Below are 144179 nucleotides of genomic sequence, written 5' to 3'. Positions count from 1 at the left end.
CTCCACCATAAGCCTTATTTGTGTAGGTGTGAGAAACCGACAAGAATTGGTACCAATTGTGCTATTTCCTTGTCCACATTGGAGTGATCATTGATCCACTTTCAACTTCGGTCAAGGTACATTTGGTATTCGTTCTTCTCTTTCTCCACTCATATTGGCTCGAATCTTGTGATGGATAGGCAAGACATTTCATCTCCGGTCTTCCCAAAAACGACGGCGTGTACAGCTACATCAACAATAAGCTTTCCGCACAAAAGGAGGAGCAAGATGCAAGGATGGAGGAGATTCGGACTTTGTTGATCAACCGTTCTTCCCTTTCATCATCCTCAAGGCGGCAACGTTCAAGTCACAAGTCTTCGGAGCGAAAAAATGATGCAAGCGCAAGTCGTCCTCGTCCACATCTCCATGGCGACCACCATCACGTTCGTGATCCACATCGTCATGAAGGGCAATTCACCTCCAAGCAACATGTGCACGACGATGATGAACGACATCTATATCGAGCTCAACCACGACAACGACAACATCATCATGAAGATGCTCGAGATGCGCCTACCTACAAGTCACAAGGAGCCCTACTTCACGCCAAGTCCAAACTTCATGACCACAAGAGAAGACCGCGAGACAAGCACCACCAAGACGGAGCTACGGCTACACCAACCACTTTGGCATCTTCGCCAAGCGACTTCAAGGCATCTTCGCCTTTGGATATATGGCATCTTCGCTAACAAGCACCTCAAGACTACGCTCAAGAAAAGCTCCCCAAGCTCAAGTCCGCGACTTCCACAAGATACTACGACCTCGACATCGACCACATGATTCCTTTCTATGGGACTCAAGAACCCGAGGAGTATCTCGAGTGGGAGCATTTGATGGACGACTACCTCAAGCTACATCAAGTCCCTCCCGAAGATCAAGTGAATTGCGCCACAAGGAACTTCCACGACTACGCGTCCACATGGTGGCTTCACACACCTTCGGAGAGCTACGACATGAGTTGGCCCAAGACGAAGAGAGATTTGTGGCGATAGTTTGTGCCTCCAACCTACACGGAACAACTTCAACGCCAATTGGAGAACACCATCCAAGGATCCAAGTCCATCGACGAGTACTTCAAGGAGATGAATATTGCCTTGCGACGAGCCGGCGTGGACGACCCCATTTCGATGAAGTTCCACTTCATGATGGGATTGCACAATGACATCTCCAAGACGATCTTCCTCGAGAACTACAAGTCCCTCGATGACAACTACATTGGTGCTCTCAAGGCGGAACAAGAACTCATGAAGGCCAAAGTTTCTCTACCCCAAGCTCACTTCGCGACGACCAAGCTCCATGAGAACGAGCATGAGGCTAGTACCACCACGATGTCCAAGCCCGACGAGCTCCAAGATGCTACTCCCAAGTTCGACGCCATCCCACTTTGTGGCATTGACGATGCCGATTCCTCCATGACTCTTTTTTCAAGACGGTGCAGCGACGAGTACGACTACGAAGACCCTCAAGGACCAAGCTTTGAAGGCGAGCGATAAGGTGGCGAGCAAGGATGATTCTTCCATCTTAGGAGGCGAGAGTGATGATGTGCCATCTTCGGCCTTCATCCACGGCGAGAGTGATGTTGTGCCATCTTCGGCCTTCATCCACGACGACTACGAGGCGGTTGAGCATGGGATTTTCCCTTCGACCACGGCGACATGTGATGACTTGAGTGACCTTAGCCACCATATTGAGAGTGAGAGTGATTTCACCACTAGCCCCATATATGATGTGTTTCCACTATTCCCATGTGAGGAGAGCCACAACCCCCACCTCTTGAATGAGATGAGTGACTCCACCATATGTGAGTTGGAGTGCACCTATTTTGAGGGAGTGAGTGAACCACCACATAGAGAGAGTGAGATAGTTGATAGGTCATGTGATGCCACTTTTAACACTAACGACTTGACCTCTACCTCTATTGTGTCTTCTCATTTGGTGCTAGGTCCCTTATATGATGATGCGCCGCTTCTCGACGACTTCGTCCTACCTTTGGACAAGACGATGGCCATAGTGGAATATGATGCACCCCCCACATGGTTCCATCACAATGATGATCTTGACCACCATTTGGTCTTTCCCACCTCACCTACACCACTTGAGTGGAATGAACAAGGTAACATAGGTGAAGGTGATGCTCTAGTCCCACTAGTGGACATTCATGACATTGATTGCTTGCATGATGTTGATCCCCCTATTGACATGCTTCATGCTAGTATGATTTCCCCATGCGATGATTTACCCATTTATGATGAGTATGATGATTGCCATGTGGAGTCTATTAGTTGTGATGCCATGTTACATCGGATTTCTTGTGCTAATTCTCTCGGTCACATCATGTTTGCCAATCAGCTTGACTTATCATATGCTATGCATGAGATCAATCATATGTCATATTTGCAATCTCTTCATAGTGACTATGCATATGCCATTCAAATTAACCCAATTTGCACTTATGGCATAGATGACAAGCCCATTATTGGCATTTGTTTCTCTTGTGATGATATTGATATGCTCCCTTTGCATCATTTATCTCATATGCCATGCCATGACCACCTAGCTTCGGATATGCATTGTTTTGGATCTTGTCCATTTTCTCCATATGATGTTTCCAACATTGCTCATGAGGAGACCCCCATAGTTTCCTCATACATTTTAGGAGATTTTGATCACTCCCATCCATTGCATGATCCTCATACTTATGTGCACAATATGCTTCCCATGAATAAACATGCTATTGCTGTGCCATATACTTGTATGCTCAATATGCATCCCCATCATGTTATACACAATAACTATTCTTTCATGATGGATGACATGTTCTTATAGCATGCATTAAATTTCTTTGACGGATGCTTATCTTGTGCTAACTCACACGTGCACATACACATCATGATGGATGATGTGTACATCTACCACGCGCACAATTTCTTTGGTTTGTGTCTCTTTTGTGTAGGTACCCATGAATACTTGTCAACCTCGCAATCCCACGAGTTGACAAAACGAGCTCTAGAGAGCAATGATGACTTGGGATCCCATGGATTGCATTTCCCGCCGCTCTCTTCACGCGAAGTCTTCGCGCATTTATTCTACATGTCCCTCACATGGTTATGGATTATTGTCCATTACATATTCTATGCCCAACTTGCCATGTTCACTTTGCATGATATGCTCATTCCCATGCCTTTGCCATGCATTTGCGACCCATGCTTTGCATTACGCATGATGATTGATTCTACTACTTGTATGTGTATTTGCAAGCTTGGTGGAGATATCACTTGTTATTGCCATATTTTCTTTGTGCCCCATGCCTATGATGATACTATGATCTTGCTTTGTGTTCGTGCTTGTGTTATGTCATGTGCATTGTCTATGCCTATTATTTGCTCACATGACATGATTGCCATGATTTACTCTAGTATGTTGCATCTTCGCACTACTAGCTTGCACGACTTGATTACTATGCTTGACTTGATTGCCTCACACATGATGAACAATTGCTCGTTCTATTGTGTTGAGTGCCACACTACATTCACTACACCCCATGCACATTATGCTTGGATTGTCTTGCACTTGACCCATGTGTTTAGACACTTCATTTTACTTGGTGTTGTGAATGATTCATATGCCTACCATCGACCTTACATTAAGCAATTTGTGAATGCTTGCTATGAACTTGAGGCAGATGCTTCTTCTCTTGTCACACATATTTGCATCACTACCTCACATTCACATGCTTGTTTCCATGATGCCCTTCTTTGTGCTCAATTTATGTGCTTACATGACATGTCACAATCCTTTATCACACCATATGCTATGCTTGATGACAACACTTGTTGGGTGAATCACCTGTTGAATGCTTGGTTTTGCACTAACGCTAACCGCATTTGTTTTTCCAAGTGTTTGTTCTCCTTGCTCCTTTTGAAGGAATCACGAGACGGTGCGACATTGGAGAGTTCCCATTTCAAGCTTCAACATGATGAGAACTCGGTGATCGACCACTACTACACGGCGACACCATCTCTTTCCCATGGTGATTTGGGTTTCAATCCGAGGTCGGATATTTCCCAAGGGGGAGGGGCTGATGCGGAGCATCCTATGGACATCACCATGTCAAGAGTTCATTCGGCAAGTGACATGTGCGACATCTACTTCACATACATAAAGGTGAATCCTCTCCTTTACACGTGCTCACTTGACCCCTTTGAGGATGGTATACTACTTGACCCTCCATCGTGCATGCATAGGTATTGTCGGAGCTTCACGGATGACGAGGAGGAGTGCAAGCGCCAAGGATCACCTACACCATCCGCGAGGGAAGCGTGGAAGAGAAGGAAGAAGAAGCCTGGACAAGCTTTTGGAAAGCCCGGAACTTCCGGCCGCTGCACGGAACTTCCGGCCACCGGAACCTCCGGCCATCCCGGAGCTTCCGGCCTGCTGCACCGAAGCCGTCCGAGAGTGTGGCAACTCTCTGGATAGCCCTGACCCTGCCCGGACCTTCACCCGGAACCTCCGGCGCCCGGACCTTCCAGCCGTCCCCGGAACTTCCGGCCCTGCCTGCGCGCAGACACTCGGGCCGAAGCCCATGTACCCTTTCGCCCCTCACTTACCCCTTCGTGGACCTAGACTATATATACTCCTCCACCTCCTCCTAGTTAGGGTTAGCATTGGTTTAGCTCATACTTACAGATAGAGCTACGCTCATCCACATCAGATCTACTCCTCGTGAGAGACCGCGGCCTCTTCGGAGAAGATCCCTTTGGATTCAAGACCTCCTTTTGGAGAAGATCCCCCAAGCGGATTCAAGACCCCTCTTTAGGGAAGAACATCAAGACCTCCTCACGGAGAAGAACCGGCTAACTTTGTATCGTCCTTAGTTGATTGTGGATCGTGTATCTTACTTTATGTATTCGAGGATCTAGCACATGTGTGATCTATTCATGTTGGTTCGAGTGTTTTCTCTCGTTTTCCCCTGTGTGTTCTTCGTGTTCTTCGCGGGATTCCGCTCGTTTGGTGAAAGATCGGGCGATAGGGTTCCTACCCTACATCACCATGGGCCTCCTTTTATAAAGAAAGGGGTCACCACAATGGTAAATACACATTGCAAATAGTGGTTACAGTGCTAAATACCTAACTCTGGTGGGTTAGGGCAAACTCATTAATTGCGCCGTGAGGTGTCATGTTGATGAAGCTCCCTGACAAGAGTTCTCTCTCCTTCTATGTCGTTCGCCCATCTACCTCACTTCATCTTGACACAATCCTGGGATGAGTATCACTAAAGTTGTATCTTCGACTGTGAACTGACATGTGCACAAATAAGATTCACCTAACTACCTGCCCGCTCGACACCTATACGAAAAGTGTCAAACTGATCGATGAGTGGAGCGGTGGCAAGGTAGTGGGATTCTTGCCAGGCTTAGAGATTGCCGGGTCCGGGGCTTGCCAAGTCTCTAGTAGCTCCCCAGCAAGGATGCTTGTCGGGAACTGCAAGCTTGATCTTCTGGACTTCTGATCACGGCTTGGATTTTTTTTGTATTCTTGTCAACTGGTCTTGAATTCGTCTTTAGTTGTCCTCCGGCAAGCCCTGCTGTCGGGAAGACTGCCACTGCCTGTGCATAAGTCTGGGGTACTAAGGACCCAAATCTTAGTACACCGACAAGTGTCCCCAGGCCTGGGCCACACACGCATGCGAGGCGTCGTTGGGCTAGGCCCAGAACAATGCAGAAGCACGTGTGGCAGAGGATAACAATCATAACCTTCTCTTTGACTACGCACCCATGATGCGCATTATATGTGGAGCGTGGGAGAGGTCGATTAAATGGGAGCAACGGTAGTGCGCCTGCAAAAGCGCATCCACGTTGGACAGTAAAGAGCTGGCCTCATGTATGCCCCATAAAAAGGAACCCACACAGGGTGCTGCTCATTCACCTCCTTTCCAATCTAGCAATTGCCATTGTCTTCCTCCTTGCGCCCAAAACATAGCACTCTGCATTCATCCGCCCCCACATTCCTGCTCCTCCTCAATCCTTGCTTCCAAAGCTGCCATGGCACTGAAGGCGAGCAAGGACAAAGCATAGAAGGCCATCAGCGCGGACGCGGGAGACTTGGCGGAGGCGTGGAAGTAACACATCTTCCAGCCAGTTCTTTAGAAGAACGATCTGGTCGAATGATACATCTAGGATCGAAAGTATGTCTAGAGGGGGGGTGATTAGACTACTTGACCAAATAAAACTCTTTCCTTTTCCCAATTTTAGTTATGGGCAAATTTTAGCAATTATGACAAGTCAAAGAATCAACCTATAGATGCAATTCTAAGAGTATAGCAGGGATGTAAAACATTGTATATGAAGGTAAAGGGAAGGGTTTGGAGAAGGCAAACATAGTGGAGACATGAAGATTTTTGGCATGGTTTCAATAGGTGGTGCTATCGTACATCCACGTTGATGGAGACTTGAAACCACGAAGGGTAACAGTTGCGCGAGTCCATGGAGGGCTCCACCCATGAAGGGTCCACGAAGAAGCAACATTGTCTACCCCACCAAGGCCATCGCCCATGAAGGACTTGCCTTAATCGCGTAGATCTTCACGAGGTAGGCGATCTCCTTTCCCTTACAAATTTCTTGGTTCAACTCGACATCATGTCGGAGGCTCCTGAGCGACAACTAACCAATCTTGGAGACGCCACTCTCCAAAAGGTAATAGACAGTGTGCTAATGATGTACTCCTTACTCGTGTGCTTCAAATGATAGTCTTCTCAACACTCAACTCTCTACCACAAATTTTGTTATGGTGGAAGAAGGATTTGAGTGGAAATCAACTTGGGGAAGGCTAGAAATCAAGGTTCAAATGGTAGGAATAGATTCTCTTGATCTCAACACATGAGTAGGTGGTTCTCTCTCAGAAAATGAATGGTGGAAGTGTCGGCACGTTGTAATGGCTCTATCTTATGAGAAAGAGGGGGTGGAGGGGTATATATAGCCTCCACACAAAATCCAACTGTTACACACTTTCGACCCATCTCGGTGGCACCAAAAAGAAAACTTGGTGGTACCGATCTGTTTTTTCAAAAATGTGAACATTAGGAATCTCAGTGGGACCGATCGATGCAACTCGGTGGGACCGATGTGCTAGGGCTTAGGGAAAACCTTGTCTCAATGGCACCGATACCATCAACTCGGTGGTACCGAAGTGAAGCAATAAGTCAATAGAGAGTTGGCAAGCCATCTCGGGGAGACCGATTGCAATTCTTGGTCGGACCGAAATAATTGCAACAAGCAATAAAGAGTTGGGAAGGCCATCTCGGTGAGACTGAGATCCATGTCAATGTGACCAAACTGTTAGGGTTTTGGCTGTGGCTATGTCAAGATGAACTCGGTGGCTCCGGATAGGAAATATTAGTGGAGCCGAGTTGGGAATTTGGGTTTTGACATATTTGGATGGAGAAAGTGGCTGAGGGTTTTGGAGCAATATCACTAAGGACTTTGAGCAAGTAGACCATTAAGCAACACCTCATCCCCTTTTAATAGTATGGGCTTTCCTATGGACTCAGTGTGATCCAGGATCACTTAAACACAAATGTAGAGTCTTGAGCTTTTGCCAATATTTGTCCTTATCATTTTGAGGGGTCCACATCTCTATTCCATGCCATGCCAAACATTGAACATCCTAAAATATTTTATCTTGAATGTACATTAGTTCAATGAGGTATATCTTGTTATGAATTACCAAAACCACCTGGGGATTAGTTGCACTTTCAATCTCCCCCTTTTTGGTAATTGATGACATCATATAGATTAATGCTTCGACATAAGATTAAGCGAATGAAATACATCATCGCTTTGAGAAGTATGTGATAAGTAAGAGCTCCCCTTAAATTTGGGCATTATTAAAATTTTGCATTTGAATGTGAATGCACGATCGATTAGGATCATTGGTCACTCTTCCATGTGACATACATCTCGGTGGAGCACACAAAATGATATGAGTGAAATAACATGCACGCATCACCAAAGACAAAAGTGAATGATCATACACAAATAATGATAGAGATAAGCATTAAACACACATGAAGCATAGTATGATTAATAACACACCAATAATGTAGTATCTGAAAAGCATAATGATCAAGTAGCACGAATCAAATGGAACAAGTAGCAAGAACTCGAGAAAAACCAATGAGCAAAAGCGAGACACATTCTCTCTCTCTCGAAGCCTAGTGATCTATAAAATTTCTCCTCCTTTGGCACGATCCTTCGAAGCTCCTGAAGGTGACTTCTAGCTGGTGGCTCCGGTGTGGGTAGATGGCATTGAGAGAAGTGCGTCTGCAAATGCTTCTGTTGATGTCTTTTGGGATGGTGGAGTAGAAACTGGAGGCTGTACTTTGGCAGTAGTGGCAGGTGCAGAGTGAGTGGTCCTCGTGTCTGCATCTGACGCGGATGAAGATCTGGGTGCCCTGGGTACCGTCTGAAACCTCTGAGTAGTAGGTAGCTCATCTCCACTATCCTCTGCAGCTGCTCTGGCTGCCTCGACATCATCTCTGAGCTTCTCCATGATAGTCTGAACCTCTGTGATCTTTACATCAAGATCATGAACCTTTGTCTTGACAATTCGCTCTAGGCTATCCTAGTTCTTTGAGATGTTGGCCAGACTCCTCTCAATCCTCAGGGTTGACTCTAATAGATATGTCATCTGGTCATTCTTTGACCTGAGGTTATTGATAACCCACAAGTATAGGGGATCGCAACAGTTTTTGAGGGTAGAGAATTCAACCAAAAAAATTAGATTCGACACAAGGGGAGCCAAAGAATATTTGCATGTACTTGCAGTGAGTTGTCAATTCAACCACACCTGGAGATTAAATATCTGCAGAAAAGTTATCAGTAGCAAAGTAGTATAATAGTTTTGATAACAGTGGTAGCAATAACAGTAAAAGTAACAATGATAGCAGTGATTTTGTAGCAAGTGTAATAGTAACAGCAACAGTAGTAACTTAGCAAGAACAATATATGAGAAATTCGTAGGCATTGGATTGGTGAATTCGTTGGATGATATTCATCATATAACATTCATAACCTAGGGCGATACAAAACTAGCTCGAGTTCATAAATATAATGTAGGCATGTATTCCGTAAATAGTCATACGTGCTTATGGAAAGAACTTGCATGACATATTTTGTTCTACCCTCTCATGGCAGTGGGGTCCATAACGAAAGGGGTATTAAGGCATCCTTTTAATAGAGAACTGGAAAAAAGCATTAACACATAGTGAATAGATGAACTCCTCAAATTACGGTCATCATCAGAAAGTATCCCGACTATTGTCACTCTGGGGTTTACGGATCATAACACGTAATAGGTGAACATGACTTGCAAGATCGGAGCTAGAACATAGATAATGGTGAAAACACAAACGGTTCAGATCTGAAATCATGGCACCTGGGCCCAAAGTGACAAGCATTAAGCATGTCAAAGTCATAACAACATCAATCTTAGAACATAATGGATACTAGGGATCAAGCCTAACAAAACTAACTCGATTACATGATGAATCTCATCCAACTCCTCACCGACCAGTGAGCCTATGAAGGAATTACTCACTCCCGGTGGGGAGCATCATGGAATTGGTGATGAAGGAGGGTTGGTGATAATGAAGAATGAAGATCCCCCTATCAGGAGCCCCAATGGGCTCCAGATCTCGCCTCCCGATGAAGAACAGGAGGTGATGGCGGCCCCGTCTCATGGATCGCGATAATTCTTTCTCCCTGATTGTGGGTTTTGACATATTTGGATGGATAAAGTGGCTAAGGGTTTTGGAGCAACATCATTAAGCACTTTGAGAAAGTAGACCATTAAGAAACACCTCGTCCCCTTTTAATAGTATTGGCTTTTCTATGGACTCAGTGTGATCTTGGATCACTTAAACACAAATGTAGAGTCTTGAGGTTTTGCCAATCTTTGTCCTTATCATTTTGAGGGGTTCACATCTCTATTCCATGTCATGACAAACATTGAACATCCTGAAATATTTTTATTTAATGGATATTAGTTCAATGAGATATATGTGGTTATGAATTACCAAAACCACCCTGGGATTAGTTGCACTTTCAGTATGCATACATGTGGGGGAGAATCATGAAAGCTCACACCGCCCCGCATGTACTTCACGGCTCCATCAAGAGTAGCAATGACAAATATCTTGTCTTTGTTGCATATTTCTGTTGCGGACTCTGCCCCCCTTTCTCTGATTTCTTCAACAACATCATGTACACATATGGCTTCCATCTTCTTGATTTCACGCCAAATGCCATCACTTGCATGTCAATTTTTGCGCAGCTTTCACAAGAAAAAAAGACACATCCATGACATTGTGGCCCGAACGAAAAGTTTTTCTATCATGCTTATGACACTTCTATGATGATAGTTGAGACAAAAATATGTATCATCATAGATGTGGTGGGCTCCTATTTCTATAAAAAATCATGACATAAAATGGGTTTTTCGTCCTGGCCGGGCTGGAGACGCACTTGCATGACATTCTTTGGCCCATCCATGACGAAAAAAATCATAGTAGAAGCGAGGGCGAGGAAAATATCGGGAAGTTCCCTATTACAAAGGGAGGTCGGGGCTGAGCGATGCATTGTGGTTTGCGTGTTTCTCTCGTACGCGTGTGTGTGCGAGGCGTTGGCTAACTAAACCCAAGCTATCACACTAGCTATGTTACTGAACCCTAGTGATCGATCCATTGGCTGTTAACTAAACCCGAGCGATTCATTCACTACTGACTGAACCCGAGAGATTCGTTCGCTGCTGCTGCTAACTGAACCCGAGCGATTGATCACAGCTGCTAGTCACTGAAGCCGATCGAGCCTCCGTGTGAGACATAGCCAACTGGTGTTGGGTTGCCTCTCGATGAATAGTGACCATTGCTACCGTGTGCGTGATACGTAGAATGAGTCCAGACATGGTGAGTCGAGCCGGTTGGTTGGCTGTGGATGAACAGTTCCCGGTGGGGGTTGGATGAACAGGACCCCATGGTAGTAGGCCGTTGCCGCTGGATGAACAGGACCCCAAGGAGGCCGCCACACCCCAGCTAGCTGGGGGTGGATGACAGTACCACATGGAGGCTAGATGAACAGTAGCCGGTGGAGGCTTGATGAACAGTACCTGGTGGAGGCAGGAGGAAGTCACGATGGATGAACAATAGCAGGTGAAGGCTGGAGGAAGTTGACGGTGGATGAACAGTAGTTTGTGGAGGCTGGAGGGAGGAAGTAGACGGTGGATGAACAATATCCCTTGGAGTCCCATTTTGCGGTATGCCACACCCCTCCCGATGAACAGGATCCCGTTTCGACCGTAGGCGCTCCAACAGAAGTCTGTTTCCACCGTTTTGCGGTATGCCAGACCCCTCCCGATCAACAGGACCCCATTTCAACTGTAGGCACTCAAACAGAAGTTCATTTCCTCCATCTTGCAGTATGCCAGACCCTTCCCGATGAATAGGACCCCATTTCGACCGCATGTGGTTGAACAGAAGGCCGTTTCCTCCATTCCACGGTACCCCATACCGTGTTTCGGCTGTTCTATCAAAGCCGGTTGGCTCCAGTTGAACATGACGCATTCCAACACTATCAGTTGTCTCTCGATGAACACAACGCCGGTTTCCTCCATTCCAACCCAATCGGTTGGCTGCCGACGAACAAGACGCCTTTGCTGCCATCCGTTGCCTCTCCATGTACACGAGCCCTGGCCGTACGTATCCACGAGTACGCCTTCGAGTCCTCGCCGGTATGTATGTATGTGGTTGTATTTTTTGCCATGTGGTTGTATGTACGTGTACACGACTTAAACGAGACTGCATGAACTGCTATGTCGGGGGCTCTACTACGACACGTGCCACTTCTTACTCGGCCATGGTTCATCCTTGTAGAGACACCGATCGACCAGTATGTACGTACACATTAGCGACCAGTCAGACAACGTGATGTATGCTTCGACTGGGTGGGTCCCAACCATCAGGGAGGATAAGGACGCACTTCCTTCCGTGCGAAGATATAGCTGTTGGGTCCTAGCTGTGAGGGGAGGAATCATTTTTATTTTAGGAGTAATAAGGAGGCACTTCCTTGTGTTCGAAGATGTAGCTGGTGGGTCCAACTATTAGCCTCACCGCCTAAAGTCCTCTTCCGATGGCTGTCGTTCATTCACCTTGTTGACCACGCCACGCCGAGAGCATCAAGGCGGTAGACGATGGCGAGGCCTATGAAGGGAACAACGCAGAGCCATGGAAGACGAGGCAGGTGGATGCCCACGAGGGTTCACTAGTTCGGATGTGGTGTAAGGCTGCCGTCACCAAAGTATAACATGGGGTGTGGGTGAGTAGAGGGAAGGCCTGGCCAGTGGTAGTATGGTCTGGCAGTGAGGCTTGCGCGGCAGCATAGTGGGACGCGGGAGGCTGGAGCAGGCGGTACAGCGGGCGCTGGTTTGGGCGGCTGGAGCAAGAATACCAGAGGTTGAAGACGCGGCACAGCCGTTGGATTAACATCCAATGATCACTGCATCTAGAATCATTTATTGACTAAGTTGACGAAGCCCTGCGTATGCGTCAACTTAGTAGGCCCACAAGCCAGCCCCCAAATCTGGTGGGTCCCAGCTAGCAGGGGGAATCATTTTTTTGCGCGTAATAAGGTGGCACTTCCTTGCGTGCGAAGATGTTTTATGGTTTTTAATTTTCTTCTTTTTTGAGTTAGAATAAAAAGAAAACAATTTATCATCTTTGGCACAGTCTATATTTTTGCGAAATGGATCATAATAAAGCTGGTGGGTCCTAGCTATCATGAAGATGAAACTTTTTTCTGCGTAATAAAGGAAGCACTTCCTTGCATGCAAAGATGTAGCAGGTAGGTCAAACCTATCAGGGAGAGAAATCATTTGTTTTTGCATAATAAGAAGGCACTTGCTTGCATGCGGCCATGGGCCATGTGGGTCCCTACTGTCAGCCACTCCACGTACATTGCTCTTCCGATGGCTATCGTTTGTTGATAAAGTTGACGATGCCGTGCCGAGAGAACCAACACGGTGGACGATGCCGAGGCCTAGGAAGGGAATGACCCGGAGCCGATGAAGACACAACAGTGGATGCCCATGTGGAGGGCAGTACGAGGGTTCATTGGTTCGGCTATGGTGTGTGGCTTCCATCGTCGGAGAATAACATGAGGTGTTGGTGAGTTGAGGAATGGCCTGGACGGTGATGGGAGTAGGGTGGGTTGGTGAGGCCTGCGCGGCAGCACAACCAGCCACGAAAGGCGGTAGCAAGCTGTACCGCCGACGGTGGTTTGGGCGGCTGAAGCAAGAATACCCGAGATTGAAGAAGCACGAGAGCCGTTGGATGGACATCCAACAACCACTGCTGCTAGAATCGTGTGTTGACTATAAGTTGACAAAGCCTTGCAGACGCATCAACTTAGTAGTCCCACAAGTGAGCATCACATCCGTGGTAGAGAAATATAGCCCATTCATGATTTGTAATAATCTACAACCTATTTTTGAATTCTAATGGAATTTACTGCAGCCCATTTACTGTTTGTTAAAATTACAGTTCATTTTCTAGCCAGGACAATGGTTAATAATTTTAACCAACCGCTCCAAAAAATTCAACAAAATTTCTAGCATTTTGATGGGATCCAAAATATTTTTATCCCCAAATTTCGAGTCAGATTAAATCTAATTTCAGAAAGAAAAAATTGTATTAGGTAAAAATCCAACGAAATTTCATGAGCGCAACAAGTAATGAAATGAAAATTTTCAAAATCCAACAATAATAATTTTGAAACCAATTACCTATTCGGTGTGTTTTTATATTTATAACCCACATTTTATGATTACAGCCCATATATTAATTCTTGAAGCCCATTTTCTTGGCAAGCCTAATGCATCCCTCCTAGGAAAGATTTGCAGCACAGCGGGGCGGAGAATAACAAGTTTACGTGGGTTGGGTATTCCTCAAAAAAAGTATAGCCGAGCTAGCCATTTTCACCTTGAAAAATTAATATTTGGGCTAGATATTTGGTCGACATAAAATAATAGCCTGGGTTAGACGGGCCACAACCTGCCCAGTTGATACCTTGCTCCTCTGAACAACAACAAAAACATCACTCAAGAAAAACTCTGCTCACACCTCAAAAAACAAAAACTGCTCGAGCTGTTGGGTCCCAACTATCGGCCGCTCCTTGTGCGATTCTCTCGTTTATTGACTATATAGGTTGACAATGGTGTGGGATCATGATGTTAGGAAACCTGGAGGGAGCAATTTTTCATAGTTGTATATAATAAGGAGGCACTTGCGTATGTACAGCTATGGCCCTGGTGGGCCCTGGTGGTTGTATTTTTTTGCCCTGTGGATGTACGTACGTGTACACAACTTAGACGGGACTGCATGAACTGCTATGTCGGGGGCTCTACTACGACACGTGCCACTTCTTACTCGGCCATGGTTCATCCTTGTAGAGACACTGATCGACTAGTATGTACGTACAAATTAGCGACCAGTCAGACAACACGATGTATGCTTTGACTGGGTGGGTCCCAACTATCACGGAGGATAAGGGCACACTTCCTTGCATGCGAAGACATAGTTGTTGGGTCCCAGCTGTCAGGGGAGGAATCATTTTTATTTTGCGAGTAATAAGGAGGCACTTCCTTGTGTTCGAAGATGTAGCTGCTGGGTCCAGCTATTAGCCTCACCGCCCAAAGTCCTCATCCGATGGCTGTCGTTCATTGACCTTGTTGACCACGCCGCGCCGAGAGTATCAAGGTGGTGGACGATGGCGAGGCCTAGGAAGGGAACAACGCAGAGCCAGGGAAGATGAGGCAGGTGGATGCCCATGCAATTTTAAGAGTGTAGTAGTGGAAAGTAAAACATTGCCTATGATGGTAAATGGAAGGGTTTGGAGAAGGCACATGCAACGTAGACACAGAGATTTTTGGCGTGGTTCCGACAGGTGGTGCTATCATACGTCCACGTTGATGGAGACTTCAACCCACGACGGTTGCGTGAGTCCACGGAGGGTTCCACCCATGAAGGGTCCATGAAGAAGAAACCTTGTCTATCCCACCAGGGTCATCGCCCACGAAGGACTAGCCTCACTCGGGAAGATCTTCACGAAGTAGGCGATCTCCTTGCCCTGACAAACTTCTTGGTTCAACTCCACATATTGATAGAGGCTCCCAAGCGACACCTGACCAATCTAGGAGACACCACTCTCCAAAAGGTAAGAAATGGTGTGTTGATGATGAACTCCGTGCTCTTGTGCTTCAAATGATAGTCTCACTAACACTGAACTCTCCCTCACATATTTGGATATGGTGGAAAGATGATTTGATTGCAAAGCAACTTGGGGAAGGCTAGAAATCAAGATTGTTGTGGTAGGATTGGAACGTCTTGATCTCAACACATGATTAGGTGGTTCTCTCTCAGAAAATGTATGGTGGAAGTGTAGGCACATTCTGATGGCTCTCTCACAAATGGAGAAAGCGGTGGAGGGGTATATATAGCCTCCACACAAAACCCAACCATTACACATATTTGACTCATCTCGGTGGCACCGATATGTTCAAAATGTGAACCTTAGGAATCTCGGTGGGACCGACTGGAACAACTCGGTGAGACCGATGTGATAGGGCTTAGTGCAAACATCATCTCGGTGGCACCGATTGCATCAACTCGGTGAGATCGAAGTGAATCAATAAGGCACTAGAGAATCTACCAAGCCAACTCGGTGAGGCCGATTCCATAACTTGGTGGGACCGAAATAAATGCAACAAGTCAGAGAGTGTTGGTAGGGCCATCTCGGTGAGACCGAGACTCGTATTGGTGAAACCGGTCTGCTAGGGTTTCTGGCTGTGGCTATGTCATATGAACTCGATGGCGCCGGATAGAAAGAATCGGTGGGGCCAAGTTGGAGTTTAGGGTTTTGACATATTTGGATGGAGAATGTGGCTAAGGATTTTGGAGCAATATCACTAAGCATTTCAAAAAGCAAGCCATTAGGCAACACCTCATCCCCTTTTAATAGTATTGGCTTTCCTATGGACTCAGTGTGATCTTCGATCACTAAAATAAAGATGGAGAGTCTTGAGCTATTGCCGATATATGTCCTTAGCATTTTGAGGGGTCCAAATATCTAGTCCATGCCATGCCATTCATTGAACTTCCTGAAATATTTATCTTGAATGGATATTAGTTTAATGAGCTATATATTGTTATGAATTACCAAAACCACTCAGGGAATAGTTGCACTTTCAATCTCCCCCTTTTTGGTAATTGATGACAACATATAGATCAAAGGTTCGACAAATGATGAAATGAATGAAATACATCGTCGCTTTGATAAGTATGTGATAAGCAAGAGCTCCCCCAAATTTGTGCATTTTTTAATATTTGTGTTTGAATGCAATTGCACAATCAATTAGGATCATGGGTCACTCTTCTATGTCACATACAACTTGGTGGAGTGCACAAAATGATAAGAGTGAAATAACATGCATGCATCACCAAATACATAAGTGAACGATCATACACAAATAATCAAGGATATATGCATATATCACACATTAAGCATAGTATGATCAAACACACAACCAGACAAAGTATCCCGACCATCAAACACTAAGTAGCACAAACCAAACGGACGAAATAGCAACTAGCAATAAAACTAACAAACAAAAGAACGAGACACACACTCTCTCTGTCGAAGCCTATGATCTATACATTTTCTCCCCCTTTGGCAACAAGTTACCAAAAAGCTTGAAAAGTATAGTGTTATACGGCACTCTAGGCACGATCTCCGGGAACTCCTGAAGGGTTCTTATCGCTTGTTGCTCCGTGTGTGTAGAGGGCATTGAGAGAACTACTTCTGCAAATGCCTCAACTGATGTCTGTTGAGATGGTGGAGTCGACACTGGGGGTGGCACTGTGGCAGTGGCGGTAGGTCCAGAGTGAGTAGTCCTGGTGTCTGCAACTGGCACAGCTGATGGCCTTTATGCCCTAGGCACTGTCTAGAATATATCAGTGGTAGGTCTGTCATCTCTATCCTCAACATCATCTCTCAGCTTCTCCACAATAGAGGTCAGTGACCTTGACATCAAGATTATACATTTTGTCCTCAACTATCCGCTCTAGGCTCTCCTGTTCTTGGCTAAGTTGGCCAGACTTTGCTCAATCCTCAGAGTTGCTTCTAGCAGATATGTGAGTTGGTCATGCTTTGACTTGAGATTCACTATCGAAGCATTTGGTGCACTAGCTGCCTTTGCTTTCTCAGCCTTCTCTTGAGCCCCAACTAAAGTTGTATGTGAAGCATCCATCACCACTTCATTATCTTCAAATTCTAGCTGAAGAGGAAGGTGCTCTCTGTCAAGTAGATATGTGCCTGTACCAACCTTGGAATTGATAAGCATCGGGATGTGTGGTGCATATCCACATGACCTCTTCTGGTCAGCAGCAGTCCTTTTGATTGTCTCTACAATCAGGCTCATGACTTTGAATTTTTGTGGGATATCAAATAAGTGAAGCAGGTTAATGGAGTGGCCACGGATCATCCTTTCATCTCCAGACTTGGGTAACAAATTATGCCTCAAGATATAGTTTATGGTGGCCAAACCAGCATGCATAAAGTAGACAGAGCCAAACTTGTGTGTTTCCAAAGCCTCATCGGGAATGGTCTTGTACATGTGTGCCATAGTGTTGTGATCTATCCTAGGCTTCCCATATACATCAATATCATTTTCATCTTCCTTTGGAGCATTGATGAGAGTGGCCCACTTAGAAATAGTTGACTGGTATCTAGTTCCCTGAGTCATCCACACTATTCTTCCATCTGGATATAAGTGTGCAGTGGAGTAAAATTGCATCACCATCTCATCATTCCATTTTGTAGATTTTTTCCAACAAAAGCATCAACACTTGTCAGCCTAAAACTCTCATGAACATGGTGGAAGTAGTCTTCATTGGCATCTATGTACTTCCATTGCACCCATTTCATCTTGCTTATGAATGGCTTCTTGTCAAGTAGCACTGTCTCATAGAAATCCTGTTGTTCTCTGGTATGGAATCGATAGTCACATGCCGTTCTCCTCCTTACAGAATATGGATCAACCTTCCTCCATTCTCTCAGTCCACTTTCCTTCCTGAGCTTCATGTTTTCAGCCACTTGATGTCCATCATTATGGTCTGGAATCTTTGGCTTCAATTTCCTGAGCACGTGTGGCTCTTCATCCTCCTGAACCTCTAGCACTGGGGCCTTGTTCTTTTCAGCAACAGGGATGTTTCTTGTGGATCTCTTGGGAGCAGCAGCTTTAGGTGCAGGCTTGGGCTTGGACTTGGAGGGTGCACCTGCAGATTTCATGGCATCTGCCATTAGCTTTTGAGACTTGGCAGGGGATGCAGCCGGTTCCTCTTCCTCCTCATCTTCAACATCCACCATCATGGATGGTCTGCCAATCACTTTGGCAATGGTCTTCTTCACTCTCTCTTTCCTCTTTTTCTTCCCATCAATAACTTCTTCTTATCTTGGCTCAAGTGTAAATTCCATGGTCTCTTGTAGAATTATTGATTTTCTGGCCTTAGACATAGGAACTCTCTTTGCAGGAGCCTTCTTCTGGAGACCAGGCTTAGTGGCACCAGCAGTGCTATACTCTTTCTTGAGCACTTTCTTCTTTGAAGTCACTTCTTCTTCAACCACAAAATCCTCATCCTCACTTTCTTAGGTTCACTTTTTCCTTTATCTAGTGTCGGCTTTGGGAACATTGCCTGGAGTGCTTCTGCTGCCCTCATCATAGCTTCCACTAGGGTGTGTGCCCTCACTGAGATTAACCTCTTCCTATGATTTGTTCTGGCTGTCACTTGCATAAGACATCTTGCAGACAGACCCTGTGAATAGATAGGTATGGGAAGAGTGCATGAGCATCACAAAAAAGTAGCTGGTTTTGCAAAAATTTGAATCAAAACTTTAGTTTTTGTTTTCTGCAGAAAGAATTATGGAGCTACCGATATGAAAATCTCGGTGACACGGAAGCATTAATAGAGTCTAAACACACAACATTGGTCAGGCCGAGTAGTGGTTCGGTGACTCCGAGATGCTAGGGTTTCACTGAGGTTTTGCTTTCGGTCTCACCAGTCAACACACTTCGGTGACACTGAGTTGTACTAAGTGCAATGGCCAGGGCCAATCGGTGGGACCGAAAGATTCATTTCAATCGGTCTAAGATGAGCTCCACGGAAACCTAATTCCAAAAAAATTCATCAAATCGGTTCTAAAGAAGTTTTTATGTGGATAGAATGATCTCATTTGTGGCAAGAAGCTATGCATTATCTTTGTGCATAGAAGCGGAAAGGGGAACACCACAAAGAGGTCGAACCATAACCTAACTTGGTGACGATTCGCTATGGTGACAACGGTGGTGGAGATTTCTGTTGACGATGACAGAAATCTGTGGCGGAGGCACACAAGCGAAGACGACGTCGATCGGTAGACCAAGGGGCGGCAGCAATGGGGCACGAGATCGTGTGGTTTGAACAAATTTTCAACCGTATGGATCTGCAGAGTATATACACATGTGCTGTTGGTGGCATCGAATGGAATGCTTTGGTGGCGCCAAGATGCAAAACCGCATGTAGTTAGTGCTACTTGGTGGGATCGAGTCATTCTAATCAGTATCACCGAGACAAAAACCTAGATCATTTTGGTGATTTCGGTGGGACCGAATAGGAGTGAGTTGGTCTGACCGAAATTAACAAGAGGGTTTTGGAAAGCAGCCTTTGACGGATCGGTGACTCCAAGTGCTCCTCACCTGGAGGGTCCGAAAAAGACTTGTTCAATTTTTGTGTTGTAGCATGAATCGAGTTTGAGACGAGAAAAGGTTAGATAGCTAGAGAAGGTTCTTAGGCATTCTTGTCCATCCATTTGGCCAATAGAAACCAAGACAATCAAAACAACAAATGGATGTCCTCGAATGAAGAAATTATGCAACCAACATGCTCACACAATAAGATAGCAAATGAAATATGTGACAAAGCATGCACAAACAATTGTAACATCTATGAAGAAATTGGCGATGATTAGGTCATCTATATATGAGTATATTGACTGAGGAGTCAAATGAGAACGTATGATCGTAGGTCATACTCATCGTTTAAGCACAAGTGGGGTTACCACTTTTACATAAAGCATTGATGTGTTCATACCATTAGAGTTGCTTTAGCTCAATTTTTAGAGCAAAGCTCCCCTAGATGTGATAACCCCCCCCTAAGAGGGATGAACTAACCTTGGGTTTTGTCGATGATGACTTCATGTAGATAGTGAAGATGTGGATGCTCAATGTTGATGTAGATCTCTTGGAGCAATCCATTGGAGTGTTGCACTTTCAATACCTACATGGGTTAGTCCCACAAGGAACACACAAGGATATCCATAAACATAGAGTGAACTTCACATATGATGATGTCCATGAAAGCATTAGGTTACCTTTCCCTTGTCTTACCAACAAGAGGGTTTGTGACTCCATGAACTAGTGCAAGATATGAAAGTTGATTCCACAAGTCATCGCCAAAATGAATATGAGTGAAGTATGTTGGCGGAGTCACCCTCAAGAACACTCTAGTTCTTCTTCTTTGGGATCCACATCAACTTGATGGGAATCCTTGGAGTTGTAGTCGAACTTGATAATGTTGAGGTTGACATAGTCTTGTAAACCCACTTGACCACGGCCTTAGGAGCTTTTTAAAATGAGTCAATCTCTTCTTGAAGCTTGTCCTTGACTTTTAGCTTATGGTCTTGTGGTGGAAGATCATCTTGAGCTTGTGTTCCTTTGAAAGAAGTGGGGTCATACTTCTCTTGTTGAGGAACAAACTTCATCTTGGGGTATTGATCTTCTTCTCACTCAAGTCCATTGGCATTGAACTTTCGTTCAAAACCAACGCCTTGATTCTTCCGGTGCCTTCCTTGCTTGCGTACAATTTCCTCAAATTTCTTACTATCAGCAAGGCTATTGTAAACACCTTTCTCTATAATTCCCTTCAATAAGCTATTTTCTTGCTCAAGTGTAACTTGGCTAAGAGAGTCATTACTGGAATCAAGAGAACTACTAGAGGTAACAATATTGGATTTAACATGGCTATTGCTACTACTAGAGGAACCTTTCTTTCTCTCGTTGCTAGATTTTACTTGTGGCATGTAAGTAGACAAGAGGAGACGTTTGGCAAGATAAGAAGAACTCTTCTTTCGAAGATCACCATTGATAGATTTTAGAAACTCACGCTCTTGCTCTAAATTTAGCTTCTCGAAGTGTAGCTTCTCATGAGTCTTTAGGAGCTCTCTATGATCCTCTATAGTCATTTCATGAGCTAAATTAAGAGTGTTTAGTTCTTTAGTTAGTAGCTCAATCTCCTTCTTATCAATGGTGACTTGTCCTTTCCGAATCCTTGCTTCTACGAGAGGGTCTTTGTTCATAACGATCATCTCTACTCCTTCTCTCTTTTGGAGGTGATTCATCTCTTCTACTCCTCCTTTTTGGTGAGTCTTCTCTTTTCTTGTAGGGAGCTGTACACTCATTGGAGTAGTGTATGGGTCTTCCACAATTGTAGCAATTACGATCACGATTAGAAGATCTTTTGTCATTGTAGGACCTTGACCTGGAGCTTCTCTCTTTGCTCCTATTTTCGAGAACTTGTTGAAGTTCTTCACCATTAAGCTCAATTATTCATTAGAGACTTGCTTCTCACTTGATGTTGTAGGAACATCACTTGAATTTTTGTAAGCACCACTTGATTTGTTATGGAGCTCTTCCTTATCCTTGAGTGACATCTCATGAGCAACAATTCTACCAATGACTTCCGTGGGCTTGAGATCTTTGTAATTGGGCATCATTTGGATCAAAGTGCATTGTATTGTATTTTCCATCCAAGGCTCTTAGGATCTTCTTGACGATGAATTTGTCGGTCATCTCTTCACTTTCTAGGCCGGCAATCTCATTTGTGATGAGATCAAGCCTAGAGTACATTTTAGCGACTCCTTCACCATCCTTCATCTTGAACTTCTCAAGTTGACTTTGAAGCACATCCAACTTGGATTTCCTTGATGGACTCGGTACCTTCGTGCATATCAACCAAAGTATCCCAAATTTCCTTTGCATTGGCAAGGTGGCTGATTTTGTTGAATTCTTCGGGGCATAATCCATTGAAGAGAATATTGCAAGCTTGAGCATTGTATTGCAACATCTTCATTTCTTCCGTTGTTTTTTCACAATCCAGTTCTTTTCCATCCTCAAAGAAATCACCTTGCAAGCCAATACCCAGAACAGCCCAAACGGCGGGGTTATGACCAAGAATATGCATTTTCATCTTATGCTTCCAACTAGCAAAATTTGTACCGTCAAAGTAAGGACCTCTATGGTGGTAATTTCCCTCGCTAGACGCCATACTCTCCTAGGTTGTGAAACCAAGGCTATGATCACCAAAGCTATGAATACCAAGGCAAATGGAGACCAAAGCTTTGATACCACCTGTAAGATCGAAAGTATGTCTAGAGGGGGGGTGATTAGACTACTTGACCAAATAGAAAACTATCATTTTCCCAATTTTAGTTGTGGGCAGATTTTAGCAATTAGCACAAGTCAAGCAATCAACCTACACATGTAATTCTAAGAGTGTAGCAGCGGAAAGTACAACATTGCATATGAAGGTAAAGGGAAGGGTTTGGAGAAGGCAAACGCAATGTTGACACGGAGATTTTTGGCGTGTTTCCAATAGGTGGTACTATAGCATACTTTCAAATTCAAATCCGGTACTATTTGAAATATCAGCAATTAAATTACGGTGAAATTAAGCTCTTTACAGTGCACTGGTAAAACACAAATGTTTGTGATATACACCATAAGCCGACATGGTTCACGGAGAGGAAACATGCACAAGCATGCACAGACTTGCCGTTTGCAAAGCGTGTGCGATGTCAGACAATATCAAAAACGGTGTGGGCAAACTAAACATTTGTAATAGTTGCCTTATCATACATGATTCAAAACCATGAACTATTTCTGATGTGGTACGCATCGTAAACATTGCACCACAGAATAGCATGTGTGATAGTTGTCATGTACGACGATGTTATGACAGTCCGACGTTTTGTAATCCTATCGGACACTCATACGACGATTAGCAAATCTTCTTAATTAATTATCGCATACGGTTTCGGAAAAGTGAACGTGTGTGATTGTCCACTTATCATACACGTTCCATAATCATGAACCATTTAAGATGGGCCGCACATCATAAACATAGCACCACAGAATGCCGACAACGATGGCAGTGCGAGCACAAACGAGTTGCAAGGATGCAGCCTCTGGGTGGCTCCCTATCCCCGACTATTTTTGGGTCGTGTGGGAAGGACCTGAAGGAAATATGCCCTAGAGGAAATAATAAAGTTGTTATTTTATATTTCCTTATTCATCATAAACGTTTATTATTCATCCTAGAATTGTAGTGATTGGAAACCTTGATACATGTGTGAATACATAGACAAACACTGTATCCCTAGTGAGCCTCTACTTGAATAGCTCGTTGATCAAAGATGGTTAAGGTTTCCTAACCATGGACATGAGTTGTCATTTGATAACAGGATCACATCATTAGGAGAATGATGTGATGGACAAGACCCATCCGTTAGCTTAGCATAATGATCGTTTAGTTTTATTGCTATTGCTTTCTTCATGTCAAATACATATTTCTTCGACTATGAGATTATGCAACTCCCGTACACCGGAGGAATGCCTTGTGTTCTATCAAATGTCACAACATAACTGGGTGATTATAAATATGCTCTACAGGTATCTCTCAAGGTGTTTTTTGGGTTGGCATAGATCAAGATTAGGATTTTCACTCCGAGTATCGGAGATGTATCTCTAGGCCCTCTCAGTAATACACATCATAAGAAGTCTTGCAAGCAAAGTGACTAATGATTTAGTTGCAGGATGATGTATTACAGAACGATTAAAGAGACTTTCCGGTAACAAGATTGAACTAGGTATGAAGATACCTAGTATCAAATCTCGGGCAAGTAACATACCAATGGCAAAGGGAATAACATATGTTGTCATAACGGTTCGACCGATAAAGATCTTCGTAGAATATGTAGGAGCCAATATGAGCATCCAAGTTCCGCTATTGGTTATTGACCGAAGAGGTGTCTCGGTCATGTCTACATAGTTCTCGAACCCGTAGGGTCCGCATGCTTAACATTCGATGACAATTTAGTATTATATGAGTTATGTGATTTGGCGAGCGCGTGTTGTTCGTAGTCCCATATGAGATCACAGACATGACGAGGAGTCTTGAAATGCTCGAGAGGTAAATATTGATATATAGGATGATAGTATTCGGACACCGGAAGTGTTCCAGATAGTATCGGGTCTTTATCGGAGTACCGGGTGGTTAACGGAACCCCCGGGGGGAAGATATGGGCCATAAGAGGGGAGCACACCAGCCCACAAGGGGTGGTGCACCCCCCTTAGGCAGGAGGCCGAATTGGAGAAGGAACAAAGGGGGTTCGGGCCCCTTTCGTTTCTCCCTTCCCCCTTCCCTTTCTCTCCGGCAAAATAAGGAAGGGGGAGGCCGAATTGGGAAAGGCCCCAAGTAGGATTCCTCCTACTTGGGGCACCCCAAGGGTGCTCCCCTCCCCCGCCCACCTATATATATGTGGGGAGGGGGCGCCTAGAACACACACCAACAATTGTTAGCCGTGTGCGGCGCCCCCTCCACAGTTTACGCCTCCGGTCATATCTTCATAGTGCTTAGGCGAAGCTCTGCGCGGATTACTTCACCATCACTGTCACCAGCCGTCGTGCTGATGGAACTCATCTTCTTCCTTGACACCTTTGCTGGATCAAGAGGACAAGGGATGTCATCAAGCTGAACATGTGCAAAACTTGGAGGTGTCGTACGTTCGGTGCTTGATCGGTCGGATCTATAAGAAGTTCAACTACATCAACCGCGTTGTAAAACGCTTCTGCTTTCGGTCTACGAGGGTACATGGGCACACTCTCCCCCTCTCGTTGCTATGCATCTCCTAGATGAATCTTGCGTGAGCATAGGAATTTTTTTGAATTCTGAGCCAGGTCTATGAGTAGATGATATGCACGAGTATAACACAAAGAGTTGTGGGTGGTGATCGTCATACTGCATACCACTGATGTCTTAATTTGATTCGGCGGTATTGTTGGATGAAGCGACCAGGACCAACCTTAGATGACCATGTTCATGAGACCAGTTCCACCAACATACATGCAACTAGTTTTGCATAAAGGTGGCTGGCGGGTGTCTGTTTCTCCTACTTTGGTTGAATCGGATTTGACTGTGGTCTGTCCTTGTTGAACTTAAAACAACAAACTTGATAAATCACCATTGTGGTTTTGATGCGTAGGCAAGAATGGTTCTTGCTAGAAGCCCGTAGCAGCCACGTAAAACATGCAACAACAAAGTAGAGGACGTCTAACTTGTTTTTGCAGGGCTTGTTGTGATATGATATGGTCAAGACATGATGTGATAAACGTTATTGTATGAGATGATCATGTTTTGTAACATATCTAACAACCGGTAGGAGCCTTATGGTTGTCTCTTTATTGTATGAAATGCAAACGCCACGTAATTGCTTTACTCTATCACTATGCGTTAGCGATAGTTCTAGAAGCAATAGTTGGCGAGATGACCACGACGCCATGATGGAGATCAAGGTGTCGAGCCGGTGACGGTGGAGATCATGACAATGCTTTGGAGATGGAGATCAAAAGCACAAGATGATGATGGCCATATCATGTCAGATATTTTGATTGCATGTGATGTTTATCTTTTATGCATCTTATTTTGCTTAGTACGGCGGTAGCATTATAAGATGATCCCTTAACTAAAATTTCAAGATATAAGTGTTCTCCCTCAGTATGCATCGTTGTGAAAGTTCGTCGTGTTGAGACACCACGTGATGATTGGGTGTGATAGACTCTACATTCACATACAACAGTTGTAAGATAGTTTTGCACATGCAGAATACTCATGTTAAAATTGACGAGCCTGGCATGTACAGACATGGCCTCGGAACACTAGAGACAGAAAGGTTGAACGTGCATCATATAGTATATATGATCAACATAGAGATGTTCACCATTGATGACTACTCCATCTCACGTGATGATCGGACATGGTTTAGTTCATTTGGATCACGTATCATTTAGATGACTTGAGGGATGTCTATCTAAGTGGGTGTTCTTAAGTAATATGATTAACTGAACTTAATTTATCATGAACTTAGTCCTAATAGTTTTTGCATATCTATGTTGTAGATCAATGGCCCGTGCTACCGTTCCCTTGAATTTTAATGCGTTCCTAGAGAAAGCTAAGTCAAAAGATTATGGTAGCAACTACACGGACTAGGTCCATAGCTTGAGGATTATCCTCATTGCTGCACAGTAGAATTATGTCCTTAATGCACCGCTAGGTGAAAGGCCTACTGCAGGAGCAGATGCTGATGTTATGAATGTCTGGCAAGCTCGATCTGATGACTAATCGATAGTATAGTGTGCCATGATTTACGGCTTAGAATCGGGACTTCAAAGACGTTTTGAACGTCATGGACCATATGAGATGTTCTAGGAATTGAAGTTTATATTTCAAGCTATCGGTCAGCTGCTAGGCGACCGACCTAGTGGATCCATGGCGCCAAGTGTTGCCCATAGCACATCTATTACCTTCAAATAAAGAACGATGTGTTTCTTTGATTTTTTTTGGTCGAAAAAATCTTCGTATGTTAGCACTTGGCTGGGGCTCCACCTGGGCCTCCATCTGACATGAGCTCACCGGACACGGTTGCCAAAAAATCATTTATAAATTAATAATCCCAACTGGTTCTTTGCATTAAATTTCACCAATTTGTATACACCTACAAATAACAAGCATCAAAAAGTTGGGCCATCAATAAACAGAGGATATGGTGTGGTTCTAGAAGTGATGTTCCAATCCCGAGCTCACATGAGCTCGGGTGAACAGTAAAATCAAAAGCATTAAAAAAATCAAAAAATTCTGAATTTTCTCGGTGAAACTTTGACAAATGTTTTCATAACTTGCAAAATTTCATCACCAGATGACATTCTGTAAAATGTGGCAAAAAACGATGCTCCAAAATGCGTTTGTGTAAGTGCATCTAGTGCTCCTTAGTGATTTTGGTGCATTGAAGACTTATAAGTTAAGGGACTAATGTGTTTGTGAGTGTACACAAGTTCTATAAGTGTATGAGAAGTTTGATATTTATGAAGAAAGTCGACCCCTAAAAATGAATGTCTTCAGTTGAAGACTTTGGTTTTCTTGAAGACTTTGAAAATGAGGAAATTGGAGTGACCTTGAAGACTTTGATATTGATGCGAGGATTATGAAGCGTGAGGACGTTTATTTTTATAGTTTCATTTTCTCTTTCTTGAGTCATAGAAAACACCGTACAGTTAAAGGGGGTCGAGGTAAAACTAAGGAAAAGTTTGCAAGTGATGCTCATCTCAAAGCCTACACATACCCAGTCCTTTCGAGTGAAGCCATTGGAAATCTCATACAGTTCAGTCTATTTCTTCAGTGACAGAGACGAAGATCTTCTGTTCTCTGAGAAATTTGTTCTAACTGAGGAGTTAGGAATTCGCCAGTGCAGATTGCCAACAAGTGAGGAACATGACAGCCCTGAGGAATTTGAGATCTCCAATTTTCACCATTGTTGTGCTACACGCCAGCAGCCCCAAATATCTTATCCACCTAACGGTCATATCATTAAAGGGCGTTTATGTCCTATCATGTTGGGCTGCTCCCCGGCTATAAATAGCCGCCCCCACAACCACTAGCTGGTTGGCTGCTCCGAGAGAAACTGACACTTGTCATTGAGAGCATCCCATCCTCTAAGGACTTTGAGAGACAATCATCAGTCAGGAAAAACCCAAACCCAAACACCTACAACCCAAAGTGATTGAGTATCACTGAAGAGATTGTTCCTGTGTGGAACCGACACTTGTTACCTTTGAAGACTCTGCATCTTCCAGACGGTTAGGATTCATGATCTAGAGCATCCAAGAGGAATTGTGGATCGCCAAGTCACCAAGTTTGTGAAGGTTTGGAAGTCACCTGTGAAGACTTACCACGAGTGATTGGGCGAGATCTGCGTGACCTTGGCTCAAGGAGAATACATTAAGGATTGTGAGTCCTGGGACCGTGTGTCCTTTGGTTTAATTTTTTTAGAAGAACGGGGCTCTTGCCCTGGTTCCATTTCCATTGAAAAGGAAACCACAGTATTCATACTTATTACAGTCGGCGGGAGAGGATTGAACCATCCCTCCGGCATGATCTAGAGAACATAGTTAACCTCTTACATCTCATCTAGCAAATGGCTACAAATAGAAATATATAGTTATTCCATCAGCAGAAAACCTGGTACATGGCATCTTTATCATCCTTCCATGCCTATCCAGCCTTCTGTCTTCTTCTTCTTCAGATAATATTGCATCCACAACTCCTTCTTCCTCGGCCTGGCTCTGGCCAAAGCAGCAGAGGCGGTTGCCTGGCAACCTCCCACAAAGATGATATGAGCCTCTCCATGTGCTCTCTTGCAGCCCCTTTGCACAAGATCTTCCATTGATTGCATACGCCTGTAATTCTCCTCAGAATCACCTGCACTCCCATCCAAGGGGAATTGTTAAAACACATATCATTTCTACTTCTCCAGATAATCCAGACAGTAGCTGAGATGATCATATTTTCAGCTTGTAGGGATTTGTGTTTCTCCCATTTGTCACCCACATTCTTAAAGTTAGGTCGGGGCATATACCCAACAACATTATGAATGTTTCTCCACACCTGAACAACAATAACACATTCAAAGAAAAGGTGGGTGCCAGTTTCACATTCATAGCAAAATAGGTAAGTGAGATCATCTAAGTATTTCTCTAACTTAGATTACTTCTAACTAACAACTTATCATGAGCAAGTAGCCATAACAAAATATTAATGTTAAGTGGGACATGTAACTGCCATATTTTTGGGGCATGCACATGGGTAATCCCTTTAAAATTGATCATCACATACAAAGATTTAACTAAATATCTCCCATTAGGATCAAGCTTCCTTTGGTTTAAATACCAAGCTGCTCCAACCAGACATACAACTGTCACAACAATTGCAACTGGTCTACCAAATCATTGTCTTCGCCAAGCTACTGGTTCTATTTCATCAACCATTTCATTTCCTCACTCATGTGTTGCTGAAATTGATCGTTACTGTTTGAAGACTTTGACTGAAGACTTTCTCAATTTCCTCAATCCTATTTCTTCAGTCACTTTGTCTTCTGCCTACTTATCCTGTTTACACGCTACCTATGCTCTGTGTATGTTTCATTTCATCATGATGACTATGCTACTATCTTGTTATGCATGCACCCGAGTACCTTTTCCGCTGCTTGTACTTTGTCACTTAACTAATTCCTCAATCGGTATTTCCTCAGTGACGAATTTGTAAAAATCACATATTCACCCTCCTCTAGTCGATATAACGCACTTTCAATTGGTATCGGAGCAAGGTACTCCCTTGTTCTCTGTGATTTTGGTTTAACCACCTGGAGTTTTAGTTATGTCGACCACAGGTATGAAGAAAGTGTCATGCCCCATCTTTGATGGCCATGATTATCCCAAGTGGAAGGCCATGATGAGGAAGCGCCTCTTGGCGATGAACAGTGAGCTGTGGACTGTCACTGAGATGGCGCATGCTGATGACATTCGGAAGTTTACTCGGTTGGATACGATGGCGAAGGATATCATTTGCTCCTGCCTACCCCGAGATCAATTCAGGCTCATTATGCATCTTTGCAATGCTAAGCTTATCTGGGACCGAATCTCTGACGTCTATGAAGGTCATTGAACTTGTCAGGATCCATGGTTTCTGGAGTTCAAGGAATCACTCAAAATGATGACTTTCGAACCAGAATCATCTACTTCGCATCATGCCTCGTGGCAAAAGGTGCCAAGGTACTCGAATATCCTTCATATGAATCTAGTGAAGATGAATCTGATGATGAGCTTGGACCTAGTTATTCCAAACTTGCTAATATTGCCACTAGACAACAATTTTTTTTGGAAAGACTTCAAAAATCGCTAGACAAAAGCGATGACCTGTGGGGTGAGGAACTGAATCGAGCTCAAACCCTGAATGATAATTTTCAACGACTATAGTCTAAGTTTGATAACCTTCAAGGTCATCATGAAACGCTCTTAGCCAATCATGAGAAGCTTTCTTATGTATTTCTTCAAAGAAAGCAAGATCTTGAGAAACTAATGGTGAGTCATGATGATCTTCAAAAGGAACATGATTCATTGCTTGCTCAATCGATCAGTTCCCCTCAGGAAGAATTCATTCCACCATGTTTAAAATGCATTGAACAAAAATCTGCTAATTCCTCACATGAAAGTTCAAATGCTTCTATTGTTGCAAATTCTTCAACTATTTTTGTGGTCACAAATTCCCCATCTGAGGATACCACAAGTATCACTGACAATGCAGGGTTGAAGGAATTGTATGTGACAAGCATGTACAAAAGCCTCAAAGGGCATCAGTCTCTTTATGATGTGCTTAAGAAGAAGATCCTCAACAAGAACCCTAGAAAAGATAGTATTGCATTTGAGAGGAAACTCAATGCGGATGGGTCCTACTGGAAACCTGAGCAGTACCCCAAAACCACATAGGTTGCTGCAAAAGGACCTCCCATATATCCATCCACTTTATCTGGCTTTACATGTGAATCTTCATATTCATCTCATGAGTTATTTGGCTACAACTATAAGTTGTTCAAAAATCAGAATGCTGAAGTATTTGCTAGATATGTTGGAACTAACTACAGGAACGGTCCTCCTATGAAGAAAATCTGGGTTCCCACAAAGTGCCTTGAAAGTCTTCAGGTGAATGTCCTCATGACACCACCTGTGAAGAATAGGAACTCCATATCAAATTCTTCATATGGACCAAAGTCTTCATATGGGTCAAAATCCTCACGTGGGTGAAATTCCTCATATGGATCCAAATCCTCACATGGATCAAATTCCTCATATGAACATCATTGTGCTAATGCATTTGTTTCACGAGGAATATCTAAGAGTTATGAATATGTGCATTATTCTTCAAATCATCATGTTCATAAGTCCTCAAAGAATTTCTCTGCTTATTCATATGCCTACTCTAACCCCTCTTCTCTGAAATGAAGTGAACTGGCTTCAATGCCACCTTTCTCTTATAAAGCTCACAGAATGATGAACTCTTTGCCACCCCTTCAGATGTGGGTGGTAAAGAAAAAGAACTAATCACTTACGCAGGGTCAGGTCTCCAGACGAACTTAATCGTATGAAGAATTTGCTAGAAACCCGAGAATGCTTGAAAGGATGCTAGCTAATCATGAAGAAATGATTCACTCATTTCTCACATCCTCATACTGCTATATATATATATATGTGTGTTGCATCATTTGATGAAATTATGTCTGATGAATATGATGTCATATTCTTCGCTCTGAAGTAGATGAGTTCATAAGATGCACTAATTATCTGCAAGATGAAACACCCAAAGCTACCGAGTGGGTCCTCGAGAGTGGATGTACAAATCACATGACCGGTGACAAGAACTTACTGATTGTAACGCCCTCGATGTGGCTATATCTCCCACGTGTCGAAGCACGACTTAGAGGCATAACCGCATTGAAAGCAATGTCGCAAGTGAGGTAATCTTCACACAAACCATGTAATACATAAGGGAAAGAGATACATAGTTGGCTTACAATCGCCACTTCACACAATTACATGAATAAAGCATTACATCAAATAGATACAATCAAGGTCCAACTACGGAACCAAAATAAAAGAAGACTACCCCAAAAGCCACATAGATCCCCGATCGACCCCAACTGGGCTCCACTACTGATCAACTAGGATGAAACAACATAAAGGACAAGATCTTCAACGAGCTCCTCCTTGAGCTTGGTTGCGTCATCTGCACGGTATCATCGGCACCTGCAAACTGGTTTGGAAGTATCTGTGAGTCACGAGGACTCATCAATCTCACACCCTCGCGATCAAGACTATTTAAGCTTATGGGTAAGGTAAAGGTATGAGGTGGAGCTGCAGCAAGCGAATAGCATATTTGGTGGCTAACATATTCGCAAAAGAGAGCGAGAAGAGAAGGCAAAAGCATGGTCGAGAAACTATGATCAAGAAGTGATCCTAGAACAACCTACGTCAAACATAAATCCAACACCGTGTTCACTTCCCGGACTCCGCCGGAAAGAGACCATCACGGTTACACACACGGTTGATGCATTTTAATTAAGGTCAACTTCAGGTTTTCTACAACCGGACATTAACAAATTCCCATCTGCCCATAACCGCGAGCACGGCTTTAAAAAGTTCAAAACCCTGCAGGGGTGTCCCAACTTAGCCCATCACAAGCTCTCACAGTCAATGAAGGATATTCCTTCTAGTGGGAAGACCCGATCAGACTCGGAATCCCGGTTACAAGACATCCTCGACAATGGTAAAACAAGTCCAGCAAGACAGCCTGATGCGCCGACATCCTGATGGGAGCTGCACATATCTCGTTCTCAAGGCAACACCGGATGAACACTATGTACAGCTAAAACCAGCCCTCAAGTTTCCTCGAGGTGGCACCGCAAGTGGCTCTGTTTCAGACCAACACTTAGACAAGCACAGGCCCGGGGGGGTTAAAATAAAGATGACCCTTGGGCTGGCCTAACCCAAGGGGAAAAAGGCTAGGTGGCGAATGGTAAAACCAAGGTTGGGCTTTGCTGGAGGAGTTTTATTCAAAGCGAACTGTCAAGGGGTTCCCATTATAACCCAACCGCGTAAGGAACGCAAAATCCGGGAACATAACACCGATATGACGGAAACTAGGGCGGCAAGAGTGGAACAAAACACCAGGCATAAGGCCGAGCCTTCCACCCTTTACCAAGTATATAGATGCATTAATTAGATAAGAGATATTGTGATATTCCCATAAATAAACATGTTCCAATAAGGAACAACATATCCATGTTCCAACAGGGAACAAACTTCATCTTCACCTGCAACTAACAACGCTATAAAAGGGGCTGAGCAAAGCGGTAACATAGCCAAACAACGGTTTGCTAGGACAAGGTGGGTTAGAGGCTTGGTTTAACAATATGGGAGGCATGATAAGCAAGTGGTAGGTATCGCAGCATAGGCATAGCAAAAGAGCGAGCAACTAGCAAGCAAAGATAGAAGTGATTTCGAGGGTATGGTCATCTTGCCTGAAATCCCGCAAGGAAGAAGAACGAGTCCATGAAGAAGACAAACGGGCATAGTCGAACGGTTCCTCACAAACACGACGTTATCGGAACCAACCCGAAGAAGCAACACCGGAAAGAAGCAAACGACATAGTAAACGACCATCACATAAGCATGGCACGATGCACAAACAAGTATGATGCATGTCCGGTTTAATGAAACATGGCATGGAAAAATGCACAAACAAACCTACAAATTAAGTGGAGCACAATATGCAACTCCGTTGCATATTGACGAAACACCACGTGACTTATTTAGTTCAATCTTGTTTATGTACCCAACAATATTAAATGTTGTTAAACATGGCAAGAGGGTGAAGCAAAAATAAACTATCTATCTAGACAAGTTTAAATGAGGCCGGAACAATAAAACAACAAGTCCGGAAACTCCTCATGTGCATATTTTAGGTTTGGTACTGTTCTGCCCTAAACATAATTTTAGAGTTGTTAAACATGCAAAGATGATGCCACCATGTTAAACTAGGCTAAATTCTACCCCATTTACATATAAAGTTTATTAAATTCCGAGTTACGGTTATTTAGTTATGAATTAAACCATTTTAGCATGGCATAGGAGCAAATTTAACCAAACAGCATTTTAAACATTTTCAAACATGCATGAAAGTTGAATATTATTAAACTAGACAAAATTCTAAGCAACTTTCATATTTGAAGTTTTTACATGTGATGCTTAGTTTGTGAGTTAAAATATGCATGAAGTGCAAGGGTGTTTCTGCAAAACTGGCAGATCTTAGGATAAATAGGAAATTTGTAGATCTGGAAAAAACATGGACGGGCCGAATCTGGTAGGCCGACCCAATAGTGGCAGGCGCTGGGAGGCAGCTCACCATGGGCTCGGCCCGGTTCGATGGAAGAGAAGCCGGCAAGGGGGCGCGCTGGGCCGGCGGGTGGAGGAGCTGGGTTGGCCTGCTCGCGCAGGACGCAGGCTGCTGGGCTGGATCAAACGAGGTGGAGGGGCGCGGTCAACGCGCTCGTTCTCGAGCGGAAGGCGTAGCAGAGGCGCTGGCGGCTGGGAACAGAGCTCCGGCGAGTGGGACGAAGGGGCGGCAAGGCGAGCGACTTGGGTGGCGGGAAGGACCGAGAACGGCGGAGATGGCCGAGACTCGAAGGATCTGGCCGATGATTAGAGCTCAGCGGTGCCCTGGTTGCTCCTGTCCAACAGAGAAGACAGGGAGAGCAGGGGAGGTTAGCGGGACAGAAAGGAGGGGAAGGACGACAGAGAGGGCGTGACAGTGAACTTCCTGCCGGCTTGCTCCGGCATGGTAGCGGGGCGGTCGTGGGAGGAGCTTGGCGGCACAGGGCTGCAGGGGAGGCATGGACCCAACCGGATCCGGGCGATGCAGAGGGAGGTCAACGCGGCCACGGGAAGGGGGCGATGCGCTGGAGCCGCGGGGCGACGAGGATGCTAGGGCACCTGGTGCTGCAGGATCGGGGCTCCCCCGCTCGAGTTCCTGGGCGCGTGCTCGCGCACGAGAGCAAGAGGAGGCTAGGCCTCGGTTGACAGGATCGGGGCCAGGGGCGCAGCTACGCAGGGAGGCCGCCAGTTGGCTCGGTGATGAAACTGAGGGGTGGAGCTGGTTGGTGGGATTGGATCAGGGGGAAGAGGGGATCCCGAGGAAGAAAGGTAGGTGGGTGGCGGCGGGCAGGAGGGTGGATGGGACAGACCTCCTAATTTTTAGGGTTGGACCTAATATATACATCAAGTGAAATAGGTTAGGGGCTAATCCGTCCCTCCGATCGTAATCGGGCGTTCAGGGAAAATAGGCTAGGGAGCCCAAATAAGAAAACAGAGACGTTTTGTAGATGTTTGGGGATGATCCGGATCCAACGGTGACGACTGCCCGGGTCGGGTCCGGGGAAGTTTTGGACGCGCACGTGAGGGGGTCGATGCACCGTGCAAGGAGGAGTTTCGGGGCCTGGCGGTAGATAGCGGACTGTGCAGAAAGCTTCAGACTGAGAGAAGAGAAGAGGGAGAGACCCGACGACTGTTTTCGGAGACCGAAAACGTCCGACGTGTGCCTGGCTATAATGCCGCTATAGTTTAACGGTTGGGCTATCAGACGATCTCTGAATGCGATGAAACTTAACAGGCGGTCTATGTACACTATAACAACACTGCATGCCAACTTTCAACCCATTCCGAGAACAATTTTTGGCCACTTATAAAATACTATTTCGGACATGCCACGGGCGCGCGCAAGTGTTTATGGGCTCAGAACGGACAACGGACGGAACGAGGAGACTGGGACGGATGCAAGTTTTGAAAAACATGATGATGCAATGCACATGATGACATGACAAGATGCGACACGCAAGCAAATGACAAGGCAACAACAGCAAAACACCGGAAGACACCTGGCGCAACGGTCTCGGGGCGTCACACTGATGGACTCTGCTTTATCTCCATCACATCTAAAGGATATCACCTACGCTAAGAAAGGAAAAAAACAAGGTATTAGTTCTAGGTAGGGTTGCTATCTCAAAGGTTCGACACATGGACAAAGTCATGCTTGTCGAGTCCCTCGGATTCAACCTCATGTCTGTCTCAATGCTTTGTGATCTTGATATGGTTGTCGTCTTTGGCAAATATCGTTGCTTAGTGCTCATGGAATCTGACAATTCCAAAGTCTTCGAAGGCTTTATGAGAGGAGACTTGTATATTGTTGATTTCTCAGCAGGACCACAGCCTGCCACATGTATACTTGCAAAAGCTTCAAAAGGTTGGCTATGGCATTGTCGACTCGGTCATGCTGGCATGAGGAACTTGCACAAGCTTGTGAAGAAGAAGCATGTTATTGGCATTGAGGGTGTCAAATTCCTCAAAGATCATCTTTATGGGGCTTGTGAGGCTGGAAAGATGACCAGATCCAAGCACCCCTCGAAGACTATCATGACTACCACTCGTCCTGTTGAATTGCTTCACATGGACCTCTTTGTCCCTACTCATTATGCCACACTAAGAAATGCAACATCTCTATATGGCTTTTTTATAGTTGATGATTATTCTCGTTGCACATGGGTGCATATCATTATGTACAAAACTGAAGTGCAGGAAGTCTTCAAACGATTTTCCTCAAGGGCCTCCATAAATTTCGGTGTGAAGATCAAGCATATCCGGAGTGACAATGGGACCGAGTTCAAGAACATTGGTCTTGATGACTATCTTGATGAACTTGGTATTACTCACAAGTTATCAGCCCCATACACTCCTCAGCAGAATGGCGTTGTGGAGCACAAGAATAGGACTCTTGTTCAGATGGCTCTCACTATGCTTGATGAATACAAGACGCCTTGTCGCTTCTGGCCTGAGGCTATTGACACTGCTTGCCACATCATCAACAGGGTATATCTTCACAAATTCATCAAGAAGACCTCATATGAACTCCTCATTGACAAGAAACCCAATTTGAGTTATTTCAAAGTCTTCGGTGCTAAATGTTGGATTAGAGATCCTCATAACAATTCTAAATTTGCACTGAAAGCACATGAAGGTTTTATGCTTGGTTACGGAAAGGACTCGCACACCTATAGAGTCTTTAACACCGATCACGACAAGGTTGTTGAGACTATAGATGTGCGGTTCGATGAAACTAACGGCTCGCAAAGAGAGCACCTACCTCCTGTGCTAGATGAAATGTCTCCTGCGGAATCTATCAAGTTCAAGGCTACTGAGGATGTCATACGAACTGAAGAATTTGTTGAAGAAGTTATTCCAGATCATGAAGAAAATCATGCTGGTGCATCTTAGGAAATTGGCTCTAAAGAAAATGTTGAGCCCAATCAAAGTTGTCAACCTGCTCATCCTCGGCGTTGCAAATGAAGTGCAAATTGAGAGAATCATCAACGACATCAATGCACCAGGTCCTCTCACACGCTCAAAGGCTTCACATTTGTCTAACTTTTGTGGGTGTTGAATCACGGGTTCCGGCAAAACCCTCAAGGTTCGAACAACGGGGTGCACGCGAAGATCTCCCCCCACCGATCCACGTCCTAGCTTTGCTAAGACCTAATGGGCTAACTCGAAAAACTCACAACACAAGGGACACAAGATTTATACTGGTTCGGGCCACCGTTGTGGTGTAATACGCTACTCCAGTGTGGTGTGGTAGATTGCCTCTTGAGCTGAGGATGAATAGTACAAGGGGAAGAACATCCTCCTGAGGAGAGGTGTTCTTGTGCTCGGGGAACTTGTGGTCATTCTGGTCTCTCGCGATCCGTTCGCCCCTCTCCTAGCTATGGTGGTGTCTAGTCCTATTTATAGAGGCCATGGTCCTCTTATCGGTGTCAAAACCGGCGGATCTCGGGTAGGGGGTCCCGAACTGTGCGTCTAAGGTTGATGGTGACAGCAGACAAGGGATACGATGTTTACCCAGGTTCAGGCCCTCTCTATGGAGGTAATACCCTATGTCCTGCTTGATTGATATTGATGAATATGAGTATTACAAGAGTTGTCTACCTCGAGATCATAATGGCTAAACCCTAGAGGTCTAGCTTGTATGGCTATGATAATGAATCTGCCCTATCCGAACTAAGTCCTCCGGTTTATATAGATACCAGAAGGATCTAGGGTTACACAAGGTCGGTTACAAAGAAGGGAATCTACATGTCCGGTCGCCAAGCTTTCCTTCCATGCCAAGGAGAGTCCCATCCGGACATGGGTACAGTCTTCGGTCTTTGCATCTTCATAGTCCATCAGTCTGGCCCATGGCTAACAGGTCGGACGCCCGAGGACCCATTAGTCCAGGACTCCCTCAGTAGCCCCTGAACCTGGCTTCAATGACAAGATATCTGGTGCGTAGTTCTGTCTTCGACATTGCAAGGCGGGTTCCTCCTTCCGAACTCCAAAACAGTCTTCGGATGAAACAAACGTGTCTGGATCTGCAACACATAGCCGTAGAGAGTATAGTATTCCATGAATCCAGTCTGCCGACAACTTTAGTAATGTGATGTCACGCTTCCCGGTCATTGTTTTGAACCATTTCCCGTCCCGCCGTTCCATGTTTCGGGGCGTGGTTTTCATTGACACGTCTTGTCGAAGCAGAGATCGTGTCCCCTAATTGCGGGATTTTCATCAATATGAGCGTGGGTAACCCAACCGTCCTACGGGAAAGATTCCTTAGGAATAGGCAGATTCTTAGGCTTAGGAGGAGGCGTTCAATACTCGCTGCCTTTCTAAAGGAACCAAGGGCCATCCTTTTATGCCAAACCTCTCCTCAGCCTTCCCAACCTCGAGTTCTAGCACCCAAGGTTCGACTTCATCGTTTCAAGCCTCCCCATCATGTCCGGACCCAGCTCTCAAGGCCGATGGGTGGCTTCCTCTGTTACAAAGGAGGATATCGCAAAGCTTCGGGCGGCCAGATATTTGACTGCAGAGGTCCACCACAGGCTTCCTGCTCAAGGACAGGTTATTCCAACCCCCAGATCTGGCGAGAGGGTCGTATTCATCTCCCACTTCCTCTGGGGGCTAGGGTTCGCTCTTCACCCCTTCGCCCGGGGGCTAATGTTTTATTACAGACTAGATTTTCATGATCTAGCCCCAGACTCTATCCTCCACATCTCGGCGTTTATCATTACATGCGAGGCCTTCCTCCGAATCCCCCCACACTTCGGCTTATGGCTCAAGACCTTCAGTGTGAAGACGAAGGTAGTTGACGGGGAACCGGCGAAGTGTGGTGGTGCTGTAGTGAGCAAGCTTACCAACACTCTGTGGCCAAAAGGCTCTTTCACTGAAACTCCCACTAGTGGCAGCGAGAATGTTTTTATGTCACGGAACCCCACAGCACCAAGTGGGCAGCTATTCCTTTGTTCTGTTCCGGCCCTCCGCCACAGCTTGGATCATGGATTAACAAAGGGCTGGACTGGGGATCAGTTGATGAAGTGGAGACTCTAGAAAGCCGTATCCAAACCCTCCTTGAGAGAGACATTGATCTTGTCAACGTGATTCAAGTGATGCTAGTTCGCCGAATCCTGCCCTACCAGCGCCGGCCTCGCCGCATGGGGGAGCTCAATCCGGAAGGACCACGAACCCTCCAACACTCTTTCGGCACTACGCACGAAGGGATGTGGAAGTTGTTTTTTGGGAAGCAAAAACATTGGCCGGACACTATCGAGGACGCTGGCCTTAACTGCAACCGTCCGGATACCCCGGTAAGCACTTGTCTTCCGAACACTTTGTAATTACGCATACCGTAATACGGTACTGAGCAGGCTATCTTTCTCAAGGGCTGGATAAAGAAGGCGGAACTAATTATGTGTTCGGCCCCTCTGCCCGAAGGCCCAGCGAATCCTGTTTTAACAAGGATGATAGCCCCGGCACCATACCAGATGTTTGTGAAGGCGGGCGAGGCGAAGAGTGGAAAGGCCAAAGATGACCCCTATTCCAAGGGTACCTCAGACATTGTGTCCGGAGGAATCAAAATTCCCTTATCCGAAGACAAAAGTGAAGGGGGGGCCATTGTCCCTTTCCCTCATGGGAAGAAAAGGGCCACCTCCGAAGATTTGGAGAAACAAGCTCCTAAGCGAGGCAAGATGCCTCTGTTGGATGGCTCGGGTTTGAAGGACGTCGAAGCACAGTCTCATAATGAGGACAAGCCTTAGGTCAAATTGTAAGTGAACAAGGCTGTTTTAAGCATATCCCGTTCTGTTCTTGTGGTGCTTAGAATATATATTTTTTGCAGTCCGGCGCGCAGTCTTCTTCAACAATCCTCTTCCTCGGGGGACCTTCTCCCGGACATGATGAAAAGCGAGACACCTCCACTGGCCTCTCCGCCCGATAGCGCGGATGACTTCGAGGTGTCGTCACGGACGGTCTCCCGGGACCAATAGGTGGTGCGAGGAATGATGAAGCCATTGCCCGAAGGTGACACTTTGGTGTCCCGGGATCCGGGGACCAACCATGAAGGCCCCGAACAGTCCGGTTTACAACTGGATACGAATGAACGGATCCCTTCAATGGGAGGTTGTACTCCTATAGCAGCCTCCGGAGACCCAAAGGCGCCGGATATATTGGCGAACATGCTGCGGCAGGCGTTCGTCTCAGAGGAACATCATACTTTGATGGGCAAAGTGGTCGACAAGATCCTGTTCGCAAAAAGCGGATTGAATGAGGCCTTCGTGGGCCTGCTGAGAGGCTTCGAGGTTTGTGATGTAATGTTTTCAACTATATTTTATTTGCAAAGATGCACCTGTGTATGGGTAGTAGCCCCTGAGACTCGGGTTGGCTTCCCATGGGAGGCGAACGGAGGATCAAGAAGAAATATTCAAGGACTAATATGATTAACTTGAACACAGGCTGCCCCCCTGGCTACTTCCCAAACTACGAATATTACTGAGCTGCAGCGGAAGCTTGACATGGCCGGGAATGACATTGCATTAATCAATATGCGTCTTGACGAGGCACAAGGTATGTATTTGGGGCAGTCCCTTCACGTACGTTTTTTTACATAAGAATGACGCTGGAAGCTATATACTGGAATATGCATGACTATAGATGGTGCTGCCGCCGTTGAAATTCTTTGAGCGGAGCTGGCCCGGGCCAAGGAGCGGGCCCGGTTTAGTGATGCAGCTGCCGAAAAGGCATCGGCTGAGTTAAAAGCCGAACAAGCTGCTCGGCACCAAGACGAGGAGAAGATATCCATGATGGCGCTCAAACTGAAAAATGCTGCTAGCCGTTGTGAACTTCTTGAGAAGGAAAATGAAGCCAAAACGGCTGAACTTGACAAGGCCTTACGAGAGGCAAGAGAAGCGCGGTCTGAATCCAGAGCAGCTCGTGAGGAGATCCGGCAAGCTGGGGAGATTGCAGTTGGTAAGCCCTTTTTATTACAGACTAAGTTCAGAGATCCGAATTATGCTCAGCTTAACTAAGTGTGGAGTTCTCCAGACGTGTTTTTGGACCTGCCGAAGAGTTCATGCGATGCGGCGCAGTTTTACCAAGCGCAAGAGGGGTATGCGACGGAGAGGCTTTTCTGGTCATAGTTTGGCGTATCAAAACGCCTTCTGCTACTAAATGAATAGATGTCCCAATGGGCCGAGCTTCACAGGATGTCCGGGGCTGCCATGAACAACGTCATACTTCAGCTATGGCTGACTAAGCCGAATCCGTATAGCTATTTTGGCTTGGTTCGGCGGCTTGCTAATGCGGTTCCATGTATCGACGCCATAAAGCGGTCGGCATGCATTGAAGGTGCACGGATGGCATTTGCCTGAGTCAAGACATACTAGGGGAAGATGAAGGTCGTCGATGTTGCAGTGCAGGGTCCACCCAAGGGCAAGGACCATCACGCACCGGAGCATTATTTTGAGGACGTCTTAGAGGCTGCCCGCCTTATAGAGGGTCAATGTTTGAAAGGCATAATATTCGAGTGAATTATTCACGAATTGTAAAAGACAATTGTTGTAATCAGTCTATATTTTTGATTTTTCCTAAAGGCTTTTGTTCCTCCTGTGCAGCCATTTGTATATGATCTGAAAGTTTCCAGTCGTCGGCTTCAGCCCCCTCGTAGGAAGTACGGGGGTGTTCGAAAAAAGCATCTGATCACTCTTGACCCAACGTCTTGGTCCTGAAGGAGGTGTCAATGCGGTGAACCAGGCAACCAGACTATAGGTCGTTAACACTTTCACTTAGCCATAGGAGTTTTATGGTGGGGCTATGACATAGCCCCTGGTATGTATGCGGCTTACTCGTACGATGCATTTACATATTTGTCCGGAAAGAGGTCCTTCATGTAACAGGAAGGAATCGCTAAAGATTCCGATAAGTCATCGAGTGGTTGACCAGCTCTCGCCGCATCATGACAGTCAGTTTTCGGCTTTCTCCACTGAGGTGCTTAACCCGGTGAACCGGAAGCACAATCGCAGTAGTTCTCCCTTTACTACCCTAGCCGATAGAGCGGAATGTAGGATAGCAAGCACAGGAGCCGGGCAACCCAACTATTGACCCAAGACATGATTCGGAGCTGATGCATATAAGGCCAAACTCGCGATGCTGAAGTACGTTGTAGAGCTGTTCGGACTTGTCGGCAACTCGCTTGTTCCCGTACCGAGCCCCTGGCAAGTTATGCCGAGGTGTATGTTTGAAACAACCGCAGGGGCAAAACTCGGTCCTCTAGAAAAAGAATGGATTATTTTTACTGGGATCTGAGTGATGTGCCATTCATGTGTATAGATAACAAAGCCGCAACCCCGGCTATTTAATATGCCAGGGGTCGAAGGCGGAGGAAAAAGGCACTGTACAGGCTCGAAATAGAGAGTACGGTCTACAAAAAGAAATTTTGGACCTCCTGTCGCACGTCTGCGCCGCCTGTCCTCGGTGAAGGGACTTCTTGACAGGAATAGCCCCTTAGGTGAGTGTGCGGATCCGAACTCCGATGCAGTCAGTTTATATGTTTGTCCTTTGCGTCACTTGTTTTTAAGAGAAAAGAAAGAAAACGGAAAGTAGATAAAAAAATGTTACTGGAATGCTTGCAGTCTTGTCCGTATTGTGGTTCCGCCAATGCCCATGGTATCTTGAGTGTGTAATGATGTATGCACGGTAAAAAAAATTGGGTATATGAAGTGGGCAGCAGAAGCTGAACTGCTATTTCCGCTCCGTGATTGATCGATCCTCGGGGGGAAATTGCTTCTGACCCTCGGTATTTGGTTGGTGAACCCTTCCGTCGTCCCTATCGCCTGGCGGCCCCCTCCCCTTGTGTTCGGCGTCGAGCTTGCCGGCCTGCTTGAAGACCCAACAGCTTTTTTTGGTATGATTAGCTTGTCTATATGGGTGTCCGTGAATCTGGTAGGGTAAGTCCAATATCTTGTCTAGGTTGGATGGTTCGTCTCGGTTCGCCTTGAATGGCTTTTTTCGTTGACCGGGTTTGGGATTGCTGAATCCGGCATTGACCGCTATGTCGCATGATCCGTCATTATCATTGCGACCGTTGTGTTTGATTCATCGTGGTTTGCCATTGCCGTCTCGGATTTTGGAGGTGCCCGAGTCGCTGGCGCTGTTGCTTCTACGAGCGAGCCAACTGTCTTCTCCCGCGCAAAAGTGAGTCATTAGAGCGGTAAGGGTTGTCATGGATTTAGGTCCTTCTTGACCGAGGTGGCGTGCAAGCCATTCATCCCGGACACTGTGTTTAAAGGCCGCAAGGGCTTCCGCATCCGGACAGTCGACGATTTCGTTCTTTTTAACTAAGAACCTAGTCTACAGCTTCCTGGCTGACTCTCCGGGCTGCTGGACAATGTGGCTTAAGCCATCGGCGTCCGGTGGCCGTACATATGTTCCTTGGAAGTTGTCGTGAAAGGCGTCCTCTAAATCTTCCCAGCTGCCGATAGAATTTTTCGGCAGACTGTTTAACTAGTGCCGAGCTGGTCCATTGAGTTTTAGTGGCAGGTATTTGATGGCATGAAGGTCATCTCCGCGAGCCATGTGAATATGGAGGAGGAAGTCGTCGATCCATACCGCGGGATCCGTTGTTCCGTCGTATGATTCGATATTCATGGGTTTGAACCAGTCTGGGAATTCATGCTCCATTACTTCGTCTGTGATGCAAAGCAGGTGTGCGGCACCTCTATGTTGGGCCACACTGCGACGTACCTCCGATGGAGTCCATTTGCGGTCTTTGGCCTGGGTGTGGCTATGTTTGTCACGTCCGAATAGGTAGCCGTCGCCGCGTGTCGAGGCACGTCATCATGATCCATAGATCGATCTGGTATTCCCCGCTCTGTTATTCCGGACCTACCGGAGGTCATTTTTGTGACCGAGAGTTGTTTTAGCGTTGCCTTTATAATAAGGCGGGGCGGGCTGGTGCTCAGCTTGAGTTGCAGCTTTATCCCGGCCATGTGGTATTCTATCAGCCCCATTGCGTGATGATGGTATGAGCTCTAGCACCTCATCATCTAACTGAGGTAGTAATTTGCGCTTCGGGTAACTTTTGGCTGGGCGCTTAAGGCCATATTCTTCGGCTGCTAGGACATTAGTCCATCTATCATTTAGCAGATCTTGATCAGCTTGAAGTTGCAGCTGCTTCTTTTTCAGGCTTCTTGCAGTGGCTATTAGCTGGCGCTTGAAGCGCTCTGGCTCGGGAGGTTCCTCAGGCACGATGAAATCCTCTTCGCTGAGGCTCTCCTCATCCTCGGAGAGCGGAAGATAGTTACTGTCCTCCGAGTCTTCGTGTATGGCATGTTCATCAGGGCTATCGTGCCCGTCTTCCCATTCATTCTGTTCGGATGTTACCCCAACGGGGTCTACATTGTCTTCGGTGTCGTCTGGAGTATTATTTTCTCCGGTGCCGGTGTTGCTATCTTTTGCACAGCGTGACTTAGGGCGGCGCCGCTGACACCGGTGTCTAGGCTGTATCCCCGGAGGTTTATCCTCAACTGGGTCTTCTTTGTCATCGTCGTGAGGTTCTCTAGGTGTGTGCACCATGTATACATTGTACGAAGAAGTGGCTGTCCGGCATCCAATAAGCGGCGGGTTTTGGCCATGTTCCTCCTCCGCATCATCGTCCATACCGTCGTTGTCTTTGGAGCTGTAATCAAGCATGTCGGTTAAGTCCTAGACAGTGGCTATGAAGTGGGCGGCGGGTGGGGAGCGAAATTCCCCATCATCAGCCCCTAGTTTGAACCGAATATAGTTCGGTTGCGGGTCCTTTGCTAAGGACAAGTTTTTTAATGAGTTTAGCATGTCACCCAAAGGCGAGTGCTGGAAGATGTCTGCGACGCTGAACTCGAAGATCAATAAACGATCAAGTTCGGCGTCCGCGGGTTCACGTGGTTAGGAACTTATGGCCGGAGATGAGTCTAGAGTTCCGGCGACAAAGACGTTGTGAGGGTTAAGTCTAAGTGCGACTCCAACACCGAGGAATTTGTGGCCTCCGTGGTGGGGTTGATCCTCCCGTCCTCGTATGGCGCAGTCTGCTCCGGCTCTAACGCCAGAGCGGTTATAGGAGCAATCTCCTGGATGCGGTTTGATGACAGATATAGGTCATGATCATCGGGGTGACTGGGGGTGGCAGCCACGGTCTCGAATCCGGCGAAGATCAAGTCTCCACGGATGTCCGCAACGTAGTTCAAGCTCCCAAATATGACTTGATGGCCAGGGGCATAGCTTTCGATCTGCTCCAGATGGCCAAGCGAATTGGCCCGCAATGCAAAGCCACCGAACAAAAAGATTTGTCCGGGGAGGAAAGTTTTTCCTCGGACAGCGTCATTATTGATGATTGAAGGGGCCATCAAACCTTTTGGCGACAGCATAGTGGAACTCTCAATGAAAGCACCAATGTCGCTGTCAAAACCGGCGGATCTTGGGTAGGGGGTCCCGAACTTTGCGTCTAAGGTCGATGTTTACCCAGGTTCGGGCCCTCTCTATGGAGATAATACCCTACGTCCTGCTTGATTGATATTGATGAATATGAGTATTACAAGAGTTGATCTACCTCGAGATCGTAATGGCTAAACCCTAGAGGTCTAGCTTGTGTGGCTATGATAATGAATCTGCCCTATCCTAACTAAGTCCTCCGGTTTATATAGACACCGGAAGGATCTAGGGTTACACAAGGATGGTTACAAAGAAGGGAATCTACACGTCCGGTCACCAAGCTTGCCTTCCACGCCAAGGAGAGTCCCATCCGGACACGGGTACAATCTTCGGTCTTCGCATCTTCACAGTCCATCAGTTTGGCCCATGGCTAACAGGCCGGACGCCTGAGGACCCCTTAGTCCAGGACTCCCTCACCTCTCCCCAAAAATTGACCGAGAAGGGAGCCAACAACGGCCAATTCGAAAGGGGACAGCTAGTACAGCTTATCCTGACAAAAGTGGTCTTCGCCTGTCTAAGGCTCTGGTGGTGACGCCGTCTTGGGCTCCATGGTGACCTCCATCTTGCCGTCCTTCTGGTCTTGGTCTCGTTGCACTGATATGGAAACCTTTGCTTGATGCCTCGGTACTCTGCGCCTGCGCCTGCGTCCTTAGCACCAAAGAGGAAACAAGGACACTATGCGTGCTGGCACCCACCTGGCCTTGGTCGTCATGGCTCACGTCACTAGAACCTCACGAGGTTTGCCTGGCCTTGATCTCTCCGCCCCTCGCGAGCCAGCCTGGTGAGGCCGCTCCTGAGGAGGTCTTGTGTTGTTCGCCTCGCGAGGCTTAGCCCCTCGCGAGGGTCTTGAGTCCTTGCTGTTGAAGATGGGCCATACGGGCCCGCTCGCAGAGCCACGTCGTGTGCCGTAGGCAAGCAAGTATGGGGACCCCCGTTCCCAGAATGCCGATAGTAGCCCCCGGGCCCAAGGCGTGCTCGGGCTTGGCTTCGAGGTGAATCCAAAGGTCAAGTGTGGAGCGCCATGGGCCCCAATAGCCTGTGGCCTTGGTCGATGCGTGGCGGTTGATTGGACGTGGGCGTCTCCGCTTCCGCACGCTGCCTTGGAATCCGCCTGGCTATGCGGCCACCGCGACCTACACAGTTATTCTTCCATCGCGCGCGCCATACTCCTCCAATCCCCCTACTTCCCCCAGACTCCGCTCCTCTTTCCAATCTGACCTGAGTGCTGCCCACTCCATTGCCATGGCGCCGACACAAGCGGATAAGGGGAAGACACCACTGACCTCGGCTAGTACGCCTCCGGCCTCCGAGCCTGCAGTTGGCCGATTACTGGTGCTCAACGATGAGGCCATGGGCAAGGTGCATCCCATGCTTGCCTCCATCTTCAATGAGTGGGGAAAGACGGTGGCTTGGCCTGCTTCTCATGCTCGCATTAACCGGGCGGCCACCGAGGTCCCATTCTTCATCGACGCCCTCTGGGTTGGCTTGGTTCCTCCCTTCTCCGCCTTCTTCAACATTGTGCTGGCGCATTATCAGATCCACATGATGCAGCTTGATCCCCAATCCGTGACCCTTCTCGCCGTCTTCGTCTTTGTTTGCGAGGACATGGTAGGCATTGCCCCTTCAGTGGCCCTTCTCCGCCACTTCTTCTCGCTGCATCTGATTGATCCCCAACAGAGCTCAGGATGCCTGAGCTTTTAGGCCATGGCGGCGACGGCCGGCGCGGGGATCGACTTCGATCTCCCACCATCCGTGAGCGGGTTTCGGACACGGTGGGTATTTGTTGATGTTGGAGTGCTCAGTCCCCTGCTCTCTTCTCCGTCAGCGCCCGCTATTCCCAGCTCCGGTTGGTGCCATCAAAGGCTTACTGATTCGCGCCTTGCCCCTGTCTGGCTCAGGCTGAGGTGGCTCAAGGACCTTGATGTGACTGCGCCTATGGTGGTGAAGGAGTTCATTCGACGCCGAATCGCTCCGCTGCAGCGCCACTCTCAACCGATGTGGGCCTTGCTCAACAACAAGGACCACATGAGACTTCAGAATTCCGGGCTCCCCCTCGAGGGGCGGTGAACAGTGCTCGAGGTCCTGACAGGTGTCCCGCTGCCAGATGACATGCTGAGGAAGAGTTGCCTCCTGTACCGATGTTTGAACAAGGCAGCATTCGCTGAGCAGATGCCTTCCTTCGATGAGTGGGGGCTTCGTCCAGTTGGCCTCATGGGGCCCCGTGAGAACCCCATCGTCATGGTTCCTCTCCCTGCAGCTAGCGTCGAGCTCTCCCCAAGTGTGGATGCAGGGGGCCGAGCACCACTGGGGGCCGATGGTGAAGGTGCCGAGATGCTGATGTCGCCCAGGGCTCTCGAGGCGTCGTCCTCGGGGACTCGTGACTCTTGCCCCGGGGCGGCGGTTGAGGGGGCGGCGTAGCCTGCGTCTCCCGAGGCCGGGGTTCCTGAGGCCTCGGCAGGTCGCTGCGAGGCTGAGCCTGATGGCTCCCCTCAGCTTGGCGCTACAGAGGCTGCCCCTTCGAGCGCTTCTCCAGCTACGCCTCGTGTCGGCCTCCACATCCAGCGCTTTGGCCGGCTCTGCATGGACTTCGAAGAGCTCCGCAAGAGGAAGGGGTCCCCAAGTAGCGGCACCTTCGGGCCGTTAAAACGGAGAAATTGCATCACTGTTGACGAGTAAGTACCTTATCTTGGTGATTCTCCGCGTGCTGCTTCCCTTCCTGACGATATCTCTTCAGGATTCCTTCCGCCAAGGCCGCAAAATCTCCTGAGAAGCAGCCTCCTCTCGCCTCGCTTCTCCCGCTAGACTCGAGCGCTTCAAGCCCGCGTCCTTTTCATGATGTGGAGTGAACCGGGGAAGCCGGCCCGTCGACAAGGTGTCTTGAGATTGCGCCTTCACCGTCTTTTCTTCGTGGCCTTGTTCGGAGCACAACAAGCATGCCAAGGGTTCCTCCGCTGGTCGTGGATAGCGACTGGTTGGCTTCGATCCTGGGGTCTTCTTCAAGCAGCGGGCCTTCACTCGTTCAGGCCCCTCGCGAGGCCCACCCAGCAAATGGGCAAGCGCCAGCCCCCAGCCCCCTGCCGAAAGGGGGCGAGTCGCTTCGGGCCCCGTCCACGGTCTCCATGGAGGAGGACGGAGTCAGCAGTATGCTCAAGTCGGTGCAGGAAGGGAGCATCGTCTGTCGCGAGCTCTTCTAGGAGGCGATGGGCGCGATACCCGGCTTGGTGAAGAGCTCGTGGATGTGGACGTGTGCCTCGTGGCTGAGGGCCTCTGGCTGGTGGAGGAGTGGCATAATTTGAAGGTGGCTATCAACCTCGGGCGTTACCAGCACAAGCTTCATAACGTGAAGGCCGAGGCATCCCTCGTGACCTCAGGCGAAGCCTGCTCCCGAGCCTTGGAAGAAGCTCGGAAAGCTGACCGCCGCCGCGAGATCGCAGAGGAATGCTCACGGGAGCTCCAAGCCTGGAACGCCTCCTTGGAACAGCAAGTGGAGGTGCATAGAGCCGTCCTGGCATTGACAAGAGGGACGCCTGTGGAGGAGGAAGAGGTCCGGAGGCACAAGGAAGCGCTGGCGCTGGAAGCCGTGGAGCGCAGCCTTGAACTTGAGCGGCTAGAGACGAGGGAGCATCAATTCGCCCAAGCGGAGGAGGCCATTGGCACGCGCGAGGCCAGGGCCCAGGAGGAGGTCGATTGTCGGCTGGCTGAGGCTCGCGCGGGTCTTGAGGATATGTTCGACCTGAAGTTGAAGCTCGCAGAGGCTGAGGCTGCAGGTAGGACTGCTGCCCTCAAGTCCAGGTTGGTCGAGGTGGAGCGGCGCGAGGAGGTCGCCGCAACCGCCCTAGCCTTGGTGCTGGCTGAGCTGGCTTCCACCCACGCCGAACTACTCCCTTTTCAGCAGCGGGTCGCCGATGCCGAGTCCGTCGCGCGGCAGAACAGGGAAGAAGTGCTTCAGTGGCGAACGTTGGAGCGTGTGCACGCCTCCATGCTCAAGGACCTCACGAACAAGGCCAACACCGCCCTGGGCCATATCTACGACGAGAATGCTCCTCATCCCCACGCGAACGACTACTCCAGCCACCTCCGCTTCTTCGCCGACGTGGTGACGTGCCTGGAGATCCGTTCCGAGAGGTCTCGCCAACTTGTTGAAGAGAGGAGCCGCGGCCTGCTCGGTCGTGCGTTCTCCCGCGTCTTTAGCCATCTCCAGAACGCTGACCCCAACTTCGACATTGATGCCGCCATCGCTCCCGTACCCGAGGCCACCCAGGGCGACCTGTCGCGATGGGTGGAAGACAATGTGGATGCGCTGGTCAGGGCCTTCACTTCCGATGACGACGGGGTGGTGGTCGTGGTGGACGCGGGCGACGTGGTCGACGACGGTGATGGCGGCGCTGGTGGAGGTGATGGTGATGCCAGCGACGCGTATGAGGGAGATCCGGGGGACGCGGCGTATGACATGTCTGACTGATCCCGTGCTTCCCAGCTATTTGTCCTGCACACAGAAGCTCAGGCGTAGCCCTTGAAGTTGTAAGAGCATTTTTGGAGGGGAAGCCCCGCATGTAAATTTGCTACTGCCTTTATCTTTTTAGGTCGAGTTGAATATATATCTTTGTGGACTCACATGCCCTGGGGCGAAGTTGCTGTTCCGGTTTACCTTAGCCTGGACGAGCCCAAACCGGCTCGTGAGGTTGGAAGCTCCTGAGGAACTTGTCGAGATGCCCGAGGGGGCCGCGTGATAAGCGAGCGCTAGTCGTGGCGTGCGTGCATCTTGCTCAGCCCCGCTCGCGAGGGGCCCGCGAGGGGGAAGCAACAGGTGTGAACTCTAAAATAAGACAAGAACCAGATAGCAAGAAATCGCTCAAATGAGAAAAGGCACCCCCCGCGCGCATCAATGAAAATTCAACTTCAACTTAAATCCAAATCCAGAGGGCAAGGCTACAGAAAAGGGATCCAAAGCAAATGGCCGCGTCCGGCACCTAGTCTACTCTTCTTGTCTTCAAGTCTTCTCACCAGCACGGAGCTAAGTGCTGCCGCTAGGACGTGGGAGGGAGCCCCCGAGGCCCGAGGGCGGCACTCCTTAGACTCCGGGGCGTGTACAGCCCCACTCGTTATTACGTGAGAGTGTCACGGGCGGCGATCTTCACAGGCGTGAGCCTTACTTCATATCGCCAGACGAGGGCCCCGCCTTGCGCCTCCCTCGGCCACCGTTGGGGTCGACCGGAGACCAGGATGACACCAATGGGGCAAAGGGGACACCAGCGGCACCCTCGGCGACCACGAGTCCTCTGCCGGGGGTAGGCTCTGGAGCACCTCCCGGCAGAGGGCCTACATCCGGGGGACGCCTTGCTCCACGCGACGCGGGGAGGGGCCTTGCTCCTAGCCCCTTCCACGCAACCCCCAGTGAGCTTCTCTTGGTGAGGCGGATACCGCCGCACCGGAACCGTCACCTGGCGTTGTGACCTGATTCACTTGCGATTCGTGGTTAGCGTAAGCCTGCCCTTGGGAGATTAGTGGTACCCTGTAGCTGTTGTCGACAGCGTGGTTGGTGGGGCTCTCGGGCGGCTCCAGGAAGGCCTCAGCTCCTAACGCCTCCTCTCCCCAGCTCGGCTCGAGGAACGAGCCGGGGTCATCTTCCGGCGTGTACTCCTAGTTCATCATGCGGGGCACGTAGGCCTCCGAGGCCGTTGCCCTGAAGACCTCGCCGAAGTGCCCCGCGCTCCATGTCGCCCGACCTAGTGTGCCTCCTCGAGGATGGTAGGGTTGCATCCCGCTCGGACCGTAGGTGGCAGCGCTCGTGCCCGTGCCTAGCGGAGGCGGCGCGGGCACGAGCGGTCGGGTTGCTCCGTTGGTTGCGCCGGTGTCGATGAAGTCTGGTGGTGCGCGTGTAGGCATGTGGGCGCAGCGTGGCCCTCCATACGACCCGGCTGCAGCTTGTGGCATGAGCAGAGAACAGAAGGGCGGCGCTCCTGAATCCGTGGCGTCCAGTAGCTCGGCGACGCGTTCCAGCAGTGCATCCCAGTCGCTCTCCATCAGCCGGCACCGCAGCAGCTCCCGTGCCACTGTGAGTGCAGCCCGCATGTTTGCCTGCTCCCTCCGGGTGTGCGACACCGTCGCCGCGGCGTGGCTCGCGGCCCTTGCAGCAGCTCGCACCTGTCGTGGGGTGAGGGTGGACAGCGCCTGGCCGCGCCGCCCGCTCCCCGCAGCGTCAGGTGGTGCTCGTGCCGCCTGGAGCGCGGGGTTGAGGTCTTCCTGGGCAGACGGCGCCACCTGGGCTGGCCAGGTAGCGGTCGGCGTTGGTCCTTGAGTCACCGAACATTGGAACCGCAGAGCGTCGGTGAATCGACTGGCGGGAGAGAGGCTCCGGCGCACCCCTACCTGGCGCACCAAATGTCGGATCACAGGTTCTTGCAAAACTCTCAAGGTTCGAACACTAGGGTGCGCGTGAAGATCCCCCCCTACCGATCCACGCCCTAGCTTTGCTAAGATCTAACAGGCTAACTCGACGAACTCACAACACAAGGGACACAAGATTTATACTGGTTCGGGCCATCGTTGTTGTGTAATACCCTACTCTAGTGTGGTGTGGTGGATTGCCTCTTGGGCTGAGGATGAACAGTACAAGGGGAAGAACAACCTCCTAAGGAGAGGTGTTCTTGTGCTCGGGGAACTTGTGGTTGTTTTGGTCTCTCTCGATCCGTTCGCCCCTCTCCTAGCTATGGTGGTGGCTAGTCCTATTTATAGAGTCCCTGATCCTCTCCCCAAATATTGAACGGGAAGGGAGCCAACAACGGCCAATTCAAAAGGGGACAGCTAGTACAGCTTATCCTGACAAAAGTGGTATTTGCCTGTCTAAGGTTGTGGTGGTGACACCGTCTTGGGCTCCACGGTGACCTCCGTCTTGCCGTCCTTCTGGTCTCGGTCTCGCTGCACTGAGATGGAAACCTTTGCTTGACGCCACAGTACTCCGCGCATGCGCCTGCATCCTTAGCACCAAAGAGGAAACAAGGACACTATGCGTGCTGGCGCTCGCCTGGCGCCCGCCTGGCCTTAGTCGTCATGGCTCATGTCACTAGAACCTCGCGAGGTTTGCCTGGCCTTGATCTCTCCGCCCCTCGCGAGCCAGTCTGGTGAGGCCGCTCCTGAGGAGGTCTTTTGTCATTCGCCTCGCGAGGCTTGGCCCCTCGCGAGGGTCTTGAGTCCTTGCTGGTGAAGATGGGCCATATGGGCCCGCTCGCAGAGCCACGCCGTGGGCCGCAGGCAGGCATGTCTGGGGACCCCCGTTCCCAGAACGCCGACAGTGGGCACTTCGCTTTTTCTCTATCACAGAGCCTCCCAAAGCTGATGAGGCATTTCTGGAGCCTGAGTGGATTCAAGCTATGCAAGAGGAATTACATCAATTCGAGCTCAACAATGTGTGGGAACTTGTCAAGCGACCAGACCCACTCAAGCACAATATCATCGGTACTAAGTGGATCTACCACAACAAGTAAGATGAAAATGGCCTAGTGGTGAGGAACAAGGCTCGTCTTGTAGCTCAAGGCTACACACAGGTTGAAGGAATTGATTTTGATGAAACTTTTGCACCTGTTGCTAGACTTGAGGCTATTTGCATATTGCATGCTTATGCTAACCATCATAATATCATCTTATATCAAATGGATGTGAAAAGTGCATTCCTCAATTGTAAGCTTGAGGAAGAGGTATATGTTGCTCAACCCCCAGGTTTTGAAGATCCTAAGCATCTTGACAAAGTCTTCAGACTCAATAAGGCCTTTTATGGCCTCAAGAAGGCCCCTCGGGTGTGGTATGATACAATGAAGGAATTCCTCATGAAGAAAGCCTTCAAACCCGGTTCACTTGACCCAACTCTTTTCAGGAAAACATATGATGATGAATTGTTCGTGTGCCAAATATATGTTGATGATATTATCTTTGGCTGTACTAACCAACGTTACAGTGATAAATTTGCATATATGATGAGTGAGGAATATCAAATGTCTATGATCGGAGAATTGTAATTCTTCTTAGGTCTTCAAATTCGTCAACAATGCAATGGCATCTTCATATCTCGAGAGAAATACCTCAAGGATGTGCTGAGGAAACTCGGCATGCAAGATTGCAAAGGCGTCAAAATCCCTATGCCCACTAATGGCCATCTATGCATCGATGAAAATGGTATAGACTTCGATCAAAAGGTATACCGCTCCATGATTGGATCTTTATTTTATTTGTGTGCATCTAGGCCAAATATTATGCTTAGTATTTGCATGTGTGCCCGTTTTCAAGCTACACCGAAGGAATCACACCATAAGGTTGTGAAACATATTCTTCGATATCTAGCTCGCACTCCAACATTTGGATTGTGGTATCCCAAGGGCTTAGATTTTGCTCTCATTGGATATTCTGACTCTAACTATGCTGGTGATCGGGTGGATCGCAAGCCAACATCAGGCACACGCCATTTCCTCGGACGATCCTTAGTATGTTGGTCCTCCAAGAAGAAGAACTACATATTACTGTCTACTAATGAAGCTGAGTACTAGCTGTTGGTTCTTGCTATGCTCAATTGTTGTGGATGAAGCAAACCCTCAAGGACTATGGCATAAATATGAAGAATGTGCCACTCTACTGCGACAATGAGAGTGCCATCAAGATTGCGCACAACCCAGTTCAACACTCGAAGACCAAGAACATCCAGATTCGTCATCATTTTCTTCAAGATCATGTGTTGAAGGGCGACATCTCCATCGACCACATGAAGACTGGAGAACAGCTGGCAGATATCTCCACAAAGCCCTTCGATGAGAAGAGATTTACCAAGTTCTGGTGTGAGCTAAATATCTTAGAATCTTCGAATGTTCTTTGAAAGGACACACATCCTAACACTTATGCAAAATTGTTGACTTAGATGTGCAACGCACGAAGTAACGTTTTTCTTCAAACCCTCTAAGTGTGAAGAAATTAATGAAGAATTTGATTCTCAAATCCCTACGACAATTGTACGCGGTGTCTGAATCATCGTTCTTATACGATGGGTCACGCCACCACCCAAAGTTGAAAATCTTCAAATTTGAGTTTTTCTTCATTTTTGCAAATTCCTCAAGTTTGCAATTCCTCAACTTTTCGACTAATGTTCTTCATTGGCTATATATATATACATACTTGAGTTTTTCAATGTCCTCAACAACATTCACTTATTGCTAATTTTTCAAGTTGATTTTCTTCTAAGTGAATGTGATTGGACCCGTTCCTCCTCTATGTTAAACTTAACCCAATCTGTTCACAAATTCTTCATGTGCGTTCTATTTGAAACCATTCGAAATCTCCACTATGTCATTGACAATTGAAGCATTTACGAACAAAACTTTAAAAAATTCACTTCGGAATTTTTGGTTGTTGCCACTCAAACCATTCCACATCCCACGATGGATTCAACAACTCACCCACGATCCCCCACAGTCTCCACCTCTCTGAATGTGGATGACATATGTCGTTAGAACAGTAAGGGTCAGGGGCATGTTCATCCAATATCTTTGGACGAGCAGTTTTTCACCACGGCTATAAATAACCCTTCCCTTCCTCAGACCTCATTTACTCCGTCCGACCTCAATCTCGCTCGAGCTCTCAGACCTAGCGCCACCGCTAAACTCCATCGTCGCTAGTGAGGAAGAGCTTCACTGCCTCGACCTCGTCGCCATCTTACTCAAGCCGGCCGCGGAAATCTTCACTTCCCCGTCGCCGTAGTTGTCTTGCGCCACCAAGTTAGGGCATGGGAGCTCTGAACAGCCAAACTAGTCCAACTCCACTCCTAGTTCATTGTGTTCTTCGTCAAGGGTAATTAAAATCTAATTTTACAACCCTACTTTCATTCTTATGATTTCCACAAAATCTTCAAAAGGTGTTTATTCTTCAACTTCACACTCCTTAAACACCAGAATGTTTGTGTATCTTGATTTGTTTCTCTAACCTACATTTTTCTTCCAAATTCCTCAATTGTGAGTATTTTCAAATCTATACAACTCTGGAACCTAAGTCAAGAACGCTTAGTGAAATTCCTCAAGACACCTATGGTCAAATTCCTCAAACTTGATTCTTTTGAAAAAATTATGAGAATGCATATGACCTCTCCAAATTCATCGCACCTATACTCTGTTCACAGGTACAAAATGTCTGCTGCTGAATCACTAGGTTCTCATCAGTAAGTGCATCTAGTGCCCCTCAGTGATTTTGGTGTATTGAAGACTTATAGGTTAAGGGACTAATATGTTTGTGAGTGTACATAGGTCTGTAAGTCTATGAGGAGTTTGATATTTACGATGAAAGTCGACCCCTAAAAATGAATGTCTTCGGCTGAAGATGTTGGTTTTCTGAAGACTTTGAAAGTGAAGAAATTGGTGTCACCTTGAAGACTTGATATTCATGCGAGGATTATGAAGCGTGAAGACTTTTGTTTTCGTAGTTTCTTTTTTGATTTTCTTGAGTCATAGGAAACACCGTACTGTTAAAGGTTGGTCGAGGTAAAACTAAGGAAAAGTTTCCAGTGATGCTCATCTCAAAATCCTATACCTACCCAATCCTTTCGAGTGAAGCCAATGGAAATCTCATATAGTTTAGTCAATTTCTTCAGAGATAGAGACGAAGAACTTTTGATCTCTAAGGAATTTGTTCCAACTGAGGAGTTAGGAATTCGCCAGTGTGGACTGCCTACAAGTGAGGAACATGATAGCCCTAATGAATTTAATAGCTCAAATATCCGACCGTTGATGTGCTACGCGCCAGCTGTCCCAAAATATCTACCCACCTGACGGTCATATAATTGTCGGGCATTTATGTCTTATCACGTCGGGCTGCTCCCTAGGCTATAAATAGCCGCCCTCTACAACCACTAGTTGGTTGGCTGCTTCGAGAGAAACTGACACTTGTCATTGAAAGCATCCCATCCTCCGAGGACTTTGAGCGAAAATAATTAAGTGAGGAAAACCCAAACCCAAACACCTACAAACTCAAAGAGATTGAGCATCACTGAAGAGATTGTTCTTGTGTGGAACCAACGCTTATTACCTTTGAGGATTGTGCATCCTCCAGACGGTTAGGCATCATGGTCTAGAGAATCCAAGAGGAGATTGTGGATCACTGACTGACCAAGTCTGTGAAGGTTTGGAAGTCACCTGCAGACTTACCACGAGTGATTGGGCGAGGTCTGTGTGACCTTAGATCAAGGAGAATACGGTGAGGAATGTGTGTCCTCAGGTTTAAATACCTAGCCGCTCCAACCAGACTTATGACTGTCACAACAGTTGGAACTGGTCTACCAAATCATCGTCTTCACCAAGCTGTTGGTTCTATTTCCTCAACCCCTTCATTTCCTCATTCTTGTGTTGATGAACTTGATCATTATTGTTTGAAGACTTTGACTTAAGACTTTCTCCATTTCCTCAATTCATAGTCTTCAGTCACCTTGTCTTCAGCCTGCTTATCCTATTTATACGCTTCTTGTACTATGTGCTTGTTTTCATTTCATCATGATGACTGTGTCACTACTATGTTACGCTTGCATCTGAGTACTTATTCCGCTGCTAGTTGTTCGTGACTTAGGAATTTCCTCACCTGGAAATTCCTCGGTGACGAATTTGTAGAAATCGCCTATTCACCCCCTCTAGTCGATATAACGCACTTTCATCATCAACTTAACTCATTTGCAATGTTCCTCTAAGATAATTTGCATACTTCGTCAGAAACATCCAAAGTTCAAAATCCTCAAGTGAGGAAAATGGCAGATGGGAAGAGACCTCACAAGGCAGGCAAGAGGCTAGAGACAAACACTACGTTTGAGATCCCTGGGGACATCTATGTTGAATACTGCACACCAGATGAAGCAACTCATGGAAAGAAAACAAGAATCAGCGCAAAGTGCGCATACAGAGGATTGCGCGGAGATGGACTAAGGAATGGAGGGAATTTCGCTATGTTACTCCCAAGTACATGAAGAAATTCACAGTAAAACCTCCATGTCCAATACCACCTTTGGCTGCTGACCAATGAGATGATCCCACCAGCATCAAGCGTGGTGTGGACTTTCTAAAAGAATGGGCCAAGCGCCAAGCCAAACTGGATAAAGTTGCTAAAGAAGCAGTGAAGAAATTCAATGAGGATTCTCAAGCTGCTGCTGCTAAGGCCTATGCTAGTACAACAGTGCTAAAGAAGGCCATGCTGAAGAAGTATGTTGTGAAGAAATCTTCAAGGTCAGTGCCCTCACAGCCAAGTTCTTCAACGTCAAAGCCCTCAAGTCAAATTCCTCAGGCAAATTCTCCATGGGCAGTGCCAATCCCCTTCGTTGCCACAAAGTCCTCAACACCTGTGCACCTTGGAACGTGTCAACAGACTACAGGCTTTTCTATTGCTTCGGGAGAATCTGCAAGATCCTCAGCTCCACCACAGTCCTCAATAGGTCCAACTTTGCTGAAGGTCAATGCCACTGATGGACATGGAACGAGGCCAAGTCCCCATAAGAAGAAAGTTGCATTCCATGTTCAGTCTGATGACGATGATGAAGCAAATGATGATGAACTTGCTGAAATCATCAGAGACAGACAAGAAAGGGCTTCTAGAGCCAAAGGCAGCTCTGTGCCTCTCATGCTAGATCCGAAGAAGATCCTCGACTTCATTGACCTCTAGCACAAATATCCCAACACTCTACTGCCTGACCTGAACCTGACTCCTGGTCAAAGTCACATGTTGTCTACCTTCATAGGCGAAGAAAAATAGAAATTTGAGAAGGCCAGACAAGTCAAGAAGGCCCAATACAAAAATGAGCGATTTTTGAAGAAAAATGTTTGAATATGCCTCCTGAGAACTTGTTAATATGCAAAAGGAAATGAAAGGCCTCAATGAGGAATTTGACACATATCATGCGGACTGGCTCGGTGCCAAGGTCAGATTCGTCAAACTCTCCAAGAAACTCAAGCTAAATGTTCCAGCTCCATCACAACAAGAAACTCCTCAGGATGATGCATCTGCTCAGCCCACTGAAGAAAATGAGAGTGCGGCTGATGAAAATCAGACTGACAAAGAAGCTACCAGGGCTGCTAAAGAAATTCCAGCTCCTGAAGAACATGCCAGGGCAACCACCAATGTTGTGCCTGAAGAACAACTGATAGAGGTGAGGGTCCCGATCTTTCGATGATATGATAACTATCGACTTGGTGGAGTCAACTTTGACGATCCGACTACAAACGTGCACGACGTTGCGCCTTAGCAATCGCTAAACCAATCTCCTGAGGTTAACGACGATGCTGGAAGCACGATCAGCCTGACCACAAAGGTCTATTCCTGCACGCAATCGAAGAACAAGCAAGAATATGATAATGCAATCTGAATATTGCAAATATAGATGATGTATTGATAAAGGTGGGGATCCAGAAGTGGTCTTGGTCTGGTCGTTGGACACAAATGAAGTACATGAAGTTGCAATGGCTAACTTTTAACTAAACAAATCCCAAGTAAAAAGCTACTAGATGGATCTACTTATATAGAAGCAAGGGGTGGCGGCCAAGGAGGTGGAAGGACGTCCCACAACAGCCTAAAACTAACCCTAGGTTGTACAAGGCTCATGGACCCAAGTGGGGGTGGTGTAACACCTTTGGACTTGTTATTTGACTCGGATTCTGCTGCAGCATCAGATTGTTTCGTCGATATCTCAATGCTCCGGACGAATTTGAAGGTGATTCCAATTGGGTTGGAAAGAGCACAAAATCTACTTTCCAACAAAAAAAGAATCACCCAATTTGGAGTCCGTATAAAAAGTTGTTGACGTGTTGAGTCAGGGATGTCTGTGCAGTCCGAATCTGAATCTAGAACGTGAGAGACTTTGACTATATCTTCTCTTGGCCCAAAAGTGACGTGAGAGGACTTTTTGAACAGAACCTGAACTTCTCCTTTTCCATTATCTTCATATGTGGATTGTACAAATGTCTCATACACCTGCAATTAGACAAAACACAAAAGTGTGTGAAGTATTTTTTGTTCTGGATAACATAAATAGATTATTGAATAGTTTGCACTAGAAATCACCTGAAAATATGCATGTATGCAATATTTTTGGTCGTATCCAAGGTAGTCATGTCCTCATCATACTCCCCTTCTTGAAAACAAAGCCGTCCTTAGCGTTGCTTAATCTAAAATGTGGCTAACAAAAGAGACAAGGTGTACATGTTGTATATGTATATGTCATCCATTTTTACTTCCCTTGATTTTTGCGCATATGACACATGTATACATGAGTAAATTTCATAGTTCATAAAATATAAAGCCAAAATATTACCATAAGTAGAAGGCATGAAAATATTGCAACTCAGTTTGCACATATAAGTGAAGCTCTTATTCATATCAAAAGATTGACAATATTCATCATTAAACCATCCCAACATTGGTGAATAAATCTTACTTGCATGAAATTTACATGCGACAACATGCTTAAATAAGCAAACATGCAATAAGTCATTGGACACAGAATCATCACCAAGATTAGAGGTCATATCAAAATGATTAAACATTGATTCTTTTGCATCAACAGTTAATTCAATGTGTGCACTCAAAATTGTTGGTATTTCAATTGTTTGATCACATGGCAAAGTCAAATCATCAACATAGTCCTCTAAAATAGGTGGCACAATCAAAGTAGTGGGTAGCTCATCAGATGGTGCATTCAAATGGACAAGGTATTCATCATTCTCATGTAGAGAAGGAAGATCAGTACCTTTGTCATTACCTCTTATGATCAACTCAGATGATTTAGCGACTCTCGGGGGCGATGTGTCACATGGTGGAGGTGATGTAGTCCTCACAACAACGGATGTGGTTGTCATAGTATGCCTAGTAGTTGAAGGAACAATCATATCAACTCTTGGAATGTGCACCGTGCGCTTGTTCTCCTCGTGGGTAACACGTCGTTTTATTTCCTGTTCAGCTTTGCAAGCAAGACGAAACAAATGGTCCATAGGATAACACTCTTCATGAATTAATATCTCTTGAATATCATGGTTTAATCCTCCCCAAAATCTATCCATAAAATCATCTTCACTTTCTTCTAAAGAGGAATGCAACAAGGTAGTTTGTAAATCATCATAATATTTTGTTACAGTGTCACTACCTTGTTTTAAATGTTGCAACTTCTTAATCATGTCGCGAGTATAATAAGCAGGAACGAAAGTATATCGCATGGTGTTGAGGGATATTACTACTGGACGTAAACCGGTCAGGGGTAACCGAATTAACTTTATGAAGATTAGAAGCCCATGAAGATGTAAGAATGATGGTGCTTTATGAAGGCCCAAGGCACAGAGGCGAGTTAAGGCATGTAGATGTAAACCGACCTTTATTATGTAACTTGCATTGTAAGATAGGAAGGGTAGAGACCGAACCGTACATGTTTATGATCCGGCTTCGGGATTCTGTAAACCGGCGGCGTCACCTATGTATATAAAGGGACAACCCGGCAGCGGTTCAGGGACAACAGACAACAACTCGAGAGCCAGATAAAGCGGATTCGCTCCCTAGCCTTCGAAACCCTAGCAATACCAATCACAACTAGACGTAGGCTTTTACCTTCATTGAAGGGGCCGAACTAGTATAAACTCCCCGTGTCCCCTTGTCCGGTTTAACCCCTTTAAGCTAACCCGTTGGGATGGCTCCATGACTAAGTCCTTTCATAAGGACATCTGCCGTGACAAACCCACGACAGTTGGCGCCCACCATGGGGCCATCGCTTGATGGTTTCGAGTTCTTGAAGGGCAGCTTCAATGGACTCAAGGGATACGCTGTGGGCCGGATGAAGAAGAGTCGTCGCGGCAAGCTCTACATCGACAACGCGGGATGGGGTCCCGAGGCCGATTCAATCGAATACGGGTACCGGGTCCCCTTTGGTGGGATTCACGTCTTCATCAGCAAGATTGGCGAACCGGCCCCTGAGCTGGACATCTGCACCGACATCATCGAGACGGCTCAGCGTGCAAGCCCTTCGCCGGTTCGGCCCGTGACAAAGCATGTCTTCGTAGGCGTCATCCATGGGGCGGAATACGAGGACGGACCGGCGTCCGATGGAGAAACCGTTGTTTGCTCCGACGACGAGTCTTCGGGAGAGACCGAATCGCTCTATCAGTTGCAGGATGGCCGGATTAGCAGAGGATCCGAGGGCAACAGTATTCCGGACTCCCCTGATCTGCCAAACCAGGCCGCTATCTTCGTGGCCGGTACACAGTCGGCGCCTCATTCGTCAGCTGCCGCAGCAATACTCTCCGGTTCAACAACAGCCACGCCGGTAGGGCCAGGAAGCTCTGCGCCGCCTCCAGCTCAAGTCTTGTCTGACTTGTTCGACGCTTTGGCAACATTGATGGTCGCAGAGGTGGATGCGGCAGCCCGGGATCAGCACAACGTGGAGATTGCAAAGGTGAAGGATCAGATAGCTCAGGACAACGCGGACCTAGCGGCAGAGACCGCCAGGATGGCTACAGAACGGGCCGAGTTGGAAGCTCAGGCCTACCGGATTAGGCTGGATCAGAACGCTTCCAAAGAAGTCATGAGAAGAAGGTACCGATCGCATCTCCCATCGGGTTACGAGCCACGAAATCCCTTTAATACGCCAGGAGCAGGAACTAGTAACCAGCCAATATTAAACCGGACGGAGGTACCAGGAATAGGAGCGCCGGTTCAACCGCGCGCGATGGACCCGCCTCGTCAGAACAACGTTGTGCCACAGTATGTACCAACACCTCCGGGGCATTACTCCAACCCGTTGGACAACATTGTGACCGCCGCTTCACGCTTGGCAGCCCTCCCAACCGACGGCGAATCACCAGTTGCGATTGAGGCACGTCGGGCCAGAGATCTCCTTCAAACAGCGCTAAATCAGCAGCAGGCATATTCGCACAGCCGTGAGAGGATTCATTCCACTCCCCGTCCAAGCCGGAGCTATAGCAGACACGTTGAGGATGAACCGGCCGTGTCGAGCAGTGCACGTCACCATAATTTGCCGCGAGGACACAACCCAGCAGGGGGAGGTGCTAATGCGCAGGGTGTGGTAGACCATGGCCGCGCGCGTCGAGAGGCCGAGTTAGCAGCTCTACACAGAGCCCGTCAACCTACTCCTGTTCACCCTGCCGCTTTGGTGGAGCCAAGTGTGGTGTTCAGTTCCTTAGGGGTGCCATGTCTTACTCCCGCTTTGCGTAATGTGAGACTGCCCAAGGATTTCAAAGGACCTCGTAAGGTGCCCAATTATACCGTCGATCTACAGCCAGAAGCATGGGTTGAAAGCTACGAGATGGCAATGGAGATGCTAGATGTGGATGAAGCGGTGTGTGCTAAATACTTTACCATGATGTTGGAAGGAACAGCTCGTACTTGGTTGAACAGCTTACCAACTAACTCTGTCGGATCATGGGCTGAATTGAAGCACCGGTTTATCCAAAACTTCAAAGATACCTGTAAGCAGCCCATGTCAATTGTGGATCTGGCCGCTTGTGTCCAAGAGGAGGGGGAGTCCATGACCCATTGGGTCAAGCGGGTCTCAGCGATTTTGCATTCATCGGATCGTATCAATGCGGATACCGCAGTGCTGACGCTGGAGGGCAATTGCTGTTTTCTGCCGCTCAAACAGAAGTTAGGAAGGCTCAAACGTCACTGCAATGATATGTCAACGCTTATGGCCGCTTTGGTTAAGTACGCCGATTCAGATAATACCAAAGACCCTGACTCAGAGGAGGACAAATCGGGGAAAGGGAAAAAGAACGGCAACGCCAAGGGTCAGCAGCATAATCCAGCAGGCCATGGGAACAGTGGTAAGCGCAAAATAGACAACAGCTTGGACTTTGTCGCTAACACCAATGCTCAGGAGAAAGGTCAGCGCCGTAAGGGCAAGCAGCCCCATAGGGGCAGAGGTTCAGGCCCCAATTTGGAGCGCCTGTTAAATCAACCCTGTCCAAAGCATGGATCAAAGGAGAAGCCGGCGTCGCATCTTTGGAAGGATTGTTATATCATGCGAGATTTCAAGAACTCCAATATGTTCCAGTACGATAATGGTCCGCCTGGCGGTTCAGGAGGTGGTTTCCACGGTCCGGGTTACGGAGGTGGCAGTTCCGGTTCAGGACTTCAGGGTAATCAAACCGGACACATCAATCGAGGGCACCAAGGCAACCAGGGAGGTTACAACCATCAGGGGAACCAGCAGCAGCAGTCGGGTTAGCAGAGCAATCCTAAGCAGCTAAATAGTGGGCAATATCATGTCTTCACCACTAGCTTGTGTAAGCGTGATCAGAAGCTTCACAAGAGGGCAGCAAACTCTGTTGAACCGGTGGTGCCTTAGTATTTGCGCTGGTCTGAGCAACCCATTTTGTGGAGTAGAGAGGATCACCCACCCCGGATTGACAATCCGGGTCACTTGGCCTTAGTGGTGGCCCCTCAAGTCGGGGGATACAAGTACACTAAGGTACTCATGGACGGGGGAAGTAGTATCAACATTCTATATTATGATACATGCCGCCGTATGTGGTTGACAGATAAGAATCTTAAACCGTCAAATACCGTTTTTCATGGTGCGGTGCCTGGCAAGTCTGCATATCCAGTGGACAAGATAGCCTTAGAGGTGGCTTTTGGAGATGATTATCATTCAAGGTCAGAAACATTGACTTTTGAGGTGGTGAAAATCAAAAGTCCGTACCACGCTTTGTTTGGGCGGCCGGCTTATGCTAAATTCATGGGGAGGTCGTGTTATGTTTATCTATAGCTTAAAATGCCAGGTCATAAGGGGACTATCACAGTACACGGGAGCAAAAAGATCGCTTTGGAGTGTGAGGAAGGTGATGTGGCTTATGCTGAGTCGATTTGTGCCACGGAGGAGCTGAAGTTCTATAAGGAGCAAGTTGATCCGGCAGATATGACCTCTTTGAAAAAGCCAACTACGGAACATGATCCGGCGTTGAAATTCAAATCAGCCACAGACACTAAGATGATTGATTTTTTTCCTGGCGATTCATCCAAGTAGTTCAGCATCAGCGCTAACCTGGATCCCAAATAGGAAAGCGCGCTCATCGAGTTTATCCGTGAGAACCGGGACATCTTTGCATGGAAACCTTCTGACATGCCAGGTGTACCGAGGGAACTCGCTGAGCACACACTTAACATTGATCCTAAGTTTAACCGGTCTGGCAGTTTCTTCACCGCTTAAATGAAGAATGGCGCAAGGCTATTGATGAGGAGGTAGCTCGATTGTTGGCCGCATGGTTTATCATGGAAGTCTTTCACCCAGAGTGGTTGGCTAATCCGGTGCTGGTTCTTAAGAAAAATGGCACTTGGCGTATGTGTGTGGATTACATAGATTTGAACAAGGCTTGTCCTGCAGACCCCTTTGCCCTCCCTCGTATTGATCAGATCATTGATGCTACGGCGGGTTGTGACCGTTTGTGTTTTTTGGATGCTTACTCTGGTTATCATCAAATCAAAATGGTAGTTAAGGACCAGGAGAAGACAACTTTCATCACTCCCTCTAGAGCCTTCTGCTATGTCTCCATGCCCTTTGGTCTCAAGAGTGCCCAGGCGACTTATCAACGTTGTGTTCAGAATTGTCTTCATAAGTAGATTGGGCGCAATGTTCATGCATATGTGGATGATATTGTGATAAAATCCAGAAAGGAGGAAACATTGATAGATGGCTTGCGAGAAACCTTTGACAACCTCTGGGTTTACAAGATGATGCTCAATCCGGAGAAGTGTGTTTTTGGTGTTTCGGTAGGCAAACTCTTGGGTTTTCTGGTGTCAAATAGAGGCATTGAGGCTAATCCGGAAAAAATTTCAGCAATTACATCTTTGGCTAAACCGGCGTGTATCAATGATGTTCAACGCCTGGCCGGCCGGATTGCGGCTTTGAGCCGGTTTATCAGTCGTCTTGGGGAGAACGCTATCCCTTTATATCAGATGCTCAAGAAAACAGATAATTTTGTCTGGAGCGAGGCAGCTGATAAAGCGTTCGAGGATCTGAAGAGGCAGTTAGCTGAACCGCCTGTGCTTGCAGCACCGATCGATAAGGAGCCGTTATTACTATATGTGGCTGCTAATGCCCGAGCTGTTAGCGTGGCTATTGTGGTGGAGCGCAAGGAAGCTGGCAAGGAATATCCGGTTCAACGGCCTGTTTATTATATCAGTGAGGTGCTCATTGAGTCAAAGCAGAGGTATCCACATTGGCAGAAGCTGGTGTATGGAGTGTTTATGGCAAGCCGGAAGCTTAAACACTATTTTCAAGGTCATCCTATCACAGTGGTCAGTTCAGCCCCTCTGGAAGATATCATCCAAAACAGAGAAGCAACGGGCCGGATTGCCAAATGGGCTATTGAGCTTGGACCTCACGGGCTCAAATACATACCTCGCACAGCAATCAAATCCCAAGCACTCGTAGACTTCATCAATGATTGGACGGAGTTGCCGGCACCAGAGGAGAAACCAGATAACACGTACTGGACTATTCACTTTGATGGATCCAGACAGTTGGAGGGCTCGGGGCTGGAGTCATACTAACTTCCCCGCGAGGTGACAAGTTTTGTTATGTCCTCCGTTTAATGTTCCCTTGTACTAAAAATGCAGCTGAATATGAGGCCTTACTCCATGGTCTTCGGATGGCTAAGGAGATGAACTTAAGCCGGGCTAAGTGCTTCGGGGATTCAGATCTGGTGGCTCAACAGGTGTCTGGCACTTGGTATTCTAAAGACTCGCTAATGGTTGCATATCGGCGAGAGGTGGATACAGTGGCTAGTCACTTCAAGGGTTATCAGGTGGACCATATAGACCGGCGAAAGAATGAAGCGGCGGACGCTTTAAGTCGCCTTGGTTCTCAGCGTAAACCGGTTCCACCCAATGTCTTTCTTGACGTATTGCATAATCCGCCAGTCAAGATACCAACAGAGGAAGAGTTGGCTATTCCTGATCCGGAGGCTCAATTGGTGGCGGCTTTGCATGTCATACCGGATTGGACAATCCCGTATCTGGCTTACATGAACCAGGGTGAGTTACCGGACAATGAAACTTTGGCCAGATAGATAATCTGGCGTTCCAAGTCCATGACCATACTCAACGGGGAGTTACATCATTACTGCGTTTCAGGAGCAATTCAGCGTTGTGTCTCTCCTCAAGAGGGTTGTGAGATTTTGTGAGAAATCCATGAAGGGGATTGTGGTCACCACACCGGTTCAAAGTCTTTGGTTGCTAAAGCTTTTCGCCACGGTTTTTACTGGTTAACAGCTCATGCTGATGCGGAGGATTTGGTCAAGAGATGTGACAGTTGTCAAAAATTTGCACGCCGTGCTCACATTCCGGCTCTGGAGTTGAGGATGATTCCAATAACTTGGCCGTTTGCAACTTGGGGGCTCGATATGGTTGGACCCTTCAAGCGATCCAAGGATAAAAAGACCCACTTGTTAGTGGCAGTAAGCAAGAGGATGAGAAAAGCTTACTTTCCGGACTGCTTGACGAGTTTTTTGTGTCGGCATAGAGTCTGAACTGGAGGAAAAGGTAATTACCTCTACATCATCAGCTTGGCTGCCTTCTACGTCCTCCTGATAAAGATCATTGTTAATGAGGTGCATGAAAAGGGAGCCAAGTGAGTCATGTTCTACCTCAACTTCCGGATCATCAGCATCTTCATCAAGTTCCATGTTGATCCGGTCAGCCGTCTTCCGCTTTGAGGTCCGCTTGACGGCTTTGGTTTTGGGACGAGATGGTTTTACCTCTTTATCCCCGGTTGGCTTTACCGCTTTGTCTACGGATTTCCGTTTCCAGAAGGGATCATCACTCTATACATACATGCACAGAAGAAGGATTACAAGTTGAACAAATTAAAGATATCAAAGATGAAAAGGAAGTATAGTGCTTACAGCACGCGGCTTGTTCTTAGTATAGAAGGGGCTCAAGCCGGTTTGACTATAGACTGATTCTGATTCATTCAAAATTTTCTTTACGCTTTCAGTGACCTCTTCATCGGCCACCTGAATGTTGCAATGGCGTTGAGGGTCTTCAACATCACCGGTGTACTCACACATTAAACCGGGGCGCCGGCTTAGCGGCAAGACGCTCCAAGATATCCAACAACACACAAAATCAACGCCTGTTAAACCGTTGGCCGTAAAAGCCTGGAGCTTGGCGCGTTGAGGGTAATATTTGGCTCGTTCTATAGAACTTAAGTGTTGCAGCATTGGATGGGTGTTGGAAAGCCGATGATCACGATAGCCTGGGAGGGGATTCTCATCTTCAGGAGAAGTATCTCTGCAGTAAAACCAAGTCTGGTTCCATTCCTTAGGGTGGCTGTGCAGTTTGGCATGAGGAAATTCAACTTCCTTCCGCTTCTGAATTGAAACACCACCAAGTTCAGTGTTGGGGCCATTTACAAATTCTGTGTGCCGGTTCAGATGAAAGAAGTCCCAGAACAACTCAGTAGTCGGTTCTTCTTGTAAGTACACTTCACAGAAGACCTGGAAGTTGCATAGATTAGATACCGAGTTGGAAACTGGCAAGCACATCTCGGTAAAACTTTGACCCTGGAGGTTTGAAGCCACGGCCTATGTGGTCGACAAAGACCACAACCTCACCCTGCCTCGAGGTGGGAGGATTTTCTGCTCCTGGAACTCGGCATTTAATTTCAGTTTTCTTAGGCAAGGTGCCAATGCTGACCATTCCGTTCAACTGTTCCTTGGTGACCCGGGAACGAGCCCAGTTGCAAGCGGCAAATTGCTTGGCCATTGTGGAACAAAAAGCTGGAAAAGAAATGCCGGTTTACAAATCACTCATGATAACATGCAAGATGCAATGGAATAAAAGATATACTGATATGTAAAATTGCATAAACCAGAGACCAATGCAATAATGGATAACAAGGCAATATCGGAACAAGGTTATACAGATACTGTTAAACCGGAGTATAACAATGGAGGTAAAGGGCTCCTCCGGTTTACCAGAGGGCTAATGGTATAGATTGCTTATACAAAGGTAAATCACCGAAGTGATAAGAGGGTACAGATCTAAGGCAAAAACGACTAGGTAAGGTAAAACAAGTTTCACAGGATCACATGGGAATTTTGGATCTATCGAAGACAGAAAGGCAAAAATATTTTGACCTAAAAAGGGTATGACCCAAAACAGTTTATGAAGGACTAGATCAGTTTTTGCGCATAAGGATTTGTGGTGGTAACAGAAGATTAGCCACGGCACGAGATACGTCAAGCATGAAGTGTCCATCTATAGAACAAGCAGGAACAAGGAAGAACAACATCGAAGCATTAATGAACTTCAGAGAACTTCGAAGAACAAGGAAACCCTAGACATATCTACAAGGGGGGAAAGAAAAAGGCTTACAATGATTGTTGAAGCAATGGAGGAACGTCGCAGTTCTCTGGTAACAGTCAGGTTGATGCAGCGGCCTTTGTCGAAGCAGAGGAGAAGCTCGGTGACGACGACGGCGCTCAGGGGTGGAGGGGTCTCGAGGAGGAAGAAGCGAAGGAGACGAAGGGGAAAATAATAAGGACCCGTGGCCCTATTTATAAGGCAACGTGATAAAGCGACAAGTGCGGGAACCGAGGAGCTCAAAATGGATAGTTATTAATGATGTTGCCTCGATGACTGGATATGCATTAATAAAGGGAATCTTCAGCCTCAACGGATAGATGACATCAGGACGGTTTATCATGATCCTGGAGTATGACGTCACGGCGGTTTACAAAATCAAGGTGAAGATGCAAAGGAGGAGTTTTTTCTAATTACTGAAGATTGACATGAACAAGTTCAAACCAATCCGGGGCCTAATGTTGAGGGATATTACTACTGGACGTAAACCGGTCAGGGGTAACCGGATTAACTTTATGAAGATTAGAAGCCCATGAAGATGTAAGGATGATGGCGCTTTATGAAGGCCCAAGGCCCAGAGGCGAGTTAAGGCCTATAGATGTAAACCGACCTTTATTATGTAACTTGCATTGTAAGATAGGAAGGGTAGAGACCGAAGTGGACACGTTTATGATCCGGCTTCAGGATTCTGTAAACCGGCGGGCGTCACCTATGTATATAAAGGGATGACCCAACATCGGTTTAGGGACAACAGACAACAACTCAAGAGCCAGATAAAAGTGGATTCACTCGCTGGCCTTCGAAACCCTAGCAATACCAATCACAACTAGATGTAGGCTTTTACCTTCATCGAAGGGGCCGAACTAGTATAAACTCCCCGTGTCCCCTTGTCCGGTTTAACCCCTTTAAGCTAACCCATTGTGATGGCTCCACGACTAAGTACTTTCACAAGGACATCTGTCGTGACAAACCCATGACACATGGCATGTTTCAAATCATCCCAAGTAGTAGGTATATAATCAAGGTGTAACCGACAATATTCACTCCACCAAACCAAAGCATTACCAGTGAAAGAACAAACCGCAACCTTAACCTTTTTATGTTCATCAAAATTATGGGAAGCAAATATATTTTTTATGTTGAACTCACATTCAATATATAAAGCAGGTCTAAAACGGCCATTAAATGGTGGTATAGATACATTAACCTGGTCATGTGCATTTGGATGTTTGTGCACCTCTTGTGACGGTGGTGGTATTTGCAAAGGTGGTGGCACGTCTCCCACGATCGACAAAGCCCATGAATTGACTCTGGATCCTATCATGATTAGTAGAAACAAGAAACAAAATTCAAAAAAATGTTCATATGAACTACTTGGAAGTTGTGGTAAAACGCTCATAGTATAGCAAATCTCAATATCTTACAAGTTGTTACCATGCAGCAGGTGGTGATCGGCAACCAGCGGTGTCAAATAACTCTGAAGATTGAGTAAAGCGATTGCCAGGGGAACGTACATATACATGGTGTAGAAATATGTGGAGCTGGGTTGGCTATATATGGTAGCAAAAGATTAGCAATAATCAGTTCAAAGATGCAATGTTGAATAAACGCTCAACGATGGTACTGTGCTGGTCCTAGGCTAGACCGGACTAGAGACACAAGCCTAGAACACTAATGAGATCACGGCGTAGTACAACTAGCATCAATGAAGGATACTAAGTAGCTCTGGACAACAAGATATAAGTCAAGATCACGACGGCAGTAAAGATAATGATGAAAAACAACTGTCAAGCAGGATATACAACAACTTTCTCTCCAACTTTCCTCTGAAAAGTTTGTGTCAATTTTTTGATAATTTTTTCAAGAATGGTATTGACTCAAGCTTTCAAATGCAAAAGGAATCACTCAATTCCGAGTTGATATGAGGAGTCAAAAAACTCTAAAACTGGCCTGAAAAACTGGAATAAGTTGTGTTCATGAACTTCGGAGGGCAAAAAGACATATTTAGAAGCCGATTTTGAGGTGCCATCTATTGAACTACCTTCTTAAACTATTTAGATGCGTCTCGTCGCTAGCTTTCATTTGAGTACTCGCGAAGCCAAAACGGACTTCATATGAGGAAGTTATGCCTGTTTTACTGAACAGTGCACAAAACAGATTCCAATCCGAATTCAACTACGAGATTGAGTCTAGATAGATCCGAATTTTGTTTTTTGTTCTCCTCTTTTTTCACACTTTTTTTATTTTTCTTTCTTTTTTTTCTCTGACTTTTTTTCTCTCGTTGTTTTTCTCTCTCCCTCTTTCCAAAACAAACTAGATAAGATGTAGATTGGATCAAGCGAAGATGGGAACGATCTCAACTATGATTATGACAATGAACGGTGGGTAGCACATGGAGGAAATTGATGGATGGGTGGTGGACAGCGGAAGGGATAACGATACAGCGGCGGCGTGACTAATGTGAACAGAACTCGAAACTCTAAACGAACTAGACACTAAGACCAGCAACTCGACACGACGATGCAACCGATAATTCAACTATGCAAGCAATGAAAAGAAAATTGCAAAGGCTCAGACTGGCTTGGACAAAGGATGGATAGATTTTTTGTGGCTTTTTCTTGGACAATAGGTAAGAAAATAAATCTAATCTAGGAAAAACTGGAAATTCTCACCGAGCAACCTGAAAACATATACCACATGATAGAGGCGAGGGTCCCGATCTTTCGATGAGATGATAACTATCGACTTGGTGGAGTCAACTTTGAAGATCCGACTACAAAAGTGCACGACGTTGCGCCTTAGCAATCGCTAAACCAATCTCCTGAGGTTACCGACGATGCTAGAAGCATGATCAGCCTGACCACGGAGGTCTATTCCTGCACGCAGTCGAATAACAAGCAAGAATATGATAATGCAATCTGAATATTGCGAATATAGTTGTAGTATTGATAAAGGTGGGGATCCGAAAGCGGTCTTGGTCTGGTCGCTGGACACAAACGAAGTACACGAAGTTGCAATGGCTAACTTTTAACTAAACAAATCCAAAGGAAAAAAGCTACCAGATGGATCTACTTATATAGGAGCAAGGGGTGGCGGCCAAGGAGGTGGAAGGACGTCCCAAGGCAGCCTAAAACTGACCCTAGGTCGTACAAGGCTCATGGACCCAAGTGGAGGTGGTGCAACACCTTTGGACTTGTTGTTTGACTCAGATTCTGCTACAGCGTCAGATTGTTTCGTCGATGTCTCAATGCTCCGAACGAATTTGAAGGAGATTCCAATTGGGTTGGAAAGTGCATGAAATCTACTTTCCAACAAAAAAAGAATCACCTAATTCGGAGTCCGTATGAAAAAATTGTTGACGTTTTGGGTCAGGTATGTCTGTGCAGTCCGAATCTGAATCCAGAACGTGAGAGACTTTGACTATATCTTCTCTTGGCCCAAAAGTGATGTGAGAGGACTTTTTGAACAGAACCTAAACTTCTCATTTTCCCTTATCTTCATATGTGGATTGTACAAATGTCCCATACACCTGCAATTAGACAAAACACAAAAGTGTGTGAAGTATTATTATTCCGGATAACATAAATAGATTATTGAATAGTTTGCACTAGAAATCACCTAAAAAATATGCATGTATGCCATATTTTTGGTCGTATCCAAGGTAGTTATGTCCTCATCAACAACCCAGGCTAGCTGATGAATCTTCTGCACCCGAAGAAACTGAGAATGCCAGGGCGACTGCATCAGTCGTGCCTGAAGAAACTGAACTAGCTTCATCTGCTCCTCCTGCTAAATCTTCAAAGCTGAAGAAAATCACTCTTCCTTTTGCATCAGAAGTGAAGAAAACAAAATATGTGGATAAGGAAGCCGCAAGGAAGAGGGAAGCATCAACCTCTACAGAGTCCTCAGCTCCCAAGAAAGTGAGGACTTTGGCGAGCTCTTTCGCTAATCCAAATGATGTTGTTCCGATCTCGATAGTGCCATCAAAGGAGCTCATTCCGTTTGGTGAAGAATATGTCATTCTAGATGACACTGATGAAGAAAATCCTTCTACTACTTCTTTAGAGTAGTTGGATGAAGAAATTTAAGTGGAAGATATCCCTTCCACCCCATTGGTATCATCGCCTATGTCTCAGTTCACTGCTAAAGAGCTGGGCATTGAAGAAACTAAAGAAGACGTGGATATTGGCTCAACTACTCTTGTGCTGAATGATGACTATTGGGACAATGTTCACCCCAACTCACCATTGGCCACACCTCTGCATCCAATTCCTCAGTCCCCTGTGCAAACTGAAGAAATTCAAACGGGATCTGAAGGACGTCAAACTTCTCTCCATTCCATCCGCGGACACGTCGCGGCGCGCATGCACTTCGGCGCCCCGTGCATCCTCGATGAGCCTGGTGTTGATCTGCTAGTTGTGACACAACGCTAACGCCACCCTCAGCACACTGAAACCAACCGTGTCCAGCGACAATGACCGTGTCGCTCACCGCGGTCACCGTGTCCAGAGGCGGTGCTGGAGCTGCGCCACGTTGCTGGCCCCCACGACCCACATGAACGGTTGCCGGTGGCGAGGAGGTCGTGGGCCAGCTCCTCCATTGTACTAGTCTGTGCCACGTCGTCTCGACAGGTGTGGCCCACATGTCGGTTTCCCTATTTTCCAGGCCATATTCGATTGTCAGTGCTCCGTGTTGCGCATTAGGCGCGGAACAGGTGGTTTTTGTGCCCTGGTTCAAATGTGGTACAGTACCAAGTTGTTACCGTAGCCCCAAGTGTGGTGGTTTTGGGCACGGTACCACCCTTTTCCTTTTTAAGTAGTGAAGTGCAACACTTGATTAAGTAGTCGGATGGTGTGCTAAATGTAGGTGTCCGACTATTTGAAGAATAATTGAGGTGTGCCCGGTCCGTGCCTGCATTTAGGAGTCCAACTTACCATGTTCCGACAGTAGTAACTATACTAGTCCCTACGTGCTCCCATTGTTTTTATTTACTCCGCACTTTAGCTTTGCTCAAAGTCAAAATTTGTAAACTTTGACAAAGTTTATAGACAGAAATAATAACATATACAATAAAAAATCAATACCATTAGATTCATTATTGAATATACTTTCACATCATATAGATTTGCTATTGTAAATGTTCATATCTCTACTCTTACTAGCAAGATGCATGTGCGTTGCATGTAACATCAAGATGCATTTGTATGACTAGCTTATCTTGTGAGAGAAAAGGATGAACGAGGGAAGGCCTTATTTGCAAATGTGGAGAGGTGTGTGGTAACCTTTTTGCAAAATTGCCATAGTTTCCTTCCTATCTGTCAGATATAAATCGAACGGCCTATGTTGCAGGATGGCAGGCACACCATCATCACCAACTCTGCTTTTTATAAGATTCCGTCCGGTTTATATCTGACGGATAGGAAGGAAACTATGGCAATTTACAAAAAAGATACCCACACCCCTCTCCACATTTGCAAATAAGGCCTTCCCTCATTCATCCTTTTCTCCCACAAGATAAACTACTCATACAAATGCATCTTGATGTTCCGTGCAACGCACGAGCATCTTGTTAGTGTAGATAAAAAGCAAAGTTGGTGATGATGGTGTGCCTGCTATCCTGCAATATAGGTCGTCTGATCTATATCTAACGGATAGGAAGGAAACTATGACAATTTATCCGCACTCCTCTCCACATTTGCAGATAAGGCCTTCCCTCGTTCATCCTTTTCTCCCACAAGATCTTGATGTTCTGTGCAACACACAGGCATCTTGCTAGTTTTCTATAAATTTGGTCAAATTTTATGAAGCTTGACTTCAGTCAAACCTAATATGCAGAGTAAATAAAAACAGAGGGAGTATCTTACTCTATGACCAAGATGGAAGGGGAAACGAGACAACTTATTGTTTATTTGAGCCATTCAAGTATAATCATGTGGCGTTGCTTATTTCTCATTCCTCTCCAACCCTCTTCTCCATCGGCCATGCCGCCCTCCGGTCGAGTCCATCCTCCCTCATGCCTCATTTGAACATTCTGTCGTGCATCATTTCATTCGCATATGGGCCTAGACCATGCTTGTATTTCAAATCCTGTAATTTGTCCGGCATGCATACAAACAAACGGTTCATTTAAAGTTTCACTTTGCCTCCACTACGTGTCGCTTCCCGTCTTAGTTTTGACATCCTATTCAGTTCATGCCCCAACACATCTTGACGAGATCGATTGATGTTGAGAGATCAATTGCGTGTCGTGCAAGGAGATAAAGGTTTGGTCAATTTCTATGATAGAAATGACCCGTGGGGCTCTATGGGGATCAGAGGGAGTATATTATACGTTCATAAGCGAAACGAACATATTGTACCTGCCCTAGTCCTCTTTCAATCAATCTCCGGACCCCTAGATGAAATCGAGAGAGAATGAGTGGGTGCATGTGTGATACCTAAGGCAGATTCAAAATTTTTAACCGGTGATCATAGCATCCGCAAATCATATATAAACGGTATTCAATGTTCGTTTTGCTTTTGAACGTACAATATACTACCTCCGATCCTTTCTAGTTTACATATAAGTTTTATGTGTAGTCAAAGTATCTCTACTTTGATCAAACTTACAAAAAAAGTATCAACATTCAACAACGTCCAATCAATATTGTTAGATTCGTGCATACTCCTAGATTTGTATTCAAACAAATATGGTTTCCAATTTGTTTTCAACCACGTGAATCTGCTTGTTCTCGCGCATGCTCTTCCTACTAGGATTTCGCCACGTATATCCAGTCCAATAGTACCTCTTTTTAGGCTCCCTGTCCAATAGTACTAGTGGAGTACTGACAACATCTGTAGTAGAGTATGCAGTGCTCATAGTACTCCCTCCTTCCATTTATATAGGGCCTAAGAGCAAGTCTAATAAGGCCTAGTCAGTAGGCTATAAGACTTGTCATGTCATTAAAATCCTACTTGGAGGAGTGAGAAGAGAGGAGAGAGAGTAAAGCAGGCTCTTATTCTACAGCCCGGCTATAACACATAGATCAAGAAAAAATAGTATGCATGTAACTCTCTTCCAATCATATATACCTTGCTCATGCAAATATCAAATGCCTAGAGCCAACCTAATAGCCATTCTAAGAGCCAACTTACATGGCACTTTTGCCTATGTGGAGGAGAGATGTGAAAAAGTATGGGGAGTGAGCTCTCATGCAAGAGCCTAGCTATATACGCATTCCTAGGTAAATACAATAAATATGAAGAAAGAGATAGAGAGGAGATGGAAAAAAGTACTAATACAATAGCCAACCTTATATTTTTTTTGCGGGAAATAGCAAACCTTATAGCCCACACTATTGTATGAGTGCATATAGATGATGGCTATAGATGACATGGCAGTTCCTTATAGCCATCGGCTGGCTATATTATTAACCATGCTCTAATGCGTTTTTCAAAACTGCTTTTGACTATGGACAATATTAATAGTACATGAGATTGTGCGGACCCCGACTCATAAGTCGTGATCAACGAATGCACGTGCACAGTGATCCCAGAGATCAATGCTCACTGAGCACACAAAAGCTGAATAACAAGAGTCTTACATCCATACATAATGTATTACACAAGTAGGACCATTATGGTCAAGTCTTGAGTATAACATCGCAACGGAAATCTTCGTCGATAACTTGGACCCATGCCATCTGCCTTAACCCTACAGGCATTCTGACTGGGAATTGTCCTAGCTCGCATGTTCGTCATGAAGTATTCTTCATCATATCCTGTTCTTTCATGCCTGGCCAATAAAATATCCAGTGGCAAGCCAATGAGTACTTTGAATGTACTCGCAATCAACCCAAGGGTGATAATAGAATAATTATGCAAGGAACTACTCCTAATTTGGCATTTTTGCGGAAAGCTAGTTTTTCTCATGCAAGTATGATCAACATTTATCAAGGATATGAATGCGCCTGCAACAAGTATCAGGAGGTTACAGACATCAACCTCGAGAGAGAGTTATGAACAACTCATGCTCAAGCTCATCGTGACTTCCTCACGAATCACGTCAATAGATTTACCAAACCGTGTTGTTTGTCAGAAACATATGGACATGTCTAAGAAGCACCACCCAACTGTCCTTGACCGTGGACATGGCTATTCGAATAGTTTTACACTCTGCAGAGGTTGCACACTTTACCCACAAGATCCGGGGAACTTCCGTGTCATCCATGACCCGCGGTACCTCAAGTACCCGGGGTAACCACCCAATCACTATCTTTCCCTAGACGACACTAACATAGAGTCCACTTGATTGGTAGTAACCCCCGTGCCCAACATTTCACAACTTAAAATTGTGGAGCCTCGCTCCCATATTCATCACATACCACTGGCACGGGGTACCAACGGTGTGTCCGGTGCCCCATAAAAATGTTCTTGGCCGCCCTACCTGGCATGACCCCGTCCTGAGAGCGCGCGACAACGACTCTCCCGTCACTAGTAATGCGGGCTCCAAGCTAGTATCGACCTAGGTAATCAATAATGCCCTTTCCCATATAAGGGTAGAGTGGTCGCGCATGTTTGGTTGGGACGGTCGACAAATCTTAAATCTAATCCGTCTCTGTAAACAACACTTTTATCGAGCCTCGGTACACTACTTCTCCACCAAGTAGTGACCTAGTTCATCATCATCTCCCAGGGGCATTAGTGGCACCCACTGGGCTGTTTGCAAGTATGTCAAACCACACTTGTTTCTTTCCAGGCATAACCCTGCCCCACTTTGCGTAGCCATTTACTATAGCATATTTCTACAACCCACCAACACAACTCTAAGCAAGGGTAGATTCATGAACAATGCAAGTATCAATGGAGTATGCAACGGAGGCAAGCCTAGCAAGGTTGCCATTTAAGGTATATCATGCACTCCGTGAAGCAACGAAAATGCTATTATGATGTAAAATGGTTCATCATGGTCAAAGGGCTGCTTTCCTGTTTTAAAAAAGTCTTCAGGGTCTTCAAATATCTCTGGTCCAACTCCGAGCATTTCGTCCACTTCGTCAACTATCGTCGGAAGCAACCATAATAAGCAACACAACAAGTTGGAAAATAAAAGTGCTCTAAAATATTAATTTGACTTTTCTAGGACATCTCTGGTTATATGGAAAATAACCAGAGTGGTTTCATTGGAATTGGGTCTTTGGATATTTCAAAACATTTTGATATGATGGAATCAAGGGGTTTATGGATTTGCAAGAAGTGTACAGAAAAATATTTTTGAAAATGAGAAAAGGCACACATTTAACAAAGGATGATTTTAGAATCATCTACGATTTGGTTTCACTGGATTTGGAGTTCAAATGAATATTCTATGGATTTGAAAAGTTGACAAACATGAAGAAATGGCCCATTATTTTGTGGGGTACAGAAAGTATTAAGAAAAATGTTCATAACCTAAGTTATGAAATTAGATGTATCTACAAACTTGAATCATGGCATTTGGATCAAATTTGTGCTCTCTGTGATTTTCTAAAGTTCATCACAGAAATGGAAAATGGGATTTTATTTAATTTGTGTGAGGAAAATTGTTTTGGAAAAATGTGCATGTTGCACCAAAAGGTAGATCATGATTTATGGAGTCACTTGAAATTTGAATCATCAAATTTGGAGGTAATATGAATATTTGGGAGATTTTACAAGTTTCTAGAAAAAGAAAAAGACAAAGGAAGGGGGGTTTATACCTATACTGTGCGCTGGGTGCAGCATAGCGCCGCAGCGCACTGGGCCGGCCCAGCGGCTCGGCCACGTAGATGATAGGGCGACGTCGAAGGCGCCTAGGCGGAGTGCGCCTTCGCTGCGGGGAAACGGGAGAGGGCGAACCCGCCTCCACTTGCTAGCGTGGCCCTGTGGCTGGGTCATTGACGAGCGGGGCCCGCCTGCAGGTTCGTCTTCAACCTCCCGTGCGGGAGCGATGGGAGACAGAGGAGGCGTTCGACGTTGGCCGCCGGCGCTACAGGGCGTCTCCGGAGACGCTCCGCCCACCGGCGTGCTCAGGGGACCCGGCCGCGTCCAACCGTGGGTGGCACGGTTGCCCAGGGGCATTGGGTTGAGCAAGGCATCGGCCGCGGCGGACGAGGCTGACGGTGACGATGGAACTCGATGGCACGACCACGGGGAGGAGAGGGAGAAGCACAGGAGGGGCTCGCGGTGATGGTGGAGGTGCTCTAGTGCGTCCTAGAGGGGAGGAGGACGAGTGGTGGGTGCAAATTTAGGCGGAGTGCGACGGCTCGGCTCCGGCCATGGGGAGCGACGAAGGGCGCGAGGAGGGGAGAGGGTTGGTCCAGGGAATGCACGGGAGCGAGAGAGGGCCAAAGGAGTAGAGAGGGGGCTCGGGGGTGGCCTTAAGTAGCCGACCCGCGGCTCACCGTGGACGCAGCGCACGAGTGGCCGTGGAAACGGCTCGGGCGGCAAGGGGAGCGAGCGAGGGGTTGTCTTTGGTGCTCCTGGGGGTGGAGTAGGGTGCCAGGAAGAGAGATTGAGAGCGGGGCGAGCTTCGGGTGGAGCCACGAGCTCGCACGCGCATTGGTGTGCTCGGGCGGCTCTGGGCACGCGCGGCACGGGCAGTACAGAGAGGGAAAGGAGGGGGCCATCGCGGTGGCATGTTGCGGACGTCGAGGCACCTCAACTGGCGCGAGGGGGAGGCTCGAGGTGGCCGGGGGACGCGACGTCAATGGTCGAATGCCCTGCCAGGCGCTCCAGAGCGCGTCTTTGGCCGGCATCCGCGGCTTTTCCGCGCGCACTCGCGCGTCCAATTGTGTCTAGCAGCTGAAGGGGGCATGGGCAAAAGCTGGGGAGAGCCTTGGATGCTCTAGAAAGCTGAGAGGAGAGAAGGAGGCTGAGAGAGAGGGAGGAATCCACTGTCCAGAGAAGAAAAATGGGGTTCTCCCCCCTTCATCATTGCTTCCTCGGGCAGCAAAGCCTGCATGAGGTAGAGGAGGAGCAGGATGAGGCCGTGGGGTAAAGTTCAGCTCATGGAGATTAGTGGAAGAGGTCAAAAATGGAATTTTGGTAAAGTGGCAGAAGGTGTTTGATGCTTGTTTGGTTTAGCAAATGATCTTCATTTGGCATGAGACTCCACAGGGTGAAATGGCACATATAATTAGGTCCTTCAACCAATTTTTAGCTCATTTGGGCAAAGTAGCCAATGTAACTTTGGTAAACCCTAGAAATTAACAGAAATGGCTTTCCCAATATTTAGTCATGCAAATCTATTCTCCTTGATGCACCACTTGGCTTAGTGTCATCATTTGAGGATTTGAACAAGTACACAAAAATTCAGAACAAAAGGACACACTTGGCAATGTAGATTTGTTCAAACTTGGATCTGGACTAAGAGGGTTTTGGGGCACTTTTGTGAACCAAAATTATTTTGATTGATATGAAACTTTGCAAGATCATCACATTATGCATATGTGACTTGCTAGAATTTTCCTGTATTTATTTGAAAATATTTCTTATAGAAATATTTCAAATATTTGAAATGAGCTGAAATGGTTCTGGAGGGTTTTGTCCAATATTTTGATCATGACCATATGTTGAAACTCATATATATGGAAAATATATGTCCATTGAGTCTCCCTAATTTTTCTCAAATATTTTTGAAGCTTTAAAATAATTTTAACCTATTAAAGACCATTTCTGGCCTTAAGAAAAAGACTTTAAATAAAATAGGAAAATAACTTTTAAAATTATATTTTTGTGGTTTCTGGGTATCCTATATCTAATAGGAGTCAAACATATTTTTGGAAAGATTTTTACTACCCTGAATTAAGTACTTGCAGTACAAACCTTAATTCAGGGGTTTTTGGAAAACTAATTTTTGAAAATACTATTTGGCCAAATTATTTTTGTAAGAAATTATTTTTATGTCCTATACACATGGCATGATCATTGGTTCAAGAGTTTGGAGCAAGGAGATGAAATATAGGAGTTGGAGGATTTATTTGATTTTTAGAGCACTTGCAAACAACAGACAAAATCCAATCAAGGCAAGGTCCAAAACACTCAAAAGTTTTTGTCATACCACATTTTATCATGATTTATTAGCTTAAGTGTTGTGGCATGAAAATCAGGGTGTGACAGAGATGTATAATGTGAAAATTATATCATTGGAAGCTCCTTTCACATATGAATTTGACTGTATGCTTTGTGTAAGTTGCATGTCATATATTATTACTCTAACATTTGGTCAAAGTTAGCCTCGAAAAACGCATTAGGCCATGTATAGTAGATGGAAGGAGGGAGTAGTAGTAGAAGTGGATCCTCTGACATACGTATCCCTGCCTTACCCTCCCTTTCGGTCACTTACTGGCGGACCCCGTGCTTGCTAGGCCCCGCATGTCAGTTACTCAATGGGTTCGGCCACGTCAGGGGATCCTCATCCTTAGTATGAATGACGCATGCGGGGGAGGGGGAGGGACGTCGGTTTTCTCTCAACTATGGTTCCACAAGCGAGCAAAAATGCAAGACAAAGCGTATTCCATTCAGTGAGCGACGTGGCGGGTCCAGCGTGCCGGGGTGCAACACGAACGCGACAAGAGCGATGTACAGTCAAAACCGATTGACCGGTCATCACCGGAACCACTATTCACACCAGAACCTCCGCTGCTCGGCCTACGTCAGCCACTGCCCCAAAACCACACCTCCTCTCCAGCCCATTCCCCCACCTTTCGATCCCCTAGCCCACATCAAGCGTCCGCTGTCTCACCGGAAATCCATGGTGCGCCGCAAGATCATGTACTACAAGATGCTGACGCCGGCGCACCGCGCAGAAATCACAGCGGTGGTTGGTGCCACAGACCTCCGTTCCCAAGCTCGCTTTGCGGCGGGCCAATCCCCGAGTTCTCTGGAGTGAAGCTACGAGGAGGAGGAAGCCGATCCAATGTTCGTGGCAGAGGTCGCGGCACAGAAGGATGGGTATGAGACGATGGACGTTGACTTCGTGCTGGCGTACGGGTCCCCCATGGTGCAGGCGGACCAGCGGTTCAACCTGGCGATACTAAAGGAGGACCAAGAGTCAAAGGCTCAACTCGACACGGGGCACACGCATGCCGCTGCCATCGAGGCTGTCCTGCAGGCGGAACCGAATCTCGTGGATGTGAACCAGGCGGCGGAGGCTCAACTTGACGTGGAGCGCGCAGATGACACTGCTGTCGGTGTCAAAACTGGCGGATCTCGGGTAGGGGGTCCCGAACTGTGCGTCTAGGTGGATGGTAACAGGAGGCAGGGGACACGAAGTTTTACCCAGGTTCGGTCCCTCTTGATGGAGGTAAAACCCTACGTCCTCCTTGATTAATATTGATGATATGGGTAGTACAAGAGTAGATCTACCACGAGATCAGAGAGGCTAAACCCTAGAAGCTAGCCTATGGTATGACTGTATGTTTCCCTACGGACTAAAACCCCCCAGTTTATATAGACACGGGAGAGGGCTAGGGTTACACAAGGTCGGTTACAAAAGAGGAGATATACATATCCGTATTTCCTAGCTTGCCTTCCACGTCAAGTAGAGTCCCATCCAGACACGAGACGAAGTCTTCAATCTTGTATCTTCATAGTCCAATAGTCCGGCTGTCCGGAGACCCCCTAATCCAGGACTCCCTCAGTAGCCCCTGAACCAGGCTTCAATGACGATGAGTCCGGCATGCAGTATTGTCTTCGGCATTGCAAGGCGGGTTCCTCCTCCGAATACATCACAGAAGAATTTGAATACAAGGATAGTGTCCAACCCTGCAAAATAAGTTTCCACATACCACCGTAGAGAGAATAACATTTCCACAAATCTAATCTGCTGGCACGTTTTGGAAACACGACATTATGCCATGGCCCAGTAATTATTCGAACCGTTTTTCTTCAACTAGCTCCACACATAACGCGAGGCAGTTTTTTGACACGTCTTGTCAAAGCAGAGATCGTGTTCCCCTAATTATAGGATTCTCATCAATACGGTCGTGGGTAACCCAATCGTATCTAGGACTCCTAGATTATAGGCAAGTCCCAAACGGCTACGGAGAGGATGCTTGATATTCACCCTCTTTATAAAGGGACAAGGCTTTTACTCTTTCCCTCCTGTGCTCAATCGAATCCTTCCCGCACCTCGAGTTCTAACACCCAAAGCCCAGGTTAGGTGCTCCGGCCCTTCAATCATGTCCAGATCTAGCCTTCAAGGCTGGTGGATGCCCTCCTCCGTTACAGAAGAAGATAGCAAGAAGTTGAGGGAGGCCAGATACCTGGCCGCCGAGGTTTCGCATCGGCTGCCCGCCCGAGGGCAGGTCGTCCCTACTCCTGAACCCAACGAAGACGTCGTGTTCATCTCCCACTTCCTCCGAGGTCTAGGCCTCACTCTGGATCCCTTCGTTAGGGGGCTGATGTTTTATTACGGGCTAGATTTCCATGATCTAGCCCCGGACTCCTTTCTCCACATCTCATCATTTATTGTTGTATGAGAGGCTTTCATCCGCATTACCCCTCACTTCGGCCTATGGCTCAAGACCTTTGACGTGAAGCCGAAGATGGTCGAGGGGCAGCATGTAGCGTGCGGAGGCGCATTAATAAGCAGGATCGCCAGAGCTCCATGGCCAAAGGGTTCTATTCCAGAGGTGTCCGGATTATGGCAACGGGATGGTTTTACATCACAGCTCCCAGAAGTGCCAAGTGGGTGGCTGCCCCTGCTTTCCGCTCAGGCCCTCCACCACAACTGATGTCATGGATTAGCAGAGGGCTGAGGTGGGGTCCCGCCAAGGACGTGCCTATACAGCAAAGCCGCATTCAAAATCTCTTCGAAGGAGATTTCAGTTTGATTATGGTAATGCAAGTCATGCTGGTTCGACGAATCCAGCCATGCAAACGCCGACCTCTTCGCAAGTGGGAGTTCAACCCAGAAGGACTGTGCGCTATTCAGAATTTCCTCGGCCTGATGCACGAGGAGATGTATAGATCATTCTTCAGACCCCAGATAGAGTGTCCGGATACTACCGAGGACGTGGGCCTGAGCAGCAACCGCACCGCCAACCAAGTAAGTTATCCTCTAGCCGAACACACCGTCTTTCATTTATCATGACGTTATTCTGAGAAATCGCTCTTTGACCAGGACTAGATAACAAAGGCGAAGATGATTCGGTGTTCGGCCCCCCTTCCTGAGGGTTTGCAAAATCCGGTACTGGAAAAGATGCTCGAGCTAGCACCTTGCCCGGAGCCCTCAAAGGAAGACAAAGGGGGGAATAATGAGGGCGAAAGCGGGCCTCCACCGCTACCTATTCCGACCGAGGGAACGAGCGCCTCCGTGAGGGAGGATAACCGAGGGGAGGAATCTGACATTCTCTCACCCCGGGGAAGGAAGAGGACTACCTCTGAAGATCCGGAAACCAAGGTTTCCAAGCGGGAGAAGAAATCTCCACTAGAGGGTCCTGCCTTGGAGGGTGCTCTTGCCGCACAAAGTCCACGTGGGGATCAGCCCTCTAACAAGTTGTAAGTAATTAAAAAGTACTTTAATAGTGAAGATATATTACCTTACCTCTGAGGAAAATAACCGAAGTATTTATCTTGCAGTTCGGATCTTAGCCCTTCTCAGCAGAGCTCGTCTTCGGGGGATCTTCTTCCGGAGATGATGGAGAGCGAAACGCCTCCCCCGGACTCCTCCGCTCAAGAAGCCGGTGACCTTGAAGTGTCGTCACGGAGGGCCTCTCCGGATCCGGTGAGGCCAGAAGATAATCCTATAGTCACCCGAAGTCCCCGGCGTTCGGCTCTCGAAGAGAGCAAATAGAAGAGTCCGACACCGTCTGGTATGCGGTCGGACGTACTGAGAGAGCTGTTGAGCGAGCGGCCATCTCAGAAGAACACCGTACATTGATGGGTACGGTGATGGAAAGGATTTCATCCGCCGAAAGCAGGTTGCATGATGCCTTTATGAGTCTACTGACGGTCTTTGAGGTACGTAAAATGATGTACATTTGTGATGGTACTGCACATTTTTAGGTGTGCCCTGTGTAGATAGTAGCCCCTGAGACTCTGGTTGTCGCCGAGAACGGCGGCAAACAGAGGATCGTAGTCCCAGGCAATAACCATACCGCTTTAATGTGCAGGTAGTGGGAGCTCCGGTGGCTAGCCGGACTCATGAGTTTGCCGAACTGAAGCGGCAACTGATGCGGCGGATGCCGACATCAAGCTTGTTAACAAGAGGCTTGACGAGGCATAGGGTAAGTGGTATTTTCTGGTTAATGCCACATAGTAAGAGCAGCATGATGCTAGTATCTTTAATATGTTGTGACTGCAGATGGAGCTGCCACCGTGGAAACCCTGCGGGTGGAACTTGCCCGAGCCAAAGAACAAGCAAGGATTAGTGATGCGGCTGCTTTGAAGGCGGCCGAAGAGTTGAAAGCCGAGAAGGCCGCGCATTGCGAGAGAAAAGAGAAGATGGCCAAGATGGCCGTAAAGTTAAAAGACACTGCCGACCGTAGCTAGTTCCTTGAAAAAGAAAACTGAGCGAAGGCAACGGACCTTCAAAGGCCACGATGGCGAACAAAGACACCCGCTTTGCTATGAGAGCGAAGAAGGAGGAGTTGCGTGAAGCCGGGGATATTGCGGCTGGGAAGCCCTTTATGCTGCAGAGGAAGTTCGGAGATCCACGGTATGCCCCTCTGGATCGGCTGTGGAGTTCGGCAGACGCATATATGGACATGGCGGCGAGCGCTGTCGATGCGGCCAAATACTTCCGAGACCAAACAGATCGTGAAGTGGACAAGCTGTTCTGGTCGCAATTTAATGTTCCAGAGTGTCCGCTTCCATTGACTGATCAGCTAGCCGAATGGGCCGAACTCAATAGGTTGTCCGGACTCGCCATGAGGTCTGTCGTGGATCAGCTGTGGCCGGAAAAGCCAAAGCCGAACAGCTATTCCAGCTTAGTGCAGCAGTTCCTTGGTGCGGTGCCGCGCATCAATGCAATGAAGAGGTCGGCGTGCATAGAAGGCTCGCGGATGGCCCTTGCCCGTGTTAAAGCATACTGAGCGGAGATGGATGCCACCACTATTGCGGCGCAGGGTTCGGCCATAGGCCGAGTGGCTGCCAAGCACTATTTCGAAGAGGTTTTCGAGGGTGCTCGTTTGATAGAGGCCCAGTGCTCGAAGAATATTATGTTTGAGTGACATGTATTCCCATTGTAAACACAATGTTTTTATGAAATTTATTAAGGATGTGTTTATACTTTTGCCTAAAAGTAATATGATGCCTCCTGTGCGGCCGTTTATGTATACATGTGTATAACCTAAAAGATTGCAGTCGTCGGCTTCAGCGCCCATGCATATAATGCGGAGGTGTTCACAGAAGACGCGTGTTCACACTTAACCCAATGTCTTGGTCCTATTAAGGAGGTGATGGCACAGCGAACGAGGCAACCGGACTATAATGCTTTAACACTTTCACTTAGCCATAAGAGTTTGACGGTGGGGCTGCTATATAGCCCCTGGTGGCTCCGACTCTCCCGAATTCGGGGTGCGTACATGCCTGGCCGGGAAACGGCCCTTCGTTAAGGCGGAGGAATTCTAACATTCCGATGGGTCATCAAGTGGTTGACCAGTCTCACGCTATATCATGACAGTCAGTTTTCGGCTTTCTCTACTGAGGTGCTCGTCCGGATGACCCGGGGCACAATCGCAGTAGTTCTCCTAGTGCTACCTTAGCCGATAGAGCGGAACGTAAGGTACCAAAACATAGGAGCCGGGCAAACCCAACATTTGACCAAAGACATGATTCAGAGCTGATGCATATAGGGCCAAACTCGCGACACTGAACACTCCCTAAGGTATTCGGTCTTTATGGTATGAACCGGGCCTAATCAGTGCCATTTGTAAGAAGCCCCTGGTATTCAGGTACGTGCGTTATTCTGACGTGGCCACATGCCAAGACACCAGCATCCTTCTCAATTGTACTGAGAATCCGAGGGATGTGTATCAACAAGAGACAGTAAAAAAGGTTGACGCAGGGTCTTAATCTAAAAAGAATCCTTGGAACGGGTCCCTGTTGCACGTCTGTGCCTGTGTCTCCGTTGCGCCGTATCCTGGACGGGTGTAGCACGGTGGTCATCTGTAAAAGATAGGAACTTAGGTGAAAAGTTGTTGTGCAAAAAGGTAGATTTTTTGAAAAAACCATGTATAATTCAAGATGAGTAAAAATTGCCACTTGTCTGCGCGCGTTGAGCCCCTTGTATTTGTGATAGGGGTGTGGCCATCAAACCTGTATGAATTACATACATCTGCGCCGGACTCGTCTAACCGTGTCCGTGGTCTTGACGACCTATCGAATACTTTAGTTGGTGAGGCTGTTCTAGTGTGCGGCTGCCCAGGCAGCCGCGTTCTCTTCGGCGCGCAGGGATCGCTCCATATTTCCATTTACTGTAATGATGCCACGTGGACCGGGAATCTTAAGCGTGAGGGAAGCGTAGTGCGGTATTGCGTTAAAGCGAGCGAAAGCTTCGCGTCGAAGTAGTGCTTGATAGCCACTTTGGAACGGAGCAATGTGGAAGGTTAAATTTTCACTACAGAAGTTATCGGGGAAGACGAATATAACTTCTAGTAGCAGGGAGCCCGTGAAGTGAGACGCTGGGCCTGGCGTTACTCCTTTAAAGGTAGTATTGTTGTGGCAAATTTTCGTTGGGTCTATCCCCATTTTGCGGATTGTGTCCTGATATATCAGGTTTAGACTGCTGCCACCGTCCATCAGGACTCGTGTGAAATGGTATCCGTCAATTATTGGGTCTAATACCAAGGCAGCCCATCCTGCATGCCGGATATTTGCTGAGTAATCTCGATGGTCGAAAGTGATCAGTTGAGACGACCAGTGGCAGGACTCCGCGGTGATAGGCCCTTGTGCATATTTCTCTGGGAGTGCCGCTTTATTTCTCCCCTTGATCACGTGTAACACGTTTACTGTTTTGACTTCTGGTGGAAATTTCTTTTGTTCCCCAGTGTCTTGCTTGAGAGGCTCATCCTCGTCTTCGCTTGGTGTATCCTCCCCCTTGTGTACGGCATTCAGCTTGCCGGACTGCTTGAAGACCCAACATTCTTTGTGGGTATGATTAGCGGGTTTACCAGGGGTGTTATGGATCTGACATATTTGGTCCAGAATTTTGTTCAGGCTGGACAGTTCATCTCTGGCGCCTTTAGGGGGCGGCTTTTGCTGACCTGGCCGAGAGCTTCTGAATCCGGCGTTTACTGCCGTGCTCTTCGGGCTGTCTTCTTTATTCCGGCGCTTATTATTTTTGCTGCGTCGTGATTTCCCGTTTTCATCTCTAACTTCGGATGTACTTGGGTCGCTGGTGCAACATCTGGCTAGCCAGCTGTCCTCACCCGCGCAAAAGTGGGTCATGAGGCTTGTTAATGTTGCCATTGTTCTCGGCTTTTCTTGGCCGAGGTGTCTGGCAAGCCATTCGTCGCGGACGCTATGCTCAAAAGCTGCCAAGGCTTCAGCGTCCGGACCGTCGACTATTTGATTCTTTTTAGTAAGAAACCTGTTCCAAAGCTTTCGGGCTGACTCTCCGGGCTATTGAGTTATACGACTCAAATCATCCGCATCCGGAGGTCGGACATAAGTCCCTTGAAAATTTGCCCGAAAAGCATCTTCGAGCTCTTCCCAGCTTCCAATGGAGTTTTCGGAGAGGCTTTTAAGCAAGTGTCGAGCTAGCCCTTTAAGCTTGAGGGGTAAGTACTTGATGGCGTGGAGATCATCTCCTCGAGCCATATGGATATGGAGGATATAGTCCTCAATCCAGACCCCAGGGTCTGTTGTTCCGTCGTATGACTCTATGTTTACAGGTTTGAATCCCTCTGGAAATTCATGGTCCGGCACCTCATCGGTGAAACATAGGGGGTGTGCGGCACCCCTGTATCTGGGTTTACCGTGTTGTTCGGATGTTTGTTGTGTTGCATCGTATGCTGGAGCGCGCTTGCGTGGTCCATAGATGGATCTGGTTGCGCCGTCCTTTTGATGCGAGCCCTCGCGTGGATCGCGTATTGGCTTATGTGCGGCGTTGTTTGCCGCTCTATGTTGGCCGTGAGATCGTCTATCCGACCAGGTGGCCATTTTAATTTTTGGTTGCGGGGGATCTAAGGCCTCCTCATCGAATTCAGGTAGCAACTTCCGCTTCGGGTAGCTCTTGGTGGGGCAATTACTGCCGTACTTCGCAATTGTATTGAGTACTTTACTCCATCTGATTTTAAGTGTGTCTTGCGCAGCCTTGAGCCTCCTCTTCTGCTTTTTTAGACTCCTCGCGGTGGCAACGAGCCATTGACGGGTATTCTCTTGCTCCGGGTGTCTATCCGGTGTGATGTCATCCGGACTGTTATCTTTGACAGAATCGGGTTGTTCGGTTTGATTCTCCGTGTTGCCGTGGTCCGGCGATGGTTCACCCTGCTCTAACGCTGGGTCTGTATGATCGTTGTTTCTGCCGAGGTGGGATTTGGAGCGGCGCTTACGCTGCCGCTTTGACTGCTTCTCAAGGGGACAACCCTTCATTGCGTCCTTCTGTTCCTCGTGGTCGTTTTCTTTTGGTGTGTCCACCATGTATACGTCATGTGATGAAGTGGGCGTCCAGTGCCCTGTGGGTAGTGGTTCTTGTTCATCTCCAGCATCGTTGTCCATACCGTCGATTGTCACAGCCCTAGATTTTGGTTGCAGATAGTGGCATTGCATCCATGCATCATGTTTAAATTCAAGAAACTTGAATTGAGGAAATTTGAAAGCCTCAAAATTTTAATTAAAAGAAGGGCAAGAACCCTTAAACTTGCATTCAATGAAACCAAAATGGCCTTCATTAATGTTTGATAATTTTGGCAAGGGTTTGGATCCAAACCAAAAATAGTGACATTTTTAAGGTATTATTTTCGCACTGAATTTAAATCACTATTCTATTTGAATTTGGAATTATATTCATATTATATGGGATATATTTTCAAATAACTTTGAAAAGTTTTATGTGCTATTGGAAAAGTCCATCTAGCAACATAAATTATTCAGAGGATATTTGTCACTATTTTGAATTTGTTTAAACTTGAAAACAGTGGCAAAGAAAAAGAAAAACAAAACAGAAAGAAATTTAGAGAAGGACAGGAGAGAGAGAAGCCCAACCACTTACCCGGCTTTACCTGGCGTAGCCCAACTGCAACCCAAGGCCCAGCCCACCTCCCCACCTCGTCGTCTTCCTCGCGCCTTCTGGCAAAGTGCGTGGCACGCGCACAGCCATGCCATGGCCACCTCCTGCTAGCCACGCAGCTGCTCCCCTCGTCCTGCTCTGCCGCCCAGGATCGCCTCGACCCCTCTGCACCTCTCCCCTCTCTCCCTGGACCTCTTCCCCTCCCGCGCAGCCCGAGAGGAGCTCGTCGCCGCCATCCACCATTCGCGCGGCCACCAGCATCCACACACCTCTCCAACGAGCCAAGAAGCTCCGCCATTGACCTCTACGCCGTCTCCGTCGAGCCACGCGAGTGGACGCGCCCTACAGCAGCTTCCCCGACCTTTCTTCCCCGCCCACGGCCGCCGGATGCCGCCATCCGATTCGCCACCCTCGCCGCCTCCCCGAGGCCTTTGAGCTGCTCTACGACCTCCCTGTGAGCGCCATCTTTGACTCCCCCTCTTCCCCGGCCCCTCCGCGTCCTCAAGGCCCTAGCTGCACGGAAGCCGAACTCCGGCCACCGCCACAAGCTTTGCTCAGGCGAGCTACGGCGTCCCCTCCGGCTCCCATCTGCTCCCCTGGATGCGGGCGAGCGAGGGCAACCCATTGGTGCCCTTGGCTTGACCCACTGCCGCCTGTAGCGCCATCTCCGCCGTTGCCCGAGCTCCGGTCGCCGCAAAGCTCGACGCCGTCAGCGCTGTAGACCACCCCAGCCACTGTTGCTTGCTCCGTTGGATGCAGATGAGCACCAGCTCCATGTAGATGCCCTTCGCCGGCCATTTGGTCGCCGGAGGAGGAATCCCGCACCTCGCCGCCGCATCTGGCCTCGCCGGAGTTGAGTCGCCGGTGGATTAGCCCCGGTTGACCAGGGATTTGACCCCCCTGGGTCACTGACATACGGGCCCCGCCCGGCTAACCAAGTTAGTTAGGGTTAATCTAAATTAAATTAGTTAGTTAGCCACTGACATATGGGCCCCACTGCCTAACTAATCGACTAACAATAATATATTAAGGTTAATCTAATTGCAGCGGGCCCACGCGTCAGCTTTGACTATGCTGACGTGTACGTTGAACTGGACCCACTGGTCAGCCTCTGTCCCTGCCCTATTACACTGACGTGCGGGTCCCACTTGTCATGTTTGACTTGGACCGCACCCTGTTGACCGGCTGTCATCATGATGACGCAGTGCTGACGCTATAAATCATTTTCTGGATTTAAGTTTATTCAGGAAATTCTAGAAAATGCCCAAAACTTCAAAAAAATCATAGAAAATAAACCGTAACTCCAAATGAAACAAATTATATATGAAAAATTATCAGAAAAATCCAAAGAATATGAATATGGTATTTTCATGCATGTTTGAACAAGTTAACCTCACTGAATAGGACAATTCATGATTATGGAATAAATGGTAATTGGTTTGGAGTTGGAATTTGCTATAGGTTTGAATTCCACTTCAATGAATATGGCTAACTGTTGCACTAGGTCAATTTAGTACCTTAATATGACATATCATTCATATGTATGTCCGTTGCATTGATTGTGGTTCCTTTTGTGTTTCCCGGTGGTTGTTCCCTCTCGGTAGACGTTCGTTCCGACGATGAGTTCGACGACACCGATAAAGAGTTATATCATCTTCAGAAGTGCCAGGCAAGCAAAACCCCCTTGTTCATTCCGATACAATCCCACTCTCTCGCTCTTGCTCTCTTTTACTGCATTAGGACAACAACATTTCAACTGTTACATGTTGCGGTAGCTGAACCCCTTTCCTCTGCATGACCTGTCATTGCCACAGTAAATAGATGAAACCCACTAGCATGAGTAGGAGTTGTTTGAGCCCTGATGTGCCTACTCATTCATGCTTGTTTGTCATGCCTGCTACTGCTTAGAGTTGAGTCAGGTCCGATTCATCGGGGATGAATTGGAATGTGGTGAACATGTCCTACTGTGTGTGAGCTAAGTGTGTGAACACGATTTGGTAAAGGTAGCAGTGAGAGGCCATGTAGGAGTACATGGTGGGTTGTCTCATTGCAGCCATCCTCAAGAACTGAGTTCTGTGTTTGTGATCCATGAACAGTTACTACCACACATTGGGTTCCGATAACTCGACCCCTCTCGACTTATTGATCAACTCGATCTCTGTCCAGGAGTTGCAACTAGTTTCTGGTGTTTGTAGGTAGTGTTAGTAGTCTACCAAGTGGCACCCGGTACAGGTGGGCTTGGGACAGACTAGGCACAGTGGCACGATGTACCAAGTGGCACCTGGATGGTGGGCTTGGGAACCCTGCACACATCATTCGGGGCCATGAGCGACACCCCGGCCGGATCTCCTTGCGGATGGAACCCGAATAGGCGATAAACCTGGACTAGAGACTTGTTCGTTAGTCAGGTCGTGGCCGACTCCCTCGTCCGGCTTCCGCTTGAAGGTTGCCGAGGTACACGATGTGTACAGGGCGATAAGTGGCGAGAGCGTGTGTGAAGAAGTACACCCCTGCAGGGTTATCATTATCTATTCGAATAGCCGGATTCCTCGGATATGGAAACTTGGACCCCTTGCATAGTTCATAGACAAGTGAAAGTGGATACTCTAAAATGCGCAAGATAAGCGTGAGTGCTATGGATGGCATTCTCGTAGGGAGACGGGAGCGGATTCATAGTGGTGTATTGATATGGTGAATATGTGGACTCGTGTGCGCCACCTCAAAAGAGTTACCTGTAGCCGTAGTTTAGGTTAGCCACTGAGTCAAAGCTGGCTTGCTGCAGTTAAACTCCACCACCCCCTTTGTTGATACCGATGCATATGTAGCTAGTTCTGATGTAAGTCTTTCTAGGTACATTTGTACTCACGTTTGCTTAATTTATGTTTTGTAGAGAGACGTCAGTCTCGCTAGTAGTTTCGTGTGGACTTCGATGTTTAGCTTGACACCTCAGCTACGATCTTGTGCCCTCGGCAGGATCTGGTAGATAGTCAGGCTTCACAGCCTTTTTCATTTATAGATATTTGTACTCAGACATGTTAAGCTTCCGCATGTGCTTTGACTTGTATGCTCTGAATGTTGGGTCATGAGACCCATGCTTGTAATATCTCGCTCCTCGGAGCCTAATGAATAAATACTCTGAGTCATAGAGTCTTGTTGTGATGCCATGTTGTATTGCACATATTGAGCATATTGTGTGTATGATTGAAATGCTTGGTATGTGTGGGATCCGACAACCTAGTTGTTTATCCTTGGTAGACTCTCTTATGGGGCAATGTAGTCTTGTGCTTCCATGAGCCATAGTAGTCCGCTACAGCCCGGTTCACCGGAGTCCTGCTAGCCCAGCACTACTGCTCCGGAACACTTGACTGGCCGGCATGTGTTTCACTTCGTTCCTGTGTCTGTCCCTTCGGGGAAATGTCACGCGGTGACATCTGGAGTCCTGCCTAGCCTGCTACAGCCCGGGTTCCCGGAGTCCTATTAGCCCAGTGCTACAGCCCGGATTCACACGCTGCTGACCGACATGCTCGATGTTGATTCATGTATGCCTGTCCCCGTAAGTTAGTGCCACTTTGGGTTCACGACTATTCATGTCGGCCCGGGTTCTCTGTCATATGGATGCTAGTGACACTATCATATACGTGAGCCAAAAGGCGCAAACGGTCCCGGGCCATGGTAAGGCGACACCCGTGGGAATACCATGCGTGAGGCCGCAAAGTGATATGAGGTGTTACCGGCTAGATCGATGTGACTTGGAATCGGGGTCCTGACAGCTTTGGTATCAGAGCCTGTCTGCCTGTAGGATTACCAAGCCAAACTGGTCGAAGTCGTGTCTAGAAATGCTTTAGTTATATAAGGGAATTGATTGTGGATGGGAACGTAATGCTTTTTTTACTCCTTATCCTCATGACCTTCTGATCTGAGTCGTCTTATCTTTCTTACGGGGTTAAGAACTAGGCTTCTCTTCTATCTCTCAGGATGACGTGTTACTAAACCGTAGTTGCCTAGGATTGTTGAGTTCAAGCCTCAATTCAGTTTCTACTACCTCCATGTGATGACAGTTGATCTCAGAATCTTGATATTGTGGTGTTGAGTGGTTATGCCACCATTTTGCAGGATGTCTCAAATCTTCTTGAGCATTTACAGCCATTATGTTGTCCGAGTCATCCCAGGTCACTAAATAGTCTGATGCAGTTGCAAATCCCTTCTTTCCATTCCTGATGTCCTTTTTGGTCAGAATAAGCACACTAATCGGTGAGTTGAGGTACTCTGTTGACTCGACATATATGTTGGAGCTATTATTATGACCCTAGCTGTTTTAGGGAGTCACCTAGTAATCTAGCCATGTTTTGTGTTCCCAGTGTGATGATTCTGGCCACCATTCTCGAAAGCATCCCGTGATGCCATTTAGATAGTAGGTATTATACTCCTGGGTTTTGAACCCGAGATTCACCCTACTTCATGTTGTTAGTATCTGCTAATTCCCTTAAGATATTAGTAACCTTGTGATAGTCCTCGAGGTCCGTGGTATTTCCTTCTTCCAAATACCATGAATCATTAAGGCGGAAGTTCTATGAACCAAAAGATCACCATTAGAGTACTCTTGAGGAGTTCTTCATTCATAATTGTGATTCTGCCAGTTCTACCTTTCTGCATGGGTTATCCGAAAGAAATATGTTGAACTCGTTCGACATACTAATCTATGCATCCACAACTCAGAAAGTTATATGTTCCTTTGAGTTGTCCGCCTTCAGTTATATTCCGACCTTCATCTATAAATTGATAGTCAAGAGTATGTGAGCATTCGTTCATCGGTGCTTGTCGTTCTTGTGGTCCGTCAAGCCATTCTAGTTCAGAATGACTAGGAGAAACAAACTCCAGAACCTCATCCATATCTAGGATTGAGTCAAAGCAATTGTATTCCGCAGATCAAAATGCCAATCCAGCTTTTGCTCTGTTCTACCTTGAAGTGTTACCATCTTCATGTTAAGAATATCATAGGAATTGCACCATCTCATATGAATTTTGACGTAGTGATACTTCTTGCCATCATTGTTCATTTCTCAGTACCCGAGTTATGGCAACCGAAATGCCGACAAGTGAACCATGGTGTGTGAAATCAATACTCCTAGCTACCGTGTTGCTTGGTAATTAATGGACAATACTCTCATTCTTAGCGTGTTGGTTATTGAATCATCATCCTAAGATTGATCGTGCTACCTAGTCCTTATTTCCGGTGCACTCTTCGATCTTTGAGTTAGGATTGAATCCCTTGCTCTTATGATCATGTTGTCTTGCCTTGAGAAGCAAGATTGTTCCCGAGCTTAATAACATACTGTTGGTTCGTGATTTTCCAAATTTCTTCTCGGAAGTGTTACCAGGTTGTCACCTGACCGCTATGTTGAGTTCGTGATCAAGTTGGTTTCTTGTGACCACCCCTTCTCCAAGAATCTGTGTTGGGTACCCCTGAGCTAGTTGGTTAAGCTAAACAACAACTTGGAGAGTTGGAATATAAAAGCTTGTCTGACTTAGTTCGTGTCAAGGGATATCTTTTGTGTGTGTGTGTTGAAGAAAGATGGTATCTTCATCGATTGGTCCTCGTGATCAGTTGATGGATCTATTGTCTTGTCCAAACTTTGATTTGAGTGTGGGCTATCCTCAAATCAAATCAGAACCAACGATGTTCATAATGTTGTCTTACTTGAGGTTGATTCCTCGGGCATACACCATTACATCCTTTGGTCTGACCAATGCTATCACCTTGTTCACATAGTCGTGGAATTCCATCTTAATGGGAACCTTGATGAGTTGTTGTTGAGTCCATCAGCAGCATCTTGTCTCCCCCATGATTCGTGTTAAACATTAAGCTAGTGTTGGAAACTTTGTAAACAATGCCTTCATGTTCCATTCATGAAGCATATGTTTGGATCAAAGTAGCGACTTCCTCTAAGTTCACGTGCAATCGATGCATGTTGCCGCCGTGAATTCGAGAAAGTTTGTTTTGCTTCCTCTGGAATCATCCCAAGTCAGTCATGCATATGTGCGAGTATATTGTGGTTTGGAGACTTGCAACCTTCATTCTATATGTATCCCTAGCACACCAAGCCACTAACTGATTTGTTCGAGAAGAAGTTCCTTCATAAGAGCTAGTCATATGACTTATGCAAGGACTTTGTTATCCGCGATGATGGTTCCCAACTAGGACTCGGTACTGTTTCATTGTAAGACTACTATGTGGTCATGCTTGTCTGGGACAACATGTTCACATGTGTTTAGCAGAACCAGCTCATGTTTTGGAGCATGCTACCGTAGTCTATTTCCCGAGAATCCTGCAACGTCATCTCGTCGACTTGTGTTGCAAACTTTCATTTTTCTCTCTGGACTTGATGAGTCCGGAATATCCTGACACCAACCAGATCTGAATCTCAGGCAGATATGATGGTTGGACCTTTTCCCAGGAATTATAATGTTGGTCTTTCTAAACCGGTAAGGTGGATGTCGTGGCCAACACACCCAGCCGGAAGACCTATCATTGTAGTATCTTGATTGAGGAAGTTGGCCACCTCCCCATAAGGATTTCGTAGGATTTACTCCAGTAGTTATTCCTTATGGATTCTTGTGCTTCCGAAGTCCGACCTTTTTACTTGATGTTCTAGATACCAAACCATATCTATAAATAGGATACGCTACCACATCAACGAGAACATTAGAAGCGGAGTGCTAAATGTCTCTCGGTCGAACATCCAGATTTCGTTTCCTTGGCATCGCTAAGGTGAAATCTAAGAAAGTGTTGTCCTCCTTTGTATCTGCATTGACCATCACTATTCATCATGGTAGTAGGATGTGTTGCCAGGATCCTCGGCATGGATGTTGGTAGAACCTTGATGAATATGGAAATGCTCAAGTTCTTGAGAGTACGCGCAAGCAAAATCATCCCTTGCGTTGTCTTCAACAAGGTAGTCCACATCATCCATTCTAGTCTGAGTATGCCATCCTTTCGAACTTCTTCAAACGATCAGTTGTGAATTGTCTAAGGCTGGTATAGAGAGTATCAATGATTTCTGTATCAAAAGTAATTCTTTTTGCCACTTAAGGGAATAATTCTACGAGTCACCTTCCTCTAAGATGTCTCGTTATGGTATCATGGCAACTCAACTCCTCACTACGTTGACAACCGTTCACCACCTTCTTAAGTGTGGAATTGTTGCCTACCTAGTGAATCTTCGTCATCTGTTTCACTCCATCCCTCGGGATGTATGCTTCGTGTCTCAGCTCGAGAGATGTTTTCAATGTCTCACTCCATGGGTTGATCCTGAGTTACTCAAACCTCAAGAAGATCGATCCTTGTAAAATTCTCCCTTTCTTCTCGTTGTCATGTTGGATGTAGTCCTCAAAGCAAGACGTCGAGGTCAAGGTGATGCAATGAATCAACATCCTCGAGAAGGGCATCTGGATCGTGAAGATCGTGTTAGCTTTGTGTCCCCTCTGTCTTCCTACCTCACGTCTTGAATCTCAGGACGAGATTCTTGTTTAGTGGGGGTGAGTTTTCACAGCCCTAGATTTTGGTTGCAGATAGTGGCATTGCATCCATGCATCATGTTTAAATTCAAGAAACTTAAATTGAGGAAATTTGAAAGCCTCAAAATTTTAATTAAAAGAAGGGCAAGAACCCTTAAACTTGCATTCAATGAAACCAAAATGGCCTTCATTAATGTTTGATAATTTTGGCAAGGGTTTGGATCCAAACCAAAAATAGTGACATTTTTAAGGTATTATTTTCGCACTGAATTTAAATCACTATTCTATTTGAATTTGGAATTATATTCATATTATATGGGATATATTTTCAAATAACTTTGAAAAGTTTTATGTGCTATTGGAAAAGTCCATCTAGCAACATAAATTATTCAGAGGATATTTGTCACTGTTTTGAATTTGTTTAAACTTGAAAATAGTGGCAAAGTAAAAGAAAAACAAAACAGAAAGAAACTTAGAAAAGGACAGGAGAGAGAGAAGCCCAGCCACTTACCCGGCTTTACCTGGCGCAGCCCAACTGCAGCCCAATACCGTAGAGGGCCCAGCCCACCTCCCCACCTCGTCGTCTTCCTCGCGCCTTCTGGCAAAGTGCGTGGCACGCGCACAGCCGAGCCGCGGCCACCTCCTGCTAGCCACGCAGCTGCTCCCCCTCGTCCTGCTCCGCCGCCCAGGATCGCCTCGACCCCTCTGCACCTCTCCCCTCTCTCCCTGGACCTCTTCCCCTCCCCTGGCTCTCCCTCCCGCGCAGCCCAAGAGGAGCCTGTCGCAGCCATCCACCATTCGCGCGGCCACCGGCCTCCACACGCCTCTCCGACGAGCCAAGAAGCTCCGCCATCGACCTCTACGTCGTCTCCGTCGAGCCACGCGAGTGGACGCGCCCTACACTAGCTTCCCCGACCTTTCTTCCCCGCCCACGGCCGCCGGATGCCGCCGTCCGATTCGCCACCCTCGCCGCCTCCCCGAGGCCTTTGAGCTGCTCTACGACCTCCCTGTGAGCGCCCTCTTTGACTCCCCCTCTTCCCCGGTCCCTCCGCGTCCTCTAGGCCCTAGCTGCACGGACGCCGAACTCCGGCCGCCGCCACAAGCTTTGCTCCAGTGAGCTACGGCATCCCCTCCGCCTCCCGTCTGCTCCCCTAGATGCAGGCAAGCGAGGGCAACCCACTGGTGCCCTTGGCTTGACCCACTGCCGCCTGTAGCGCCATCTCCGTCGTTGCCCGAGCTCCGGCCGACGCAAAGCTCGACGCCGTCAGCGCTGTAGACCACCCCAGCCACTGCTGCTTGCTCCGTTGGATGCGGATGAGCACCAACTCCACGTAGATGCCCTCCGCCGGCCATTTGGTCGCTGGAGGAGGAATCCCGCACCTCGCCGCCGCATCTGGCCTTGCCGGCGTCGAGTTGCCGGTGGATTAGCCCCAGTTGACCAGGGATTTGACCCCCCTGGGTCACTGACATACGGGCCCCGCCCGGCTAACCAAGTTAGTTAGGGTTAATCTAAATTAAATTAGTTAGTTAGCCACTGACATATGGGCCCCACTGCCTAACCAATCGACTAATAATAATAGATTAAGGTTAATCTAATTGCAGCGGGCCCATGCGTCAGTTTTAACTATGCTCACGTGTACGTTGACCCGGACCCACTGGTCAGCCTCTGTCCCTGCCCTATTATACTGACGTGCGGGTCCCACTTGTCATGTTTGACCTGGACCGCACCCTGTTGACTGGCTGACGTCATGATGATGCAGTGCTGACGCTATAAATCATTTTCTGCATTTAAGTTTATTCAGGAAATTCCAGAAAATGCCCAAAACTTCAAAAAATCATAGAAAATAAACCGTAACTCCAAATGAAACAAATTATATATGAAAAATTATCAGAAAAATCCAAAGAATCTGAATATGGTATTTTCATGCATGTTTGAACAAGTTAACCTCACTGAATAGGACAATTCATGATTATGGAATAAATGGTAATTGGTTTGGAGTTGGAATTTTCTATAGGTTTGAATTCCACTTCAATGTATATGGCTAACTGTTGCACTAGGTCAATTCAGTACCTTAATATGACATATCATTCATATGTATGTGCATTGCATTGATTGCGGTTCCTTTTGTGTTTGCCGGTGGTTGTTCCCTCTCGGTAGACGTTCATTCCGACGATGAGTTCGACGACACCGATGAAGAGTTATATCATCTTCAGAAGTGCCAGGCAAGCAAAACCCCCTTGTTCATTCCGATACAATCCCACTCTCTCACTCCTGCTCTCTTTTACTGCATTGGGACAACAACGTTTCAACTATTACATGCTGCGGTAGCTGAACCCCTTTCCTCTGCATGACCTGTCATTGCCACAGTAAATAGATGAAACCCACTAGCATGAGTAGGAGTTGTTTGAGCCCTAATGTGCCTACTCATTCATGCTTGTTTGTCATGCCTGCTACTGCTTAGAGTTGAGTCAGGTCTGATTCATCGGGCATGAATTGGAATGTGGTCAACATGTCCTACTGTGTGTGAGCTAAGTGTGTGAACACGATTTGGTAAAGGTAGCGGTGAGAGGCCATGTAGGAGTAGATGGTGGGTTGTCTCATTGCAGCCGTCCTCAGGAACTGAGTTCTGTGTTTGTGATCCATGAATAGTTACTACCACACATTGGGTTCCGGTAACTCGACCCCTCTCGACTTATTGATCAACTCGATCTCTGTCCAGGAGTTGCAACTAGTTTCTGGTGTTTGTAGGTAGTGTTAGTAGTCTACCAAGTGGCACCCGGTACAGGTGGGCTTGGGACAGACTAGGCACAGTGGCACGATGTACCAAGTGGCACCTGGATGGTGGGCTTGGGAACCCTGCACACATCATTCGGGGCCATGAGCGACACCCCGGCCGGATCTCCTTGCGGATGGAACCCGAATAGGCGATAAACCTGGACTAGAGACTTGTTCGTTAGTCAGGTCGTGGCCGACTCCCTCGTCCGGCTTCCGCTTGAAGGTTGCCGAGGTACACGATGTGTACAGGGCGATAAGTGGCGAGAGCGTGTGTGAAGAAGTACACCCCTGCAGGGTTATCATTATCTATTCGAATAGCCGGATTCCTCGGATATGGAAACTTGGACCCCTTGCATAGTTCATAGACAAGTGAAAGTGGATACTCTAAAATGCGCAAGATAAGCGTGAGTGCTATGGATGGCATTCTCGTAGGGAGACGGGAGCGGATTCATAGTGGTGTATTGATATGGTGAATATGTGGACTCGTGTGCGCCACCTCAAAAGAGTTACCTGTAGCCGTAGTTTAGGTTAGCCACTGAGTCAAAGCTGGCTTGCTGCAGTTAAACTCCACCACCCCCTTTGTTGATACCGATGCATATGTAGTTAGTTCTGATGTAAGTCTTGATGGGTACATTTGTACTCACGTTTGCTTAATTTATGTTTTGCAGAGAGACGTCAGTCTCGCTAGTAGTTCTGTGTGGACTTCGACGTTTAGCTTGACACCTCAGCTACGATCTTGTGCCCTCGGCAGGATCTGGTAGATAGTCAGGCTTCTCAGACTTCTTCATTTATAGATGTCTGTACTCAGACATGTTAAGCTTCTGCATGTGCTTTGACTTGTATGCTCTGAATGTTGGGTCATGAGACCCATGTTTGTAATATCTCGCTCCTCGGAGCCTAATGAATAAATACTCTGAGTCGTAGAGTCTTGTTGTGATGCCATGTTGTATTGCACATATTGAGCATATTGTGTGTATGATTGAAATGCTTGGTATGTGTGGGATCCGACAACCTAGTTGTTTATCCTTGGTAGCCTCTCTTATGGGGAAATGTAGTCTTGTGCTTCCATGAGCCATAGTAGTCCGCTACAGCCCGGTTCACCGGAGTCCTGCTAGCCCAACACTACTGCTCCAGAACACTTGACTGGCCGGCATGTGTTTCACTTCGTTCTTGTGTCTGTCCCTTCGGGGAAATGTCACGCGGTGACATCCGGAGTCCTGCCTGGCCTGCTACAGCCCGGGTTCCCGGAGTCCTGTTAGCCCAGTGCTACAGCCCGGATTTGCACGCTGCTGACCGACATGCTCGATGTTGATTCATGTATGCCTGTCCCCGTAAGTTAGTGCCACTTTGGGTTCACGACTTGTCATGTCGGCCCGGGTTCTCTGTCATATGGATGCTAGAGACACTATCATATACGTGAGCCAAAAGGCGCAAACGGTCCCGGGCCATGGTAAGGCGACACCCGTGGGAATACCGTGCGTGAGGCTGCAAAGTGATATGAGGTGTTACCGGCTAGATCGATGTGACTTGGAATCGGGGTCCTGACATCGATGTCTTTGGAGTCTAAGTCGAGCATGTCGGTTAGGTCATCGACAGTGGCTACTAAGTGGGTGCTGGGTGGGCGGTGAATTTTGACGCCATCCGCATCCCAATCCTATCAGACATAGTTCGGCCAGGATTCTCCTGGCAAGGAGAGAGACCTTAATGAGTTCAGTATGTTGCCAAGGGGCGCGTGCTGAAAAATATCCGCGGAGGTAAACTCCATGATCGGCGCCCAATTGGATTCGCTAGGAATGGGCGTAGGCGGTTCGGAGTCCGTGGCCGGAGAGAGATCTGGCAGTTTGTCAACACGGCTCTCGTGCAGAGTAAGGTCGATGTTCGGCTCGATCGCCGATGGGGGTAAGGCCTCCGTGGCGGGCTCCATCCACCCGTCCATGGACGGCGCAACTGGCTCCGAATTGAGGGTCGGAGCGGCTGCCGGTGCGATCTCCTGAACACTTTCGGATGGTAGAGCTAAATCGTACTCATCATGACCGCGTGACGCACAAGGCAGAGGCTCGAATCCGTCGAAGATCAAGTCTCCGCGGATATCGGCCGTGTAGCTTAAGCTTCCAAACCTGCCCTGATGGCCAGGGGCATAGCTTTCAATCTGCTCCAGATGGCCAAGCGAATTGGCCCACAGTGCAAAGCCGCTGAATACAAAAATCTGTCCAGGGAGAAAAGTCTCACCCTGGACTACATTGCTAACGATGATAGAAGGAGCCATCAAGCCTAACGGCGACGACACAGAGGAACTCTCAATGAAAGCACCAATGTCGGTGTCAGAACCGGCGGATCTCGGGTAGGGGGTCCCGAACTGTGCGTCTAGGCGGATGGTAATAGGAGGCAGGGGACATGAAGTTTTACCCAGGTTCGGGCCCACTTGATGGAGGTAAATCCCTATGTCCTGCTTGATTAATATTGATGATATGGATAGTACAAGAGTAGATCTACCACGAGATCAGAGAGGCTCAACCCTAGAAACTAGCCTATTGTATGACTATCTGTTCCCCTACGTACTAAAACCCTCCAGTTTATATAGACACCGGAGAGGGCTAGGGTTACACAAGGTCGGTTACAAAATAGGAGATATACATATCCGTATTGCCTAGCTTGCCTTCCACGCCAAGTAGAGTCCCATCCGGACATGAGACGAAGTCTTCAATCTTGTATCTTCATAGTCCAATGGTCCGGCTATCCGGAGACCCCCTAATCCAGGACTCCCTCAGTAGCCCCTGAACTAGGCTTCAATGATGATGAGTCCAGCGCATAAGTCGCCTGACTTTCATCATTTGGGTCAGTCTACCATTTCAGGCGATTGGATGAATATCCTACATCTCCTAACCCTTCTTCCCCACCTCTTCTTCTTCCCCAACAGACCACCGCACGGGCCGTACGGATCCTCCCCAACATGCGTTTTGATAAACATACTATATGAACAAAAATTATGTGTTAGCGGTAGGATGGATGAGTTTGGTTTGTTCACATGCGGTAGCACGTGTCAGTGAGGGTGCGTTCCCTTGGTTGGGTTTGCGGCGTGTAGGAGCGAGTGTGTAAGGGTGCAGTGCGACCGCAGTGTGCAGGAGCGACTGTGTGAGCGTGCGGTGCGACCATGACAACCGTGCGCAAGTGTACCTCCTTTTCATTTTGAAAACTTTAGGAAAGCTAGGCAAAAATATGTGGCGAAGTATCGCAATGTAAGGCGGGGTTTTCCTTCGCGGGATTAATCGATACAAATCATCGTTTGACGTGTCAATTAATGCGTATTTTTTCTCCAAAGCCCAAATAGCTAATGTGACGCCGCTGATTTGACCGTACACTAATCATACACGCAAATGTGTACGATCAAGATCAAGGACTCACGGGAAGATATCACAACACAACTCTAGACACAAATTAAAATAATACAAGCTTTATATTACAAGCCAGGGGCCTCGAGGGCTCGAATACATAAGCTCGAATACACAAGAGTCAGCGGAAGCAACAATATCTGAGTACAGACATAAGTTAAACAAGTTTTCCTTAAGAAGGCTAGCACAAAAGAAACAATGATCGAAAAGGCAAGGCCTCCTGCCTGGGAGCCTCCTAACTACTCCAAGTCGTCAGCGGCCGTCACATAGTAGTAGGCACCCTCGGGGTAGCAGCAGTCATCAGTGGTGTCATCTGGCTGCTGAGATCTGTCATCTGGTCACAACAATCGGGTATGGGGGGAAAGAGGTAGCAAAGCAGCCGTGAGTACTCATCCAAAGTACTCGCAAGACTTACATCACATCTAAACTAAGTATGCATCTATATTAAAGGAAATGGGTTGTATCTGTGGACTAAACTGCAGAATGCCAGAATAGAGGAAAGGCTTAGTCCTATCGATGACTAGCATCTTCTGGAAACCACCACCTTGCAGCAACAGGAGGGAGTAGAGTAGCATAAAGTAAAGTAGCAGTAGTGTTATCAACCTCGGCCAGAGATCCTTTCTCGACTCCCTGCGAGAAAGCAATCCCAGAGCCATACTGTCCATTTCTCATCCACAATTCATTTCTCATGCACAACTCTTTTCTCATCACAAGTATCCAGTTCTAGTTGTATCGATCGGGATACAACTCCAAGTGTCCGTTACCGTAGGACAGGCTATCAATAGATGTTTTCTTCCCTGCAGGGGTGCACCAACTTACCCACCACGCTCGATTAACTCCTGTCGGACACACTTTCCTGGGTCATGCCCGGGCTCGGCCAAACAATACGCCGCAACCCGACCTAGGCTTAATAGAGAGGTCAACACGCTGAACTAGACCTATGCCCCCAGGGGTCATGGGCCATCTCCCCGGGAACTCCTGCACGTTGCATACGCGGCCGGTGAGCAGACCTAGCTACCTCCTTCAACAAGGCAGGAGCTTATGCAGTCCAACCCGGCGCCCGTCGCTCAGTCGCTGACGTCTATTAAGCTTCGGCTAATGCATACGACACAGAACACCCATACTATGCCCACGTGATGGTTAGTGCTATCAGGCCAGAGGCCCCTCGAATAAAATATCCAAATCGTAGTGGATTAGGAGCACGCGGTAACGAGCAGAGACTCATGATCGATGTGACACCGTTGCCCCATCTCGAGTACTTGCGGCAAGGGCAAAGAATGCCCGACCACGCCTCATAAGTATCTCGCGGGCACCTTCCAGGTCAACCCGACTCCACATCACTCGGTATTAAGCTCGCACGGGTACCCCTCGGGGCCGACCCGTCTTTAGTAACATGATTCAGTGTAAAGTCATAGTAACCATAGTAACTGTGTGTCTAACACCAAGGGAAAAACTCAAGGAATCACCCCTGGTGAATTCCACTCGATGTTATCATCAAGGTGAACATAAGAGGATCCACCCTCGAGGTTCAAGCTTGAGGGGTTGCACGACAAAGCCGTAACGGAAGTGGTTAAGGAGGAAATCACCCTCGATGACCACGACCGGATAGATACACTACAGAGATCTCATCAGGAGTGATGAATGAGGTTCCGCCCTCGGCACTCGATGGTAAATCTGCAGAGTCGAGCAACAAAGGGGAAAGTGATGTGCGGTGTCGGGGCCTGGACATCGATCATGTTGATCGACTCATCGAACATAAAGCGAGGGAACTGGGACAAGGTGGGGGTCACTGATGGATCACTAACCAACCTATACTAAGCAGTTTAGGATAAGCAGGTAAGGTATGAAAGTGGGTAACAAAACAGGCTATGCATCAGAGTAGGATCATACAGAAAGCAGTAGCAGTTCTAATGCAAGCATGAGAGGGAAAGAAATGGGCGATATCGGAATGCTCAAGGAGGGTTTTCTTGCCTGGAAGCTCTGCTGAAAAAGAAGAAGTGTCGTCGTCGACGTAGTCGATCACACGGGCATCAGTAGCGGTCTCGAGGTCTAACGGAGAGGAGAGGGGGAAGAAACAGTAAATACAAGCAAACAGATGCATGACAAGACAATAAGCGGTGCTAGGGGTGTTCTAATGCAGTGTTATACGGTACCGGCAAAGGAGAAAACATCCGGGAAAGTTTTCCCAAGTTCAGGATTTTCGGACAGATGAAACATAGGGGGACGGTTGCAGGTTTGCTGTGCTAGGGACGTGTGGCGGATGAATGGGTTGCGTATCCGGGTTCGTCTCGTCGTTCTGAGCAACTTTCATGTACAAAGTTTTTCCATCCGAGCTACGGTTTATTTTATATTGATTTTAAAAGATTTAAATCATTTTTAGCATTTATTTAATTATTTTAATTTAACATTATCCAGAACAGTGCATGTTGACATCAGCATGACGTCAGCAGTCAATGTTGACCGTTGACCTGGTCAACCTGACGTGTGGGCCCCGTGGGACCCACCTATCATTCTCTGTTTAGGTTAATTAGGGTTAGGTTAATTAATTACTGTTCAATTAAACTAACAGGTTAATTAGATTAATTAAATGGGATTAATTAACTTATTTATTTATTTATTTTTAAAACGTTCCAGGGGCTGGGCCCCACATGTCATAGGCCCCAGGGGCTTAACGGGGCGGGTTAACGGGCGCGGGCGAGGCTGCCCGTTTGGCCGCCCGCCCAGGCCAGTGGAGGCGCCGGGGCATCGTAGCCGGCGGCGAGGTGCATCGGGCAGCAGGGGGGCGACGACGAGCGAGGCCACGGCGCAGAGCGCGCGTGCGGTCGGGGCCGGACCGGGCGGCGGCCAGGGAAGGTCGATGGCGGGCGGCCCGTGCAGCGTGTCGTGGTTCGTCGGCAGCGGTGGTGGCTCAGCGGGACGTCAGCGCGGGCGGTAGAGGCCAGCGGCGGTGGAGCAGAGGCGGGCGACGGAGCGCGGCAGGCGCGGCGGTGCAAGCAGCGGCAACAGGCAGGCATGGGCCGTGCGGTCGTCGCCGGAGCGGGGCAAGCGGGGCGCGGGTGCGGTGAGCGAGCAGGGGAGGAGGCGCGCGCGGGCGCGCGACAGGGAGGCAAGCGGAGCGCGCGCGTGCGGTGCAAGGGCGGCCCGGAGCTGGGGCAGTGCGCGACTGCGGGGTAGAGGCGGCGGCCTCGGAGCGGCAGCAGGCGTAGAGGAGGCGAGGGCGCGCGCGGGGCGGCTGCGGATGCGTGCGGGGGCCGGCGATGGGCAGCGAGAGCGGACGAGTGCGGGATGGCGTGGTGGTGCTCGCGACAACGGGCGAGCCGGCGCGGTGGTGCTCGCGCGGGGACATAGGGGAGAGGGGAAAGGGGAGAGGCCGGAGCCTCACCGCGGGGCTGTAGGGGTTCGGGCAGCGGGGTTGAGGAGGTGGACGGGGATGACGGCGCGGCATCGCGGCATCGGGGTGGCAGGAGCAGTCCGGTGGGGAGGAGGACGAGGAGGCGATCTGGCGACGGCGACGGGGCGGCGTTCACCGGGGTTGGCGCAGAGGCGGGGGGCGTCGCGGCGAGGGGGGGCTTTGGCGTAGTGGCCATGGAGATCGGCGGCGGCGTTCGTGCCCCGATCCAGAACGGATCGGGTGGGAGGGAGAAGGAGAGGGCGAATGAGTGGGGGAAGTGGGGGTAGTGGGTGGAGGTTACGGGTTAGGGTTCCCCCGGAGTGGGGATATGGAGGTGGGGAGTGGGGCGCCGGCTGGGCCGGCCTGGCTAGCCCAGTGGCCAGCTGGGCCGAGGCCCAGCGAGAGGGGGGCTTTTAATTTCTTTCTCTCCCCCTTTTCTTTTCATTTCATTTTTAAATAAACAAAGATGTGTAGGAAATAATGGGCATGCTATTTACTTAGGAAAAATATGGGAAGTGCCCCCTTTTATTCCCTGGTGATCTTAGACAGTGCCACAAATAATTTGGAGACCAACAGAATTCATTCGATATTTTTCATAAATAGGATAGCATTTTAAAATGCTGAATTGGTGCTGTTATAATTGCAAAAGCCCATCTTTGGGCAAAAGTGATGTTGTGTTCCTTAACAAATAATTGTTATGGAATTTTTGACAAATGATGAACATTTTTCCAGCAACTTTTGGGCAACTTCAAACTTCGCTCGAATTTGATTTGAGTGGAATTTCCAAATGGGTATTGAACATAGGTGATTAAGAACTGTTTGGAAATGATTAGTTTAATCATAGAGGGTTACTGTAGCATGACACCGGGGGTGTTACAAATCTCCTCCACTATAAGAAATCTCATCTCGAGATTTAAGTGGAGAAGTAAAGAGTAACTTCGGTAGAACTGGCCCTTATAGGGTTAATTATCTGATGAACGATTCATGTAATGAGGTAGAATTATCTCTCGAGTTGAAACTTAATAAAACATCGAGAGCAAAGTATGAAGGTACAATAGGAAGTTTCAAGCGGATGGAAAAACGATTGATACATGAGCCGAGTGTGAGAAAGGGGGTTTAGAGCTCCATGAATAGATCATCTCTCGGAAGGTGTCTCATGACATGATATGAAGCCAAGTGTGAGGAATAACCTTTAGAAACAGGGGGTATAGGAGAGTCAGGTTTCGATCCTGTGGAACTGTGGGTTATGGGCCCACCAGGTGAGTTAAAAAGTAGGAAGGGTGCTGACATCTTGTACGATCATGATAGCAAGGCATGCCAGAGTGTAACCTGTCAGTTATGTCAGCCTCAACGTCGGTACCAAGGGCGAGGGTCGAAGAGAACCATTTTCCTGCTCGTTGAACGAGGCGGGCCATTAGGCAAAGTTCTCGTCCATCGGTGGCTACCGGAATGTCATGAACAATAGTAACAGGGTCTTACTGACAGAGTGATACAACGAGGTGTCTACATAAGCAGGGAAAAATTACTGCTTATATAATATAGATCACAATAAGGTTTAAACAAACCAATGGAAAGGAAAATGTAATCGTCAGATTAAACAGAACAATGGAAAGGAAAATGTGTTCAAACACATATTTCAGGGGTATATCCTTCCCAAGGACAAGCAGAGCAAGATATCCATGACAAGATAGAAGGATAAAACCATTTAGGTAAGGGGAAAGAAATTTCATGACATTACCCATACAACGGTGTTTGGATAACTGATAAAGAAAATTTAGTATCGTGCTTCAAATGTTCTTATTGGAGATCGGATTACCACAGACATGCTTCGAGATAGCATTGACATGGTTTCAAGCAAAGGTCAGACTCTGGATACACCAAGCATCCATCGGAAACGACTTAGAAAATAAGTCATACAATTTTAGCAGGGAAAAGATGAGGGTGTGGCCGATGGGCTCAGCCACAATCCATCGACATGTCGAATAGGATGTATTTCCAAAATTATATGAACAAGTTTGTGTTGGGTAAGGCAAGAATGTTGTCTATGATAACATAAATCATCGAGGGGAAGGGTTGTATTTCTCATCATGAATTCGATTGATATCCTGGAAAAGCTCAGAATGTTGATGATGATCACGACACATTTGTCAAGAGATTTCATGAAGATGTAATCGATCGGCGATGACATCCAGTCAAAAGAATGATGAAGTGAAAGGTTATTGGAGCCAGGGGTATGACACAAACTCGAAATCAAGCTTGCTGTTCAAGGCGAAATGATATGACGAGGAAGATCGATGAAGGCTTAGCTCATCGTCAAAAATTGTGCTCCGGGAAGAAGGACCAGGTAGCACAGTTAAAATTTAGCACGATAATGATATAGCCGATCAGGCTAGGAATGACTTGAAGGATTATTAAACTCGTAAGCAACAAAAATTACTTAGAGTTATAGAATCAGAGTGTGGAATCGATTCACTTATCGGCGTTCTCGAGTGACTAAGAACTCAAAACCCGGGGAATCCTGAAATCGACGAGAAGCAATACCAGATGAAGACTCATAGGAAGCAACACGGTTCTTTGTTATTCTCCAGATACCAGAGGGCAATACTCGAAGTAAGATCAAAATAGAGGTTGCGGAGATGCATTGATCTGTAGAAGACACGTGCTTTAACTTGTCCAAGAAATGGAAACAAAGAAAAACAATCATGGTCGGAACCACGGTTGCAAAGGACCAAGCATAGATACAAGATGAAGTTATAACAAGGGGAATAATATTATTACAAGAAGCTTCATGATAAGTTCCACATCGGGCCCATGGGCATGAACACAGAGTTCAAGGTCGACTCCCACTTCTACAATGCATAACCTTTCATTTTACTTCTCGCTCTTGATGAAGTTGTAGTATTGAAATTTTATTTGACGAAAAGCCAGTAGAGTATAACCCGCATAACTTTCGAGTTCACACAGATTAGGGAAGGCATAGGTTCAACCCATCGGGGCATCTTAGGAACCAATATCATAAATTCCAAGAATAAATAACACAAGCTCGGTAGTAGAGCATGCTTGAGAAAGCGGAGGATACAATTTACCAAAAGCATTATGTATTCGAGGAAAGGCTCACAAGCTTATTGAATATGAAGGACGTTGTCGGATAAAATCCGAAAAAGGGGTCTAGTGGTCCACAAGGGATCTGATGTGAGCATCAATATTCAATCAGAGGAAGAAAGAATGCAAGGAGATCAGATTATAGAAACAACTGACTAACTCAAGGCTCAATTGCAAGAGGGATTATGAATTCCAAGACAAGGGATCAGAAGCAATGCTCTGATTAGGGATGGATAGGTAGAATAGCCTTAGGGGTACAATCGATGGCGATTTGATTGATCGAGATTCGGCACATGTAAAAATGACGTCTGAGCCGGAAGGATGAATTCTAGGATCTAATTGAGGCTTGCGAGCATTCGCAACATATTGTATCAACGGACTCAAAATGATAATGAAAAAGGCTGACAATAAGATTACTAGACTTATGGTATTAACCATAATGCAAGCAAGCAAGAAATTCAAGAACAATAGGCTGTCGAGGATTTTCACAAGAACGAATGGTATTACGAAGACTTTTGAGAAGTACAAGAATCAACTGAGGATGAGCGGTCGGAAAAAGGAGAGCAGTTCAGGGCATCTTGTAATAACAAGATCAATGGGATAGAATGTAAGATTGGTAAGTGTGTGTAGTTATCCATAAGGATATTTCAGTGGTAAGGAATTGCAAAAGCAACAGGCACAAAGTCTCGAGAGAATATCGTAGAGTATCTTCGGAATCTTCTGATGCAGCAGGCGATCATCTGAAATAAGGGGCTCTCCGGGCAGATGTGATCACGAGATCCTAATGTTCGAGTTAGTAAAACCATTTAACCCGAATAGAAGAGAGATCAGAGTCCCAGAGTATAGACGAGGAATAAAAGATCCTAATACCACCCAAATGGTGACGTGGGCCCGTAAGACACACAACCATGTTAGTAAAAGTTATTGTAGTGACTAGACTCAACTTCGGCCAAGGAGTTGCAAAGGGGAATCCTACAAGCAGTCGGCTCTGATACCAACTTATGATGCCCCCGATTTGACCGTACACTAATCATACACGGAAATGTGTACGATCAAGATCAAGGACTCATGGGAAGATATCACAACACAACTCTAGACACAAAATAAAATATTACAAGCTTTACATTACAAGCCAGGGGCCTCGAGGGCTCGAATACATAAGCTCGAATACACAAGAGTCAGCGGAAGCTACAATATCTGAGTACAGACATAAGTTAAACAAGTTTACCTTAAGAAGGCTAGCACAAAAGCAACAATGATCAAAAAGGCAAGGCCTCCTTCCTGGGAGCCTCCTAACTACTCCAAGTTGTCAGCGGCCGTCACGTAGTAGTAGGCACCCTCAGGGTAGCAGTAGTCATCAGTGGTGTCATCTGGCTCCTGAGATCTTTCATCTGGTCGCAACAATCGGGTATGGGGGAAAAAGAGGTAGCAAAGCAGCCGTGAGTACTCATCCAAAGTACTCGCAAGACTTACATCAGATCTAAACTAAGTATGCATCTGTATCAAAGGAAATGGGCTGTATCTGTGGACTAAACTGCAGAATGCCAGAATAGAGGAAAGGCTTAGTCCTATCGATGACTAGCATCTTCTAGAAACCACCACCTTGCAACAACAGGAGGGAGTAGAGTAGCATAAAGTAAAGTAGCAGTAGTGTTATCAACCTCGGCCAGAGATCCTTTCTCGACTCCCTGCGAGAAAGCAATCCCAGAGCCATACTATCCATTTCTCATCCACAATTCATTTCTCATGCACAATTCTTTTCTCATCACAAGTATCCAGTTCTAGTTGTATCAATCGGGATACAACTCCAAGTGTCCGTTACCGTAGGACGGGCTATCGATAGATGTTTTCTTCCCTGCAGGGGTGCACCAACTTACCCACCATGCTCGATTAACTCTGGCCGGACACACTTTCCTGGGTCATGCCTGGCCTCGGCCAAAGAATAGGCCGCAACCCGACCTAGGCTTAATAGAGAGGTCAACATGCCGGACTAGACCTATGCCCCCAGGGGTCATGGGCCATCTCCCCGGGAACTCCTACACGTTGCGTACGCGGCCGGTGAGTAGACCTAGCTACCTCCTTCAAGAAGGCAGGAGCTTACACAGTCCAACCCGGCGCGCGCCGCTCAGTCGCTGACGTCTATTAAGCTTAAGCTTATGCATACAACGCAGAACACCCATACTATGCCGACGTGATGGTTAGTGCTATCAGGCCAGAGGCCCCTCGGATGAAATATCCAAATCGTAGTGGATTAGGAGCACGCGGTAACGAGCAGAGACTCACGATCGATGTGACCCTGTCGCCCCGTCTCGAGTACTTGCGGCAAGGGCTAAGAATGCCCGGCCATGCCTCGTAAGTATCTCGCGGGCACCTTCCAGGTCAACCCGACTCCACATCACTCGCTATTAAGCTCGTGCAGTACCCCTCGGGGCCGACCCGTCTTTAGTAACATGATTCGGTGTAAAGTCATAGTAACCATAGTAACTGTGTGTCTAACACCAAGGGGAAAACCCGAGGAATCACCGCCGGTGAATTCCACTCGATGTTATCATCAAGGTGAATGTAAGAGGATCCACCCTCGAGGTTCATGCTTGAGGGGTTGCACAACAGAGCCGTAATGGAAGTGGTTAAGGAGGAAATCACCCTCGATGACCACGACCGGATAGCTACACTACAGAGATCTCATCAGGAGTGATGTATGAGGTTCCACCCTCGGCACTTTATGGTAACTTTGCAGAGTCGAGCAACAAAAGGGGAAAGTTATGTGCGGTGTCGGGGCCTGGACGTCGATCATGTTGATCGAGTCATCGAACATAAAGTGAGGCAACTGGGACAAGGTGGGGGTCACTGATGAATCACTAACCAACCTATACTAAGCAGTTTAGGATAAGCAGGTAAGGTATGAAAGCGGGTAACAAAACAGGCTATGCATCAGAGTAGGATCATACAAAAAGTAGTAGCAGTTCTATTGCAAGCATGAGAGGAAAGAAATGGGCGATATCGGAATGCTCAAGGAGGGTTTGCTTGCCTGGATGCTCTGCTGAAAAAGAAGAAGCGTCGTCATCGACGTAGTCGATCACATGGGCATCAGCAGTGGTCCCAGGGTCTACCGGAGAGGAGAGGGGGAAGAAACGGTAAATACAAGCAAACAAATGCATGACAAGACAATAAGCGGTGCTAGGGGTGTTCTAACGCAGTGTTATACTATATCGACGAAGGAGAAAACATCCGGGAAAGTTTTCCCGAAGTTTAGCATTTTCGGACAGATGAAACGGAGGGGGGCAGTTGCAGGTTTGCTATGCTAGGGACGTGCGGCGGACGAATGGGTTGCATATCCGGGTTCGTCTCGTTGTTCTGAGCAACTTTCATGTACAAAGTTTTTCCATCCGAGCTACGGTTTATTTTATATTGATTTTAAAAGATTTAAATCATTTTTAGCATTTATTTAATTATTTTAATTTAACATTATCCAGAACAGTGCAGGCTGACGTCAGCATGACGTCAGCAGTCAACGTTGACCGTTGACCAGGTCAACCTGACGTGTGGGCCCCGTGGGACCCACCTGTCATTCTCTGTTTAGGTTAATTAGGGTTAGGTTAATTAATTACTATTCAATTAAACTAACAGGTTAATTAGATTAATTAAATACGATTAATTAACTTATTTATTTATTTATTTTTAAAACGTTCTAGGGGCTAGGCCCCAAATGTCATAGGCCCAGGGGGCTTAACGGGGTGGGTTAACGGGCGCGGGCGAGGCTGCCCGTTTGGGCGCCCGCCCAGGCCAGTGGAGGCGCCGGGGCATCGTAGCCGGTGGCGAGGTGCGTCGGGCAGCAGGGGGACGACGACGAGCGAGGCCACGCAGAGTGGGCGCGCGGTCGGGGCCTGACCGGGCGGCAGCCAGGGAAGGTCGATGGCGGGCGGCACGTGCAGCATGTCGTGGTTCTTCGGCAGCGGTGGTGGCTCAGCGGGACATTGGCGCGGGCGGTAGAGGCCAGCGGCGGCGAAGCAGAGGCGGGCGACGGAGCGCGGCAGGCGCGGCGGTGCAAGCAGCGGCAACAGGTAGGCTTGGGTCGCGCGGACGTCGCCAGAGCAGGGCAAGCGGGGCGTGGGTGCGGTGAGCGAACAGGGGAGGAGGCGCGAGCGGGCGCGCGACAGGGAGGCAAGAGGAGCACGCGCGTGTGGTGCGAGTGCGGCCTGCAGCGCGGGTAGTGCGCGACTGCAGGGTGGAGGCGGCGGCCTTGGAGCGGCAGCAGGCGCAGAGGAGGCGAGGGCGCGCGCGGGGTGGCTGTGAATGCGCGCGGGGGCCGGCAATGGGTAGCGAGAGCGGACGAGAGCGGGGGAGGGGGGAACGCAGGTCGCGGCCACGGCGGTGCGGTGCACGGGTGCGGGATGGCGTGGTGGTGCTCGCGGCAACGGGCGAGCCGGCACGGTGGTGCTCGCACAGGGACAGAGGGGAGAGGGGAGAGGCTGGAGCCTCACCGTGGGGCTGTAGGGGTTCGGGCAGCGGGGTCGAGGAGGTGGACGGGGACGACGGCGCGGCGTCACGTCGTCGGGGAGGCGGGAGCTGTCCGGTGGGGAGGAGGACGAGGAGGCGATCCGACGACGGCGACGTGGCGGCGTTCACTGGGGTTGGCGCAGAGGCGGGGGGCGTCGCGGCGAGGGGGGGCTCCGGCGTAGTGGCCGCGGAGATCGGCGGCGGCGTTCGTGCCCCGATCCATAACAGATCAGGTGGGAGGGAGAGGGAGAGGGCGAATGAGTGGGGGTGGGGGTAGTGGGTGGAGGTTATGGGTTAGGGTTCCCCCGAAGTGGGGATATGGAGGTGGGGAGTGGGGCGCCGATTGGGCCGGCCTGGCTAGCCCAATGGCTAGCTGGGCCGAGGCCCAGCGAGAGGGGGGGCTTTTAATTTCTTTCTTTCCCCCTTTTCTTTTCATTTCATTTTTTTAATAAACAGATATGTGTAGGAAATAATGGGCATGCTATTTACTTAGGAAAAATATGAGAAGTGCCCCTTTTATTCCCTGGTGATTTTAGACAGTGCCACAAATAATTTGGAGACCAAGAGAATTCATTCGATATTTGTCATAAATAGGATAGCATTTTGAAATGCTGAATTGGTGCTGTTATAATTGCTAAAGCCCATCTTTGGACAAAAGTGATGTTGTGTTCCTTAACAAATAATTGTTATGGAGTTTTTGACAAATGATGAACATTTTTCCAGCAACTTTTGGGCAACTTCAAACTTCGCTTGAATTTGATTTGACTGGAATTTCCAAATGGGTATTGAACATAGGTGATTAAGAACTGTTTGGAAAATGATTAGTTTAGTCATAGAGGGTTACTGTAGCATGACACCGGGGGTGTTACAGCTAACCATCTCACTCCTCATCGCATTGATTAATGTAGCGCCATGCAAACCAACCTTCTCAGTTCCGCATGCATGCAAGGGTATATTAATGTCCTTGGTTACTAGTACGAGGCAAACCCCATCAATTTTCCCTCGATTAGTGTTAGTGGCCTTTTGCAAATTGTAATTTTGATACTAGTCTTGTGTACAAAAAATGGAGGTACTAACTATTTGACTTCCTTCCCCAATGCGGTGACGTCGACGTTATCTCAAACATTGTGGTTTCGCGAAGTGCGTTTGACGGAGAACACCATTAAGGGAGAGCACGGTAAGTTGTTCGCAAGTGCCGCTTGCAAGATGAGACAACCGCCTTATTTGCATCCAGGAAGTCTGTTGAACCAAAGGACGCGTAAATGTACTAGTACTACTAGTACACAATAGTGTCGTCCGTCCAGCTTAGTACTGTGAGGTGGTTTCTCAAAGAAGACGATGGAGAAGCGGAGTCAGCAAAGAGTGAAATGATGGTTGCTTCATCTGTGCTTTGTGATTTGACGCCTCACTTATTTGTGATTTGTGATAGAAAGGACAGGGGAGTAGACTTTGTGCTCTATACTGTACATGCGTCCAAGTACGGGAGAAAGAGGAGAGACGTTGCATTTTTCTATTCCTTTAATCAATCAATCAGGGAGCTTCAGTTCCATCTTTTTGGCTATGGAAGCACCATCCACAATGGTTCCCATTGATGCCGAAAGTTATTTTCACATTTGGCTACACATTGTGGATGCCCTTAACTGTACCACTTGGTTTTGCTCCTGTGTGCTATCTATACAAATCTCAATTATATTGATCTAAAAAATTATAGAATCAAGATTAGTAAAAATGAAGTGATTTTGCCGCGCGGATGGCGGGGGAGGTTTCTTATTTTCAGAGGACGTTGGCCTGGTGGTTTGCTAACATGCGGTCCCATGTATCAGTGCTTTACCAAGTCGATCCACGCCCCACATGAGGCAAAACAACGGCAGAAGCAACACATGCTTAACTTGAAGATGAGGGAGAAGCGGATTCAGCAACGAGTGAAATGATGGTTGCTTCGTCCCTCCAACTTCTTTTTTTAGCATTATTACTTCGTGCCTCCAACTTAACTGCGGGAAAGGTGCAGCTTTGTGATTTGACGCCTCATTGCTCATTACTACGCCGACGACATGACTCACCCCTGCTGATCTGCACTATATTTCGGTATGGCACATGGACCCGGTAGCTTAATGTCCCACATGTCGGCGAAAGGGACTAGAACATTTATGAAAGCAAGCGCTCCAATCTTACGATGGAGGAGTACAAGACACGGCGGCCAAGTGAACTGTTACTTGTACTGTATAGTACTATAGTACTATAGTTTTGTTGTTTCGCATGATCCATCGATACAAACCCGATTAAACAGGAAAGGGCAGGATTTTTCCCGCGCGGTAGATGATACTGGCCGTACATTTCAAATGCATTTTTAATGTATGTAAACTGAATAATTAAGTAACAATATGATATCTAGTAAAACTAAAAACACATATGATTTATTGTGTTAGAGTGTAGTAGTAGTGATGTATTGCATATTTGCTAGATGTAACATGCGAGAACATGTAGAGATGTAGTTTTGGAGCGCCTATAGAGAGAAAAGCGTAATGCGGTCACCGAACTTCAAAATACGCTCATTACGGTCACTATATACATTTTGCGGTGATTATACGGTCACTTGCTCACCGTTCAGCATCGGATTGCACTCTGTTGACCGGCCAAATAATCTGCATGGCACCATGTTGACTAGTTAAATTGACCATGTTCCTTGTGGGTCCCACCTGTCAGTTTGCATAGGAAAAGGTCAGATAAACACAAATTTACGCACGCGCGACAAGACTCCAACCCATGCGCGGGAACCACCTGGTTGTGTATGTGTCTGTCAGGGCCTGATGTGTGCGCATGCACGTGTAGGTTGAGCACTTGAACGTGAGAGTGTGTGTTGGTCGTGTGGTGTGTGCATGCATGCATGCGTGTGTGCGTGTGAGTGTTGCGTGTGTGCGTGGTTGCGTGTGTACGTGTGAGTGTTGCGTGCGTGTGTGGCTGCATGTGTTCGTGTGAGTGATGCGTGCATGCAGTTCGTGTGCATGCGTGCGTGTGTGTATAATCACCACACCAGCTCATGTGTGTTAAAACAGATGGCTCAGCATACCAATACAAGGCAACCTTGTTTGCTGTGCCCGCGGTCATGACTTTGAACCACCGTCCAATATTTTTTTGTCGTTTGTTTTCATTCTTACTAGCAAGATGCCCATGCGTTGCACGTAACATCAAGATGCATTTGTACGACAATTTTATCTTGTGAGAGAAAAGGATGAACGAGGGAACGCCTTATTTGCAAATGTGGATAGGTGTGTGGGTGCCTTTTTGCAAAATTGCTGTAGTTTCCTTCCTATCCGTCAGATATAAATCGGGCGACCTATATTGCAGGATGGCAGGCACACCATCATCACCTACTCTGTTTTTATAAGAGTGTAGAGTAGATACAAGCCGATGGGTGGGCCCAATGGTAGTGAGATAATGTGTTGCAACACTAGAGGTGTCACGTGGACCATTTAACTAGTCAACTAGTCGTGTCTTGAGCAAATACAGAGCTGTACGGTGAGCCCGTGACTGTATAATAACCACAAAACATAAATGGTGACCGTAATGAGTGGATCCTGAAGTCCAATGTACGTATCGTGCTTTCGCTTCAAATACAATGATCGTCATTGTATATATCGCGAGAGAAAGATGAAACATGTGTGAATGTGCTAGGGGCGTACTTTTAGATGACCTAGAGATAGTTTGTGTGCGTACGTGAAAGGGGCGTAGAGGGGGTGTATGCCATGGAGAGAGAGATGCTCTTTGTTTCTTTTTATTATGACTAACTTTATATATAGTATAAAAATATAAAAATTCACAGTGCGGAATAAATATCATTGTGGGCACCATGCAATGCAAATTAACGTTCATACTCCTCCATTTAACTTTGTAATGTTGTATATATGTAGAAATTTTAAAATAATTTTTTGGTCACACTTTATTCAAAAGGAATGTTGTATGCGGAATAAACATGAAGAGAGGGCTTTTTAGATCAATCGGGTACGTGATGTAACATGTATGAATGTGTAGTTGATGTATTTGGCAGGGCCTAGAGAGGTATGTGTGTGTATTACGTATTCGAGAGAGACATGGATAGAGGGGCCGGTGGGGGGAGGGGGCGTGGGAGAGATAGCACGACAAATGAGAGAGGTCTAGAGAGAGAGACGAATATGATGTCACGGCAAGAGATTCCCTTGAGTGTGTATATGCAAGGGGGAGGGGATAGAGGCACGAGGAGATTTTTTGTGCCGTTTCTGTGTTGGTATGTGTGGGTGTGAGAAGATAACGAGACCTGGGGGCAGAGGGTGTGTCACCGCATGAGGTCCAATGGGCTGAGGTGAGGCCCTTGGTTCGGTTCTGTCCTGCGCCACATTGGTCGGCCCGTGACACATTTAGGGAGACCCATGGATGACTAGTCGTACAAGACAAAGATAACAGAATGGTGAAGGACTTTGTGTCCACTAACAAAGCCGGCTACGATTTGTAACCCTACGTCCTCGGACTAAGGTAACCCCTTATCTCTGATATTACTATTCATCCAACCTAACTTTAAGGGGCATCCTATATAATGCTCTACTAGAATCAAACTCGTCAATTAGGAAGAGAGGTATGAGACAATGCGTGAGAGATAGGCCTAAAGATAATGTACGTACAGGAGACACGTAGGCAGGTCTATGTATATAGAAATGGGTCGATGGGGATTGTGCGTGTGTATGCTTGTGAGAGGAAGAGTGCTTGTGATAAAGGTCAATGAAAACAGTCGTAAATGGTTACGAGAGGGAGGGGGCTTATATCAAGAGCATGTCTGCGAGAAAGGCACCTCGGGAGAGAGTGTGTGAGTATGTGTGAGAGACCACCGATGGAGAGTGAAACTACACATAAAAGACTGATATACACATTGATTAAAGATATAAATTGTATCCAAATATTACGATCGGATCATGATGTGTCGGTGGCCCGATCTTTCGATGAGAGTGGGGATAATTATCGATTTGGTGGATTTTGACCTTGACGATCCGGCTATACCGCACCCGACGATACGCCTTAACAATCGCTAAACCAATCTCCGATGGTTATTCACCTTGCCGTAGGCACGATCAACCTGAACAACGAGGTTCGAGTTCCTGCAAGCAATCGAAGAACCAGCAAGAACAAAGGTGAATTGCAACTGAAATTGCGGGTGATAAATTGAGCACACGAACTAGATGAAAAGTTAGGGTTCCACTGTGGATCTGACAAGGTGGTAGTCCTACACGTCTTGTAGATACGAAATTGTAGTGATGGCTATACAATACAATAAAACCCGAATCTAGACCTAAAAAAAGCTAACTATTTATTACGTTCGGCGGCCGCGGATGCTGCGCAACAACGTGTCCAGATCGGCTACGCATTGACCACTAGGATCCAGCCCACATGATTGGTTTATCTCCTTCTTTAATTGATTGTTAGATGGACTATTGTGCACATGTCTCCCTCTAGTCCAGGCAGCCCAATCCTCCTTCTCCTAAGCACGTAGCATGCATGCACATAGTGTTGCTGCCTGTTGGAATCAACATGCAATATTTCCATCCTTTAACTTCATGTGGCTTTCTCTGGTCATTTCTTCAACTCCCTCATTCCTAAGTACAAGTAAATATGAACATGAGTGTAACATCATATTCTCATTAGTTAAATCATACGTACAAAGGAGCGATAGTACCTGGCCATTAATTTGCCTCGCTCGTGCTCTAGTAATAGGACCAAGTGGAATAACTGATGTAGGAGTCGTGGTAGGTGTAACAGTAGAAGAGATGTCCTCATCATTCCCCCTTCTTGAATCGAAGTCGTCCTCGACGGTATCTCGTCTTCATCACCCAAATAGGGCTTTAAATCTACAACGTTAAATGTGGTACTAACCCGAAATTCTGTAGGAAAATCAAGATTATATGCATTCTCGTTAATTTTTTCAAGCACTTTAAAAGGTCCATCCGCACGAGGCATTAATTTTGACTTTCGTAAATCAGGGAAGTGGTCTCTTCGCAAATGTAACCATACTAAATCACCTGGTTCAAACACAATACTTTTCCTATCCTGACTACCAGCAAGTTTATACTTGGCATTCATGCGTTCAATATTTTTCTTAGTCATCTCATGCATTTTCAATACTAGCTCAGCACGTTCTTTAGCATCAAGGTTTACCTTCTCTGAAGATGGAATAGGTAATAAATCAATAGGCGCATGAGGTATAAATCCATAAACAATCTCAAAAGGGCATAACTTTGTGGTAGAATGAAATGAACGATTATAATCAAACTCTACATGAGGTAAACATTCTTCCCACATTTTTAAGTTCTTTTTCAAAACAACCCTAAGCATAGTAGACAATGTTCGATTAACCACTTCAGTTTGACCATCTGTTTCAGGATGTCATGTAGTACTAAATAAAAGCTTAGTCCCCAATTTTCTCCACAACACCCTCCAAAAGTGGCTAAGAAATTTTGTGTCACGATCAGAAACAATTGTATTTGGCACACCATGCAAATGAACTACTTCGTGGAAGAACAAATCAGCAATGTGAGTAGCATCGTCACTTTTATGACAAGGTATAAAATGTGCCATCTTAGAGAATCTATCGACAACAACAAATATACTATCCCTCCCCCGTCATGTTCTAGTCAGTCCTAATAAAAAGTCCATAGATATATCTTCCCAGGGAGTGCTAGGAACAGGAAGAGGCATATATAAACCATGTGGGTTTAATCGTGACTTAGCTTTTTGGCATGTCGTGCAGCGTGCAACATATCTCTCCACAGCCCTTCTCATTTTTGGCCAGAAGAAATGACCAGCAAGGATGTCTTCTGTCTTCTTGACACTGAAATGTCCCATAAGTCCTCCATGCGCCTCCTGTAACAACAAAAGACGAATAGAGCTATCTAGGATGCATAGCTTATTAGCACGAAAAACAAATCCGTCATTAACGACGAACTTGTTCCAAGTTCAACCCTCTCTACAATTGAGCAATATATCTTTAAAATCGACATCATGAGTGTATTGCTCTTTTATAGTTTCAAGTCCAAAAATTTTGAAGTCAAGTAATGATAACATGGTATAGCGTCTAGACAATGCATCGGCAATAACATTCTCCTTCCCTTTCTTGTGCTTAATAACATAAGGAAAAGATTCAATGAATTCAACCCATTTTGCATGTCTACGATTCAATTTGCTTTGACTTCTAATATGCTTGAGTGATTCATGATCAGAATGTATGACAAACTCCTTAGGCCATAAATAATGTTGCCATGTCTCCAAAGTCCGAACTAGTGCATAAAGTTCTTTATCATATGTTGAATAATTCAAACTAGGCCCACTGAGTTTTCACTAAAATATGCTACTGGTTTGCCTTCTTGCAACAAAACACCGCCTAAACCAATGCCGCTAGCATCACATTCTAATTCAAACATCTTATTAAAATCAGGTAATTGCAGCAAGGGGCGTGTGTAAGCTTATCTTTAAGAATAGTGAACGCTTCCTCTTGTGCGTCGCTCCAAAGAAATGGCACATTTTTCTTTGTGAGCTCGTTGAGCGGCGCTGCGATGGTACTAAAATCCTTCACGAACCGACGGTAGAATCCAGCAAGTCCGAGAAAACTTCATACATGTGTGACTGAGTTAGGGGTCGGCCAACTGTGGATCGCTTCAACCTTGGCTTTATCAACTTCAATTCCCTGCGCTGTCACAACATAGCCAAGAAAAGCGACTCGATCCATGCAAAAAGTGCACTTCTCGATATTACCAAATAAACGTGCATCATGCAGAGAAGAAAAAACAGCACGCAAATGGTCTAAATGTTCCTCTATTGACTTACTATAGATCAGAATATCATCGAAGTATACTACCACAAATCGTCCAATGAAAGCTCGCAAAACTTCATTCATTAGTCTCATGAAAGTACTAGGTGCATTAGTCAATCCAAAAGGCATAACTAACCACTCATATAAACCAAATTTAGTTTTGAAAGCAGTTTTACATTCGTCACCTAGTTTCATATGAATTTGATGGTAGCCTCTATGCAAGTCCACTTTAGAAAACACAACTGAGCCACTGCGTTCATCAAGCATGTCATCTGATCTAGGAATAGGATGATGATATCGAATTGTAATATTATTGATGGCTCTACAATCAACACACATACGCGAAGTACTGTCTTTTTTAGGAACAAGTAAAATTGGTACAGCACATGGACTAAGGGATTCACGAATGCAACCTTTTTCAAGTAGTTCTTGAACTTGTCACGGAATCTCCTTAGTCTCCTCTGGATTAGTCCGGTACGGCGCACGGTTGGGTAATGAGGCGCCAGGTATCAACTCAATTTGATGTTTAATTCCTCTCATAGGTGGCAGCCCCAGTGGTACTTCCTTTGGGAAAACATCATGATACTCCTGCAAAAGGTTAGCGATAACAGGAGGCAAAGAAGGCATATCCTCAAATGAAAACAAAACTTATTTGCAAATAAGAGCATAACATTCATCAGTATGAGCATCTAACTCAAAAATTTCAGCACGTGTAGCTGAGAAAGAAGCACCTTTCAATTTAATTTCTTTAGATTATGCGAACGGAACGCTCCTTGACGACTCCTTTGATGTGGAAGAGGTTGTGACGTTGATCCTTCTTTGCTTTGACAATCTGAGCACTAAGTACACGATGTGATATAAGACTCATGTACTTATCGGCGTCGTCGGCGGTCACATGGTCTTCCTCTTGCTCCGGTCTTGTGTCATCGTCTTCATGTGCAGCAAGCAAGGCATATGTGCCTTCATCAAAATCACTAGAGGAGTCGTACTCGCCGTCTTCATGAATGATCAATACACGCTTATTAGGACACTCCTTCATGACATGGCCAAATCCCTTACAAGTGTGGCACTGGATATCCTTTGTTCTTTTGGAGAAAGAGGACGATGACGATGAGCTTTTTGTTGGAATTTGTGTAGTACTTTTCAGTGGTGCCGAAGTGTGTGATGCTGAAGTTGATGAAGAAGGCCCCGGTCGAGAGGTTGCAGGTGCTGTTGTAGAGGTGCGAGTGGATGAGGGAGCAGGGATGCGCGGTGCCCATGTGGAAGTACGACCTGCAGAAAAATTAGGACGCATTCTCGAACGACCCTGCACTTCATGTTCAACATGTATAGCAAGATGGAATAAACGGGTCATTGAATGATAATCCTTATAAGCAAGTATGTCATAAATTTCTCTATTCAATCCACCCAAGAACCTAGCCATAGAGGCTTCCTCGGTCTCAACTAAACCACAACGTAATATGCCCATTTGCAATTCTTGATAATAGTCTTCCACGGATTTAGATCCTTGGTTCAAGCATTGTAGTTTATTTGGCAAGTCACGTTCATAATATCCAGGAACAAAACGGTGATGCATTACTAATTTCAAAGCTTCCCAAGTGGCAGGAATATTATTAGGATGTTTATGACAATGTTCTCTCCACCAAACAGAAGCAAAATCACTAAACTCACTAGTTGCAGCCCTAACTCTTTTATCATCAGGAAAATCATGGCAAGCAAATTTTTGATCAACTAGTAATTCCCAGTCAAGATAAACATATGGATCATATTTCCCATCAAAAGGAGGCATGACAAATTTAATTCTACCTAACGAGTCATCATGGCCACGTACCTGAGGACGCTGGTGTCGTCCCATACCTTGTTGATTATTGCGTAGTCGACGATGATCACGATCATTGTTATCATTAACTGCATCAGGATCCTCGGAATCACCATCATAGTTGTCACCTTGGATGTCGTCGGCTATCGAGTTGGCGTTGCGAGGACGGGGCTGGTCGACGGCATCGGTGTATGAACGAGGGTGCCTCGGGTCTCCTGGGCCACTCGACAAGCTCGTTGTACACCTGTGTTGGTGCCTGGAAGACGCGGGGCGGCAGTGGAGGTAGCACCCAGACGAGCATCCTGGGCATCGAGATGTTTCATAATAGATGCAAGTGTTTGAGTGAACGTCTCATTGCTATCCTCGATCGACTTGAGACGCTTATCAAATGCGCCCTCGAACGATGTGAACCGCTCGGTGTATGCATGCACATCCTCCTCAAGGCGTGCCACTGTGGCTTTCATGTTGTCTTTGTCACCTGCCATGGTTAGGATGAAATAAGAACAAAATCACAAGTATATTTCTCCTACAGTAACTATGGTGAGGCGGTGGAAAATGTCTCTTAACTCTCGAGCAATTACCAAGCTCTTACCAGTTCTTACCGTGTTGCAGTGGTTGTCGGCCGTTGGCGATGTCAAAAGTTATCAAAAGATTGATATAGCGATTACCAAGTGACCGAACAGGGTACAATATAGGATGTGGAGCTTGGTGAAGGTTTTCTCAACTCACAATATGTGGCACAATTAAGCAAAAAGTAATGCAAGTTGAATAATTGTTGAAACTCCTAACTAGTGCTGGCAGTCAACTAGTAAGAGATAAAACAATCTAAGCCTAGATACTGAATCAAGGAAGTGGAAACTGATAAAAATATAATAGCTCGAAATAGCTAGATATAAGTGAGGTATAAACGTAGCGTATGGCGACCAAGAGCAAAAAAAAGAAAAAGTCCAGCAAGTATCACGTGTATAGCAGAGGAACAATTCTGAACGTCAAAAGAGATAGCACCAAGAGTGCTAGCCGGCCTGAATGTTGCAACCCTTTTTTTTTCTTTTTTTGTCTTTTTTTTCTTTTTTCTTTTTTTGCTTCACTTTTTTTCCTTTTTTTTCAAGCCGGTTACTAGTAGAAATTACGTACACCAAGATGAGGCTAAGAGAAATTAAATGCCAGTGTTGTAACTTGTGCTAATTGAGCTGCATGCAAAAGCTAACAACGATGCAAGATGACAAATATTGGTACATTGGCTGTATGGTGTGTTGCGCGTGGAGGCAGACACAAGAGAGAGCTGTCTGATGACTTGCGTGTATGTGTGTGTGTATAGCGTGCGGACGGACAGACGCCACTGGCTGATGTCTGGGAGACTGCGCGAGATTATACCGCTGTGTGTACACGCAGAAAACAGTGGACAACAAATGACTTTTTCAGATAGACGCGACCTCGGATTGCACGCAAGGATAGGCAAAACTAGAAACAATCCGATTTAAATTTGCTTTGATTGTTTTTGTTTTAATGAAAGTTGTGGCGGAAAATATGGTGGACAAAAACAAGGTTAGATCTAGTAGACAAATTTTCTCTCAAACTAATCTAAACCAACACTAATTCTAGGATGTATGCAATCAAAAATTCAATTACGCAAATACTAGATGCAAAAATTGCTAAAGGCTAAAAGAAGGTAGGTGTAATGGATGATCTAATCTATTTTTTGGATTTTTGTGGGTTATAGGACAGAAAAATAAACTCAATTATGAAAATTGTAAATCCCTCACCGATGAACTTGAAAACTGATACCACGTGATGTGTCGGTGGCCCGATCTTTCGATGAGAGTGGGGATAATTATTGATTTGGTGGATTTTGACCTTGACGATCCGGCTATACCGTACCCTACGATACGCCTTGACAATCGCTAAACCAATCTCCGATGGTTATTGACCTTGTCGTATGCACGATCAACCTGAACAATGAGGTTCAAGTTCCTGCAAGCAATCGAAGAACCAGCAAGAACAAAGGTGAATTGGAACTGAAATTGTGGATGATAAATTGAGCACACGAACTAGGTGAAAAGTTGAGGTTTCACTGTGAATCTGACAAGGCGGTAGTCCTACACGTCTCGTAGATGCGAAATTGTAGCGATGGCTAGATAATACAATAAAACCCGAGTCTAAGCCTAAAAATAGCTAACTATTTATTATGTTCGGTGGCCGCGAACGCTGCACGACAACGTGTCCACATCGGCTACGCATTGACCACCAGGAGCAGGCCCACATGATTGGTTTATCTCCTTCTTTAATTGATTGTTAGATGGACTGTTGTGCACGTATCTCCCTCTAGTCCAGGCAGCCCAATCCTCCTTCTCGTAAGCACGTAGCATGCATGCACATAGTGTTGCCGCCTGTTGGAATCAACATGCAATATTTCCATACTTTAACTTCATGTGGCTTTCTCTGGTGATTTCCTCAACTCCCTCGTTCCTAAGTACAAGTAAATATAAACATGAGTGTAATATCATATTCTTGTTAGTTAAATCATATATACAAAGGAGCGATAGTACCTGGCCATTAATTTGTCTCGCTCGCACTCTAGTAATAGGACCAAGTGGAATAACTGATGTAGGAGTCGCGGCGGGTGTAACAGTAGAACAGATGTCCTCATCAGATCATGATATTTGCAATTCGTGTAAGGAACGGTCATTGATCCATCAGACATCTAGATTCTATTGAATTTGAGCATGTCTATGTTATTATTCGACATAATTGATCCACATAGTTAGTATTTTGAACTCCAGACAATGCATTGCTTTAGCAATCGAATATAAATGTGAGTATAGTTCATGTTGTGTGTGTAAAGCACAGTATACATACGGAAGTTACACAATGAACATTATAAATAGCTAGCTATGAACTAGCATACATTTGAATTCAACTTAAGGTGGTTTAAAAATTTTGAATTCAACATGAAGTCCATTCAATTATTTGAATTCGATATCATGGCATTTGTTAATCATACCTAAATTATGGGGGCACCAATCTTTGCTCTGCTTTTGTACATAATAGCATATATAGTCATGTACAAAATAGATTCAAATTTTGCTTCTCCATTCCAAAATAATCATAGTTATATGATTTTCAAGTGTCAAAATTTCAAAAAGAAGCAGATAATTTAATGAGGTATTCAAACATACAAGGTCAAATTTAACGTTGTCTATTTAGGTCAAACCTCAAAGTTGAGAGTACTCTAAACGTGAATGCTTCTGTTTCAAAATTTCAAACGAAGCGCTAAAAGAGCCTCTACTCGCCCGAAACTGCGTGAGACCAATGTTTGGTAGTAGAAGGAAATTACTTTTCTAACTCCGGCCCGTGAAACCTACCGGCCCGACGTTCAAAGGTCTAAACCGGGGTAGGTTTGTAGCTTCATCTAGATGCCACACAACCGCCTCTGAAAAACATTCATACACAATGGCCGCCTAAGCACAGTGCACGGCCAAAATCACTCCGACCCACTATTTGGGACACCTAGGATTACCATCCTACCCCCGACCCGCAGTAGGTACAAAATTTAAAATTGGGGCAAAGTTTGTATTTTCCCCAAATTTCAAACAAGCGCGTACCATCTGTTTAAAAAAGCCAAAAACATACGCGACACAGACCGAAACATGGTTCTCCCTTAGCTCCCCCCCCCCCCCCCCCCCGCGTCCAATTCCCCATTTGTACTCCGTGGGCGCTAAAACTACCTCTCCACCAGCCGCAAAACCCCGACGTCCTCCATCCGCCACCCCATCCCACACATCAACCGTCGCCATCCTCCATCACGCCGGAGCCGATACCCCGACGTCGTCGTCCACCGCAACCTCAACTGCAACGCCCTCCATAGCTAGTAGTTGAAGCCGAGGCCGAGATGTCCGTACCCGAGCCAGTTCAACCACGTCGTCCTGCGCCTCGCCGCTACCGCTCCAACTTCTCCACCATCCACCGCACCGTATTTGTTCCTTCTACGTCGTCCTTCGCCGCCTCGGATTTGCTTCCCCTCCGCTGACATACGGCCACAGCAACACAGTCAACAATTTGGCCATGGGTTCGTCCAAGGCTGCACCCTCCTCCAAAACATCGGTTCCCCCAGCAAAAATAAGAAAATCGTCGCGACATATGAAGGACACAACACTGGCAACCGGAATTGGTACTCCTCTTCCCTTATTCGTGCAAATCTTACGTGTCTATTTGCACGGTATTCATCCCACAGAAGACACTAGTTGACCGCTTTTTCTTGATACTAGATGTTCCTAGTAACTCGCGATGCACAAGGTTTCTCCTCATATACTATTTCACCTTAGCTAGAGGTTCGTCGCCCCCTGGATTTCAATTCCTGGTCAGTTGATTCCCAATTAACGGAGGTATTCCCCAGCGTAACAGGCGCTAGTCCGCCAATTACGCCAGGTAAGTCATGCCTCGGTGTTTATCTTAGGGGCGTGTGGGGCCTAGAGTTGTTGGCGCCCGATCTAGAGGTCTGCCGGGATTAAAGGGATGGCCTGGGGGCGCTGCCAAGGACGGCAGTGGTGTGAGGTCGAGGGGAGGGCGGGGCGGCGGAGGCAGGGATCTGGGCCGGTGGTCGCTGGCGGTTCGAGAAAGATCGTCAACAGTGACTGGCGGGATGTAGACGAAGGCCACCTGCCCGTTCCTTATAGATCGTATGGTTCAAAAAATTGACTAACCTATTTATTTCAGCTGACTGTTATTTTGATAGGACCACATGTGGTGGTGTGCTAGAGGAGTACCTGCATTTCCCAGCCATTCCTGTGCTCATATATTACAAAATCATACTGAGTAGAATCTAATTTTGTTTTCCATGCAATGTTGTAGAGCTATCATATGTCTCGTGTCATTTATTTTTCTGCCACCTGCTATCTGCTACTTTTATAGTGTACTAGTTCTGCACACACTTCACCCATACTCGCACAATTGTGTTTTTATGCAAGGGTATTTCAGACTCTGCTGCCTTGACGGAAGCAGAAAAGAAAAGTGAGAAGTCGCTCCAGCGTGGTACGCAGCTAGGCCAGACACGTTTCAGCCTTATAAAGGGTGCAGTGTCAGCAGATGGAGACGGTAAACGTAGCTCTGGAGTTGATGACCTCGCTCGTGATGAACCTCCATCACAAGTCCTTACTTTAACTTCACGGTGTCATATGTGGTTGCATGTTGCATATGGTGTTTAGATTGTATTTGAAAGGCCAAAGTCGGTCTTTATTAAGATAAGGAAAGATATTTTTACATGAACCACCATCTCGAGAGCACCAGAAGACAAATAGCTAGTCAGGGCACTAGCCGAACCAGTGACAAGCCCGACACAGACATGCATCACCTGGAAGCCAACTAAAAAGCCATGATGGTGGCGAAGCATCCCGCCTCCCACCAGGCTCTCAGGTCCTCGATGATCATGCTCACCACTCTAGCCGGATGTCTAGCTTGTACTTCTTCCAATTTGGTTAAATTGCATCTGCTTATCTTACACATTATACCTTTGAATATGACATGCCTTCCTGTTTTTGGTACATACTAGTACATTTGACTATTAACCATGTTCTAACATCAAACTAATGTTCCTGCGTATCCCTCATTAATCACTTATGATGAGACAGTCACCCCAGTGGGTTACTTTGAGAAAATGTCCTCTTTTGAAGAATGCAGTGTCAGCCTCCCCACATGATTCTCAAGAAACAACAAGGCTAGATGAAGATAGTGAATGTAGCTCTGTAGTTGATGACCGCATTTCCCCTACACCAGCATCGCATGTGTTTTCTCTAACTTGGCAGCATGATATGTGGTTGCATGTTGCATATGGTGTCTAGACTCTAATTCTTCCAATCTTGTTAAATTGCATGTGCTATTCTGCTTAGTTTATACATTATACATGTTAATGTGGCATGCCTTCCTATTTTTAGTACATAGTACATCTGTCTATTAAGCATGTCCTTACATAAAACTATTGTTTTTTTGTATCCCGCATAGAATCAATATGACGAGACACCTTTAGTATATGCAGTGTGATATTAGTTGCATCTTTCATATGATTTATAGCATGTGCTGCTTCTAATTTGTTGAAACACCATTTATGATGGGACGCTTTTAACTTGGCAGAGTCATATTGGTTGCATCTTTCATGTGGTGTGTAGCTTGCATTACTTCTTATTTGTTGAAATGCCTTCTGCTTAGTTTACACAAACAGTTGTGAATATGCCATGCATGCCATCCTGTTTTTCGTACATATTCCATCCTGGTATCATGTGTTTGCCTTACATCAAAGTAGTGATTGTCAGTACCATGCACGAATGAGTTCTAAAGAGTGAATTTTATTGCTTTTTCTTGTCGGTTTTACTTGACAATTCAAAATCAATAAAGCAGAAGGAAAGTAGCAAGCCAGCGGATATAGGTGCTCCTTCCAAATGGAGGGCCTCTACAGATTCTACTCCGCCACCCCCCCCCCCCCAAGAAGATTTGCAAGACAAAACATGCATAGACACTCAACATAGTTGTGTTGATGATGAGCACGTCTCTCCTAGTGCACCATCACAGGTGCTCCCTCTAAATTGGCACTATTATATGTTGTTGCATGTTATGTATGATGTCTAGCTTGTATTGCTTCTAATTTTGTTGAATTCCATTTGCTTACTTTACACATTATACTTGTGAATAAGACACGTGTTCCTGTTTCTAGAACATACAATATCTGTCTATCACACCATGTTCTTACATCAAAGTACTAATTGTATAACCTGCAACAATCACTTATCATAAGACACGTTTGACTTGGGAGTGTGATATAGGTTACATCTCGCATTCTTTTCTAGCTTGTACTACTTCTAATTTGTTGAAATGGCACTTATGACGAGACAGTTTTAACTTGGTAGAGTGATATTCGTTGCATCTTTCATATGGTGTCTAGCTTTCATTGCTTCTAATTTGTTGAAATGCCTTCTCCTTAGTTTACACATCATAAGCTGTGAATATGCAATGCTGTGAATATGCAATGGCAGTAATGACGAGAGACCTTTAACTTGATAGTGTGATGTTGTTTGCATGTTGCATATGATTTATTTCTTGTACTGCTTCACATTTGTTTAAACGCCATTTATGACGAGACATTGTTAACTTGGCAGAGCGAGATTTGTAGGGGTGGAAACGGATCGGATGCAGATCGGATAGTGCTCTTACCACTTTCATTTTCATATTTTCAAAACGAATACAAATCCAAATACGGATACATATCGAATATTACTCGAACACAAATATGTATCGGATATTTTCTTGATTCGGAACGGATACGAATAATATCAACATATTGCTTAAGTAAATTAGTCGATAGCTATGTGACCTAAAATAATCAATTTGTGACATACAATAAGTCAATGATAAATAGGTTTATGAATAAATACTATTGTAATACATAATAATTTATAAGTTTAATCATATAAAGAGTAAAATTTGACCACTTATTTGGCTTTTATGTTGGATAATTGGAATATTTGGCCTAGAATTTTAAAAATTACCTCCCATAATCTTATTCGGATACGGATATATCCACTTCCATATCCATATTTGTGTCAAAATCTCCTACCATATTTTATATTTTATTTTTTTAATAAATTTGAATACGGATAATTTCCATTTCCATTTTGGTTCGGATGCGGATGTTTCGGATACGAATAGGCATTTTCTCGAATACGAATATCGGATATTTCGGATTATCTGCTACCACTTTCCACCCCTAGATATTTGTACCACCTTTCATATGGTGTCTACCTTCCATTGCATTGCTTCTAATTTAGTGAAATGTCTTCTGCTTAGTTTACACATCATAGTTCTGGTTATCTCATGTCGTCCTTTTTTCGTACATATTACATCCTCCTATCATGTGGTTGTCTAACATCAAAGTTCAGTTCGTCTGTATCACGCATCAAATTGTTCTGAAGAACTAAATTGTTATTCATTTTTCTTGTTGGCTTGACTTAACATGACACAGAGAAAGAGGAAGGAACACAGAATGACAGGGAAAAGGAAGCAGAAGAATCCTGCAAATTCTGTTGGTACTGATGGTGCAATAGAAGGTCAAAGTCCAATAGAAAATTGTAGAAACAAGATATCATGTGCTACGCGAGCTGCAGAACAAGCCAAACAGAAACCAATAGCTGCCACCGAACAAGCAGAGACAGCCCTAGTTGTTGCAACACCTTCCACAGTACCACCAGCTGCATGAGTTACTCGTTGGTCAACTCAGCTAGCAGCACGTTCCCAAGCTCCCTTGCCACCTGACACTACTTTCGAAGCACTCTTGACACAAGACGAGTTGGCAAGATCAGATGAACTTTGTGAGCTTCAACAGCAAGAAGGTAGTTGCTGGAGTCAAGTTACAGTTGCATGCTTCTTTATATGTAGTCTCACAGTTTGATGTACACTAACACTTCCTATGTTCGTTGTTGGACTCGCACCTAGGCGCAAGACGAAACAAACATCAGGGATAATGCTCGATAGGTTAACTAAATCTAGAGGAGAAAGAATGGAGATCTGTTTTGAGGTAGGTTTAAAAAGGCCACGTGATGCTACAGAGTCAGCCAAGTTAGTATCAGAGGTAGCGGCTGCCGTTAGGTGTCATGTATGTATCCTCCCAACATGGATTTAGTACAGGAATGACAAAGACGAAACCCAGTTCAACACCTTCCTCGACCATTTATATGTAAGTATGGTTATGTATGGAAAGTAGTAATATCGTCTTGCTCTGTACCATACTTTCTAGGTTGCTGATAATGAGACTCCCATAATTTTCAACAGATGAGCTTCAAGTTGGATAGCCAAGATGATGCAACCAGACAAGCTTGCACCCATGTTTTCATGTCTGCTCTGCGACAGTATCGGTATAACTTGAGGAAAACTCACTTTGAAGGCAAGGCTGACAGTGAACTTGCCCAAACATCTCCAGTGGAAAATATATCAAATGAAGACTGGAGAGGCCTTGTTAAACACTGGTCTGATCCAAAGTATCAGGTACATTATATATATGTGATCAGATCACATGTTGAAGTTCTATTTACGCATGTGCCTCACAAATCTATCTTCTTGTAGGTGAACTGTTCAAAGAACAAGGCCAACCATACGAAAGTGAAATTCCAACAGACGATAGGATCTCGTAGCTACATTGCACACTGTGAGGCTCTTGTAATTAGCTCCTATTTCACTCTTTTCGTTGTACCATATTATCAGATCTATATTGACTTGTTCCAAATGCAGAGGAAAGCCCGCAAGGACCAAAAAGTACCTGAACCAAATGCTGTGGAAATCTTCAAGGACTGTCACACCAGTAAGACAAAGGGCATGACTACACCAGTCGAAGCCGCTGTTATAAGTCCTTAATCCACATGCCTTTTAACTACTACTTACTCTGACTTGTGCCTTGAACTGCATGGTTTGCAGCCAATGTCTATTACTCTTTTCAATTTTATACACAACTGTCTTAGCGTATCATTGCACCTTACAAGGTTTAAAAGAGAGGAGTGATGTTCCTTTGATCTTGATCTGTAATCTAGTTCCGTGCTGGACTTGCCAACACAACGTTACAATTGCATGTTTGTCTGTTCTCAGTTGTTTTGTGGTATGAATGATGTCATACTATGCTTAGCGTATTATAAACTTCATCTCTTTATCCTTAGTTGTCAATACAATGTGAAGAAATAGACAATACATTAGCCATGATACATGGTCATATGTTTGGAACCTGGTTTTATTATGTACTTTGCAGTAAAATACAACTAATATTTTACATGGGTTCACCAGAATAAGTTTTGTATATAAACCAAAGCTATTTTGTTCGGTTATGCTGCCTCCTTAATATCTTCTGTTCTATAACTACTAATGTAAAAACTCAACTTTTCAGCAAGCTATGGAAAAATGGTGGAACCGCCACCTTCTGAAGGTGGCGAGGCAATTATAACCGTAATGTCAGTTCTTGCTGCAGTGGGTCAGTACATGTCCACTAACAGTGCCAAAAGCACGTTCCTGCGTAATACTGGGTTGGTTGTTTAAGGCAATCTCGTCCAAACTGCCTCATGATCAAGATATGCAAGCTCAAAACAATGTTGTATCTGTGCTCCAGACACAAGTCCATTCCCTAATAGAGACCCTTTCTGAAACAAGGACAGACATTGTTCGATGTCGTCAAGATATGCATGGTTTTGAAACCATACTATCAGACATTTGCTATGTTGTTCAGGAGCCTAGGAGAAATGAAGGCAGAGGTTATGGTGCTCCATCAGACAATACATCATGAAAACATAACAGTCAGATCAAATGAACTAAGCTTCTGAACTTCTGGTGGTGCATTTATCTGCCAGACTGTTAACTCTTATGCCAACCTTTTGTTTTGTAGTTGTAATTTGTTTTGTTGCGATACAAAATTTGTTCTTAACGGGCAGCCACCGGCTGAAGAAAACAGCAAGCCATTTTTGTATAGTGTAGGGAGTTCCCTATATTTTCACTGGTGGCGATCTTTGATGCCTAGTGGATGTAATCTGTGCAATCGCCTTAATAGCTAGTGTTAGTTTTGGGCTTATTTATTTCCTAGTATTCTTTTTCCCTGGTTTGCTAGTGGCCGCAACAACCATGGGCCATATATGGACCGTGGTAACCTTGACCCTGCAACAGGCCATAGGATCGATGGGCCTCCTATGGGCCGTCGATAAATGGGCCTCCAACAGGGTCGTAGAATCGATGGGTCATGGGCCATCAAATAAATGGGTCTACATGGGCCGTAAACGGGTGTAATTGCTATCGGCCTGACACGATAATGGGCTGTTAACAAGACGGAGGACAACAAAGGCTTAATTCTGTCACAGGCATAATGGGTCGTTAATGGGCCAGAATATAGGACGGGCAAGAAACGGCGCAACGGGTTAACGGGCCACAAATGGACCGACTCTGGCCACGGGCCGAATTTGGCCCATTAGGGGAACATGCCAGTAATGGGCCGAAAAGGAGCCCAAGAACGTATGGGTCGTCAGTAGGCCGAAAGCTAACACGGGCTGGAAACGACCCATGTGAATCATGGGTCGTTAATGGGTACAAAGCAATTTACTGTTCATTATGGGCTAGAGTCACTGTGAGCCTCTAAAGGGCCTAAAGATACGAAAGGCCTCATATGGGCCAAAAGACGTCCTGGGCCATACATGGGCCGAAAGTGAAATGGGCTGGTGTTATATTCGATGGCCCACATGACGTTGTTGGGCCGATTTCAGGTAGGCCCTAACGAGTCGTGAGTTACCGGGCTGTAAAATGGGCTATTTGCAAAGAGACCATTAATAGGCTTTTCATGGGCCAGCCCGCGAACTTTTGACCAAGTCAAACGGGCCGGCCTTTGTAAGCTAAATGGGACAGTGGTGGGCCATCGCACGTGTTGACATATCATAGGCGCCTATCTGACCCACTGACGAGCTGACACGTGTTTCGTCCGGCCAATCAGAATTTTACATGTGGAAAATTCCCATTGGTCTGGGCTGTTAAGGGGTTATTGGATCCAAAACCGGACCCGATAGCTTAACGGCAACCCGTTACGGTGGATGCCACGTGTCGATCACCCTTGACAAAAGCACTTCTGTGAAGCGCGATTTATCGTCATGGAAGTGGACACTTCCGTGATGATAATTTTGGTAATGTCATGGAACACTTCTACGACAGCACAGGTATGACTATCTTGATTCTGTCATAAAATCGTCATGGATGTACATGCATGACAGAAAACGTGACCTACTGTGACAAACACGTATCATCACGGAAGTGTATTTTTTTGTAGTGGAAGTGACCAACCAAGAAACGAATAATCTCATAAGCGAGCATTAAGCATAATTAACACCGAATAATGCACCACAAGTAGGATGTAATTTCACTGCATGACTATTCACTTTCGTGCTTGCATAGGGAATCACAAACATTAACACCAATATTCTTACTAAATCACAATTACTCATCAACATGACTCACATATCACATCATCATATCTCAAAACTATTACAAGGAATCAAGTTTATTTTTTCCAATGATCTTCATGAAAGTTTTTATTATATCCTTCTTGGATATCTATCACTTTGGAACTAATTTTCATGTGTTGCTTTTGATAAGCTCAAACAAATATAAGTGAAGATCATGAGCATAATATTTCTTTCTCTTAAATTAATTTAAGTGAAGCAAGAGAGAATTTCTTAAAAAATTACTAACTCTCAAATAAATCTAAGTGAAGCAAGAGAGCATTTCTTCAAAAATACTAAAGCACACCATGCTCAAAAAGATATAAGTGAAGCACTAGAGCAAATCCATAGCTCATAAAAATTGAAGTGAGGCATAGAGAGCAATTCTAACAAGTCATGGCATAATTTTGGCTCTCTCAAATAGGTGTGTCCAGCAAGTATTCAAGACTTAAAACACAAAGCAAAGTAACCAAAGACTCATATCATACAAGACGCTCCAAGAAAAATACATAATATGTGACGAATAAAAATATAGCTTCGAGTAAAATACCGATGGTCGTTAGAAGAAAGAGGGGATGCCATTCAGGGCATCCCCAAGCTTAGTTGCTTGCTTCTCTTTGGATAATAGCTAGGGATTCCATGGGCATCCCCAAAAGTAGGCTCTTCTTACTCCTTATTCCTTCATCCACCGTAAGATAACCCAAAACTTGAAAACTTCAATCTCGCAAAACTCAACAAAACCTTTGTGAGATCCGTTAGTATAAGAAAACAAATCACTACTATAAGTACTGTTGCAAACCAATTCATATTTTATTCTTGCATTATATTTACTGTATTCCAACTTTTCTATGGCAAAAATTCTTCAAAGAAAACCATAGAATCATCAAAAGAAGTACACAACACAAAGAAAACAGAATCTGTCAAAAACAGAACAGTCTGTAGCAATCTGGGTATTTCGAATTCTTATGTAACTCCAAAAACTCTGAAAAATTAGGATGGCCTGAGAAATGTGTATATTAATCTTCCGCAAAAATAATTGGTATTTTATCGCCCTCTGGTTAAAAATGGAAATTATTTTCGTGAGCGCAAAAGTTTCTGTTTTTCAGCAAGATCAAACAACTATCACCCAAGAAGATCCTAAAGGCTTTACTTGGCGCAAACACTAACTAAAATACAAAAAACACAATCATAACAATAGCATAATTGTGCTAACACTCAAAAACAGGAAGCAAAAAACAAAAATAAATTTTATTCATTGGGTTGCCTCCCAACAAGCTCTATTTTTCACGCCCCTAGCTAGGCATAAAGCAAGGATCTAAGTTTTGTCATCTTTGGTCTTAGATCCATAATATTCCCTCATGATTGATTCATATGGTGGCCTAAGTATTGTTCCAGGAAAGTGTTCCATAACCTTCCTTAATGGAAATTGTAACTTAATGTTGACTTCTTTCATATCAATCACGGCACCGATAGTGCGTAAAAACGGTCTACCAATAATAATTGGACAAGACGGATTGCAATCAATATCAAGAACAATAAAATCTATGGGCACATAATTCTTATTTGCAAGAATAAGAACATCATTAACTCTTCCCATAGGCTTTTTAATAGTAGAATCCGCCAAGTGCAAATTTAAAGAACACTCTTCAATATCGGTAAGACCAAGCACATCACATAAAGATTTCGGAACTGTAGAAACACTAGCACCCAAGTCACACAAAGCAAAACACTCATAATTTTTAATCTTGACTTTGATAGTAGGTTCCCACTCATCATGTAATTTTCTAGGAGTTGAAACTTCTAATTCCAACTTTTCTTCTAAAGCTTCCATCATAGCATCAACAATATGTTTAGTAAAAGCTTTATTTTGTTCATAAGCATGGGATGAATTTATCATGGATTGCAATAAATAAATACAATCAATCAAAGAGAAACTATCATAATTAAAGTCTTTGTAATCCAGAAGAGTGGGACATCACTAGTTAAAGTTTTGACCTCTTCAAGCCCACTTTTATCAATTTTCTCAACAAGATTTTCACCCTCCGAATTATCGGGACGCACTCTAGCTAAAGTTAACTCTTCTCCAGTCCATTTTTCATCAATCTTAATTTTACTAAACAAGGAATCAATAGAAGAAACACCAATCATTTTAAGATCTTCAAAACTTTTATCTTCTAACGAGATTGGTTTAGAGGCCATTTGATTTACTAGGGTAGCTTGTGCATTGGATATTTTTCCTAGCAAACTTTCGGCAAAAGCATACTTAGATTGGATATTGCAAACTTCTGTACTAATATCAAGTTGTTTTGTTATAGCATCTAGCACAACAGAGAGTTCCTTAAGTTCTTCGGTAAAATATTTATTGTGATCAAATTGTGTAGTCATATATTCCTTAGTATTTTTCTCAATTTCAAGCAAAAAATTGGGGTAAGGAACATCATAAAATTTTCTTTGAGGCATCATGACTATGAAAACAAGAATGCACGCAAAAACAGATCTGTCGAGAAAACAACGAACGAAAAGAGGGCGAATAAAATGACAAATTTTTGTGAAGTGGGGGGGAGGAAAACGAGAGGCAAATGGCAAATAATGTAAATTATGAGGAGATGAGATTTGTGATTAGGAACCTGGTAGATGTTGATGATGTCTCCCCGGCAACGGCGCCAGAAATTCCTTTTGATGTCTGCTAGAACTACATCGGTATTTCCCCAAAGAGGAAGGGATGATGCAGCACAACGACAGTAGGTATTTCCCTTAGTGATGCGATCAAGGTTATCGAACCAGTAGGAGACCCAAGAAACACTACGTAAACAACACCTGCACACAAATAACAAATACTCGCAGCGGGACGTGTAAAAGGGGTTGTCAATCCCTTTCGGGTAACGGCGCCAGAAATTGGCAAACGGACGTGATAAAAATATGATAGATAGGATAAATAGATCTCAGACAAAATAAATTGCAGCAAGGTATTTGTTTTTTGGGTTTAATAGATATGAAAATAAGAGCAAAGAAAAATAGATCGCAAAGGCAAATATATTAAAGAAGAGACCCAAGGGCCGTAGTTTTCACTAGTGGCTTCTCTCGAGAAAAATAGCAAACGGTGGGAAAACAAATTACTATTGGGCAATTGATAGAACTTCAAATAATCATGACGATATCCAGGCAATGATCATTATATAGGCATCACATCCAAGATTAGTAGACCGACTCCTGCCTGCATCTGCTACTATTACTCTGCACATCGACCGCTATCCAGCATGCATCTAGTGTAATATGTTCATGGAGAAACGGAGTAATGCAATAAGAACGATGACATGACGTAGACAAGATCTATTTATGTAGAAATAGACCCCATCTTGTTATCCTTAATAGCAATGATACATACGTGTCGGTTCCCCTTCTGTCACTGGGATCAAGCACCGTAAGATCGAACCCATCACAAAGCACCTCTTCCCTTTGCAAGATAAATAGATCAAGTTGGCCAAACAAAACCCAAATATCGGAGAAGAAATACGAGGCTATAATTAATCATGCATATAAGAGATTAAAGAAGACTCAAATAACTTTCATGGATAAAAAGAGATAGATCTGATCATAAACTCAAAGTTCATCGGATCCCAACAAACACACGACAAAAGAATTACATCATATGGATGTCCAAGAGACCATTGTATTAAGAATCAAACGAGAGAGAGGAAGCCATCTAGCTACTAACTACAGACCCAAAGGTCTACAAAAGACTACTCACGCATCATTGGAGAGGCACCAATGGAAGTGGTGAACCCCTCTGTGATGGTGTCTAGATTGGATCTGGTGGTTCTGGACTCTGCGGCGGCTATAATTGATTTTTGTCGACTCCCCTAGGTTTTCTGGAATATTGGGGTATTTATAGAGTAAAGAGGTGGTCCGAGGGGCACCCGAGGTGGGCACAACCCACCAGGGTGCATCTGGGCCTCCAGGAGCGCCCTGATGGGTTGTGCTCCCCTCGGAGCAGCCCCAAGGTGCTTCTTCGGCCCATTGGATGTCTTCTGGTCCAAAAACAATCCACAAAAAGTTTCGCTGTGTTTGGACTCCATTTGGTATTGATTTCCTACAATGTAAAAAACATGCAAAAAAACAGCAACTGACACTTGGCACTATGTCAATAGGTTAGTACCAAAAAATGATGTAAAATGACTATAAAATGATTATAAAACAACCAAGAATGATAATATAACAACATGGAACAATAAAAAACTATAGATACGTTCACTTGTCCATTTGAGTCTATCAAAGATTGAGGGCCCATTGGAAGCAAAAGCGGGCTGGGCATCCATCGTAATCTGAATTCTATAAAAACGAGACTCGGGCCACACTGGGTTGATCCTTGATAGCTTGGACCATCAATTCTGAAGGAGATGCTCCCGCTTGTGGTAGAGAGCTCTGAATCCAGTTGAATAGTGTTGCTGACGGTATATTTCATTTAACTGTAAAAGGGTCAAAACCCTTTGCTATATGGTTTGCTGAAAGAGCAGCCGATGCGAGTTTTGTGAGCTCTTCAATGTCTGAAACAGATATGCATTCAATAGATGAGCAAACACAATTAGCCTTACAGAAGGTCCGAATAGCCTGAATGTCATGCTGCTACCTCTTGAGCTTGCATTGGTTTTTCCCTTGAAGAGGAAAGGGTGATGCAACAAAGTAGAGTAAGTATTTCCCTCAGTTTTGAGAACCAAGGTATCAATCCAGTAGGAGACAATGTGACAAGCCACCGAATACCTGCACAAATAAACACCAACTTGCACCCAATGCGATAAAGGGGATGTCAATCCCTTCACGGTTATTTGCAAAGCGAGATCTAATAGAGATGGATAAACGGTAAAGTAATATTTTTGGTATTTTTGGTTTATGAAACGGAAAGTAAAAGATTGCAAAGAAAGTAAATAGGAAAATAAAATTATAGATCAGAAACTTATATAATGGAAAATAGACCCGGGGGATATAGGTTTCAATAGAGGATTCTCTCAAGATAGAAATTACTACGGTGAGTGAACAAATTACTGTCGAGCAATTGATAGAAAAGCGCAAAGTTATGATGATATCTCAGGCAATGATGATGAATATAGGCATCACGTCCGTGTCAAGTAGACTGAAACAATTCTGCATCTACTACTATTACTCCACACATCGACCGCTATCCAGCATGCATCTAGAGTATTAAGTTCATAAAGAATGGATTAACGCCTTAAGCAAGATGACATGATGTAGAGGAATTAACTCAAACAATATGATGAAAACCCCATCTTTTTATCCTCGATGGCAACAATACAATACGAGTCGGTTCCCCTTCTGTCACTAGGATCGAGCACTGTAAGATTAAACCCAAAGCTAAGCACTTCTCCCATTGCAAGAAAAACCAATCTAGTTGGCCAAACCAAATCGATAGTTCGAAGAGACTTACAAAGATATCAAATCATGCATATAAGAATTCAGAGGAGATTCAAATAATATTCATAGACAAGCTGATCATAAATCCACAATTCATCGGATCTCGGCAAACACACCGCAAAAGAGTATTACATTGAATAGATCTCCAAGAACATCAAGGAGAACATGGTATTGAGAATCAAAGAGAGAGAAGATGCCATCTAGCTACTAGCTATGGACCCGTAGGTCTATGGTAAACAACTCACGCTTCATCGGAGAGGCAATGGTGTTGATGTAGAAGCCCTCTGTGATCGAATCCCCCTCCGGCAGGATGCCGGAAAAGGCCCCTAGATGGGATCTCACAGGTACAGAAGGTTGTGGCGGTGGAAAAGTGGCTTCATGGCTCCCCTGGAAGTTTTCGGGGCATATGAGAATATATAGGAGGAAGATCTAGGTCAGGGGGTCACCGAGGGGCCCACAAGGTTAGGGGCGCGCCCTACCCCCTGGGCACGCCCTCCACCCTTGTGGCCGCCTCGTGGCTCTTCTGACTTGCACTCCAAGTCTCCTGGGTGTCTTCTGGTCCAAGAAAAGTCATCATGAAAGTTTTATTCCATTTGGACTCTGTTTGGTATTCCTTTTCTGCGAAACTCTAAAACAAGGAAAAAACAGAAACTGGCACTGGGCTCTAGGTTAATAGATTAGTCCCAAAAATCATATAAAATAGCATAATAATGCATATAAAACATCCAAAACAGGTAATATAATAGCATGGCATAATCAAAAATTATAGATACATTAGAGACGTATCAAGCATCCCCAAGCTTAATTCCTGCTCGTCCTCGGGTAGGTAAATGGTAAAAACGGAATTTTTGATGTGGAATGCTACCTAACATATTTATCCATGTAATTCTCTTTATTGTGGCATGAATGTTCAAACCAGTAAGATTCAAAACAAAAGTTTAATATTGACATAAAAACAATAATACTCCAAGCGTACTAACAAATAATTATGTCTTCTCAAAATAAAATGGCCAAAGAAAGCTCATCCCTACAAAATAATATAGTCTGGCTATGCTCCATCTTCATCACACAAAATATTCTAATCATGCACAACCCCGATGACAAGCCAAGAAATTGTTTCATACTTTTGATGTTCTCAAACCATTTCAACTTTCACGCAGTACATGAGCATGAGCCATGAACATGGCACTATAGGTGGAATAGATGGTGGTTGTGGAGAAGACAAAAAGGAGATAGTCTCACATCAACTAGGCGTATCAACGGGCTATGGAGATGCCCATTAATAGATATCAATGTGAGTGAGTAGGGATTGCCAAGCAACAGATGCACTAGAGCTATAAGTTTATGAAAGCTCAAAAAGAAAACTAAGTGGGTGTGCATCCAACTTGCTTGCTCATGAAGACCTATGGCGTTTTGAGGAAGCCCATTGTTGGAATATACAAGCCAAGTTCTATAATGAAAAATTCCCACTAGTATGTGAAAGTGACAACATAGGAGACTCTCTATCATGAAGATCATGGTACTACTTTGAAGCACAAGTGTGGCAAAAAGGATAGTAACATTGTCCCTTCTCTCTTTTTCTCTCATTTTTTCTTTTCTTTTTTTGGGCCTTCTCTTTTTTTATTTGGCCTTTCTCTTTTTTTATTTCCTCACATGGGACAATGCTCTAATAATTAAGATCATCACACTTCTATTTACTTACAACTCGAAAATTACAACTCGATACTAGAACAAAAATATGACTCTATGTGAATGCCTCCGGCGGTGTACCACGATGTGCAATGAATCAAGAGCGACATGTACAAAAAATGATGAATGGTGGCCTTACCACAAATACGATGTCGACTACATGATCATGCAAAGCAATATGACAATGATGGAATGTGTCATAATAAACGGAATGGTGGAAAGTTGCATGCAATATATCTCAGAATGGCTATGGAAATGCCATAATAGGTTGGTATGGTGGCTGTTTTGAGGAAGGATATGTGGTGGGTTTATGGTACCGGCGAAAGTTGCGCGGTACTAGAGAGGCTAGCAATGGTGGAAAGGTGAGAGTGCATATAATCCATGGACTCAACATTAGTCATAAAGAACTCACATACTTATTGCAAAAATCTATTAGTCATCGA

This window comes from Triticum urartu, chromosome 7A, assembly GCF_056163025.1.
Source record: "Triticum urartu cultivar PI428250 chromosome 7A, HENAU_Tu73, whole genome shotgun sequence".
Taxonomy (NCBI): domain Eukaryota; kingdom Viridiplantae; phylum Streptophyta; class Magnoliopsida; order Poales; family Poaceae; genus Triticum; species Triticum urartu.
The sequence above is the reverse complement of the archived record's forward strand: the minus strand, read 5'-3'. Positions refer to the sequence as shown.